Source organism: Silurus meridionalis, chromosome 15 (genome assembly GCF_014805685.1).
Source record: "Silurus meridionalis isolate SWU-2019-XX chromosome 15, ASM1480568v1, whole genome shotgun sequence".
Taxonomy (NCBI): Eukaryota; Metazoa; Chordata; class Actinopteri; order Siluriformes; family Siluridae; genus Silurus; species Silurus meridionalis.
Window position 1 is genome coordinate 4,617,528 of NC_060898.1, and position 112,791 is coordinate 4,730,318.

Here is a 112,791-nt window from a genome sequence, read left to right on the forward strand (position 1 = left end):
AAGTCTAAATCCAACAAGTCAACGATCCGTATATCAAACAAGTAATAAAAGTTATTTTATATACTGTGATTTTTTATGCACTCGTGAGTTTTGCACTACATTTACAGCATTTGGCAGATGCCTTGATCCACACAATTATCTTATATATACACAGAGCAGTCGAGGCTACAATAGGGCTTTAGTAAGAGCTACACTCACCTGTACCTGGATTTGAACACACGACCTTCAGGTCCAAATTCCGAAACCTTAAAGTGGACATAACACCACAGCTTCAGCCAATCTCATGTTAATCTTGAGTACCTATAGCATAGTATTGCATCCTTGCATCCACTGTTCACATCTTTGAGAAGCTGAACAAGGTTCTCCTTCCCTCACATTCAAGAACATACTTCTCTGGAAAATTCTTCTTGAGCAAGTCCTGTTCACCTCATGAAGATTGTGGACCTCTAAAGAAGTAGATGCCGACCCCGCAAACATTCCGAACCATCTAGAGACGTACCAGCGCCATTTGGATCCCACTTCATGTGGGATTTAGACATTGGACCTCTTTTAGTGTTTAAAGGCTCCGGCATGGGGAAGCTGGTGTTGGATCTGTGAATATCGCAAATGTTGAGCTATTTTATGAGTTGCTCAGTTGCTCCTGGTTCCATAATCTCAAATGACTGTATAAGACTGTAGGAAGGACATTTTACTCATAATCACACACTCCAGTGCTCATGAAATGAGTTCTCACTCTCCAGTGTTTTGTATTGTTTAAAGACTTTAATCACACTCTTGATATCACCCAAATGAGGATGGGTTCCCTTTTGAGTCTGGTTCCTCTCAAGGTTTCTTCCATATAACATCTAAGGGAGTTTTCCCTTGCCACAGTCACCATGGCTGCTCATCAGGGGTAAATACACATCATTCACCTTTAACTATTAAATTCTGTAAAGCTGCTTTGAAACAATGTCTGTTGTGAAAAGCGCTATAGAAATAAACTTGACTTGACTTCAGCACTGCTGAAGACCTCCGTAACTAGATGAAGCACAATGGGTGTGCTCTTGCTGTTGATATGGTTGCACACTGCTTTTCTGGGAGAAGTGTCCATACAAGGAATTTCACCCTTCATAATGTCATGAAGGTCCATACTCGGAAAAAGTTACAGCAACACGGAAGAAGTGGATTTTTAGCACGAGAATCCAAACTCTTGAACTGTGCAAAAGCTCAAAACTCAGAACTTTAGCATTAGCCCCAAACACCAATTAGCTTTTAAGTGACCATGACCATGCCATGTCTAGATGTGCACTACACATTTTTTGCATGGGGTGGTTCTTTGCTTTTGCTTCATGCATTGAAATTATGTAATACACCCCTAGCTGTAGATTATCCTTTACTTATGGCGGCTATAACAATTGTTCCTTCTGAAGTGAAGTTAATTCCTTGCCGGCTAATGAAAAACAAATGCAGTTTCATAAACTTTATGGTACTTTTTATCATTTATCCACATGTTAAACTATTATTCTCTCAACACAATGATTTCAAGGATATAAATGCGAGTGGAAATATTTTTAAGTAATTAATGTTAATTGTTTTAGTTTGAATTTGATTTATTGTATTTTTTTCTAAACAGGAGCAGTACTGATTGAGGCTTTTCATAATAGTTTCTGGTGCATATGTGCAGGGTTTACTACTGGTCAAAACCAGGACCTGTGAATATGTCTGAAACGATTGAGCTTATTAAAAAAACATTTGAACGGGACAGCGCATGCCGCCATTAGGTTACAAAATTGGGAAGAAACTTAGGCTTGGTGAACAGATTAGGGTGGCTAATGAGAGAACAGATATCTATCAAAAACAGTGGGTGTCAAGGAAGAGATAAGGGTTTATAAGGTCATGCTCAGACTGTGACTTTGTTTCTTTTTAATAAAGTCAATCTTTTGGCATCACAACCATGGATTTTGCAATTCAAAATAAGTCCGAAGCAAAAATAAGTCCTATCCTGTGAATTCAATGTAAAACACTGGAGACTCTTTGGAGTGCTCACCATACGCACCTCTGTGAAATCAAAATTAAAACGTTTCACCAGTCAGATTGGAGAATTCAGTAGTGCTGTTATTGCTGTAGGGGATCATCAGTTTTTCTTATTTTTGCTGTTACTACCATTTTGGAAGGAGAAATTGCACTGTAAACTAAATATTAGACACTCGTTGATCACTGAGATGTTGCATTGAGAGAAAAAGTCTTTATTTTTTAGAGGATGAGTGCTAAATCAGATTGAACACAAGCTAGTAGGTTTATTTCCAGACACAGTTTGTGCCTCCACAGAGATGGTGAGGCAGGTTTGATTTGTTGATTTGCGTCATTGACTTGCTCTCGGGTAAATATAAACCTCCCCGACTAATCAATTTACCCCTTCACACTTTTGTGATGGTGATTAATTTCTGAGCGTCACATGTCTATTTTCAATTATATATGACATTAGATTAGACTGAAGGCTAGACAGTAGCTTTCACCTTTAGACATTGCTTTCTGTCGTGCTTTTTTGTGTTTGTGCCAAATCAGTGAAAATTACAAATAATCTTTCCTGCCTATATACTGGCCAATGGATAAGCAACCTAGCCAAAGAAAAATATCTAAACTTCAGTGCATTCAAGCTACCTGTCCACACAAGGCATTTGAGAAAAGGATAAAGTGTTGGATGTGTACAATGGTGAGTAGAGATATGGGGAAATGAGGTGGTAGTTTAATGGTTAAGGCATTGGAGTCTGAAACAGAAGGTCACAAGTTCAAAATTCCAGCAGCACTAGCAAGGCCCTCAACCCCTCAACTGCTTAGTTATAAGTTGCTCTAGATAAGGGTGTCTGCCAAATACCATAAATGTAAATATACTAGAAAAACATGGGCATTTTGAACCTATCATTCAGATAACAATGTTCTAGGTTACAGCGTTCTTAACTTCAAAACATAACATCTTCTTCACTAGCATCAACTCCTTAGTTCCTCTATATTCTAATGTATTTTTCAATGTTATAGTTGGATTATGCTGTTCTTGTTGATGTTGGTCTGATCTTCTGGTTGTTCTTGGTGTTTTGTTTTTTTAAAAAGCTGTTGATTTCTTTATGTTCTATGTGCATTTTGGCATTTTTTTCTGATGTTTTTTTGTAAATTTCTAATGTTCCATTGAATAATATTTTTTGGTGGGTTTTGAGGAATGTGATTTTGCTGTACTTGTTGATGTTCTTCAAGGATTCCAATGTTCTTTTTTGATCTTATATTGTTTCATTTGATTTACTTCTTGACTTCTTCTCAGATTCTGTTGTTCCTTTTTGGATGTTTGTACATTTTAAAATTTGTGATGTTGATTGTGGATTCTAATAGTCTTTTTAATGTTTATTTCTGGATTCTGATCTGTTTCATGGATACTGGTGTTATTTTTGGAGTTTTTCTTGTTGTGGATTCTAAATTATGAAATACTTTTAAAAATTGTGCTATTCTTGCTGAAGTTCTTGTAGTTTTTAATGGGTTTTTTTTGTTTTAATAACTTTAAGTCTTTATAATTTAAAATGGATTGTTCCATTAAACCCTGTCCTGCTAAAACAGATTTGGGTCTCAGCACTGTGAGGAAAAAATTTAATGATATTACATCCAAAGACATCCCATTGTGTGCCTCCAACTCTACATGGACAAAAATGCTTTTGTCCATGTAGAGTAGCTGTACCAGTCCTCTAACAACCCCATAACTCCAGTGATATCTAATGATCAATTAGTAAACATCACGTCAACACTTTATAATCAGTACAGCATATTTTAAAAATAGAGCAAGTTGACACATATTTGATGGCAAGTTTGATGTTTGATGTATTTCGGTAACAGTTCTGATCCTTTTTTTTAAAGAAGAGTATCCAGCTCTGTGATGTCTTTTGAAATGTTGCAGTAATGAGCAGCAGAAAAGCTCTGTGTTCAAGAGCATGAGCAGTTGTTTTATTCTAAGGATTTTGCTTCTGGCAATATATGCATATTTAATTACATGTCAGTTTATTCCACACGATTGTTCACTTGTACATTCCCGAAAACTCTTGGCCTTTACAACCAAAATCCACTTAAACTGGTGTTCTAACCCAAATGTTTAAAAATAATTGCGTAAAAAAAACGTTAAATTTGAACTCTACATTTTCATCTGCAATTTTTTTGGCATGCTACAGAGAAACATTGAGATTGGGAAATGCATTAAGAATGAAGAATCCTGAATTCTGAAAGAATCTTTTTCCTGTTTATATATTTGTGTGTGTGTGTGTGTCTGTGTGTGTGTGTGTGTGTGTGTGTGTGTGTGTGTGTGTGTGGAGGGGAAGACGGGGGGTGGGGGGTTTAACAGCTGCTGATTACCAGTTCCAAAGAGCTAAAATGATGAAAGATTTTAATAAAGTAGTTATTCAGGAACCACCGCAGGGCTACTAAGTTTTGTTTATACCATAACGACCAGTGATGGGAATATTACACAATCTTATTTATTCAATGACATTTTATTTAGCACTTTCAGAAATAAATGGATTACATAAATACATCTTAAATGAATTTATTTGTCCCTATATGTTTTTTCCAATGAGTATAAATAATGAGAATAGATAACATGCATTCTGATGGTCTTTACCATGCTCTTTATATATTTTGCTGTTGTTTTATTGATGTTTTTTATTTTGTTACATTCTAAAGTTCTTGGTCATGTTCATTTTGGATTATAATGGCCTTTTTTGGTGATCCTTCTGAATAGGCTATAGTACACTTAGATATGTTTAACACAATCATATGTCCCCTCCACTGAAGTTCCCAAATCCAATGCTTTGCAAAAACATTTATTCTGGTTCATCCATCATTAAGTTTCACATTCTGTCATGTTACGAAAACAAGGAAGTAAGGAGTGGCTGCAAGTGCAGATCATTTTCATCAAAATGCAAATATACAAAACAAAAAAATAAGAATCAAAACACTAAATGACATGGATTTTGATGTCCTTTTCTAAACTTTGCTTTTGTTCATTGTTGATGTTCTTTAGGGATTCTGATGTTCCTGTTGCTACTAGACCTTGCTGTTTCTCTCCAGGTGGGTTTCTTGTATTGCAAAAAGAATTTGGTGCATCCATTGTTACATTGCACTTTCTGTTATTTTACCAGATATTACGGTGGCCGAGAAGTGCAAAACAAATGAACAAATCCGAAAAACAAATTAACAAATTCAAAAACACATTAACAAATCCGAAATCCAAAATGACAGTGTGAACTACAAAAGGACATCCATGTGATGTGGTTAAAACTGAGACTTAAATACATGCGTTATTCAAGGTTACAATGAACAGCTGTGACTGATTGGTTGACATGTGAGCCAGAAATGGAATTGCAGTGGTTTTCTGGGTACAATTTGAAGTTGAATGATTTTGATTATACTGAAAAATGTGAAGTCTGTCAACCATGACTTTAAGTATTGTAATGGGAGCACATGTAGTTTGTTACTTTTCACCACTGGTAACAATAATAAAAAAAGTATACACGGAATTCTAGGACAGATGCTCCTCATAAACTGAATACAAATCATTGTGCTTATTTCGTGGAGGGTTTATTTATTATTTTTTTTGTGAGGATGTGTTGATCTAATATTTTTTGAAAGCATCTCCAGAGTCAGCACTTTCTAATAGTCGGAGGTAAAGCTGTAATTGGCTGAAAATTGATCAGGATGTGGGTTCCTGGTAAAATGACAAACAGTAGTTTTTTTGTCTTATTAGCTACAAACGAGACGGAAAAAGAAGGTTGTGTGAAACCACAGATTCCAGCTGCTATTGAGTAAATAAATACCATAACTAACTAGATTCATAGCATTTATAGTAACTATAAAAAAGGTCATTCTTTAATAAACTGCTGTTTTATAAGAAGAATAAAAAAACATTAGGGCTGTTGAAAGTCGACCTGCCACCAACCAGGCATAACAATGACATTATAACATTATAAGCAGTGAAGTGAACAACTGATTATATCTTTATTATGACAGCTGTTAGTGGGTGGATATATTAGGCAGCATGTGAAAATTTTGTCCTCAAAGTTGATGTGTTAAAAACAGGAAAAATGGGCAAGTGTAAGGATTTGAGGGCCAAATTGTGACGGCTAGATGACTGGGTCAGAGCGTCTCCAAAACTGCAGCTCTTGTGGGGTGATCCTGGTTTGTAGTGGCCGGTATTCCGGTGTCAGGGTCATGGGCTGCCAAGGTCAGTGATGGACGTGGGGAGCGAAGGCTGGCCCGTATGGTCCGATCCAATAGATGAGCTAATTTAGAAGAAGTTAATGGTAATGCTCAAACGATTAGGACTGTTTTGTTAGTAAAAGGGGGATCGACACAATATTAGGCAAGATTATTAATATTATTATTTTCAGAAATAGCATTACACCATTATGAACTAACTCATGAACTTTTATTTGCTCTCCCCATTGTGCAGTAAAATAAAACATACATGCAATACCACTTTTACTAATGTAAATCTGTACTTGTTTGTGCAATAATACCAATAATAGTATAAAATGAATAATCACTTTTATACTTGTATTCTTTTTTATTTATTTTGCTTTTTTATTTCCTTATTTTTTTACTTTAGAAAATGTGCAACTGGATGCTTATGTCACCAAAACCAATTCCTTGTAAGTGCAAACAAACTTGCCAATAAAGCTCTTTCTGATTCTGATTAAACAGTGAATGGACAAAAATATTGAGACACCCGACCTTTCCATCCATATGTGGCTCTTCCCCACAGATGGACAAATGTATATGATGTCTTTGAATAAAGTTGCATAAATTGTTTCTTTCACTAAGAGACCCAAACCTGTTCCAGCATCACAAAGAACCTGTCGACAATGTAAGCTCTATGAAGATATGGTTTACATGAAAGCTCCTGATTGGCCAGCTACAGACCTCTGACCTCAACCCTATTGAACACTTCTGGGATGAATTGGAAGGCTGATTGCACCCCAGGCCCTCTCACATCACCTACATCAGTACCTGATTTAGTAACATCCTTGTAGCTGAATGAGAAAATCACCATATGCCCCCTCCAAAATCCAGTGTAATATCTTCCCAGAAGAGTGGAGGTTATTCAGGAAAAGGGCACTAAATGTGGAATGGGATGATCAAAGACCACATATGAACCTTATATTCAGGTGTTCACAAACTTCCATGTAGTTTCATTCAGATCTTATCATACATACTGTACATAAGGCTTAAATCTCGGTTTGGTGATCATCATGCTATTCTGTTTTGCAACCCAGGATATCAAGAAATTTTTCGTTTGTTTCTGAATATTTACTCTCATCAGAGCCAGGCAAAAAAGAAATAAATAAATGCCCTGTAATAATTAGACTTTTTAGTGTACTGATAAGTTTTTGTTTTTTTAAGGGTGAGAAGTATATTTTTGTCACAGCGCAGACATATCATGGTGAATAATTGCTTCTTCCAGAGCATGCAGCGTCAGATACGTCGTCTGCTACATTTCCATCACTACAAAGAGACATAAGATGAAAGTTGCCCATGCTCAGACACTCAAAGAAAATGAAATAGCTAAAATTAATTCCCATCAGTGATGGCTTGCTCTGCAAAGCCTGTCTCTAAACTATGTTTGCCTCTCTAGCATCTAAGTAGTCCACCAATACATCAGATCTGAGGTTTCTAATGGCACAGGAAATGGGCTTAATCTGTTTAAATTAGAACCCAGGGAAGAAAATAATAGTGATGTTGCTGCACTTTTTTTGAAGGATGTTCAATGGCAGCATGAGCATTCATTGATTAGGCCCCACTCTTCACCAGCAGAGCGGCGAATCGTGCGACGCCAGCATTCCTTACTCATACCTCTCCCGAGTCGAATACTGTTGCTTTTAGGCTACAGTTAATCTCTTCGCTTGTACATATCATCACTGTTTCACCGGTGCCGATCATCATTAAGTCGGTTTGGAGCCACGTCGCCTCTCTGTTGTCTGGGTGTAATTTGGCATCCGCCGATTTGGCATCAGCCGGTCATTTTTCTTCATCGGCGGCAACTGTTCTGGGGTTTTTTTGTTCAGTCCTCGAAGACTGGCGGCTAATTCTCTGTGTCTGTCACGGTGTTCATTAGATAAACTGTCACTACTGAAAATTAATACAAAGTTATTAAATTCTGGCTCATAGAAGCTCATAATGGACTTCATTTGAAATGAAGATAATAGTGAATCTCACAAGCAGGCAATTTAGTGTCTTTGGCTGTTGTTAAATCCTCATCCTTTTGCTTAGAACGAACATTTCTCATTATGTTCGTCACATTCGGAGGACTCGATTGATTTCATAGGATGAAAATGATGATGTTGCGATGAGGGGATTCTATATGGACCAAAAAGTTTCTCTGAAACCAAACTAAAATTCTTTCAACTCTTAATAACAGGGTCGTTTGATTGACACAGCAAGTTGGGCAAAAATGTAACCTGGTATTTATGAGATCTTAAGTGGCCTCTTATAGAGAACTGACCTCAACCTTATTGAACACCTTTGGGATGTATTGGAACGCTGACTGCACCCCAGACCTCCTCACCTCACTTCACCTACCTGGGATTATAAATGCCCCCATGGCTAAAATCTCCACAAGCACACTTCAATATCTAGTGAAACATCTTCCCAGAAGAAAAGAGGTTAAAGAGTGAAGTGCATCTACTGGAGGACTAATTGTGGGAATGGGAAGAAGCACATAAGAATCATATGGTCAGGTGTCCACAAACTTTGGTGCATTCTCTCAGGTTTCAGCATATTGAGCTCACCATGGATGTGTGGTTATTTAAATTTAGACATTTTCTTCTGTCTGAGCTCTCTCATCATCAGGGTGTTCCTGTCCACTGAACTGCTACTCAATGGATGCTTTTTTATGTTTGTTTTGGGCTTTTCACATTATTTGTTTTTTTGTAAATCCATGGAAATCAGCAGTTTCTGAAAAAATCCATTACCACAAAGGCATTGACATCATATTTCGGTTCTCATTCCTATACCTGATGTGGACATATTAAAGACTGTAACTTTTGACCTCTATGATTTCTGCTGTCACATGACTGACGGCTGAATCAAGACTTTATTGGGCAAGTGTACAGGTTCCACAGTGAGGTGGATTTTATAGCAAAACTTTGGAAAGTCGAACGCAGCAGATCAAGAAATAGTGTGTAACGATCATAGTTTATTTGATCGATTTAAGCATTTATTCTATTCCGAGGTAAAATGGGCCATCATGCTCCTCATTTGCATTCTGCACGGGAAGGCAGAAATTTGATCCTAGATATAGCAGCCACAACAGACAACACAGATGACAGAAACACTGCAGTAGCCTTTCACTGATTGCTTGGGGCAATATATTAGTATATTCTCCTGTGTAATTTATTCAGAACTGCTCTCCCTTCATGATTTCATCTTCATGTATTTTATTATATAGCTCTTTTTCTCATCTGCTACCAATAAAGATGTAAAAACATACATTTTTCAGGGTAAAAAAAAAAACGACCTGCTACAAGCTGACCAACAAGTTCGGTGTGGAGAAGTTGTAGCTTATTGGGTCACTTTTGGTTAGAAGGTCTTGAGTTCTAATCTCATTGGATAACCCTTGAGCAGGACTTTTAACCCTTAAAAGCTCAGTTTTATAACTATATAAATTACTTTATAATTGTAAGTTGCCATGAATAAATGCCATGAATTTAAATGAAAAAGTGTGTAACCAGTATACAGTGTTTACATACGGCAGCCATGGTTCTGCACCTGACACACTTGTACCAGCAAAGCATTGCCTACCAGGTCAGGGTTACTGCTGTCCTGAAAATGATCCAGCACCTAAATAACATCTTGTCAGCTGTGGTCTTTTACATTGATGGATTGGGCAAAGACACATGCACATGGCGGCGAGTCGGCAGTTAGTAATTGTATATGCTGTGTAGTCCAGGCCCCTCCAACATAAGCCCTGCCGAGGCCATTTCACTACAGCCCACTCTGCAATGACCTCACTGGTTACAGGTTTACCCTTGATGAGAGGGGACATCTGATTTTTTTTTCCTTTCATAGATTAAATTTAAGGCCTGCTTTACGAGGAATGGCTGCCTCCTCATGGTGTCACCAAACACACACACACACACACACACACACACACACACACACACACACACACACACACACACACACACACACACACACACACACACACTCACACACACTAAACCCACACACAAACATACACAAACATTCTCTCTTTCTTCCTCCTTTCCTCCATCTCTTCCTATCACTCTCTTTTTTCACTCTTCCCCTCTCTGTTTCTTCCTGTCTCATTCTCTCTCTCTCTCTCTCTCTCTCTCTCTCTCTCTCTCGCTTTCTCTTCATCCCACTCTTTCACTTTTTCCACAAACATTCTCTCTCTCTCTCTCTCTCTTCCTCCCCTCTCTTTTGTCTCTCTCACTCTATCTTTCTCTTTTTCTTCCTCCCTTTCCCTTCATCTTTTCCTATCACTCTTTTTTCACTCCCCTCTTTCTTCACTCGCTTTCTCTTTCTCTCTCTTTCTCTCTCGCTTCCTCTTCATCCCTCTCTTTCACTTTTTCCACAAACATTCTCTCTCTCTTCCTCCCGCTCTCTTTTGTCTCTCTCACTCTTTCCCTCTATTTCTTCCTTCCTTCCTTTCTCTCTCTCTCTCTCTCTCTCTCTCTCTCTCTCTCTCTCTCTCTCTCTCTGGTCCCCTCTTTCTTTCACACTCTCCCTCCCTCTCTTTCTCTCCCTCCCTTCAGCACAGCATTAATTAGCTACACTAATAATCCTATCAATCGCATAAAAATAAGGGAAAGTGTTTTGCATGTGGGACTCAATGGTTTATGGGGACTCCCTCAATGACCTTGTGGGGTCGTATGGCTGGTCCCCATTAAAAAATCCAACACTTTTCCCCCATGAACTAATAAACTGTAGCTTTTATAATAATTAAAAGCGCCAAATAAGGTCATGTGTGTGTGTGTGTGTGTGTTATTGGAATCTTGGTTATTATCGTGTTTGACAGTTTTGATCTTCGTGATGGTCGCTGGTCCCCACAAGAAATCCCCCCTACACACACACACACACACACACACACACACACGCGCGCGGACTGTGTGCTCTGTGTGTGTGTGTGCGCGTCTATGTGTATGTGTGTGAGATCCCGCTCAGCGCGCGCGCCAGTCGCTCTTCGCCGCGCGCACGGGAAAGAGCTCGAGCGCAGCTGCGCCTACACTTCAGTTCGGTTCAGGTCGGAATTGGACCTGCATCTGCCTCCTCACTGCCGCCTGCACGCGCTGACTATCCGTGTGTGGGGGAGTGTGTGTGTAGGGGGAAAAAAAGTATCTTATAGAGAGGAATCTCAATGAGAATTCCTCATGCATGCTCCGGAGAGTCTTCACGTGCACTCCTTGACATATAGAGAGCAGATCTATTTTTTCCTTCACTCTTGGATATGAATTGTTTTGTGCTCTTTCTCGGCTCAGCTCTGCGTGATATGGGCTTTACGAGTTCGCGCGCCACAGTCAGGTAGTCCAGTATCCATCAGATCCCGTAATGCACGCTTGATCCGGGGTGTGCATCCTGCATGCAAGAGCTTTGGATGTGTATGTGAACTGCACTGGATATGGATTTGCGTTCACACAAGTGGAGCGTTTGGATCGTGCATCATCTCGCGATGCTCCTCGTGCCCGTCCTCGTGTTGGCGTCGCAGGCTCGCGCGGCTCCTTCTCTCACAACCGAGCAGATGGACATGGGGGTGGTAAGAGCTTATTTATTTATATAAATTCACATTAAATTGTATTGACCAACTGGTATCTCGTGCAAGTTGCAGAAAAAAAGAAAGACGCAAAGAAAGAACAGTTGGAAAGGTTGCCAGATTCTGTTTTTCTTTTTTTTTACCTCCAACAATAGGAAATGAATGATGAATCACTATGCATTAGATTCTTGTTTATTAAAAATGTGATAGAACCATTTCAAAGATGCCTGGTCTATAGAGCAATTGAACGCGATCTGGCAACCCGGTCTCCTTTAAACGTCCCAGTGCTTAATTCGATCATTTATTAATTTGCACTTATTTCCTGTATCGACTTCGTGCACGCTCCCTGAAGACAAAGCGAGTTTGCAAACACTGCCACATCCATCCCGAATTACTTTTACTTCATAAAATGCACGATCAATCCATTTTTATAGATCATTGCATAATGAAATAAACATGTTGCATACTAAATCCTGTCTTGTGCACGTGCTGTGTGTTTAGACAGCATTTAATGTACAAATCACAGCAACTTGAATAGTAGAGATTTTAATGATGTGCCTATTGTCATTCTGTTTATCTAAGCATATGCAACTTTTAGGATTAAGTCTTGCATAATATATGGCTGAATCAGTTGCATCAGTTTTTGCAGTGGCAATATGTACACCAGTGCATGTTTTGTATTAGAAATTATATCACGGATCAATGGAATGTTTCTCAATCTGGTGTTGTATGTGTGTGTATATGCATTACGGGTTTCAATACAAATGATATTTGTACATTCCAGGGTTTTGAAGAGCGAAGAACAGCTCCACTAAAGTGTCTAATCAGTTCCAGCCAGGTAGAAAAAGGCAATTGAATGAAAAAAAAGAAATGATGAAAAAAGCATTTGTAAAGCACTAAAATCTAATCAACATTTTTTGAATGCTTGATACAAAACAAATCAATCGGTTTCATTGTGTCTCTCGGCAAACACCGCTAAAATGCTTCCCTAAATAGTTCGGATCATTGTTTTCAAAAAAGACACGACAGGAAGAGTTTTTTATTTTTTTACCAAAGCAGGAAAATCGTTTCTATTTAATAGACCGCATTCGAGCTTTCAAATAAATATATCAATCAAACCCGCTCTTTTTCAATGTCGCAAATGCTCGCTTTGATTTGTAAGGAGTTGAAAGTGTATTCGGCGAGAATCTGTTGTTTCTGTTCGTATCATCAAGACTGCTTTCGATATAAATCTTCTCCACTTCTATGACCTGCTGGGAGAAAAGCTGGCTGCTGTGCATGGATGATGGTGGACCACAGAGCCTATATCTATAGGTGCTTCTTCAGTGTCGAACACCTGAACTAATGAGCGCCACCATAAATAGTCTGACCTCTTTAGAGCCCTGAGGTACATTTAGAGGAGTACAACTTCTGAAATTGTGGCTGCAATGCAGCGATTGGGATTTTTAACCACAGACTCTTGTTCTAGTTCTCATCATCGCAGTCAGGGCGCTTGGTCAAAGCTGACACTCTTCTTCCTCAGCACCCACAGGATCAGCTCACTTTCCTGAGGAGTCCTTGAGCCAGCTGGACTTTTGACATTTTGATTAAGGCCATTAGGGGGATTTGGCATGGTGGCACCTGGTGGTTGGCGGGGCTCATAAGGGCAAGAGACTGTTAATTGAGGGACAGATGGTGCGGTATGTCCCGTCCACACTGATTGGTGTTAAGTAGGAGGAAATGGCAGCACATGGTGCATTGATTGGGCTCTTGAAGCTGGTGGATAGGAAATCCATTGACAGTTTTTTTTCTTTGAATTTTATTAATATAATTCAGTTTACGGCACCAAATTTGAGAATAATGACTGTAAAAAGCAACTGCGGTATCTTTACATTGTGGAGCAACTTCGTGTTCTCTGTGTAAGAAGTGCCTGGATTAACAGTGTTTTATTATCCGATCGACTGTTTGCATCAGTTTATATCGTCTGCGATTCAATTACCGACGAAAGGCCACACTCAGTTTCGTCAACAGCCACCCGATGGAAAATCCACACTGTAATGATTTTTTATTTCAACCAATTGCTTACAAAAACATGACATTTGAAAAGCAATGCACTCACCTCAGAACTCCACTCTTCTGGAGCTTATGGAACGCACAAACTCCTTGTGTTCACGTGGGTTTCTTATATTTCCTCCTACCACCAAAAAAAATGAAAATACTCAAAATTGCCCCTAGGTGTACGGTTTCCCATGCAGGGTGTATCCCTTCAGTGTCCGTGTTCCAGGCTCTCAGGCTCAACACTCACAGACGGAGAATAAAAGGTCTTTGTAAGGCATTTTGTTGCAAAACCCTTTTTAAACACAAAAGTGTTTCTTTTTTTTCATGCTAAACGGTTTCGAGAAAAATCGCTTACAGGACGAGTAACACGGCAACTACCATCATTTTGATTTCGACTTCATAAACACATCATCAATGATCTAGACCAGCGATCCCCAAACTTTTTTGTGCCACGGACCGGATTAAGGTTGGATAATATTTTCACGGACCGGCCTGTGTGGCGGATAAATACAACAAAATAAAATGATACAACCGGCAAAAAAAAAAAAAAAAAACATTATTGGTATTTTCTTAATATAATAAAAAAAAAAACGTGTTCATTTTGCTAGTTTGGGGTTTGAATTTAGCGGTCATATATTATGTGTTAGCGCCCCTGGTGATCTAGTGGTTAAGACGCAGCGCTCCCCCCTCTGCGACCCGGGTTCGATTCCCGGTCAGGGTACCATCCCCAGCCACTCTCAGTGCCGGTCCCAAGCCCGGATAAATTGGGGAGGGTTGCGTTAGAAAGGGCATCCAGCGTAAAAACATGTGCCAAATCAAACGTGCGGAGGATCCGCTGTGGCGACCCCTAATGGGAGAAGCCGAAAGAAAGTTTTTTTATATTATGTGTTAGCGGCCGGAGCAGCCCCTTTAAGAAGGTAGCGGATGGAGGTAAGACATGTGACTGAGGCATCATGACCTGCATCAAGAGTGAGTTATAGACAGATGTGGCAGAGAATCGGTCATTTCCCAAAATAAAACATCGTTCAGAATTAGATAATAAATAAAACGTAAATAATGTAAGTATTGTTTCTGTGCGGCCCGGTACCAATTGACCCACGGACCGGTGCTGGTCTACGCCCGGGGTCGGGGTCCACTGATCTAGACAATGGGATTGTTTTTAAAATCCAGTTCGCTGTTAGTTCCTGTTGAAACTAATTTTACTTTGGTGCTAAAAACTACACAACCTACACAACCAAGATCTGAGAGGTGGCTGAATAAAAAGAGCACAGTTTTTTTTTGTTTTTTTTTTAGAAGTGCAATAAATGCATGCACAATGGCCCAGATCTTGCATTAAATGAAAGGCATGAGCAGATTATTCTGCAGATATAACAATTGATGACTAAGACTAAGTGGAACATTCGAGTAGCCCTGGTGTTGGGACAAGGAGATTTCACCTCATTTTTTTTACAATTTGATGTTCTCTACCAAATCAGGTAAGCAACCAGAAAATGAAAAAAAGGGTTCAGTTGATTTGTAGGTAATATAGATTTTAAACTTAATTCATGACCTTTTTTTCTTTAGGAATAATAATGTACTCTCAAGTCTACACTACTATATCATGGTAAAGTGATGAACCTCGATTGCAGATGCTCAAGATACTCGTGTCGAGGATGGTTTATTAAACTGTGTGATATGTTTAATAAATTGTGTGATATGTGGACTGTTACCTTCACTCTTCTGAGAAGATGTTTCACCAGATTTTGGAGTGTGCCGGTGCAGATTTGGGTTTATCCAGCCACATTTTAAGGTGTTGAGTCCTGGAGTGCAGTCAGTGTTCTAATTTATCCTGAAGGTGTTTAGTAGGATTGAGTTTAGAGCTTTATAGCAAGCCATTTAAGATCTTCTACTCCAACCCAGGTAAATTGTACATTTTTGGAGCTGGCTTTGTGCACAGTTGCACTGTTATGGTGGAAAAGATTTGGGTCTGCTAGTTCATGTGAAAGGAAAATCTAACACAAAGCCTTCCATAGACATCCTGTACAATTGCGTGCCTCTAACATTGTAGGAAACGGTTTTGGGGACGAATCGCATACGGCTGGAAAAAAGTCTCAATACTTTTGTATATACTATAAGAAAGTCACCTTTGGATTAATCCAGTCGAGACACCGTACACCACAGCCAAAACATTTAGCAAAAATCATATGTTAAATTAAAATCTTCGTACCACAAGCATTGGTGCATTTTTTTTCAGAATAGTGAAGCTTATTATAACTGCAAATAGAGATTATAACTGGAATGATAAATACAAAAAAGGACATATGGCTGAGGTGACTAGGTGTCCACAATTTTTTTTTTGTGCCCTAGCTCTGTACAGGTAAATGATATCTTTCCTTTCTGCTTTTTGTCTTTTCTGTATCACAAGCAGTGCTGCAGCAGCAACTCCAAACATTAATGAATCATATATAAGGTGGTTGCTTGGGTTGTGCATTTATGATATTCCTACAATCTAGGTGATGGGTGAGCCATTGCAACCTGCTTTATTCTTTAAACATAGTCGAATATTTCCTTCGGGACAAGAGACGTTAAGAGAATACAAATTTTCATGGGAATGTGCTCCATAATTAATGGAATAGGCCGTTCGGAATCGTCACGACGAAGAAAACTCAGAACTCAGTGTTTCCTGAAGGTATCGACTGAATAATTCATCACATTACAAACAGTCGCACAGTATCCAAGCTCTTTGGACTTGGCATGGCATAACGATCCCGTGCGTCACGTGCCACTTTCTGAATCAAGCTTTACTGTAATTTCTTTAATGAGAGCACCATCTGGTCCCATCAGCAGCAGGGCAGCACAGAGCAAACCTTATCCTCCCGAAGAGGTTCGAGCATCTCACACTCTGCCAGATACACAAACACACACATATTGCAGCATACTGTGAATATTAGCCTTCTGCTCTACCGTCCATCCCCGTTCCAAAGGCTCAAACATGGCCGTGTTTTGTGATGTGCAACTCCCAATCTCTCGCATTCTGTCCATGCGAATGCTTTTCACTTTGAATTTCGCTGGATTTCACTTCTAATTATTTGGAGCGGCGGTACAACGGGGGATAGGGAGCGATGATTGATGGCTAACAGGAAGTGGGTGAGACTTAGAGTTAGTGCTGAGAAAAGTAATCAAAGAGAAAGGAAAAGAGGACGAATGGAAGGTGGAAAGAACGCCAAAGAGAGGCCATTTAAACAAGTAGCAAACATGAAATCAATACGCCTCCTTTTCAGCCTGTGATAGACCTGTCTCTCAGGGATAATGCACCAGAGAGAAACACACCATCACCCCTGGTTGAAAGAGGTCGAGGTTGAAGAGGTTGCTTCTTTTTCCCCCGATTGTGTCAGAAAAAAATATAATCTCATTTCTGAATCTCCAACCAAAGGAAAAAAGATGTAACAATGTAGCTTGGAGTAAACGTCCTCGTTTTCCTCTTCCTCCGAGTGAATTGTCGCTCGACGTTGACGCTCGTCCTACTTGGAGGAGACACTCTGGATTTGTGTGACCTCTTACGCACAGGCAAACGTCTCGGGTGTTCAGATCGAGGACATTATTTCAGGAACGTTGTCTGCAGGGACGTGACCAGAGAAGCCGTGAAAAAAATTTACGCAGAGTTCGAGAGATGTGCAGTAAACAGAACAGAGTCAAAGCGCACCTTGTGGAAGATGGAGAGAAGTTGGGTAATGAGCACATCATTCTACCTACTTCCCACGCTTTTCTAACCTTATGGAGCAGAAGAAGGCCTGATTCATGATTCTGCTTGTGGCAGAGGAGCACAAAGCTGGGATACGAACCCTTTCACAGATTAAACAAAAAGGCTATTTCAGAGTCACGATACGTGGTTGAAAAGGAGAGCTTCACCAGGGTTCACTAAAAGGATGCTGTTTCACCTATTCGACATGGCTAAGAATAGCCAGCTATGAATCCTTCATCATAGCCGAATGGATAGTTTTGATTCGCTTTCTGCTTTTTGATAGGGTTCCACATTGCAGAAGTGTACAAAGTTCAGAAAACAAAAAAAAACAAAAAAAACATTGAAATGAAACCATGTTTGTAAATGTCTTTAATTCATTGGCTATAAATATGGAAAGTAGAAATGCATTTACATTTATGACATTGGGCAGAAAACCATACCCCTTGCAAATTGCAAATACCTAATCCTCTACAACTGAGCAGGTGAGGATAAAGTGCCTTGCTCAAGGGCCAAATAGCAGCTTTTGAAAAATCCAATCAGAGATTTATTGCCTTAAACATGAAGCTACCGCTGCCCTTAAGCTAACACTGCCCCCGAAGCTTCCACTGCCCCAAAGCTTCCAATGCCCCCTGGGTTACTACTGCTCCCAAAGCTGAACTGCCCCAAAAGCTTTCAGTGCACCCCGATCTACTGACTGCCCACACGGCTTCCACTGCCTCCTGAGCGTCCACTGCCCCAAAGTTTCCAACGCCTCCTGAGTTACTACTGCCCCAAAAGCATCCACTGCCCCCAAAGCTGAAATGCCCCAAAAGCTTCCAGAGCACCCTGATCAACCAACTGCCCACAAGGCTTTCACTGCCTCCTGAGCTAACAATGCCCCCAAAGCTTCCACTACCATCTTCAGAAAGTGTTTTATCTTGACTAAGATTGAGGTGCATCAAGATCCCAGGAGCTCTGAGAACAAGGTGGGAACACACACTGAACAGGTTGCCAGACATAGCATAGATCTTGCACTGGAGATATGATACATGTTGGCATTTATACTAAAGGTATTTTTCACAACATGGCTGAGATTTTTTTCTGTATTGATAGGACCAGAGTGGGCGAAGCAGTAGCCCGGGTACACAGGGTATTCATTCATGTTTAAGCATCTATAATACATGGATCATTTGGTTTGTTTACTGCATTTGACTAAAGATCTAATTTCGCATGTCAGTCTTCTAGGATTTGCTGGTGCCGTTGTCACTTGATGTAAATAGAAGCCACCAACTTGCACAGGAAAATACTACTTGACTGACAACCAATTTCTGACAAGATCTTTCTGGAGCTAATCTGCAACAACTAAATAAATATAATGTTTAATTGCAACCAAATACTGCACAAAACGTAAAGCGCAAGATAGCTTAAGGATTCCAATCCACTTGCAATATTTTATTTCAAAAAGCCCAATGAATTACGGAAGTGAGCAGAGCCGAAGTTCAAAGCTGATAGAGAAAAACAGCACGAATTCTTCTAACCATAATTGGAGAATCTGAAAATAAGACTAATTCGACTAGGGTCGAATCGTCTTCCGACTGCAATTGTTTAAAATCACTTGAAATTGCATTAGAGTTTAATTCAAAGAGACTTCCTATTGCATTTACAGTATGAAAGCAGCTTGTTCTTAAAAATGAGCTCTATTCCATATTATCCCATGCTTTCATACACATTTATAACATATGCGAGTGTCTCTCTCTCTCTCTATAGCAAGGCTATAATTATGAGCTATACATTATATCTCACTGGACCAAGGCAGCAATTATACTGGAAATCCCAGAAGACTCACTGAATCAAACTAAGAAGCATTTCTTAATAAGTTAAATATATATGACTAGAAAAAATGGCAGCGCATCAGATAACTTCCAGCAGTAATGGATCAATTTGTGTGGCCTATAGAAAAAGCAAGACCTCTTTCCCACAGCGAAGCTGCACGCAATGTGGCTGGTTCAGATTCAGCAGCTTGAAGGGGTTCAAACCAAAGCTTTTCCATTTTCCATTTGCCAAAGAAGAAAAACCCCAACTAAATCTGGTCCATGTGCAACCCTGCCTTGTCTCAGCCCTTCATCTTTGTTCAATTGGAGATCCGAGGCACTGTGCAGCTCCTGTCCAAGCATCCGTACAAAGCTTGTAATTAGTGTAGTTTTGGTGTTGGGCTTTGGATTGTAGCTCAAAATAACCCATGAGGCAGGCAGTAAACCCAAAAAGCGACGCTCTGCTTTCCGAACGGCTTCGCAGTTTAACAGTTTAAGCAATTGCAAAATGTTCTGAGGAGATAACGTGTCTGACGAGAACTGCCATTCTTATTTTAAACGCCTGGTCTTTGGCCAAAAACGATTCTTTAAAAAGGCACCGCGACCTGTTTCGGCAAACAGCCGGCATACACGCCGAAACTCTGTCCGCTCCTGAAGTTTGTTTCTCATTTGCATCCGTCAGTCCCTAACAAGATGGCAGAGACAAAAGAAAACGCTTAGCCTGCAAGCATGTTGTGCCAAGAAATCCATTCTGGCCAAAGTGTAGGCTTTTAATGTGTAGCAAAGAATTCACTTTAAGCTTTTTTGCATAATGCTGAATGGATGTGGCTGTTTCTTAGTGTGATCGCTCGTGACAGTGGGGCGGCTGAACAACAGATCGCGCCAAAGCTATGTTCTCCAGCTTGATTATTAGTTTCAGTCATTTAGACGGCATTCACTTTTGAGGAAAAGTGCACGGATACACGTTAAGTGACTTGAGATGAAACGACATAATAGGAAATCTGTTCTTAGAGGATATATGCAAAACGCCAGATTTCCAATGATGCGAATGCTTTTTTTTGCAAACAATTATATCAATAATAGCATCATTTGCTAAAGTCACCTTGTACAATATGAAACGTTTGTAATTTTTTTTTTTAAAGGCAATTATCCTCTGTTGTCTCCTTGTTTACCATGACACGCCTCTCAGCTCTTAGTTAACTAGATCCAATAAAAGCGTTTGTCAAGGGGAATTCACCTTGAAACGCAGTCTTTAAGAGGACGAATAAGGTATGATTTTTCCTCATTCACCATGCGTTGGCAACGGCGAACGTTTCCCATTTAAAGTACCCAGGCTTGTAGGTGCAGTATAAATATTACAGGGTTCTAGTGATACGTTTCCCAGAAGGTTAGTGGTAGCACTGAAAAAGCTCAGCTGTTATAGAGATTGGTAGCAGTTTTAAACATGACCTTGTGATAAGCATGAAGGAAACTTGTTCATTTTAGAGATAGAGGTGTTATGCAAACGGATGCTCAGGGCTTAGCAATAAGACGATCCTGTCACCTCTTATCTACATTTCAAGTTTGGCACCATAAGTGATGACTGGTTGTGATATTAGATAGAAGGGCTGAAATAGAATTTAAAAAAAGAACACTATGGATACTATTTGGGGCGAGCAATGAGTTATGTCGTGAGAGCTCATCAATGGCGTAATAGGAATGACGGGAAAAAGGAATTGGTTTTTGGTGCTGTTTTGTTTTTGTTTACGACAAATTTTTATAATTTATGCCGATTTAAAAAAAAATTTTGTTTTCTCTTCTAAAAAATCTAAACATGAAAATACACCTTTGTTTGTATTCATTCTATTTTAATTCAGTTCAATTTAATTGTATTTCTATAGAACTTTTAACAATAGACATTATCACATATATATATATAAAAAATAGGTTTATTTGCAACTATACAACTTTATAATTATATGTCATTTGTAACTATAACTTAACAAATGTGTAACCCTATAACTTTATACCTATTAGAGATGGTATGATTCGGTGATTCACATCAGTGCATCGGCATAAAAATGAAGGAAGTGATGCATCGATTTCCAAAAGTGTGCATTGAAATAAAGTTGGCATTTGTAGCACAAGTGAGCAATATTTGTGGATTGATTTTATTTCACCACTGCTGCTAATTCAATTTGATATTTTTCAACACTACGGAGACCGAGGCATGTCCTGGGTGTCAAATAGAATTTAGATTAACATGGCAGAGGTAGAGCTGCATTTTCTCTTTTGCAATACAGGGGCCTGTTTGTAAAGGGGCAATTTATTAGTCAGAAGACATTTAAATGTATGACTTGCTGTCTGTCTGAACCAAATATGCATCGAGTTGCGAATCCCATTTGCCTCAGTTACGGAGATGCACATCCCTAATTCCTATACATTTATCCATAATGAGCAACTCAACAGTTCTGAGAAAAAAAAACCCTGAGACGTTATATGAGCGAAATATCGAGAGGAATCAGACTCAAAAGAGAATCCAACCTAATCCGGGTGAAATATCTGAAATCGACTGTTTACTGATGAAAACTTGAGTGCAAAACTGTTCATTGCAGTTGTAGTCCGAATCCATTGTAGCAGAACTTCATACTAATTGCTGTCCAAATGCATCTTCTTAATGGCAACCGAAGACACGAAACATTCATCTTAGTGAAGCGGAATGAAAAATAGCAGCCTAACTAGAAATCTAAATTTCGTTCATTCTGTGTAATACCCTGACATGACTATAGATTCGTGCAGTTTATACATAATAGTCAGGGGTAATAAAAAATTATTCGCGAATTCGTCTCCCACTTCTACATACCAGACTGTGTAGTATGTTTTTTGTTTTTTTTTCTTATGGTCCATCCACAACTAAAAAGAATGCTAAAACCTTACTTGGTCTTTAAATAGGGAACCTAAGCCTATTAAACTAGTTGCATGTACCATCCCTGCTTTGTGATTTTGCACCTCAGCTGAGTTTGGAGGCTTTCTAAAAAACTGGCTCTGAACAGACGCCTTCCACTTTATAAATGTCACAAATCAATGCGACCTTAATGGTTGATCGTTAATTTGGCTACTGCATCATCAGTCACTACTGCTTTTACTCATTATTATTTCACTAGTTTAGCCTTTATGTGATGGGTGGGTATTGGCATGGCTGGGACTCTCTGAAATGACCCATGCACTGATAAAGTGGGTGTGTTTTTTTATATAGCAAAGGCTATATGACTGCACTCTTCATTATCAAGGAGACCGTGGTCCAGTTTTGTTGCGAAAGAGGTAGATAGAGAAAGGGGCTTGTTCACAAGACTCTGTGTGTGAGATGCGGTGCAGATGTTTTGTGCAGAGATCTTGAGTGCTTTGAGCCTTGAGAGCCAGGATTATATGGGGATTATCCACAACTTCATTTACACTTTGTTGTATCTGGATCGTATTTAAGATTAGAACCACATGCGTTTATTCGTGCCGGTGGTTTTTGCATAACTCCCTTTGAGGTTCTTCCAGTTTTGTGGAAAAAAAAAAGAATGGTAGCCACATGAAAATGCGTCGTTTAAAATGTTCTTTAAGGTGCCAATTTCAGCATGGACCACATGCGTTATGATATAATGAAAGGTCTTTTTTGGTAATCGTGGCTTGGGAAGCCGAACGCATTCGTATCTTGTTAGTCATTCATCTACGCCTGGTCGTTTTGTGCCGCTCGAGTATCGAGAATACATATGTGGATAATGTACGGAACAAACCAAATCCATATCATGTAAGTGGTAATGGATTTATGTCACTCCGAAACACATGCAAACGAAATGCGATGTTGTGTAAGTTGTTAAAATCGTAAAAATAAATTCAATCTGGGTCCATTTAACAATCGAATACAAAAAAAGATCTGACATCAGATAAATGTATTGCTTTTTTATTGCTTTCTCAAAGCTACATTTGAGAAGCGAAATCTGCTCAAATCATAACTCAGGCGGTTCATGCCTTCCATAGCGTGGAAGAAATGTGCAGAATAAAACATGACAGGGAGTTCTGTTATAATAACAATCATAGAAGCTGAGTCACTATTCCCATTTCGAATAATTTTTTATTTTTTGTACATATAACAGTATCTCCTGAAGTGTTTCGTTTTGCAACATGAAGAGAACATAATTGGCAAGAAACAAATAGCTTATTATCGAGCTGGACAGCTTTTTGAATAGTGAATTCGAACACGATCTTTTGTGGAGATGTGTGAAGTTACCTGGACAGAGTTATGAGCTCGTACATCTTGTTATTCGGCCACAGTATTAGTGGCAGTGGCAGAGCTGTAAATCTTCTAACCCTGCTCCTGCAGACAGTGGAAACGTTCCACTTAGTCACTGTGGCACTACGGTAGACTGTCTCTACTGAGCTTAATCCCAATTGTCTGTGTTGTATTAAAATAATAGAGTGGAGAAACAGGCTGCAGTTGCTGTGTTATTATCAACTTGCCCATGACCAGCCGCCTTCTCCATTTCCCAGGCTTAATACGCTTCCTCACACTATAATATATTAATAAGACACTGCATCACTCTGGGAATTAAAATGGTTCTGTTTCACTAAGTGCCAATATGCAAGAACGCAAATACATTAGTTTGAGAAACGAGTAAACTTTCTTAAGGCTTCTCGCAAAATTAAAAATGCGCACTGAGTTATGAACAGACACATTATACCGAATTCGGTACGGTTTCATAAGCTCGCTGCATCGTCATTTATCATTGTTTTACACGTTTGTGTATGCTGATCGCTGGGAAAAAAAATCTGCAGCAACTATGGAGTTAGGAAGTTAGTGGGGGGCAGTTTTTCGCTATACTGCTTATTACAGTGACATCCAATAATGAGCAGTATGTTCATCATTAACTGGATATGAGAATAGTGCTTTTCTTCTTCGCAAAGTGTCGTATTGCAGAGTGGAGGTCAACTGATTCATCGGTTTTGCCAGTGAATCGATATTTAATTGCTGGAACTATTGACAAAAATTCATACAGATAGTTTTTCTGGGTTGCTATGACTGGTTTTATTCGTTTTGTCGGATATGACTGTTTTTATCTATTTGGAGTGTTACTTCTTGTTTCAGTTTGAATCTTATAGTCTTTTATTTTCCTTCAATTGTATTAATATAATAAATATATTTATATCGTTAAGAACATTTTCATGATTCCGTAATTTTTTTTAAATCGATAACATTTTTTTTTTTTTTTTTTTTTTTTATAAGTTTGGTGCTTGTGTGGTACTGTTTGTTTTTGTTTCTATTATGTATCCATTATGATGAAGATTCATAATTAGTCGATTAATTGGTTATCGATGTTGAACTCTAGTGTAGAGTTCAACCGTCTCTTATGCACGGACTTGGACGTTTATGTGCAAATCTGAAATTGTTATCTATGGTATCATGGTGGCTCTACACCTATTAAACCTATCAGTAGTTGAAGAAACCGTTTCACTGGTTTTACTTTGTTTTCCACTTCTCACTTTAAATCCTTTTGTGCAGGTTATCCTAGCCATGAATCCTGACTTGGTAGGAAATGTAAGCGTTAATTCTTCTAGCTCTTTCAGATCCTGAAGATGTCTCAGTACTTTTCCCCATGTGTGATATATAACTGAATTTCCTGAACATTTTCCAAGGTGACTATGTCAGCAACCTCACCGAGTCCATTGTTGATTTGGAAATGCATCTCTTGAGAGACTGTTGTGTGCCCGCTACAGTGTTACGCTTCTTCTGCCGGCTTTCCGACGCTTTCTTAGCTGTGGCAGGGCTCAAGGTTTAAGATTTGTTAATATACCCCCAGGCAAGACTCTCCTTTCATTCCTTACAGCGCTATCAGTCTGGCCTCGAGAGAACAGTGACTTGGGGGCTAATTAGCAGTCATTAGCAGCACAGAGCATCCTGGACTGCGCCAAACGCAAGTGGGACAGAGATGCCCTCTTTGTAGTGGTCATTGTGATTATATGGCACGTAGCAGCGCTTCTGATAGAAAATGGAAATCTAATTTAGCTTAAGTGGTGAGGCGAGCATGAAGGATGGAGGAGGAATTGAGTCAGTGAACAGCAAGGGAAGCAAAATAGGAGATTCAGCCAGAGTTATTATCTTTTAGGAGATTTTTGGTCGGGGGGGCGGGAGGTAAATTAGGACTGCCAAACTCGAGATGAGCTGTCAAATACTTATTTCCCCAATGTATACATTGTCTAATCTATCTTATATGGTAGTACTACCTACATGTTGTAACAGCTCACATCTTAATATCTTTTTTTTTCAAAGCAACTGCCGACCCGCTGTGCGTTTTGTGGAATGCAGCTATGAGTTATCAGTTTGAAGCCATGTCCACACCAATATGTTTTCATTTGAAAACTCTGATTTTTTTCTTTCTTTTTCGCCTTCCATCCACACTCAGACGGTGTTTTTAATGAAAACGTAGCTTTTTGGAAACGCTCTCCAATGTGGATACAGTTTTCAAAAACTGAGGCTTTCAAAAACGATGACGACATCTTCAGACATTTCATTGTGGATGAGCAACTTTCGGGGAACGATTAAAAACGATAGTATGGACGCAGAGCATTTGGTAGACGAAAATGCCGTTTTCATATTTATCCAGATTAGTGTAGCCTGACACTCACAGGAATTTCGGCATTGGAAATTATTTATGCTAGCTAATATAAGTAATAAAATGTAGCATGTACTTAAAAACTTTGGGAACTCCTTGAGTATATATATATATATATATATATATATATATATATATATATATATATATATATATATATATACACACACACACACATACAGTGGAACCAGATTAAGAGTAACTTTAAAAAAAACCTGATAGTTGGCGAGAAGCCACGAGTGGCTCAAAAGTTCGAAGTAACATCTCCTGAGGTGACTACTGAGACAATGCAAAGAGTGTGCAAAGCTGTCATGAAAACAAAAGGTTGCTACTTTAAAAAATAGATATTATAGAACGTATTCTGGGTTATTTCACACCTTTTGGTTTACTACATAATTCAATACACGTTCTTTCATAGTTTGGTTGTCTTCAGTATTCATGTCAAATGTTGTGACCCCCTGAAAGAAGGTGTGCCCAAACTTTTGACTAAATGAAATATACTACCGACAATCCCAGTAAACTACATTTATTCTGGATGCCACAGAAAATGGTCAAAACCAGCATTTTTATTAGAAAGAGAAGCATTCAAATGCTGATTCGTTTGCTTCTTTGTCACTCTCAAACTGTTCAAGTAGCAAATCAATAGTGAAAATGGTTTTTTTTTTTTGTATTTTGAACACTACATTCCTGTACAATGGAAATACTAACATGGACCCAATCTACCTCTGCATATTTTGCCTACACACATAAACTGCTTAACAATGGGAATACCAACATGGACCCAATCGACCTCTGCAGGACATTTTATGCCTTTCTATGATGTTTCATTGCAGACTGCACACTTTAAATTGTAACTTTATATCATAACTTTGGATATTTGTAATTTATTTGTTGTGCCTTTATCTGTTTTCTATATGTTCTTAATTTGTGTAATTTGTTAAGCCTGTTCAGAGTATTTACAGAGTAATAAATTCATTGTATGGTAACAGACTTGTTACCTATAAATATAACAATCTCAATATAACAAACTCCTAAATCTTCAATCTATATACTGTAATATTTCCGTTTCTGTAAGAGATCTTAAGTGATTTGTAAAAGGATCAGAGGTAGTGGGTTTGTTCCAGCTTATCCCTCTTTTGGATTGGCAGGTCATCAGCTAATCCGTGCAGTTAGACAGCAATCGAGATTCTCAGCTAAATTAGAATTTGCTAACAGTTCAGTTTGGTTTGAGTAGCTTCCATCTGACAAAACACAAGCTAGCAAACCAATTTTTCTCAGCTTCCTTATTACTTCCAATTAACTTAAGATTCCTTTAATTTTTCATAATTCTATTTAAAAAGTAAGGTTGGATTAGCTTTTTGTGTTTAGCATTCATTGCAGTAATTCAAAAAGTACTTCTATACTAACAGTCTACCAAATTGTCCAGCTTGGCCTGTGATTTGGCAGCCGATAGATGATAAAAGTTTCAAACATGCAACACCAAAATACATATCAGTGGCAAAGTCTGGTCAGCACCCGTTCCCTTTAAGAATTCCGTGCAGGGGGATTGTATTTTATATAATTTTTTTGAGTCAGGAATTAATGCTTGGCTAAGCCTTCTTACTTGGGTATTAATGAATCAGGTCACATGTGGTCTCCTTGTTCTTGAAGTGCTGTTCTGTTTAAATTGTCACTAAAAAAAAAAACTTGAGAGCTTTAACGCGTGTCCCTCGCTAGTAGTGCATTGGTGGGTTCGAGGCCAGTTGCCAGCATACTTCAGCTCTGTTACAGAAGCTATGGTGTAAATTATCTTCATGACAATAGATATGTAGGGCAGCTGGCTATCTGTTAACAAGCAGAGATTTTATATGTATAGGACAAAGCTATTGCTGAGCTAGCGAGTTGCTAGCTCTACATTTTAATTTGACAATTTAGTGGGTAGACTGTTATACAGACCAAGTGGTGAAGTGGCACTGTTTATTTGCAGTTGGTTAAAAGCGATTCAAGGGTACTGGCTTTTAATCTGCTCCTTCTTCCAATGACCTTAATGCTTTTTTCTCCTAAATGGTTTGTGTGAAATGTATATAAATTAATTGGATGAGTGCCCTTGTGAGTCCAGGTCAACAAGGGGGAAGGTCAGATCCTCTAAACGTTTACAACTAGATAATTTTAGCACTTTGCTATTTCGAGAAGGGTAGTCATGTCAGAGGGGATGTGTCATCCTGCCATGTTTTGCTAACAAGATTGATTCAGGGAAAACGGCATTGGTTATAGTAGATTTTTAAGGTTTTACTAAGTGTTTTGGAGCACGATGTAGAAAATGGAAACATGCAATTAATTACACTGGTTTACAAGTAAATTATAATGGCTGCATATTAAACATACTTGTGTGAAACAGGGTCAAAAGTTACACACATTTTTGTTTTAAAAGAATGACAAACATTTTTTTTCCTCTTAATTATCTGCCTGGAAATTCAACCTCCTGTTAAACCTATAACTCTTGGACACCTCACCATAAGATTAATTTGATATAGGATATATTTGCTGTTAAGTGGTAGCTTAGTGGCTAAGGTGTTGGACATCTGATCGGAAGGCGATTATTTGAAATCCCAGAAGCACCAAGTTGCCATTGCTCGATCCTTGTGCAAAGCCCTTAACCCTCAATTGCTTAACTATATAACAGAGATAACTGTAAGTCACTGTGGATAAGGGCATTTGCCAAATGTAACTGTATAATAACCCACATTCTTGTGGAAAGATGTTCCACTAAATTTGTTCTCCTTCAGCCATAATAGTGTTAGTAAAGTTAGGTACTGATTTAGGGTGAGGAGGCCTGGGGTGCAGTCAGTACTCCAATTCATCCCAAATGTATTTTTATTTTTTTTAGATTCTATATATTTTTTTATATTTTTATATATGACAAGGTGATTCTGATTTAAATTCTGATGAATAGGGTCGCTTAGGGTGTCGAATAGGGTGTGCTTTCAAAATTAAACACATGGCTGAAAACTATATATACTGTATATGTATACACTATATCACCAAAAGTATTGGGTCATCTGCTCATAAGGATGGTATGTGATTTTTGAGCATTACATACCACATTTAGTGCCAATTTGCTCTTATAATTCCCTCCACTCTTCTGGGAAGATGTTCCACTAGATTTTGGATTGTGCTAATGGACATTTGTGTTTATCAGCCACAAGGGTATTACGGAAGGCAGGTAGTGATGTAGGTGAGGTGAGGAGGCCTGGGGTGCAGCGTTCACATTCATCCCAAAGGTGTTCAGTAGGGATGAGATCAGAGCTCTATAGCAGGTTACCCAAGATCTTCCTATCCAAAGCATGTAACCCAGATCTTCAAGGAGCTCACTTTGTGCACTGCCATGCTGAAACAGGTTTGGGTTTCCAAGTTCAAGTGAATGCAAAGTTTTATTACAGCGTATCTAAAGATGTCCTGTACTAGTGAGTGCCTCCAACTTTGTGGTAACAGTTTGGAAAAGAACCACATATAGCAGGAAAGGTCAGGTGACCCAATACTTAGGGAATATACATATATAGATAGATAGTAGTCTTTGGGTTGTTGATGACAAGAAACCAGGTTTACAATGTCTTTCCCTTTTCCTATCCATACATAATTAAAAATAATGTAACATCAGCAGGAAACCAATGGCACCCCTACAGAAAATGAAACACCCACCTTAGGTCACACTTAGTTTATAGCTTCCTGTAGTTTAACTATATTGTACTGTTCTGGGGCTTTTTTTTTTGTTTTAAGACCAAATTTGTACAGAGAGCGGTATGAAACTGCTGCGTATCTCATTCTCCCAGCATGCACTGTGTGTCGTATGTAATAAATATCACTGCAGGGGCACTTTTCTAGACTTAGTCACTTTCTTTATTTGAGGGCTCTGGCGCATTGCCCTTTGAAATCGGTTGCCAAGACGTGCCCAAGATCAAATGGTTGCTGGGGTTTTTGGCTCACTCTGGCAGTTAAATTTAACCGTTGTAAAACAACATCTGAAAAATTGCTCTCGACTTCGGGGGTGGTTGTATATTTTAAAACTTCGAACTGCCTCTTATTTTGCTATCTTGTGGCTAGAAACCCCCCAAAAATGCACATACGCATACATAATGTGGCGCGTTTTGCCTTGTTTTTTTTTTTGTTTTTTATTGCAGCGAAGTATTTGATCGTACAACTATTCCAGAGCACCATATGCCAGAGCTGAAGTCGAGCACAGCAAGCTCTGTCGAGCAGAATGTGCCGGATGTTGTTCGCAATCTCTTGGTGATTAAGCAAGGGAGGGGAACAAGAGTCTAAAGTCGAGAGACTATAATAGAAATAAAAGCGACACGGCACAACACAAAAGTAACTATTCAGAATGTCTCCTTCATGCACTTGCATTTTTCAATTGATTTTACTCCATTTTTTTTTTTATGTACAACGGATGAAGGATCCAATTTCTTTGCTTGAGAAAGCATACAGAATGGACAGTAATGCAGCGATTCTCGACCGGGTCGTGTTGCACGGCGGGAGAGAAAAGCAAGTCGCGGTTAACACACTGAGCTCCAGTGAACCAGCAGGCACTAGCTACACGTTTAATATTCGTATATTGATAATTGGGTGCATGTTAAATGCTGTTATTATGAATTATTTTCAGTCACATTTAGAGGCAATTTAACATGATTTTGTTAGAAGCCTGACTCGGATATGGGACAAAAACCTCAGAAACAGAAGGAAATTGGTAGTAAGAATCCTGTCACATGATTGCGCTAAAAATTTGTTTGTGTATCTTGTTAAAAAAAACATTTGCAGTGCTTCCCTGATTGGCGCACGTTTTATTTAGTACGATCAGACACTTTGCTAATTATTCAGCAATAAGATCTGTTGTTATAATCCAACAGCAGGCAGTTTGTGTAAGAACTTTTGAATAGAAACCTATTGATCATCTGGAAGGTTTACTCCGTTCCTGAACGCTATTTAAACCTCTTCGAACGCAACCACCCCAAACAGCTATTGTTACATGTAACTGGCAGAGGATTAACCCAAGCCCACAGTCGGAAAGAGAATGTTCTTCGATCTGGATCCGCCAGATCGATCCCCCTGATGGATTTAATGAAGCTCATTGCACATGTCCATCATGGGTCAGCACTCACATTTAATGAAGTCTGATGCCAATTATCCCCTGGCTACTAATGATCTTGATGAACTATGATTTTTGTCTCGGGGGCTATGCTCTTTGCTCTCTCCCTCTCTCTCTCTCACTCTCTCTCTCTCTGTCTCTGTCTCTCTCTCTCTCTCTCTCTCTCTCTCTCTCTCTCTCTCTCTCTCTGTGTGTTCTGTTTGCAGTCCAAATGTGTATTAGCTGAGCTTCATTCTCAGCATGAGAATTGCTTTCCACTGTTGGCAGCTTCTCAGTTGAAGCTTAGGTAGTCATTTGCAGGCTTTGTGTTGCCTCAGCAGGCCTTACTCTTCAGTTAGATGCATTTACGCTCCATATCACAAGACCTTCACCAGCATCCTGCACTTCGGGATTAAAAGTAGTACATTCAGTTGTAGTGACTTTTTTGCCGGTCACAACTTTTCCGTCGTGCTTGCGGATGCGAACGCGCGGGTGTCGGGAAGAGAGAAAAAAAAAAAAGAGAAACAGACCGACAGATTCAAGTTATGAGAAATGGATAAGGGGCAAAAGAGTGAAGCTCTCCTCACACTCTAAAAACCAATATCTAATACCCGTTTCTTCACTCAGTCTCCGACACGCATCAGAAATGCATGAGGATGCATAAAAGAGGCCAATCTTGCCATTTTGCCGACAAAATACACCCGGAAACAAGTCGCGCACGGTTCAGCCGTGCACTACATGTGGTTTATATGATAAGACACATTTTACAGATTCATACCGACCACACATGCTCTACTGATCACTTAGTGCTACAACACACACACACCTACACACACACACACACACACACACACACGCACCTATTAATCATTCGACTATGTGGCATGTGTATATACATATGTGTGTGTGAGTTTATGTGTAGCCCCTTCAGGGAGCAACAGGTTTCATGTCAGACTGTCAGTGTTACTCATAGATTAGGTCTTTGACTCCTTGCTCATGTTCCCCCTTGAGGTAGCGCTAAATAATCTAACTGCATATGATCTTGTAAAACCAGCTGGCAAGAGCTCTGCGTCACTCAAATGTCAATCTAGAGATGAAGCTTGCACAATATCCATCGCAGCACTGTTCTCTGCTGCAGAGTTGAAAGTCCAGCCCGGACGTGTTCAGGTTGAAATACGGGTGCCGTTTTTAATGGAGTTTTGCAATTTACGATCAGGAATCGCTTGCTGGCATTTATATATTTATATAACTGCCCATTTTCTTCATCATCCTTTTACAAGTCAGCTATGTTCATGTGGCTGCCGTCGTCAGTGTTCAATTCTGTTATTCAAAGCACTGAGGATACACAAAGTAGCGCATTTAACTTATTTCTAATGATTACAACTATTTAGTTTATTTGTAGAGTGTTAGATATGACACTTGGTTGTGGACATGATTTATCTTTTTTAGGTGTAAAAAAAAGGATCGACAACCAAATTGCGATTTTTAGGGAGACATGGCGATGTAAAAAAATGAGATGGGAGCAAAATGTATACAGTAATCCCCCGATAAATGAAAAAACGCGACAAACAGACGCCACCCTATTTTATGTATACCGTAATTTCTGGACTATTAAACACACCCAAATATAAGCCACTGAATTTAACAAATGAATTTATTTTGAACATAAATACGCTGCACCTGTCTATAAGCCGCAGGTGTCTACACTGAAACTAATGAACTTTACACAGGCTTTAACGAAAGACAGTGTCTGTTACACGGCTTGTATCTAAACAGTAGCCTACCAAAAAAGTCATTGTTCACTGTCTTTCTCCTTCCTTTCACAACTATTTCTCTCGGGAGTTTTTCTTTTTGCATCATCGTGCGTTTAAAAATCACCATCGGTGAAGCTTTTCTCCCGATGCCGTGCAGCTCAGAACACATGTGAAGTGTGTTTTCATGCCCGGTTGTTTTCAGCGTGACGAATGATTCGCATTTCCTGTAGACAGTCCGAGTGAGCGGCAGGTCAAACGTCAGAGGAACATCATCCATATTTATGATGTGGTACGGCCCGATTCAGTGGGAGCGCATCTCATTTAATATAAAGAGTTTCATTGGTTCACCTGAACCCGTTTGCAATTTCATTGGTCTAATGTTATGGGGCTCAGTTTTTTGGCGGCAGGAAGTTTGTGAAACCGGGAAAAACCCAGGAAAAATCCATATATTAGCCACTTCATTGTTTAAGCCACGGGGTTCAAAGCGTAGGAAAAATGTAGCGGCTTATAGTCCGGAAAATACGGTATACAGTACTGTACTGTATTAACATTTGACTTCATTAGTTCAACATAAAACTCCATAAAAACAATTACCTATAAGTTTTTTGGTCTATCACGGATACAGGAAAATCAGCTAAACTAATTAGTCATGTGGCAAATGCAATTCCGCGAGATTCGAAACCAACGCGTTAAAGCGGGGATTACAGTATTTCATATTCCTTGGTCATTTCCATACGTTCTTTTGCAAAGATATTTGCATTCTCTTCAACTGTTTGCAAAACCCATGCCATTGTTTTTCGAAACCAAATGTAATCCATTGTCATGCTGGAACAGGTTTGCCTCTCCTCGTTCCAGTGATTGGAAAATTCAATTCTACCACATCCAAATACAATATGTACAGGTGTGTGACTTGCAAATTAGGCCCTTTGGGCTGGTTAATGAGGAAAAAAGGAAGAAAAGGGGAAAAAACTGATATTCATATCTAATTTAGAAATCTGGTATACTATAAATAGGATTGTTTTTAGGTTTTCGTGGCACTAATAGTTTCACTGAACATCATTTGGGCACCTCAGGTATAGCGGATATCTAATATGATTAGAGGATGCATTACTAGATATCGTTAGCAGTATAAAATCGCATAGAGATAATCAAATTATTATGTTTTGAAAGTCTATGTGCAGCATGTTTTGCTATCTCTCATTTACATGCTACATCCCAGGAGAACTTAGCATAGATTTAAGCAATCTTAGATTCAAAGGATAATTGCCAGTTTTTGCTGTTAGCTCCTTTTAAACTTTCTTTTATCGCTCACCATTTTCCATGAAGAGTCCTGGTGGAGACACAAAATAATGAACTCAACGTTCCAGAATGCTATGCAGCTTTATAAGAAACTTGTGCTAACTTAAGCACACTCATCTGTGTCATTGGTATTAGTCGATCTGATCTAGTATGGAGAGCCATTACACCATTTGTGCACCATTATACATCTCACATAGCTCAGATAAATTGTTTATTTAAAATTCTCCGTAGCTCCTCTCCTCTTTTTTTACATGGCGGTTGATTCATTGCAACTGTTAAGTGTACAATACAATTATGTTTCTCCTTGAGCAAGCGAATATTTATCCCCCGTTTCAATTCACAATTGTCGGTCCTAGTTATAAGCACATCTTAGCACTTGTCTCAAGCTTTAGTCTTCATCTTTAGTCTGTCGCCTGCAGGGAACAGATTCTCCAAGAACTTCGTGTCACAGCGGGTTCAGCTGTTCTGCAAGATGCTCTGGATAAGAAAAGCTGCCAAATCCCCAAATACGATTTTTTTTTTACATGTTGAAAACATGCATAAATGAGGTCACACTGCTTTCAACCCTTGTTGAGACCATGGCTTTAGAATGTCCCATAAGTGCAGCTGATCAGTGAAGGTCACACCTTTCTGCACTGATTTTGGATTTAAGGAGCTTAAGGAAGAGCCTTTGGATAGATTTTTTTTCCACATTTTTTGCTTGGAACATAAATAACATAATGCACGGATGCACCTTGATTTCAATCAATTATGGTTGTAGAGCATTTTAATAGCCGACAGGCATCGGAGCAAAGAAGCCTTATAGATTTCGATCTTGAATGTGGCACACCTGAGACCTTTGTTTTTCTTTTGATTCTAATCCAGCCCCAGACCCTCATCTGGACACTAAGGCTAATCCAGAAAAATAAATAAAAACAACAGCATTTTTGTCTAAACACTATCATTTTCAACCGTTACCCAAAAGTTGTTCATCCAACGTCAGAAAGAGTTTACTGTACAGTCCCTGTACTGAGCACGAGCAAAAAGTTTTTAGGAAACTTTTAAAATTTAATCGGATTACAGTAGACGTAGCTGGAAAAAGCTGTCTCGGTTTGGACGGTTGGGAAAATCTGCGTTTTCAAACGAAAATGTATTAGTGTGGACGTATTAGTATGGCCTAACGTCACCTAATGATGGGGAACCCAGGAGCAAATGCAAGTGGGGAAAATGTTAATAGAGTGCATGCAAATGGAAATGACCAAAATGACTAAATGACCACTAAACACAAACTTGAACAAGATGTCTAAAAGCAACCTTGGATCTTGAATCAGGTGCACAAGCAAGCTGTTAAACTATTTTATGAGCTGCTCAGGAGCTCCTGGTTTTACAATTTCAACCGAATGTATTAGACCATGTAATGGACTACCGTAATTTCCGGACTATTAAGCGCACCCAAATATAAGCCGCACCCACTGAATTTGACAAAGATTTTTATTTTGAACATAAATAAGCCGCATAAATAAGCCTGTCTCTAAGCCGCAGGTGTCTACACTGAAACTAATGTGTAAAACTAATGAACTTTACACAGGCTTTAACGAAAGACAGTGTCTGTTACACGGCTTGTATCTGTAACAGTAGCTTACCAAGAAAGTCATTGTTCACTGTCTTCCTCCTTCCTTTCACAACAATTTCTCTCGGAAGTTTATCTTTTGGCATCGTCGTGCGTTTAAAAATCACCATCAGTGAAGCTTTTCTCCCGATGCCGTGCAGCTCAGAACACAGGTGAAGTGTGTTTTTTCATGCCCGGTTGTTTTCAGCGTGACGAATGATTCGCGTTTCCTGTAGACAGTCCAAGTGAGCGGCAGGTCAAACGTCAGAGGAACATCATCCATATTTATGGCCCGATTCAGTGGGAGCACGTCTGATTTAATATAAAGAGTTTCATTGGATAACCTGAACCCGTTCGGCAATTTCATTGGTCCAAGGTTATAGGGCTCAGTTTTTTGTCTTGAAGCTTGTAAAACCGGGAAAAACCCAGGAAAAATCCATACATTAGCCACTTCGTTGTTTAAACCGCGGGGTTCAAAGCGTGGGAAAAAAGTAGCGGCTTATAGTCCAGAAAATACGGTACTCATAATCACACACTCTGGTGCTCATGGTATTTCTCTTTCTGGTGTTCTGTATTGTTTAAAGATTTATAAAACTTTAAATAAAATTTTACACAAAAACAACAAGCAGCTCAATTAGGTCTGTTCACACAAGGGCTTTTGTATGTTGCATCTCGGGTGGATGGTATTTTTCTGCTTCTGACCTTTTTTTTGCTTTTCCTTCGCTTTGCTTTCTGTCTGTATTGCCCTGCTTGCTTAATTGTTTGACCTTTGCTTTATTTTTTTTTTTTTTTTATACAATTCTACCTGCCGATTTGAACTTTGAAGATTCGCTGGTGCTGACATAAGATAAACTCGCCTTTGTGAAACCTTGAGAGGAAGCGAGGTCCTCTTCTGCGGATAATAAACGATGAAAAAAACAGAAAGGGTTATACAATAAAGGTGTGGAGGAGACAAATGAAACAGTAGAAATGGTTTCAATGTACATTATATTGACATTATATTCTTCCCCCCAAACAATTACTTGAATGTGAATGTCTTTGAATTCGGTAACGTTGAATATTGCCTTCACTCGAACTAGGAAACCCAAACCTGTTCCAGCATGACAATGCACAAAGCCAGCTCCATGAACATATGGTGTATATGGGTTGGATCTTGAGTGGCCTGCTGTAGAACTCTGACCTCAACCCTATTCAACACTATTGAATTGACTGAACCCTATGCCTCTTTACCTTACATCAGGACCTGACTTTACTAACACCCTTGTAGCTGAATGAGCACAAATCTCCACAAATAACAGCAAATTGGGAATGAGCTGTTCAAAAAGCAGGTGTCCACAAATGTAATATGTATTAAAGACAGGTTTTATTTTGAGGTAAATATTCTCCATTGTTATCACTGGGACTGTAGTCGAATTGCTAATAATAAAGTAATAATGTAGTCAGTGTTGCATCAGGTCGTCTATGATATACCTCAAGGTACACCTCTAACTCTATACCATCATAGTGGGATCCACTCTTGCAGATTGGAGTATTGCTGTTTCACCCATAACAACTATAACTAAATAACTCATGCACACATTTATTCGTCTCCAGGCATTCTACTGTGTATATGATATCTGAGAGGATTTCTAGATCTTGGTCAGTGCCTCTCTCTCTCTCTCTCTCTCTCTCTCTCTCTCTCTCTCTCTCTCTCTCTCTTTCTCTCTTTCTTTTAATCCAAACACCTCCCAGGAGTAGGTAGATTCAATTTAAAATTGCAGTGCCAGGGCATTCAGTTACAAATTTCAGTGTCTGCTTGGTCTCCAAAATAACATTTAAGTGTTGTTTATACCAGGCCTTCCCACCAACCCCTGGATTCTGGAGTCAGACTTGCCTGATTCCATCAAACCTTGATGCATTTGCGTTCATCTTACGTCATCAAAAACGTACATGAAGAACCCAACGACTTGTGAGACTGAGTGAACCAGTGTTGTTTTTTTGAGGAGATAGCAACAAAGGTACACTTGCGTCATCATTGGCGAAAACACATGCACACCAATGTACAAGCTGCCTTCACAGAACTTGGACCTTCTCCTACAGGAAGTCTCAGGATCAGTGTCATGGCGTACTTAAAAATGCCCTATTGTGCAAAACCTGAACATGGCTTGTATGTGAGACATCAGTCAGTATTGCTGCTTGGTGATGTTATTGACAAGAAAGTGCCATATTGTTGAACCTACCTGTTGAATCCTGCTTTAAGCTACCGTGTAATAAATGCGGTACAGTGCATGGTGGTGCATCCGGGATGGCGATGAAACGGAATGATCAGCTATTGGCTTTCGCTGTGTAGTAAAGCAGTCATGAGTTAAATGCTTTAGTGTATCGATTCAGCCCGCCTGTCATTTGTGCTACATCTGCCTGTTGAATATGGATGCCCAGGGAACAAGAGACAGTTCCACTTTACCGCTTCTCAGACACCACCACCACCCCCAACCCAACCCCCATCCTCCGCCCTCCACCTCCCTTCCATTCCCAAGTTCTCGCTCTCCAGCTCGTTCACTCGCTCCCTTTCAAATCACATCCAACTAAGTGCACCAAACTCTCACTCAATTTGCCTCTGGCGTTTTTATAGCTTACGTGTATTCTGTCTGTCTTTTCAAGTGCCTTAAAGACCGGCACTCATTTTAAATGCACCTGGGTCTTGCAGGCTTTGTTACACCCTTTACCGTTTCATTCAGTGTTCTCGCTTTCACCCCATGACTGTTTTTTACAGTCCTCATACATGTCTAAGACTCCTTTTTTTTTTTTTATTATATGAGGCGAAGGCAAAAAATTCATGCTTTCCAGAAAAGTTTCATAGAACACCTAGTTCGAGAGAAGGTACTGAAAGAATAGGTACTGGTATCGTATGAGAAATGACCAATGGTTTTTATTTAATTTATTTATTATATAGATTTTGTTAATTAAACTGTATGAACTAGCAGTATAAAGCGATGAAGATACGATTGTCAGATACAGGAAAACAACATGCATTTATAGCATTAGTAACTACCTAATTAGAGCCATAGTGATTTGAAGCTAAATCAGGCTACAGATTTATATTTGAAAATAGATGTGAAAAATTCTGCAGGTACAAATCTGAACGAAAACAGCAACTCCATTAAACGAATGAAAACAAAACCAAACAAATAAATACATTCTGTGAACTCCTATAGTTGAGGCCAGTTATGAACTCGAGCGATGTATTTGAGTATGAAGAACAGTCAGAGCCAACATTCCTACACCATTCTGACACTGCTGGCATTTCTATCTGTCTATCCGAGCTTCTCATTGATTATTTGATGTTTTTAAAGGTATAGAAAAACAATACTCCGGGTTAGGACATGGTTTAAATCGGAATACAGATAGTGGCATTGCATTACAATGCTACATAGCTTTCTTGGAAGAGTCAGTGTGTGGATTGTTATCTGATTTCCCATTCTGGTTGTCTGATTACTCAACTCTGTCCTTAGCAGACATTTAGCAAATTACTCACCGCCTTAAAAAAAAGGCCACGTCCGCAATAAGGCCCCAGATTGAGTCCTAATGACAGTCTGAATACGAACGAGCAGCTGTTTATTATACTGTTTTTCTCCTCTCTTCCTGAGAACACACATCTGATCTCTTCGCTTAGTGAGCTCCTCAAAATATATATGCTGCATCAAGTCTTCCTCTTCTTCTTTTTGGAGATTTTCCATTGGTGGCATGCGAAAAATGTAAAACACTTTTATCCAGAAACTTTTGATTCATTACGGCACGGGACAGGAGGATCTCAAGGCACTCGTGTTGCCTCGGCGAGTTTGTTTTCAGAAGAGAACAACAGAGAAACATGGACAATACCACGGCAGGGATTCATTCTCTCTTTCGTAACGTCACACAGCTGGACACGAGTCTCCAGAGAGACATAACGTGCATGTGGAAACAGCTGTAATGCTGTTTAACCCAAAATTTTGAAAATCTGTTATTTCTCGCTGTCTAGACTATTTTTCAGTATTTTTAATATGTTATAAGGAAATGCATTCGAGCCAAAAGTATTAACCTTTTTTTTTTTTTAACAAACAAACAAAAACCAGAACGATGAAAAGCACTCTGTCATTGAAAATGTAACATGGTCCTCCAGTAAACAGCATTCTCTTCTTAATGGTTTTTCTAGATTTATTTTGCATGTCAGCACTTACAAATGAGCTCACTAAGTTTTTATTTACGCTTTCACAATTTTGATTTACACTCCACAAGTTTACATTTTGGCCCAAGACCTTTAAGAGTAGGCGGGGCTTAAAATAAATTGACACTCTTCGGCTAGCGAGATTTAGATTTGGTTATTTGTATTGTTGTAATTTTAGTCTTCCTTATTTCCTTACTTATTTATTTAGTATAATAGTCTGTAATTAATATTTAAGGTTTGGGTAAAACTCATACAACTCACTTTAATGAATGAACCGTATAATGAGACTTCAGTGGCATGAATTTTAGAGAGCGTTCTGGATGCGGGCTATTTATCAGTATTAGCTGATTCATTAAATACGAACTAATACATTAAGTAAGCAAGTAATTTCCATAATGAAATACAGTTTGACTATACTGAGAACTTTTATCTAACGCATTTTCCAATTCTTGCTGAAGTCTCTACTTCCAGGACCTGTCAAGCTGAATCTTATTAGCGAATGAGGGTAAAGCACCGTTAAGCCCCGCCCTCTGCTGGACATTTGTACCAGAATGGAGATTGTAAAATCATTGTTTTCCGTTTCAAAGCACTTTTCTTTTCTTCCCTTTTTAAAATTTGTGTTTGTTTCTCTTACTATTTGATTTAAAACTTTTCGAACAAATTTATTTTTTTTCCACTTAAAAGCAAATTTTTTTTTTTAAAGCTACGATTTTGAAAATAAAGTCGTAGCAATATGAGAATTAAGTAGTATTTTTAAAAAAAAATTTTACTTACGAGATTAAACTCATAGCAGTATGAGAACAAAGTTGAAACATTTTGAGAATAAAGTTGAAGCAGTACGAGATTAAAGTGTTAATATTTAAAGAAAAATCACAAAATTTTGCAAAAACTTTCGCTGCTTTGCATAAAATGGATGAATCAGACAGACATTGAGGAAATTGGCATTTTTGTGCGGTATGAAAAGGCGGCCAGTGGTCGACTCCAAGGATATGGTTACATGTGTGCTATACAAAGAGGATATGTTGTTTCTCACGAGACTATGAATATAATGATCAGAGAAATTGACCCTGAAGGAATTGAACACCAGAGCGCTCCAGGTTTCCAACCACCTGTAGTTCAGCCGGGGTCCCAACCCCGGGGTTTTGGGATATGGATTTATATGATAAGCTTGTAATTTTTACTTATTATTCAAATATTTTGACTTTATTCTTGTGCTGCTAAGACTTAACGTAATCTTAGATTTTTTTTCTTCTTTTTTTATGTGGTTTTTAAATGGCATCATAAAAAATGTAAATAAGATATGGTGAAAAATCTCTTTGGTCACATACAAAAATATATATTTGAGTTTAAAAAGTCACGTGTACAATTCACATGTGGATCGTGATTATTCAAATGTAAGTTCCCCATGTAAAGGGTATGCACGTGCATCCAGTGTGTGTGTGTAGCGTCATCTGTGCCTATCATCTCTCTCTCTTTCTGTCTGACATTTAGTGCTGTGTAAACACTATTTAATTCACTCTAGCCACGAGGAACTACGAAGAGAAGGAGAAAAAAAAATCCAGACTTGGCTTTAGGTTGCCAGGAAACGCTGGACTAACATCTCACTTCCTCTCGGCATGGCATATGAAGGATCTCTGTCAGAGCCGTTGCATCGTCCGGCAGATCCGTGTCCTGAATTTGGAAATATTTAAATTGATAGAAACAATCACACTCTTTACAGTAATAAAGCTGCAGATGCTTGACTGTAGTGACTTTCTTTTTTTTTCTTGATGAGAGACCGCCTGCAGGAAATGGAAATGTCCTGACATTTGACTTTTATAGTGACCTTTTAGGAGCCAGAGTGAAAGCTCTCTCTCTTTTAAGCCTAATTTAATTTCCTGTCACGTGGCATGGGTATTTTAGAACGTCTTTCTGGAGGAAATGATAGTCAAAAGATGGAAATAAAAATGTCAGTGTCTGAAGAACGTCTTTGATTTCATTTTCTTCGGGTGTAATACATGGCAACCAGAAAAAACATTACTTTTTTGTCAAAATAATATTAAAGATTTATGGTGGTTGTGGGTCATATTATAGTTAAACATATCTTTTGTAATTTTTCTGAAATCAAGAACCAACAAACAAAGAATGTTCACAAGTTATAATAAACAGAATGGTATAAAGTAGAGGATGGGAGTCACGGTTCAGAGAAACAGAGTCAAAAACCGAAGTAACAAGTTCAAGGTTTTTTAATGATGGCACTAAGAAAGCTCATATACACACGCACCGAGCAAATAGTACCGTAAGAGTCTCTATGAAGCGAGGGGATCTTCAGGAAAGGTGAAGTCCATGGAATCTCGGAACCCCGCGTGTCAATGAGCATGCGATATCCACGTGAGTAGTGCTAGAATGTTCTCCTTCGTGAAGTTGTAGAACGGACGATGACCGTGGAAAGAGAAGCCGTTTATATAGGGCCGAGTGTGGAATGTTGAGGGAAGGCGCGGCAGGCTGTACCCTGACAATGGGGATGATTTCTTTCTAGCCCAGATTGTAGCTTCTCACATCTTATCATCAATTGTCAAGTCATCGCCATAGTCGACTGATAGTCAAATTGTGTGTGGGTGTGGGTTGGTTGGTTGGTTGGACACAAGGTCAGATTTAAAGCTACGATGTAAAGATCATCACACAAAGATATAGGAGAAAATGTATAAAACATTAAATACAAAAATAAAAAAATAACTGCGGAGGCCACACTGCAGACAAGACCTGCATTTTACATGACGACAAATCAAATTAAATGAGCTAATTTGCCTGTGTGACCACGATGTAATGAATGCACAAAAAAAACTAACAAAAATGTATTTACAGAATGAAATTAGAACAGGATATACCATCACACAATAACCCAGACATTGTTAAATATTTAAATTCCTGCCCTCAGGATGCTCCTGTATCTGTCACAGATCATGGAAAGTGAAACTTTTGTCATGGGAAGACATCAAAAGCTTTTTTATTTTCACATTTTTATTTACACCATTATTATAATAGGCTGTATATTAACTTATTGAGAAAAAAATGGTAGTTCTATGTGAAATCAGACATTGCGCACCCCCATATAACCAAAATGGCACGATCCTCGTTTTTATAACACTTCTGACAATATTTGATTGTGAGCTTCATAGTCGAATCAGGTTTCTCCTATCGAAGCATTGAATCTTCGACTATTCGGGGTCACCTCTAACTCCAACTAGATTTTTGCTTGCCGATTGTATTTAATCCCTCGTAGAATCCTGGTTGTGAGGGTGTAGAAAACTCTGTGAGACAGTCGAGCTGAGCATGATCGCGAACAGAACGCTTAACTAAAACGAAACATTTCAACAGAAGCAGATTTACAGCTTCTGCTTTGTGTGTGTGTGTGTGTGTGTGTGTGTGTGTGTGTGTGTGTGTGTGTGTATGATTACCTTGCTGAGCCACTTTCTGCACTAAACATGTGACAGACATGAATAAACTAGCTGCAATAAAACACAGGTGAGAATCATTACACCCCCGTGATGTAAAAAAAAATTTTTTGATCACTGATTTTTCAGTGACTACGAAAAAAAAAAAAATAGATTAAACTGTCTAAATATTGTCCTATCAAAATATATCAAACGATAAGAACATTAAAAGGTCAAGTTAAGGGAAATTAGTCGTAATAGTTACATATTAGAAAAGTTTTACTCTCTCAATATCAATATCATATCCGGACATCATTTGCCAGCAGAGATTGCAAAATACACACATCATTCACTCAAGTAGAAGTACAGATACTCATGATTAGAAAGACTGGTAAAAAACTTTTTTCACTCAAGTTAAAGTAAAAAAGTTTGAGCTCTGATGTGTACTTAAGTAAAAAGTAGTTATTATTACTACCTGTTTTAGTGTCTCACTGGTACCTGGACCTCATATTAATATATTAATACAAAATTATTTAAAATTGTGTTACCTAATGAATGTATTCTGGTTGAAAACTCACCATATAGAACGCAAGCAAAGAAAAAATGATCAGGAGATTAGGAATGTCTCTGTTCTCACTCATGTTAGCCCCCTACTTCTTGTTGCCTTCTGCCTTGTTAGCTTCATTGTTAGCTTAATAATCTGTGCTGTGTGAGAGCCAGGTAATGATACAGGTAGGTTGAAAAAGCCGAACAAATATCAAGAAATAGGTTGATGGGCTGAAAACGGTGCACAATGCTACAAAAACAATATTGATCATGTCACCAAATAGATTAAAACTGAAGTGATGAGCCTGGTTTGATAATGTAAGAAGTAGAAAATACAGATATGTGTGCAAAAAAATTGGTGAAAGTTAAAAAATAAATAGTGAAGTAAAGTACTGATACCAGAAGAATCTACTTATGTACAGTAACGAAGTATCTGTACTTCATTACTTCCCAGCTCTGTTTGCCAGTGGACATGACCTGGTGCTAAAAACAACAAGGAGGAGAGATGATTATTAATGTCGCATTTTGACTACAACAGCTCGAAGCAGGATTAAAAAACAGGCCTGTGGAGATTTAGCCCCCAATCAGGAAGATAAGGAGCATTTAGATTTATTTATTTTTTGAAGCCATGGGGCAGCTGGATCAGATCAGAGTGTCAGGAACGCGACTGGAAGGATTACACAAAATGCAGGACACAACCAGAATATAATTAAACCGTCTTTAATGGAAGTAGCTAGCAGAGAAAACAAAGTTCAGAAACAGTGTAAAGTTCAGAGCCGACAGAGAGAGCAATGTGGGCAAAGGCAAAAACAGTCTGACAAACAGTTTTATACAGACCGTAGCAGACAAGCAGCTGGTCTTTCTCCACATGGCAGTTCTGTGGACGTATGTGTCCAGTGCTCGCAATGGGCACACCCGGTTAAGCTTCTCCTGGTCAGGGGCCTGAAAAGGAGGAGGAACTTTCATTGTCTTTCCGTTGGACAGATTACACACTTGATTCAGAGCAAGAAGCGTTCCCAAAGCGTTGTTGACGCAGCCCGAGTTCCTGAAAGGAAACTTCCATTCCAACCCATGTAAATCATATCTTCGTGAAACTCACTATGTACAGACTGTCATATTGAAAAAGGTTTGGGTTTGAGGGAAAGATTTAATGCTAGCTCACCCAAAGTCATCCTGTTAAATAGGGTTTCTTCAAAGCTATGGTTAAAATCTTGCAGAAGAAGAATTACATATGTCTGAAAAAATCAGCTGTCCCAATACGTTCATCTCGTGTATGTGAATTTGTAGGATTTCCTATTTACTTGTAAACTCAGCTCTTCCTCCTTCATCTCATGTTTTGAACGTGGGCAGAGAGCAGAACAGGCCTGTCACTTTGTTTAATGGGTGTCTCCTGCATACCCCACTTTGCCTTACTCTCTGGTGGATTATACCAAAAAAAATTAAAAAAAAGCCCAAAACAAACATACAGCCCTCAGGTTCACACAAAGACGCGTATTTGCGCAATCTTTTCGAAATTTGCAAATGGATTGGAGTAGACAAACAGGAGAACATGCCTCTTTTAATGTCTCATAATGTCTTAATGTCTACCCTGTGGGTGTCCTGCTGCTCTGCAAACCTGGCTGCTGCAGATGGATTGGGCGGATGGTCCTCGGAGGATGGAACTCCAGGAGGCACTGATTCAGCTCGGCAGAGAAAAAAATAAAAGAGGCTGAACTAGATAAAGAGAAAGGTCAAACCTTAAATATTTCTTATTCTTTTTTTTTCCGTACCTGATTCATCGCGATGCCTCTCCCCAGACGGGGAACTCGAAAAGCTGTTTTTCTTCCATTTCCATCTCAAAAGCTCTTCTTTCAAATATGATATTTTTTGTTTAGTCAACAATCCTATTTAAAGGATGTGCTACTCAAGCCCTCTCACCTTCTACACTACGCTTCTGGTATGATCCCTTTTATTGCCAGTGCCAGATCAGTACCTCAGACTCTCAGCCTCACTAGATGCCTTCACCTGTCAAAATTTTCTCACAGAAGTTTAATGGTGTAGATCAATGGTTCAAAAAACAGACCAAAAGACACCTTTAGCTGCAAGTATAGCTTTAATTCTTTCTTATTTATTGTCATGTAGGTGCAGATCTAAAAAAAATTAAAAATACAACAAACACTAAAATGTAAACCATTAACAAAATATCTTAAAATAAGATTGATAAAACCTGATTAAGGGCAACACAGACAATATGGAAAGACAAACAAGAGACAAAAAGTGCTGTGAATCGTCTAAATACTAAGGTTTATTAACTGCGAATGAGAAAACAGGTGTTGAAGTCATGTAACATGAGCAGTGGCTTGTGGTAAACAAAGTCTATGTCCATACTCCTGTCAATTAAACCGTCTTAGCAGTTCTGTGCTTTGTGACCCGCTTTTCAGGCACATGCTGGTGGGTGATATAATTGGCTGTATTGGCATGAAAAGATTTTGAACGTTTGAACAAGTCATTCCTATTACAGCATCCAAATGAAATGTTTAAAGATATCGTGTAATTGGCGTACTGTTGGGAATCTGCAATTATATGTATGTTCAAGCAAATTGGCCGGGTTTTAACCAAGTCTCGGCAAAGCATACTCCAGAAATTGGGGAGAAGAAAAAAGTAGAAAAAGAAATTGGGCACTGCTGTTTAAAGCGTGCCTACATTGGGGCCTTCATAATATATTTATAAGAATCGAATAAATCTTTTATATGGCGTTTGCTGAAGGATTTATTATAAGTTTGTGTGAGATGCCATACATTTAGATCTTGTAGTATATATGACCTTATATGAGTATGTAAGGAAAAAAAACTACAGGTATCATAAATGGATGGATTTGAGATCTACATTTTAGCCTGTGCTTTTTATAACTTTTGCCCATTTTCTTTGATTTAAGAGGCATGTGATAACTTTGCAATTCTACCTTTTCAGATAAAGTACTGATGAGACCAAGCAGCAAAAAAATCAAATAAAAAATACAATGTGCTAAAGGAGCAAGAACAGGTGACATGAATACACAGTTGCTACTGATAGCAATTAGAACATGTGTGAAAAATTGCTATATCATCACAAGTTCAAATTACAGATATATATAAAATATTGAATAGTGTTGAGATTTTAGCTATGTTTTGTAAAGGCAGCGCTGATGGTCCACAAAATATACAAGATTCAGGCTTTTTCTAAAGCCTAAAGACCAAAAAAAGCTCCCCTCCCCTCCGTGGATCTTCCCAATTCGTCCAGGCCTACCTCTGGGTAGTCTTCTCTTCGACTGGAGGCCACTCTTTGCAGCTTGGGACGAGTTCTCATCAACGCCTTGGGTGGTTCCATGAAATTCCGGACTAAGAATGGGGGCTTTGAGGATGGATTGGACTGTAGTTAATGTCAACAGTTTCCTACATTGACTCAGGACTACTTTTCGATTCTGATCATCACTGCACCCCGCAATATCGTATACCTGCTATAAATGGACATTCGGTGCAACCCAGATGAGGATGGGTTCCCTCTTGAGTCTGGTTCCTCTTAAGGTTTCTTCCTTATGCCCTCTTGGGGAGTTTTTCCTTGCCACAGTCGCCACCGGCTTGCTCATCAGGGACAAACTTACTTATAAAGAACATATTCACTTTTAATCACCACATTATCTGTGTAAAGCTGCTTTGAGACTATGTTCATTATTAAAAGCGCAATACAAATAAAAATTAATTGAATTGAAGTAAAGGAAGTTAATATCCACTAAGGCAACATCTTATGTCGTATAAGAATTACATGGAACTCTCTGAGTCATAAGAACCTTCTGCCTTCTTCATCTTCAAACATGGCTGGCTCAATCGAATCCTTGTCTTGTGTAGTACTAAGGTAGTACTAAGTGTGAAGAAATCATTAGTTATGTTTACAATGAGAAAATCACAATACCTGTTTATTACTTTGGGGAAAAAATCGGTTGCTAAAGACAATCAATGCAATCTGATATTATTTGCAGGGTTGTAAATCCTTTCTCAGGAAGCTCTGCCAAAGTATTATAGCTTGTGAGAAGCTGTCACAGAAGTCGGTTGTGTCAGAGAACGCATTTTGCGAGTGATATCTGCGAGACATACGTTTGATATGTTTACTGTCACTGACTGACAAAGCATTGCGTTTTGAGAAACCTCTGTGGAAAACCATTTGTGAACTATATAGAAGCATGAAACTCTTGCTGGCCGATTTGCATTAAAAGCCATTATAAAATGCAATGCACCAAGGGGATGATCCAATGAGGATGATTGACATGATATTTATTTAGGGTAATCCATAAAACCAGCGTCAGAATACATAGCAGGTTCTGAGACACAGGCAGGAAGCAGCGATTGAGGATTACTTGGAATCATAACCCAAACCAAAACTAAGAGACAAAACCAGGAAATTAGAAAACCTGACACTTGGGAAAACATGACTTGGTAGCAGAGAGTGCTAGAGCTCAGACATACAGACATAAAGCGCAATAAGGCCTTGTAATGAGACAAAGAAAGAGCGGGACATAAATAGACAATCAGATCACGGTCTAAATATAGAACAAGAATAAACCAACGGCAAGATAGTATAGAGGCAGAGATCGAAATGAAACGTCAACAAAAGCACAAGCAGGACAAAAGGGCTCTGACAGGACAAAGCAGAAATCAAAACTAATGAACTGGCAGTGTATGAGGTTAGATCAGATAATGGATCTAACTGGGCTTTAGAGAACCCAGTAAAAAAAAAAAAGAAAAGGACAGGGTCAACAATGGGACGGCATCAATGCAAACAATACACGTCACTAGTCGAATGCTCTCTAGAAGACTTTGTGTAGATTCACTGAATCTACGCCGACTAAAAGCCCAGGAAACTAGAACGAGGTAGCAGATCATGTGACTGCTAGTATTTTATGAGGAGCACAGAGAAGACGTGACATATAAACCATTAGGCTTTACTTCATTATCTTAGAATCTCATGACACACATTCATTCTCTTTTATAATTTGTTCTTGGTAATTAAAATGTTTTCAAATGGCAGCCTGGTGGTGCTCAGATCTGAATTCTCAACCGTTAGAACCATTCAAGAGTCTTAACCACTGTGCCACCACTTCCAAAGTAGGACATATTATATTCTATCAGCTGTACCAGTAAAAAAATACCTCACAGATGATCTAAAAGCTTTATGAATGCATGGTAATGGGGGACTAATTAGAGGTCAAGGGGTAAAAATTATAGATATATTTTTTTTATAATTTACCCATAATTATAGGTTATTTTCTATTTTTTCTCCATATAAAGACTACAAAGGTTGCATCCACCTGATTTTTAAATAAGCCTCTCATTAAGCCTCCAGCAGCACCTCATAAAAGATTTACACTGCGTTTATGAGGGTGTTAATAATCCTTATTTTATATCAGAATCAGCAAATTTAAGTATTTTACGATATTATTATTCATTTGAAATATTTTGTAGTTGTACATTAGGATTTTGGATGCGATTCAGCGGTGTGTTTGTTTGTTTACCATGTTACTGGTGTTACTTGGTACGTTTGACTTGTTGTCAATGTATTTAACAGTTGACCTTTTGTCAATTTATGGTTGCATTTAATGTGCCATTTATTTGCAATGCGGCATGTAATTTGCAGCAGTTGAAATAAACTTTAAATATCAAAATACCTTTTTTTGTATATTTGTATCTTGTAGAGTGAAACCAGTTTGTGCAGCGTTAAATTAAAATTACATTTCTGTTTTAAAAATGCATATTTCATTGGTGATTTCCTGTCTAAAAAAAAAAACCACAACTAAGAGGCATCTTGGGATGTAACTGAGACACTAATTAACGTGGTCGTATTGTCACTATAGATTTTATTAAGTATTTTATATTTTATATTTTTACTACACATTTTGTTTAAAAAAATAACTGTGTCCTTTTATGCCTTATGGGTTACTGAAACAGATGTTGCATCATAAAAAATGATAGGAATTTTATGCGGACTGCTTCCTGTTTGTAAGTCACTGCAGGTGATGTTAAATTTGGAGGTTTAGGGTCTTTGACGAAGACATGGCTCGTAGATAGTTTGGTCTTTTCTGTGGTGGCATGCGGATGTGAAACATGGACTATAAAGAAACAAGACAAGACGAATCGACGCCTTCGAAATGTGGTGCTGGAGAAGGATGTTATCAATACCATGAACGGGCAGAAAAACAAACAAATCAATTTTGGAACAAATCACGCTTCCCATGTCACTCGAATCAACGATCAACAAGCTACGACTTGACTACTTTGGACACATTATACAAAGTGAGCAATCACTGGATAAGGACATCATGGTTGGAAGAACAGAAGGAACAAGGCGAAAAGGAAGACCAGCAGCTCGATGGCTCGACACAATTCCAATAACGGTGGTGGAGAAGACCCTGGCAGACCTAACTAGACTTGCACATGATCGATAGATTATTCATCCATCAAGTCGCCATAGTTCGAGCCGAAGGCGAATAATAATGATAATAATAACAATAATAATATCAATATAGGACCATTTCTTTTATTTTCCACTGTTGCGTCATGCTGATAACTTGCAGATCTGACATTTTTATTACATTTCTTAATCTTATTAATATTTTCAAAATGTCTGTTGATCTTGAAACCATCATTTTGGCAGCCGCCGTTTCGAGATTCCATTTGGCGGTTGTTACTGGTATTACTGTGTTTCCTGTTAACACCACAGGCTCAGTAATTCCAAAAACAATATACTAAAAATGGTGCAAATATTTTCCTTGCGACGTGAGAATGCCCCTGATGATGTGGGATGTCCAGAAAAACAGTATCCGTCACTGCCATTGTTTATTCACAGCAGCTATTAACAGTCTTTCCCCAAGCAGCCATTTTTCTTACTCTCTCAAAGGTAATAAAGCAAAGAAAGCAGCTGATTTAATTAACAGGGTAGATATTTAATGTACGCCTAAAGGTTTATTAAGCTTTTATTTGCACTAATTTGTAATAAATCATTAAGTTGAAGGTAAGCATTTCTACAAGTGACTAATTATTTTCCATCTGTGTTGAATAGACCTTCAGGGGGCAGCAGAATTATTCACCTTAAACCTGTTCAAGCTTTTTTCTTGAACCACACCTGCATTATTCTCTTCTGCTCATATTCCATGACACATTCCTCTACCTGTTCGGATTCGAGCAATACCAATTTCTTTTGTTCGTTTTTTTCGTTGGATGTGGTTTACAGCTTGTTAGCAGAGTCCATCACTCACACAGACGTGGTCTTTTTTTTTTTTTTTTTTCAAGTTGTGTTTATGCTTTCCTGTGTTAACAACCATGGACTAAGTGCACAGTTCCCGTGACCAGAATGTAGTTACACAACATCCATGATTACACCATTTTGACAGCACTTTTGCACGCTACATCAAACTGTTTTGCAATGGTTTCAATGGTTAAACGGTTATGTGGGTATGTTAAGTTTTGAAGACGTTCCTAAGTAAGTAAGTTTAAAGGAAAAGTGCTAGGATCGGGCCTATAGCTATAAGATGATGTCCCTCATCAGCCTTTGCATGTCACATGACCTTGTCAGTAATCACTCACCACTTGTTCCTAGTCTGCCTTAATTAGCACATGTATTTACGTCTCACCTCCGCACTTTGCCTCGCGTTTGACATGCAAGGTTATTGTTTCTAGATGTTTCCTTGCTTCAGGTTCCACTGTGCAGGTCTTAGTTATTGTTTTTTTGTCATTTTGTTTGGAGTTTTTGTTCATTAGTGTGAATTTTGTTTGCACTTCATTAACTTGAACCACACCTGCATTATTCTCTTCTGCTCATATTCCATGACACATTGCTCTACCTGTTCGGATTCGAGCAATACCAATTTCTTTTGTTCGTTTTTTTCGTTGGATGTGGTTTACAGCTTGTTAGCAGAGTCCATCACTCACACAGACGTGGTCTTTTTTTTTTTTTTTTTGAGATTGGAAGCTTCATATAAATTCAAGGGTTCATAGAAAGTTAAGGCCAGCTTTCCCATCAGTAGGGAAAATCTTGTTTGGACTGAGATAGATGCCAGGCTTCAGGACTTTTGACAGTGCAGTCAACTCACCTTCCCTGGGAACATTAGAAAAAGAGAGAGCGCACAAGAGAGAGAGTGTAGAGTCTTTGGACAAAGCCAGCACCTTGGTGGAAGAGATATTTTATAAAATATTGTCTCAGGGACACCCTGACAAGCTCTGACACTAGAGGCACCAGAATCATTTTAGCTCTTCCCATGGCTGGATAATACAATAAAGGCACAGGCAAAAATACAGCAGTAGTCATGCCTTTTCTCCGAATTTTCCATCTTACCAGACGATGCCACGAATGAGACGTTGCGTTATTATAATGCGGTGCTAATGAAGCTTCTCAAGATATGACTCCCCACTTAACTATAAATAACCCCGGAATGTTAATTTGAGTAAAAGATCTGTCATGGAAATCTTTTCATTGGAGAAGTCGATGCAATAATCCATTTGATTCAATTCCCACATAAAAAGCAAGGCTTTCGAAATCAGGGAAATGAATAACACGAGTGTGTCACCTATTATGTGTGAGATTCGTGCGTGTGTGCGTAAGTCTGAGATTAAAATACGACAGACAAAGCACGAGGTGAGCACTGTTCGTTTTCATGTATTGATTTTTCATGACAGCGGGACGGAAAGCTCACGCAAACACACTAAGCCCCTTTTCTCTGCGTTCTGCCACAGCTGGCTAGTTTGTCAACACACAAATTGTGTTAGCTCGAAGCTCGAGCTCCAAATCCCACAGTGAACACAGCCAAGGGTCACGTTATGCCAGCAGACAGCTTTTTGGAGTTGTTTACTTCATTCTGTGGTTTGGAGTGTGTTAAAGAAGATGCCAGCTCCATTTTTTTTTATTTCTTTGGGTGACAGCACTTGTGGTGAGAGACAGGCAATAAGGAGCTTTTGTAATGACAGGCAGAAATAGCTCTGTTCTTTCTCCTTAGTGTCCACTGTGTCAGGGAGTCAAACACTGGTCTTTGTGCAATCGTATTACTGTAATTATCGAAGCGGCCTTACAGAGTTCAGCGATGTCTGGCTCAAGGTCTCCTAAAATGGACTCTTGTAAAAAGAAATTCAAGTTAGATATACAGCACTGTGCAACTGTTTTGTTATACTTTTAATAACTATAATAAAAGTAAAATAAAATGTTTATTTTATAACTTTTGCATCAGTATTTCTCAAATAGATATTAGACACATAAACATTCTGAATAAAAAATTATATATTACAGGGGGAAAAAATGACACCCAGGAGAACATGCTATGATTTTCATTATGGTTCTGATAGTTTGCTTTTATTTCTGTGGTACAGACAGACAGCAAATCATACATTTACTAATATATTATTATTATTATTATTATTATTATTTATTTTTTAACTGTACCATAAATTGTACAATACCTGAGGTGTATTTTAGTTTAATTTTGTATTGTAGTTTAATACTCTTTTCAGTGGTTAATACTGGATCTTTGTATGAACAAATGTTTAATTTAATAATTTATGGAGGCAATTTTACATTATAGGGATTTTTTTATTTATTTTTTTTGCATGTAAGACTTTTGCACTACACTGTATATCAAAGGCTGAGAAGAGAAGAACGATTCAGAGCACTATTATTCTGAAGAATGAGTCAAGTAAAGGTCACCATCCAAATAGCTACTTGAGAAAAAAGGAGAATCCGTCTTGTGAAGTAGCGTATTACACAGAATATAAGATTTAAAGCAACGTGTATGAAATAAAACACATGGGGGGATATGCTGTTCTGGGAAAATAATCAACATGGTCTGGAGCTAATATCAGAGTGATTTAGATTTTATCTTATTTATACAACTAAGCAGATATGGGATTAAGGGACTTGCTCAGGGGCCCAACAGTGGCAACTTGGTGTTGCTGGGATTTAAACTTATGACCTTCAGCTCCAAAATCCAAATCCTTGATCACTAAACTTGAATGAAAAATAAAAATTAGCCATTAAATATTACATTGAATATTACTGAATGTCCTGGAAACAAGTTAGTCAATTTTCTCACATACATTATAGTAGCTATAAACAGTCATCCATCACCAGACTCTATAATTTTTGTTTAAGACAAAAAGGTTGTTATTTTAGTAAAAATTGTGATCAAAAAGTCAGAAGATATTCCTATAAAGACAAAATGACTGCTACAATGTGCTGAGAGAATGTTTACTTAAATCCCATCAGCCCTGCTTTGATGACTTCGTATCTATGAAGGTAGTTTGTATTAGGACAGAGAGCTATTAGCATTCAGATTGTTTGTGTCAACATGGTCTTTATTATGCTAGCTAACATTGATTATGAAGCTGTTTGTAGCTAGCATTAGCTAATGTTTTTCTTCGTGAAAGAAGCAGTAATTTCACTAAATTTAAGGGTGAAGTAAAACCCAAAAACACAGCTCGGCATGTTAATGACTGGTGAAACTCCTGAAGACTTTCTCATTGTGGAAAGCTGGAGACCATAAATGGTAAATAATCATCACTTCTCTTTTCTTTTTTCATAGCTTTTGTTTATGAAGCATGTCCATTATACAAGTCTTTGTGAATGAGCTGGTACTATAGAAATTATAACATATTCCACGAAGTGACTTCATATACTTATATAATTAACTACTGTCTATTAACCAACATCTTACCATTCAGAATCGAAATTCAAGCCATCATGTTTTGACTTTAAAACACCACTTTTCCTCAGTGGTTGCTTGGATGGTTCTAGTTTTCTAAAGATGTCTTACTTGGAATGTGTTCTGAAAAGGAAACTCTCTGTTAAAAGGGTTGACATTCAGTTTTTTAGGACTTCCTCAAAGTGGAAAACTAAAGAATTCCGTAGTGTATCAGCATGTGGTTGTGGCTTTGCCCAGAAGTTGGGCAAGCTCTGGTTAAACAAATCATAGGGGTCATGCTGGGCAGTTGCAGGTTGATATACAGCTTTGAGAAAACAAACTGCTTCTTTAAGCATACGGTAAGCTTAAATGAGCTATTTCGCATTGCAAAGTAAATAAAAGCAGAGATGCTAGAGGCTGCTACAAACACAGTGGCAAAGACATCTGTAAAATGGTGAACCAAAGAAAGGCCAAAAATAGAGAAAAATCCCCAGATTACATTATCAGTGTGAAATAAACACAAGTTGATCTTTACAGTGTTTGTTTTGCTGGGTTGCAAATGAGTTCTTTTACTCTTTTTAAGTGTAGAAAACCAGTCACGGACTCATTTCCCACAGCTGCAGGCTGCAGTTGTGTTCAAATACATGTAAACATTTCCCAGCAGTCTATAGGAAAAGTAGGCTACATTTTGACTGCACAGCCAGCATCTCTACACCTCCCCCACCACCCACTCCATCACTAGTTTCCTCTATAAACATGTTCATCATCCACATTTTATTGGTTGAGTCATTTAAGATGGAAGGAGCATAAAACTGAAACACAACTGAAAAAGACACAGTGAAGTAAAACTGGGTTACTTGTGGAAGTCAGTTAACACATTAATTGAGTTAAGTTAATGTAGCTCAAGTGAACCTACATTTAATCCATAAATGATAAAGAATTGTGTATGCTACACACCACTATACATGCATATGTAAATGAGCAGGTAGAAATGATAGCATATGATGACAAATGCATTAATATATTCCTATAAGTTGCCTTTAAATCATAATTACTGTTGAAAAATTAACGAACCCATTTGACCAATCAGAAGATGTATAGATGTATTCATCCTCATAATATACATTATATAGATATATTAAATTAAATTACATTTTATTAATGGAGTCATGTAAAAATTAAACTAAGAATAGAGCTGGAAAACCATAGAGAAGTAAAACTGGGCTACTTGTGGAAGTACAGTTAAAACATTTATTAACTTAGTGAAATGCATTTAGCTACCCTTCATGACTTCTTTCATAAATGTTAATCATCTACACACCACTATACTTTCCTATGTGAATAAGCAGGTAGTAAAGATACGATAACATACGGCAAATGTGTTAATATATTCCTATGATTTGCCTTTAAGTGTTAAATATTGTTAGAAAGTCAGAAGATTAGATATACTGTATGAGCAGGATGGAGCATAAAATTAGCCTAAGTGAAAAAAAACTGAGCAGGGCTACTTGTGGAAGTTCACTAAATATAAAGTTAGTTTTAACTAATTACTGTAAAGCTTGAGTAAACCTAGAAAGCAGGATTGATTTTATATTTTATATAATGTGGTTATGTGGTGTATAACTGAACACTGAAAGCTAGCTGCTACAATACAAAGGCCATTCAGCTAGCTTGTTTTCTGCTAGCGAACAGCCAATAGATTAGGACCACCTCTGTTGTTAGTTAGCTTGAGCTAAAGATGTCTCTGACTGCAATAATACAAGAACGTTGAATTTACCACATGCATGATGTATTTAGTTTGCATTGTGACAGCCAGCTATTAGGATTTAGTGTCATCAAAACACAAAATTTCATCATTCTAGCTAACATTTAGAAGATTGGGAATAATGCGTTTCTTTATTTCCTGAGTGAAAGATGCACATATTTGCTATTAAAGTAATTAAAGCCAGTATGATTTGTGACAGACATCTTTTTCTTTTGTGAATCTTGATTGGTTTTTATACTTTTTAGTAAAATTGCAATTTTATTGTATTATAACATCTGCTCTGATGTAGCACTTTTTTAATCCCTCTCATTTCTGTGGGGAAAAATAAACTTGTATTGAACCACTGTTGCTGTTAGGTGTTGTCATCTGTAACTTTAAGCTTCTAAGTGACCTTTGCAACAAACAAAGCATTTTTCACAATCATTTATGTCCCTGCTGTGCTTGAGACCCTGTAAATTCCTGAGGTCAATCGCCATCTCAGCTTCTTAATCGCTTATGTATATGATTTTCGACAATTCTTGCAGCTAGATTAGTCGACGTAAGGTTTTTCTGTAAAGACCATATTAATTAGCAGGGTTAGTCTGGAGCAGAGATTCAACATAACCTTACAATATAAATAATTTAAGGTCACATTGAAACTACTATTTATGACGAATAAAGCGTTGTTACACTCATTCAAACCTATAACCTTTTATTATATTTTGAAAAGGTAACCACTTTTAGTAGAGTATTAAATGCCACTAGGTTGGAGTAATAACTCTAGCACTTCCAACCTTATTAGATTCTAGAGCTTATATCATCAAACTATGTAACTTTAGTGCTAAGATGTTTAAATTAGGCTTTGACAGAAAGTAACCCAACACGAAACCTAGAGAGATTTTTGGAAAAAAAAAAAGAAAGGACTTATAATTATATACACTGGGGTTTAGAAGTATGAGTCCATTCCTTGTTAGCAATTCTATGTGTGTTGAAATGGACCAGTTCTGTGGAGAAAAAAGCACAGACCAGACAGTTTGTACTAGTCTTACTCTTGTTTATTTGCAGAAATACAGATGTTTTTATACACTACAAAAGGATGTTGCCAGCCTTTGATTGGTGTAAGCATTAATTAGCTTAAACAGCATGAGCAAATAATAACGCGTAAAAGCGCATGTTGGCAAAAATATACGTGCAGCTGGGAGAGGGTTGGAAAAATGGAAAGTTTTGTATAATTGGGCAGTTGGTTCTTACAAACAGTGCAAGGATTTTATACAATAAACAACTCCACCACATCTAGTGTTCTTTCTGTCTATAATGTATTTGAATTTTATTTGCAAATGATAATATCAGCAAAAACAAGAGTAGAAAAAGTAGTATCTTAAAACTAGAATGAAAAGTGATAAAAATTTTAATCTTTAAAACTATGTGAATTATGTTCTTGTTCTGTTTCTCTGGGAATATTAGTCACACAGACACCAGGATGTGTATGAAAGCTATCCAAAGTTTAATGAAAGAAAGAATGCATATAAAGTCCTCCATGACGACTATGAGAACATTGCGTTACAAATTAGTACACGACGAACCAAAACATTGTTGAAGGTTATTTCTTTGTACAAACGTAAGCATCTATCATAAAGATATAACTAAAGATATAAATTACTCCTGGTAGAATAAATAAATAAGTGAAATATTACTCAACACATACCTTTTTTTTTTTCTTTTTTTTTTTCTTTTGCACAGTATTCTTCATTTGGTTTTTCCTTTTTTTTCATGGATGCTTAGAATCAGTTTTATTCTTGCCAAGTCTGTTTGTTTGTTGCCCTAAAGGTAAAGATGTCTCTGACTACAAGAACTTTGTATTTACCGCATGCATGATGTATTCAGTTTGCATTGTGACAGCTAGCTATTAGGATTTAGTGTCATTAAAACACAAAATTTCATCATTCTAGCTAACATTTAAAAGATTGGGAATAATGCGTTTCTTTATTTCCTGAGTAAAAGATGCACATATTTGCTATTAAAGTAATTAAAGCCAGTATGATTTGTGACAGACATCTTTTTCTTTTGTGAATCTTTATTGGCTTTTATACTTTTTAGTAAAATTGCAATTTTATTGTATTATACTATATGCTCACAGTATTCTTGATTTGGTTTTTCCTTCTTTTTTTTTTTTCATGGATGCTTAGAATCGGTTTTATTCTTGCCGAGTCTGTTTGTTTATTGCCCTGGCATTTTCCTGTTGGTGAGCATGCTCTTGTGGATCTGTTTTTGGATCTGTCTGCCTGTCTTTTTTTAACAAAAGCAAACATTGCACATGCCTGACATTTAAATCAATGGATGGACTTGAACCCAAGGAAAATCTCACCTTTTTGTATAAAGGATTTTACAATTTTCCTAGAAGTTCATTCAAAATGTTGATACGTTTGTTTACAATTTTTTTCAGTATTTTGAAACGTTTGGATTTAAATTTTACAGTGAGCTCAGATTTCAGAAACTCACTGTACAGATGGGTCACATTTGTGCATTCGGTAGACACTCTTATCAACAGCAACTTATAGTTATTTTATTTTATTCAACTGGGCCATTGAAGTTTTAGCATCTTGCTCAAGAGCCCACAAAGGGCAGTTTTTTTTAGGACTGGGATCTGAGCTCACTGCCTTGCAATCAGAAGCCCAGCATCTTAACCACTGAGCTGAGATGTCACACCTGGATGGAAGACAAAATCATTTTCTGGATGAAGAATGGCCCAGTCACAGCATTAAAAAGTGATTTTTTTTTTTCATTTGAGAAAGCACATTAATTGTGAAATCTTGCCCACACTTTTGCCTGAGATGTGGGTAGAAGACCTCCCAGATGTTTCAGAGCGTAGGCAGAGATTTGACTTCTTTAGCATTTCCACGCTTTGCTGCGATTGCTGTGTAAACACAAAGCAATTTTAATAATGGGATTTGTTGAGACGGTGTCATTGAAGATGGCCTGTGTTATTGATCAGAGTAATTCAACATTTATACATACCTGTCTAAACAACATTGAGATTCGAGACACGGCAGCCCGCAGAGTAAAGATGCCCCGACGGCATGGTGTATGAAAGACCGAAATCAATTATTAGTTAATGTTTATTTAGAAGTTGAAATTGTTGCCATTGTTATAAAGTCCATTTTACGGTTAATCCGAGTGTGTTTGAGAGGTGGAGGGAAATCGAGCAGATGGCTGTCACTTAAATATCACAGAGAGACAATGAAGCTTGGGCGCACGCATTTGCTGCTCTGAAAGACTGGGACGGCAGCGAGAGCGATGATAAGCCGAAGGGCAAAATAAAGATACGAAGTATTTGAGATGCATTTTTTGCTGAGTATGCTTTATACATGCTTAAATTCTTATAGAGTAAAGCAAATCCCTTAAGAACCCCCTCTTCTCTGTGTATACAGGATTGGCTGAGTAAGTTCGGGTATCTCCCACCGGCTGACCCTGTGACCGGCCAACTGCAGACTAAGGAGGCTCTGACCAAGGCGATTAAAGCCATGCAGCGATTCGGAGGCCTGGAGGAAACCGGAGTGTTTGGTGAGCGTCTGCTTGCAACATCGCACCTTCTAGTGATTTCGAAGTTAAAAGAGCGCCGGTTATTTTTTGCATAGAACAAGAAACTCATTTATGAACTCTACGTGCCTGCTAATTTACTGTGGAAATTGGCTTGTGCTATTATTTATATCACTCACCAGGTGTGCGTGCTGGTTCGTTATGCAGACTCGCTCGTCTTCGAATTATTATCTCTGAGAAGATTGCTTCACAACGCTTTTATGATAGCCGAGCACAGGTATTTGAAGTGGAATAAAATGGAAGTTATGAAATGTATTGAAAAGTATTCCAAAGATAATAGAAGGGTCAGATAAGCAACAAGGCAATCGGCAATGAGAAAAGCTAGAAATGGCAAAGACTTCGCAATGAGCTTACAGCTTGCAAACTCCAGAACCAGGAATTGGTGTTAGAATTCACACACCTCATTGCGCAAATATAGGTTCATACTCGGTCTTTGTCCTTTCATACAGTGGCAACTTTCTGTTCTAATCGAAAAGCTAGCGTTATTCGTAGAAATACGAGTGGCGTTCAAGTCAAACCAGGTATAAAAATAGATGCTAGTGTGGTGGTACTACATGCAGTAGTAAGTGGTTAGTGTGTCTTATCACTGATAGGTGGCGCACTTGTGGTGGGCCAGTCCAATGATTGTTAATCAAGATGGCAGACAACAGTGCGTGAACGAAAGCTTAAAACTGGCACATATCTACAAGACTATCAATCAGTACAGCGATGAGACGCTCAGTAAGACATTTGGTATTGTGTAAAGATGGTCATATGTCCGTCAGTGATGTTCCCCGGTCATGTAGGGTCCCTGCCCACATTAGCATTTCAGCACTGATGTCAAAGTGAAGCTGATGGTGCAGGCTTACTGATAAATCTTAGTTAAGCACTGGGATATGCGGTTTCCACTTTTAGAAATTTGTTATTTCATTTTATAAACTCAAAAGTCCCGGTTTGACTTGAACATCCATTAAAATATTAATTACCAAGCTAAAAGGTAGGTTAGCAGGTAAATATTCATTCAAATTGAACAAAGGTTGTTAAGGATCTACTTGTTTAAAACCGCGAGATGATTTCGCTGAGTTATGATTGTTGTGCAACACTTGTACACCTGTGACTTCATCCTTATTCATTTTTTTTAGTCTTGGGATAGAAAATGGCATGTGCTTACCATATAATTAGCCAATACATGTTGATATACAGTGTGTACTGTATAAATTAATAATGTCTATAATTAAATCTACCTTTTCTCTCTAGGGTCTATGTATCAGGGTTGCACTTTTAAAGTGATTCATCACTCGGTATCGGCGGTAAAAATATAACAAAAAGTAACAAGACGACATCCTTTTTTCTAAGATTTCTAGAAAAATCTGATTATCTGTTAAAAAAAAAGTTGACAAAGAATCTTTTACAACAAATGATCAATAGTCCTGTATTATATATTGAAGTGTATTATACATGCAAACAATTGTGTATGTTTTTCTTTTTTTTCAGACCAGGCCACCTTGGGGTTAATGAAGACGCCACGCTGCTCACTGCCAGACATGTCGGAGACGGAGACAACGTCTAGCAGGAGAAGGCGAGCCCTTTCACCTCAGAAAAAGTGGGCCAAGAGACACCTGTCCTGGAGGTATAGTAGCTGAAGCTATACACTGTCATGCCAGGGTGTTGGTGGAACACTTACCATGGACTGTCCATTATAGCCTTGCAGTTTGCATAGGGACAGAGACAGAGCTTCGGATATGTGTGACAAAACAAGAGTCGTCTGTCTCGCTGCTCTCGTGAAAGGGAAGTTTATTAAAAAGCACTGAGCAACATATGGATTTAGCAAATTCATCAACACAGATGGGTGCTGATGGAGACTGATTTAGAGAGTTTGTGCTCCTGTAGCGAGAGAAAATGTGTGTGTGCACGTTTCCGCATGTCTCCCATAGGCACGGTGAATGCTGTACCACTTTTATTGATGGTAGAGGTTTTGGGCAGGCTTGTGAGGGGTTTTTTTTTTGTGTTTTTTTTTCTTTTATCCTTCCTTCTCTCTTATTATCAGATCCCGCTGAGATCTCACACATTCATCGGTACCGATCTTACAGCTCTGGTCTTGCCTCAACCAAAATTCTTCATCCCTCCTTATTGTGAAACAGATTCGGGCCACAGTATGATTCCTCAAACATACGAGTCAATTCAGTTGCTGGACTTTTTTTTTTTCCTTCTGTTTTTCTTTATTTCACAGCTCACTGGTTTGGTGTTAATTTGGTCTCTGTGCTTGTCTGTAAGGACAAATGTGTGAAGACCGAAAAGCTTTGTTAGGGAATTATCAGGACCAGTGGGTGTGCTTATTGGAAGGCCATTTTATTTCCAACACGGCATTCTTATTCATGTTGTAATTAAACGCCCCAAAAAAAAAACGCTTTGGGGTGAATTAGAATCTAACTGTTACAAGAACTACAGAATCATCCCAGCCATGCTTGTGTACATAAAGCCCCATCTCATGCAACCTACAGAATGGTGGCTGGCAAAGTTTTTCCATGGTAGTTCCTTGTCCAGCAGGTGAACTGTAACATACAGGATGTCAATGCAAACTGAAGATCCACATGCAAATGATATGCATAACATATACCTGAACATATACTTCAAGGCTCTTCTCTGTTCTGGCACCTAGGTGCTGGAATGAACTTCACTTAGATGTCCGTATAGCGGAGTCCCTGACTATCTTTAAGCGACGATTGAAGACCTTCCTCTTCCTGAAATACTTAAATTAGCACTTGTCAAGATTGCTTTGGAGAATTCAAGAGTTATATTTATATTAAGTTTATAATCTTGCGTAGATTTATTCATTGCTAGAGACTCAAAGCACTTTTGTACGTCGCTCTGGATAAGGGCATCTGCTAAATGCCGCAAATGTAAATGTAAATCAAAGTTGTGATTCTAGTAAAGCTCATGACTCATAATAGGCAACCAAACTGTAATCCATTTTAAGATAATGCAAGTTATATAGCAAGACAATCAGTTATCAGAAAGGCTCAGTGCTTATACATATAATAGAAATGGCGAGATTTGTTTTCCATGTTTTTCTTCCAGAAACAACAACTGAAAAAGTAAAATTTGACACTTACAGTACATGTTTACCCCAAGACTAACAGCCAATAATCCACCAAACCATTTCCACTCTCCCACATTTATCTCCTGCACCATAATAAAATTAACAATGAACCGTGAAAATTAAATCGTAATAGTAAATAAAAACAAATAGACCAAATTAGAGGCACGTTTTCATAAGGTTTTAAAGCCACGACGTACAGAACATCAAACAAAGATACTGAAGAAAACGTAACCTAATAAATAACAAATAAGTAACCGCAGAACGGCCAAATCCTATCGATGTTTCGAACTATTCAGGTTCACCCCTAGACCAATTACATGTTACATTCCTATTGAAAGGAGGATCGTATGCCGTTCCATGGGCACGTTCGTGGTCTGCATGAAATAAAACTTTCGTATGTAAAAAATTTAAGATGGCATAAGTGGCCATATTTAAATTAATCTGGCTATCAATATATTTTTATTCTAACAGTCAATTAGGATGGAAAGCCTTCATCTTTTCAAACTATGTAATTAGAAATTTCAAAATTTCAAATTGATCCTCTTATTAAATCCTTTTTTTTTTTTTTTGTAGTTTTAAAAATGATATCAGATCCCACACCCACACTGAAGCTCTGGATGGTGTTGAGGATGCTTTTGGGATCTCCATTCCACCAGTATCCTTTTTCTTGGGAATGGCACTCGCTCATCTTCCTTTTATACAGCGACTAATACTTTTATACTCAAGTAATACTTGAGTAGATATTCTCATTTATAGATATTCCTATTAGTTTGTCCTGTATTTCTTTAAATGACTTTAAAGGTCATTTAAGGTTTGTTTAAATTATCTTTAAGGTCATGGATATGAAGCAACTGAGGTTCACCAAAATCTAATAGAAATTTGGATTGGAAACTGTTTAAACCTGACACCATAATCTATAAATCAACGAATTAAAAGCGCTTTAATCAAAGCTCACTTTCATAAATCCACATGGTGTAAATGTTCCTGCTAACGATTTATGACAAATTTTATGTGTTCAGTTTAATAAATGTTTTATATAAATATTTGAATGTCTCATATAAATGTTTAAAAGTGTCCGTCATGGTTGGGTTCATATTTAATTTAGTTCAAATTAATTTTTTTCTTAAATTTAGGTTAAAAGTCAGATATGTGCACATATATAGTGTAGCAAAAGCTTATAAATTGTAAATCAGTAGACCGAATGCAGCTGAGCCTTATCCCCTGGTGCACCTGTTTTGTGTGTGTGTGTGTGTGTGTGTGTGTGTGTGTGTGTGTGTGTGTGTGTGTGTGATGGCTGCAGGAAGTAGCAGAGGAGTACACATGAGCCAGGTGAAAGGCCAGGCACGGTAATAACTCAAGTAATGGTCTGTTTTAGGAGCGATGATAAAAGCCTTATTTGATCTTAGAGTAATGGAGCAGGCATGAAGAGGGAGAATAAGAGAGTCAGAGAGGAGGAAAAAAGAGAGAGAGAGAGAGAGAGAGAGAGAGAGAGGGACTGGAAGCTGCCAAGCACTGTGAATTGTTGTTCTACAGATTGCTTCGAAAGAGATATATATTATACCGGACCCAGGAGGAGCAGTGGATCAATAGATCAATATTACAGGGTGGAAATATAGGCAGGAGTTGGCTGTAGTTAACATTCTTTTGTTGAAGTGTTATACTTCCTGCTAAAGTTACTTCTGGCTCACTGTCTGGGCGTCTGTATTATAGCTAGTAGCTAGATAGCTAAATTCATTTCTGTAGTTATCTTGGCTTTGGGGTTTATTTCCGGAGCCAAAAACGTCAAACTGTAGAAGCTTTTAAAATCCCCTGGAAAGAGTCGGAAGAGCTACATGAATGGCCTAAAGATGCAAGACATGACTGAGTAACTTGAGAACTATACGGATGGATTTAGACTGTAAATCATTTAGGACTGTAATATACATAAACAGTTCTGCATTTAAGGACTGATCACTGAACAGCACACCTCGGAAATGATAAAACTGAAATGAACATTCAGTGTCACCCAGATGAGGACGAGTTCCTTTTAACTCTTGTTCGTCTCAAAGTTTCTTCCATCTCAGGGAGTTTTTTCTTTCTACTCTCGCCACTGGCTCACTCATTAGGGATAAACTTATAGGCATTAAACTTCATATTTATAACCTCTATTTGTATAAAGCTGCTTTGGAACAATGTTAAAAGTTCTGTATAAAATCAAAAATAAACTGAACTAAAGAGTGAGGCAGAATAAGAATCGGATTATTGAGTTAGAATGTAAGTCATATTTAGTTAGAACGTAAATAGTGGGACGGAATGGTGATTCGGAATAGTTAGTTGGAATAGTGAGGCAGAATTGTGCATCAGAATAGAATCAGAATCAGAATAGAGTCAGAAAAGTAAGACAGATTGGTTAGTCTAAACAGTGAGGCAAATTAGGGATTCGAAATAGTGAGTCAGAATATTGAGGCAGATTAGTGAAGTAAAATAGTGAGTCAGAATAATAAGTTAGAGGAGTGAGCTGGAATAGTGAGGCCAAATAGTGAATCGGGATTATGACTCGGATTAATGAGTCTGAATAATGAGTCAGAGGAGTGAGCTGGAATAGTGAGGCAGAATTGTGAATCAGATTAGTGAGACAGAAAAGTGAGTAAGACGGAATAGTAAGTCGGTAGAGTGAGACAGAATAGTGAGTCGGAATTGTGAGGCAGAATAGTGAGGCGGAATAGTGAGGCGGAATAGTGAGGCGGAATAGTGAGGCGGAATAGTGAGTCGGAATAGTGAGGCGGAATAGTGAGGCGGAATAGTAAGGCAGAATAGTGAGGCAGAATAGTGAGGCAGAATAGTGAGTCGGAATTGTGAGGCAGAATAGTGAAGCGGAATAGTGAGTCGGAATTGTGAGGCAGAATAGTGAGTTGGAATAGTGAGGCGGAATAGTGAGACGGAATAGTGAGACGGAATAGTTAGTCGGAATAGTAAGGCAGAATAGTGAGGCGGAATAGTGAGGCGGAATAGTGAGACGGAATAGTGAGGCAGAATAGTGAGACAGAATAGTAAATGGGAATTGTAAGTCAGATTAGTGGGTTACAATAGTGGGGGGGAACAGTTAAGTGGAATAGAGAGACGGAACAGTGAGTCAGGATAGTGAATTGGATTAGTCAGACAGAATTGTACGCTGTTACGAAAATACATGCTGACAGTTACAGCATAATTGACCTCCTTCATGAAAATGAACCAAAATTACTATATTAAACATTATATAATAATCCTAACAATTGTATGTGTAAATGCTGCCACTGTACACTATTTTAACACAAAAAAATCATTTTCAACAATACATTTTCTTTTTTTTGTAGTGCAGTAGTACTGATCGTGGCATAGATTGATCCTGGACCACCCATTCAAACGAAACTATTTAAAGCTCTGCAAGATATCTAAATGAAATGCTTTAATATTTAATATTACTAGATTCCATTCTTGGTTCCTGCTCTCATTTCTGTTGATCTTTCTTTTCTAATCATCCTAAAGATCTGTGTAAACGTCTGTCAATAGTTAACCTCCCAGCAAAGGGAAACAGGTTTGGGGTAAATAAGCACATTTATGGTGTCAATCTCATGATTTTTTAAAAACCTCTTTAATAGAGTTTTGTGTCAAAATATACACAAACTCAGGATCCGAAGGTGCCAATAGTTTTTGAGCCTATAGAGTGTCTGTAGTTCGGCTGTAATGCATGCAGTCTGGATGAAGGGTGATATTGCATACAAAAAAAAGAAAGCATGTGCAGAAGCTTGTATTGAAGCCTGTACTTCACAGGCTGACAAAAATGATGTATAGCATCTGGTATATCACCCTGTAAAGTGTGTAAATATGCAGGGTGTGCAAACATATGAGAGAAAAATGTGCTCTGCGGAGTGTCAGAAAGCGAATTGGTTCAGAGAAATGGCTCTGTAGAAGGTGTGTGTGTGGGTGGGTGTGGGTGCGCACACTCAAATAGTGCTCAGGCACTCAGTGGGTATTGAGAGAGCGCTGATTGATTGTCCAGTGAAAAGCCACATCCAAGACTCCGAGCCGTGTGAGTGTGTACGAGATTCATGGGCACACAGTACATCGGGCAGTGCCAGTCAGATACAGAGCTTCAGGATAGGCTCATCGCTCCACATTAGTGCCCTACCACACGGGAGACCAGCCTCCCACTTGTTAACACTCAGTATAATTACCCAAATAGATTAGGAGTGATTGCATAGAAGCAAGTGGGTTTTTTTTTTCTCCCCGCAGTCCCATTGTGTTCTTGATTTCCCTTGTTGATTACTGAGGATTGGAATAAAAAGGAGTTACGATATGCATCTCACTGTTTGCTATCCTTCATTAAGCTCTATCATTTTTCTATCTATAAGATCCTGCTCAAACTTTAACCCTTCAGTTCCTTAAAATTGAATACACTCACAAACACACGGTGACACTTTGACTATACGCAGTCTCGGGGTGGATCTCAAGCAGCTTCCGAGGAAGTAATGATCATGGATTACACATTGCAACACACAGGACCCAGAACTTATTTCTAATCTTCTTGTCACTCACTATATATATATATATATATATATATATATATATATATATATATATATAAAAAGTGGGATATTTTATGTTAATTGTTTAGCTTAATTGTGCATGTTAGTGTCATGGCAACAGCTAGCTGGATTTTAGCTAGCAAAAATTGTAGGATGTACTAGTGGGTCTTTTTTATACACTAAAAGCTAACTAAAAGACACCATATTTAGAATGTCAAAGTGAAAAATCGCTAAAGAAAGTTGTGTTTCTTTTCTTTCTACAATACGTATCAAAATGACATGCTAATTAGATTTGTAGGCAAATGTGGCCGAGTTCTTTTTGTTCGCTTGTTTTTGTGTTGTTGTTGTTGTTGTTGTTGTTGTTTTTGTTGTTGTTTTAATTAGCATTGTGGCAAGTACCAAGAAGTAGAAGCGTTTTAATGCACTGGGAAGAGAGCTGATGGTGTAAAAAAGCCGTCAATTACTGTGACAAATACAATATTTTTTGAATAAACAGATACAAATAGAGATATGAATATGAAGCTATTTTTTTCATGGCTGTGCTGTTTATTGGTCGATTTGTTTTCGTTGATTTATTGATTGATTGTTACTTGACCACTGCACCTCTATGTACCGCATCACGTGTTTGATTGTGCACCTGATTCATGTTAACAGCAATTAGCACTTGTAATTAAACGCCTCGCTCAAGGCACCTTTTGTCTCTTATTTGTCTTTCCGTACTGTTTGTTTTGCCCATGTTTCAGTTCCGTGATTCAGTCCTTCTTCATGGTTGTTTTATGTTTTGTTGCAAGTGTTTAGTCTCGCATGTCTTGTTTCTCGTGTCTTAAAGACTCAAGAAATGTAAAATTTAAAAAGGCAAAAACATGACCTTAAGAATGTCTTTAACAACCTTAAACATAATTGTAATACAGCTAGTGTTTATTAATCATTCATTTATTCTTAGTAACTGCCTGGTCAGGCCAAGGTGGCTTATAATAGGCTACTGATATTAATATATTTTTTTAGAACTTGTACTAATACATGAAGCAAGTTGTGCAGACACTAATAATAACTACATGAGTAGAGTTAAAACAGTGGCAGGCCTTCAGTGGAGTCCGAATTATGACTCAATGTTATACAAGTCAAGTCAAGTTTATTTCTATAGCGCTTTTCACAACAGACATTGTCTCAAAGCAGCTTTACAGAAATCAACAGTCAAGGTGAATGTTGTGCATTTATCCCTGATGAGCAGCCGTGGCGACTGTGGCAAGGAAAAACTCCCTTAGATGTAATGAGGAAGAAACCTTGAGAGAAACCAGACTCAAAAGAGGAACCCATCCTCATTTGGGTGACATCAAGAGTTTGATCATAAATCTTTCAACAATACAGAACACTGGAGAGTGAGAACTAACATGAGTACTGGAGTATAAGATTACAAGTAATGTTCTTTCTACAGTCTTATACAGTATTTATGGTTATAAAACTAGGAGCTACTGAGCTCAACATTTGTGATCATCACAGATCCAGCATCAGCTTCTCCATGCCAGAGCCTTTAAACACTCCAGGAGGTCCAATGTCAAAACTCCACACGTAGTGGGATCCAATTGGCACTGGTACGTCTTTAGATGGTTCGGGATGTTTGCGAGACAGAAAGAGAAACACCATATAACAGAGCCCTGTATCAAAGACAGGTGATCATGTAAACCTCATGCAGCCAGAACGAATGCCATTACTAAAGCAAGAAACCCAATGAACACAATTCAACAAGTCTCTGACAAGTCTCAAAAACCACGGGTGATTTTTTGTTGTGAATTTTTCCAAGTATTATGGTTTTCCTTGGCATTCGAAAGGCATTTTCTGTGTTTTTATGCAAATTCTATAGGAACACAGAAGTATAAATAGCTCATAAATGGCTGATATTTCCTTCATTTTTTTTTAAAAAGTCCATCTTAAAAATGTCCTTGTTAGTGTCTTGGAATGAAAAAAATAAAATTTGATGTACAATATATCCGAATTATGGCTGCTGCAGTCCTTTATTTTAGTAATCGCGTATTTTAACGATTATTAATCGAGTAATCGCATATGAAGTACTTTTTCTTTATTAAAGCGCAATATTAAATGAGAGAGAGAAAATGAGACAGGGCTCTTAAAATTAACAAGTCATTTGGCTTCAGAGTTTAGCGGGTGGTGCGCCAGTAATAATGGTCCGTGTGAAGCACAGTTCCATGCGGTTAAATGGACCAACATGAAATCTGATTGGTTAAAGCAGCATCCTTCAAGTAACATGGATTTTATGCCAGAGGCATCTGCCGTGCTGACTGTGAAGGCTCACAGCAGTTACCTTTGACACATGATGTGACGGCTGAAATCTGATTGGATAGAAACTCCAATCTACAAAGGAGCGCTAGGCAATTAAGAGAATAGAATATTTGAAATAATTTTATACATATTCATGGACAAGCTGAGCCCAGTTATGCATTCATACTGTGCTAGGATATTTATTCTTTAAAAGTTTTTTTTAGATACAGTACACAGATACAGTAGTATTATTACGTTCCACCCTTAATGCACAATATCAATAACATGACAATGAAATTGAACAGCCTCCTAAAAACGGAAAAAGATTATGGCTGCTTTTTGTTTCAAGCGGTGACCTGAGTAAATAGTGCAGAAAGGAAAGTTGGAATGAATACCTATACACCATTTAGGATAAGAGGCTCAAAATGTAATGACATGAGAGAGATCATTAAGCAAAGAAAAAGCCAGAAATCTGTCCATAGGCTCATTCTCAATCTCTGTAAATAATAAATACATCCATTTTGTTATCTCCACAGCCTTTGTCTTAAGCGCATCATTTGATTCTGCGTTATGTACCAGTTCCAGTCACAAAGCTTCAAAAAGAAAGCAAAGTGTAATGATTTGTAGCAGAGTAAAACATTTTTTGCCAGAGGGCCATTAACTTTTTTTTTTTTCATTTTAGAAATGACAAGCGATTGTATTCACGCTGTATGACCAAAAGTTTGTGATGACTTCATCATCACGTCCATATGTCTCCAAATCTGGATGCACACAATTGTATTTCTATAGTTACAATTTCTCTTCACTGGAACTAAGAGATCCATAAAGACATGGTTTGCCAAGGTTGTGTGGAAAAGCATGGACTTTGACACCAGTGACCGTTGTTGTACTGTTCCTAAATCCAGTGAACTATCTAGGAGACTGGTAGCTCAGTGGTTAAGGTGTTGGGTTACTCATTGAAAGGTTGGGGGTTCAAGCCCTGGTATTGCCAAGCTGCCACTCTTGGGCCCTTGATCAAGGCCCTTAACCCTCTGTGCTCCATGGGCGCCGTATCGTAGCTGACCCTGCGCTCTGACCCCAGCTTCCAAGCAAGCTGGGATATGGGAAGAAAGTATTTTAGTTATGGAGATGCACATCCTTAATATAGACCCACTCGCAGTATCTGATTATTTACAGCCACATTCAAGACAAAATGTTGGCACTATCCGAAGATATGCTCATGCATTTAGAATAGCATGCAACCTGTTTGGTATGCTTTTAGCATTTTTTTGGCTCTTCTCAAAATCATAATATTCACCCTGGTTGTTCATACTAATGTATCCAGTTTAACTTTGCCAGATTTGCTGAGCAAACCTTTTCCTCTTGAAATCTCTTCCTTCCAGTTCCTCCGTAGTATTGTTCTTTTTCCTGATTTTTCAATTGCTTTAAGATTAGTTTGTTGTCTTCTTACAATACAACCCCACATTTCATTTTTAACATTTTGGAAATTCTTTTTTAAAAGCGATCCCAACTTTTACCCATGAACTTTAAGAAGTGACACACGCTTTTACACTAAACTATAAAATCTGTCATGATTTTAACAATTCTGAGCTCCAGGAAGGTTTCTGCACAATACAATTCCAAACAATTTACTTTCGGGACACCTATGTGGGCGGTGTGTTTGGCTGAGGCTGACAGATGATGGCTTTCTCCAAGCCGCTGATTGTTATGCATGTCGTCTATCCGGATTTTCCCATCAGGTTTTTAAGAGCTTTGACGCTTTTTGTTGAAGTGATCAAAGCAAGATAATCGATATGAGCTGCTACAGGAACGATAAATAGAATAATACTTCTGTTTTGGGGTCTTTTGTTTTGTTTTGGTTTTATTTTTTTTTTTTTTTTTTTCGTCTTTCGCTTGTTTGTGGATGGGTTAGCCTGTTCTGGATGATTAGAACAGCATGCAGTACATTCCCTATCCACATGCTCTTCTGTCTGGTTAATCTGCACAATGTCACATAGTGTCAAAGGACAGGGCCGTGACTGGAAATTATAAAGCTGGCATTTTAAAATGAGTGGCTTTCATTTATCAAGCTGGATACTATCGAATTTATTCATAAATCGTTCACGCAAATGTTTACACAAGAAATCTGGTATGCATGGAATGTACCAAAAGAAAACAGTCTGTTCAAAACACCTTTGTGATGAATGAGCCATGTTTTAAATCTAATGGATTCTTCCGGTAGAAGAATGGAGATGTACTTAGAACAAGGACTACATAAATAACCGAGCTAATTATATAGACATTTGTATAAACTATTGCAGTAACATGCCATTTCCTTGATTTGAAGTTATTAAATTCAGATATGCATCAAATACTTTTACCGTATTTTTCGGACTATAAGCCGCTACTTTTTTCCTACGTTTTGAACCCCGCGGCTTAAACAACGAAGCGGCTAATTTATGAATTTTGCCTGGGTTTTTCCCGGTTTCACAAACTTCAAGCCAAAAAAACTGAGCGACATAACATTAGACCAATGAAATTTCCGAACGGAAATTAAAAACGCACCTCACCTGTGTTCTGAGCTGCACGGCATCGGGAGAAAAAACTTTTATTTTTAAACACACGACGATGCCAAAAGATAAACTCCTGAGAGAAATAGTTGTGAAAGGAAGGAGGAAGACAGTGAACAATGACTTTCTTGGTCGGCTACTGTTTAGATACAAGCCGTTGTAACGCGTTGAGTCTGGGTGAAGGGAGAGCTCACTAACTCCAGTTGCAACAGAAATCATATAAGCACAGACAGGTTTCCAAAACTCGTGCTTTTTTATTTTTCTTGGCAACAGCGTTATGGGTTAGTCAAAGAAACTTAGAAATCAGCATCAGAAAATAATAAGGACATATTCCTCGTCTTGCACACATGCAGTAATACCGGAAAATGCAGTGGCATGCTATTCCCAAAATACCGCTATGCACCTAAAGAAGGCGCAACATATTTCACCCGTTACACCGTGTGTAACGTGTCTTTCGTTAAAGCCTGTGTAAAGTACATTAGTGTAGACACTTATAGACATATAGGCTTATAGACAGGTGCGGCTTATTTATGTTCAAAATAAAAATATTTGTAAAATTCAGTGGGTGCGGCATATATGGTGGTGCGCTTTATTGTCCAGAAATTACGGTATTTATTTCATGTCAAAATTTTACAAACGTTTTACAAAAGTCATTGAATTGCAAGGAATGAATTTAAAACAAATCCAAAAATTTAAGATAAATAGACTTCTAATCAATTAGAAAACAAGAACTGGCACCCTTTTAAAAAAAAAAAGAGTTAGGATTATCGTAGATACACACTGTGTAGTGGCTCAGCTATGTTATTGGAAGATTTACCCATGCTGAGCTTAGGAAGCACTTTTCCACTGTTCCAGAGTTTCAGCTATTTTGGCTTTTATAAGGTACACTGTTTTGTAAATCAGGTGAGAATTTCCAATTCGGTTTGGCCTACAAAAACCTTTTTCACACAGCTTCACTAAAAGAGTGATAAATGTGCGAACAATGGGATGAAATGCCTGTGGAGAGCGAGTGCACGAGAGAAAATGGATGAGAAAAGTGAGTATAGAATACAATCTCTAACCCTTTGACCCCGAGTTTCACAGCTGGCTGTGAGCCACAGAGATTCACATGTTCCTTTGAATGAAGTCCTTAGCATTTGACAGCAAGTTATAAAGTATCAGGAAACAAGACATCATAAGGGTAAGGATGTAAGTGAACTGAAAAGGAGCTCTCTCGGCTCAGTCAGTGAGGTCGAGATGTGTTGGAGAAGAATGAAATGCAGTAAATTGCCCAGTAAGGACTCCAGTGATGTACATCACTGTACATATTGGTGATGACAATTCCTTGAAACACTGGATTGGACAGTCCATAAGCTGCAGATAATTCATATTTTGTTGACTGATGTCACCTAACACAGTGGTCCCCAACCCCTGGGCACCGGTCCGTGGGTCAATTGGTACCGGGCTGCACAGAAAGAATACATAACTTACATTATTTCCGTTTTATTTATGATCTGATTCTGAACAATTTTTAATTAAAAAAAAAACTTCCGGATTCTCTCCGCCACATCTGTCTATGACTCACTCTTGATGCATGTCATGATGCCTTGGTCACGTCTTACCTCCATCCCCTACCTTCTTAAAGGGGCTGCTCCGGCCGCTAACACATAATACATTACAGCTTAATTGAAACCCCCAAGCGAGCAAAATGAACAAAAAACAACACAGTGGATTCACATTTATTATTATATTAGAAAATACCAGTTCTTATGCTGGTCGGATCATTTTATTTTGTTGCATTTATCCGGCACATCTTAAAGGCCAGGCCATGAAAATATTGTCTGACATTAAACTGGTCCTTGGCGCAAAAAAAAGGATTAAATGATTCTAAAGATCCTCTATTCAGTAATCAATTAATTAAGAAGAATTTTGATATAAACGATTGCATTTGATTGGTTATAGGAATCAGTACATGCATTTGAGTCAAGCTGCTTTACCTCGTTCAGTAAAACAGTGCTTGGAGGAAACAGTTACGATGTGAAATAATTTTGACAACTTAAGCATGTGTCCATGAGCAGGAGACTGTATATGTATATGTACATTATTCAGTCTATAATGGTTTTACAGTCTATAATGTACATAAAGAGTCTTTAATTAGATTTTGAATTAGAAGAATAACTATAAATCATTAACTCAGTAAATATTTTGTTCTTTTTGTATAATGATTATATACAGTGAGCTGAACTACTGTCAGCTACTGTCAAAACACCATATGTAGTTATATGGAATATACTTCATTTTTCTTTCAGGCAGGCTAACAATTTTTCCTATAGTTTTTTCTATACATATAAAACTGCTATATGATTACTGGTAGGACTGTATAATTGCACTGAGATTTTCCACATCCCATATGAACTCATGAACCCCTTCAATAAAGGGCTACAAAATACAGCTTGGCACAAGAAATAGCATATGGTTGAAAGCTCTTGTTAATTTTTTGATCATTAAAAGAACTTTACTTGCATACAGTATTACTGAGGTCTTTGTGGTGGAAAGATATAACGCAAAACGTATGCTATAAAAATGTCTCTACAAAAAAAAAAAAAGATGGTGGATTCGAGTAAACTGTTTTACGTGACCCTTTTCAAGATAAGTATTTTCAGAGTTGTATGGAGCATACTAGCATGGAGCTTGCAGTAAGATGATATAACTGGAATATTTAAATGAATGTCAATCCTACTCCTAGGTGAAGTCATGCGGAAAAGTGGCAAGGTGATCTAGGTAATAGATCTCTAGCTGATCCGTCAATGTTAACACTGTAAACATAGAACGCTTACTCAGCTCATTTCTAATGCACTACAGACCGCTTTGAATGTCAACTCTGCATCTTCAGGACCCATTGTGAATTGACCTGCTCTTTAAATCACCGCCGAGGGATGTAGTGCCCTCTAGCAAGGTGCAAGGTACCAGCCTTCAAACACTTCATATCTTCTGATTCACAAAAGTCCACAAACACAGTGAAATTCTTAAACTTGGACATGCTAACACATATGTTTTTATTTTTTGTTTCAAGGGTACGGTTTCTCCTTGGCACTTGTTGAGCGGGCCACCTGAAAATGAATTTTCCATTGATTCTTTTCTTTTTCTGTCAGGTCGCACGGCTCAAATTGCCCTTGGTAAAAGAGATTACGATGTTTCTAAGTGGCACTTGGCCTATAAAAGGGTGGCTGTTTTGTGTTTAAACTACCCTGAATCCGTTTCGTGCAGAAAAGGAAGAGAGCAAGAACAAATCCTATTATGACCTAATCCACATTTGGGCTGGCTCCGTTGAGGCAGCTTTAGAAGACAGTCTTGCCGTGCTTTTGTGCGTTTCGCAGTATTGTTAACAATAATTCTTTTTAAATGCCAATTTTGTGTTTTTTTTGGTACTGTTGTTTGCTCATGAAATGGAAATTGCCTTATAAATTCACCTTTAGTAGCCAACTTTATTCTGTAGAAGTTTATGGTGTATCCTGGGGACATTGGTAACAAAGTGGGAATGCTTCATGGATGTAATAGCAGTTTATCTAATATTTGCTATGTATATTTTAGTGGACTATACAGTGATAGATTTTATTTCATATGCAAGCTAAGCAGATATAACATTCCCGGTTAAATTTGTTAATTGGCTAATCTACCATTTTATTGCGAATATTTCCTAATGATTATTCAAATGTTTAAATGCTGACTCCCTGTGTACAATGCATGCAAGCTGGCAAATCTGGCATCCCAAACTCAAAAGCTTTGTAGCACCAGTGCTAAAATCTCTGCACTATTGTACCATTCAGTTCTTGATTTATACTAGTAGCCTCACGGACTTCTTTCTGCCCCCAAGGGTGCGGACGTTTCCCAAGGAGTCAGCTGTACTAGGGAGGGAAACCGTACGAGCCCTGATGTACTACGCTCTGAAGGTGTGGAGTGACATCACGCCGCTTAACTTCCACGAGGTGGCGGGCAACAAGGCGGACATCCAGATCGACTTCACCAAAGCAGACCACAATGACGGATACCCATTTGACGGCCCTGGTGGGACTGTAGCTCACGCCTTCTTCCCAGGAGAACGTTTCACTGCTGGGGATACCCACTTTGATGATGATGAGGCTTGGACTTTTAGGTCTCCAGGTAAGGCTGTGTGAGTGGGAACTAAGGATGAGTTCAAATTTGGGTTATGTGTTCCCTTATACCCAGTATACATTGTATGGGACTGAACATAACTAATGTGAAACGTCTATGGCAATCTTTGGTTGTGGCTTATAGTGGGTCTTATGTCATAATGTGAGAAAGAGTTCAAACTCTGCAATTGTCATGGTCTTGAAACCAAAGATTTTCTTTGAGTGTCAGTTTAGGATGGCCATCTAACAATGCTGACTAGCCAACAAATGTGCAACATGAAAAGACTCCTTGTGACCTGGTGCTAAAACACGAATACCAAATCAAATTTTGTGGAGTTGTGGCAGCAGAGGTCTTGCTTGTAGGACGTGTCCTCCAGCTGTTACCCTGACCTAGTCAAGACGGATACTTCACAGAAGTAAATAGTGGTTGAATTGCAGGTGAAGAGCAAGCTGTACAAGTGCTGTCCTTTTTGTTAACCCACAGTGTTCACATCACAAGTGCCAAAGCACAATTCATTTTGCTTTGTTTGTTTAGCACTATACAGTAATCCCTCTACCTCGGTTCGAATCTCCCGTGGTTTATCGTGGAATTGCATTTGCCACATAACTAATTTGATTTGCTGATTTTCCAGATCTCTCGCAGATACCACGATAGACCAAAAAACTTGTATGGAATTGTTTTTATGGAGTTTTATGTTGAAATAATGAGATGTATTATTAAAAATATAATTATTCATTATATAATGAAGTAAAATGTTGATACAGTACAGTACTGTATACATAAAAATGCTTTTTTTGGGGTGGCGTCCGTTTATCGCGTTTTTTCTTTTATCGCGGGCGGTTTTGAAACGTAAACAAATGGGGGATTACTGTACTTTCTTGTATCGTAACCTACAATTCAATAAGTGTCAGCATCATGACTGAAATTGAAAAACAATAATGTATCACACAGCATGGGAAATGTTTTAGGTTGAAATTCATATATATTTAATAAATTGTAATTATTGTGAAATATTTAGCTTTTACAATCACCTCTTTTTATCACTTCACATCATTTTTTTTCTTAGATTGATGTGTTTGCCTCAAAGGGAATTTTAATCGATGCACTGAGAAAAAAAAAGTCTTTGTCATTTATTGTAACAAGCTGTTTGTATATGCGAGCAAATGCGATTAGTGTCCAAACGACGCAGATCAAATTGGAATCCTGTCAAAAATCCTGAGCCAATTATAAAGTCCATTTTTTTGGAACGGTGACCAAACACAAATTTTATTTGGTAAGCTCAAGCTGTTTGGTTTTATAGGGCTTGTATCTTTTCATTTTATGAAATAAATAATAAATGTGTTATAAAAAAAGAAAACTGACAGGAAAAGATTGATTAAGAGCATAAAAAGATAAATTATAATCATCCTTTTTTTTTTTTTTTTTTTATAAGTTGCGAGAACTGAGAACTAAGATCTAAGAAATGTATAGCTTATGATAGATAGATAGATAGATAGATAGAGATAGATAGATAGATAGATAGATAGATAGATAGATAGATAGATAGATAGATAGATAGATAGATAGATAGATAGATAGATAGATAGATAGATAGATAGATAAAACTCACACACTTACATACACATCTGTATTACCTAAATGGGTTTAACAAATGTAAACTATTATATTTTTCCGGTAACTTAATTTTATTTAATCAATTTCATTTATGGCTCAATTTAATCAATATAATAAAAAAATTATAGTGCATTAATTCCCACTAACCGTACCGAAAATTTAAGCGAACCGTGACTTAAAAACCGAGGTACGTACCAAACTGTGAACTTTGTGTACCGTTACACTCCTAGTGCCTACACACCGTTGCTGCTTGGCCCCCTAATAATAACAGCACAAGAAAGGAGGGCTGAGGATGTCAATGTGGTTAATTCATTTTTGACCAAAATGCCCTGCAATACTGGGGTCACAAAATTGTTATTCAAAATGCAGATAAACGACAAGAGAAATGAATCCAATGTGCTTTCCTGAATAAAATAAAACTTAAATCGTTCTTTGGAATAGCCTTTATTCAACATTAATAACGTGTGAAACAGTTTTCAGGAAAAAAGCAAAAGAAAAGTGAAGCGTTTGAGTTTGTGACCCCATTTTGCTGCGACTAAACCATTTAAAGCAGTATTACGGGTGCTTTATGTTAACAACAAGGCCTGGATTTTCAGGTCTCTAGGTGGAACGGTACGAGTCAGACTATGTGAGAGGTTCAGGTCTGCCGGTGTTGACTTTCGAACCTCATTTCGCTCATGGCGAAGCCACTTTAGTACGGGCCCGTGGAGACATCGCTAGAGCGGTAGATGCACTTCTCTATCATCTGAGTACTTTATCCCTGTTGCTTGCACCTTTCTGAACCGAGTGTGACATGGCTCAGTAGGGCAAAAGGAGCTTGCACTTGGATTTCCTGTGGGTTTTAGCAAACTGTGTCACCTCCCTCTTTCCATTTTTTTTTTTTTTGGCCAGCCTGAGGCCATATGCTCCTAAACAGATGTGAGGCCTGTACGTATAATTCCTCGGATCAAGAAAGCTTATGTTTGCATGGGGTGCTAGCAGGAGTATGTCTGTAGTGGTGGAAAAAGGATAAAGATTTTGTCAGCTCTTCTGCATCTGAAAAATACAACCACTGTGCCATTTCTGTTTCTCCAGTGTACAATACAGTAACCTACTTCACTGGAGTCTTTTACAGTAAGTAGTTACAAAAATCTTACTCAGAGTCAAATAACTATAATTTAATTTTAGTACCGACTTCTGCCTCGTGCTTCCTTTGTTCCCACTGTCATGCCTCATATATTGGTCTTCATATCTTCTCTTCCAAGTACCTGAAATTTATAATTTTATAAATAACAAATTATAAGTAATCCCTGTGTGTTAATGTAGTAAATGCAGTTAATGGCCCTTAACTTCTCTATTTAATTCTCTCCGAATAAATTTTGTGGTTGCTGTGTCATCTTGTGCAGATGACATACATGAAATGAGGTCAGTAAACCCGTAGCCATTCTCAATGGGCAGGTGGACAAAATTAGTTTTCTGCCTAAAACATGGCATTAGAGCAGATTGACTTAGATTAACTTTTTTTTTTTTAATTAGCATTCCAGCAACCAAAACAGGGGGACGTCCTGAACAAAAGACTTGGAGAAAAGAGAACTTGTTCCCTTCACCAGATATTATATAGTTCCACTATATTGCTACTATACTGTATCTGTATAACCAGAAGTGGGTATGGCTGAAAATTAATAGTTCTGAAAGGCTTTTTTTTCCCCTTCTTTTCTTCCTTCCTTCCTTCCTTCTGTTCATCTTTTGGAAGGTCTAGTCTACTTTCTTCCTTTCTTTTTTATTTTGGAATGTCTACTTTCTTCCTTTCTATCTTATTTTAAAAGGTCTGATTCATTCATTCATTCATTCATTCATTCCTTCCTTCCATCCTTCCTTCATTCCTTCCTTTTTTTCCTTCCTTCCTTCCTTCATTCCTTCCTTCCTTCCTGCCTTTGGAATGTCTAATTTCTTCATTCCATCCTTTCTCTATTCCATCCTTTCTTCCATTTCTTATAAAGTATTATTCCTTTCTTTCTTCCTTCTATTGGAAGGTCTCCTTCCTTCCTTCCTTCTTCCTTCCTTCCTTCCTTCCTGCCTTCGGAATGTCTAATTTCTTAATTTCATCCTTCCTCTATTCCATCCTTTCTTTCATTCCTTGGAAAGTATTATTCCTTTCTTTCTTCCTTCTTTCCTTTCTTTCTTTGGAAGGTCTACTTCCTTCTTTCTTTCCTTCCTTCCTTCCTTCCTTCCTTCCTTCCTTCCTTCCTTCCTTCCTTCCCTTGAAAGCTCTATTTCCCAAAGAGTGAACAAACCAGGAGTCTAATTTAAACTGCTAAGATTCTGACCAGGCATTTACTAAGAATGAATAAATGAACAGTATACGTGCACGTTAATGAATGTGGTCTTTGCCGTGCCCGTGTAAACCTAAAAACCTCCTCCTCAAGCCTTTTTTCCTTGTCCTTAAAGGGTTAAAGGAAAAAGAGCATTGTGTTTGTTTTTGTGTGATGATGAAACAATATCTGTTAATTTCTAATAATCTGCTCATATTTGGTAACTGTAAATTCAAGCAGTTCCTGCGTGTGATAAAAGGATGTTTGTTGTGAGCCTACTGTGAATTAGAGTTCTCGGAACAGTCTGGGAACTAATAGAGAATGTTATCAGAACAGTCAGTAAATATTTGACAGGTTTTTCTAAAGTTGATATAATTAAATAATGTTCCTTAGATATATAAAAAAAAAAAAAGAACAAAGAAAACCATTTGTTTTAATAATGACTTGCTTTCAAATGTATTTACAAAGTTGTTCACACAGCGTTCTAAGTTATTAAACAATACCTGAAACCAAAAACGTCAAGCATGAGATGCTGCAAAAAATTGAGTCATAAGTGATGTTGCCCTTTGGAGGAAACATTTAAAGTTCTATGTAAAAGGCTACAAAAAAATATTACCCCATTTTAAATACAGTACTAAAAAACAAACCTCTGGGACACTTCTGAAATTCACTCTGGACCGGATGCTGGTTTGGGCTCATTTAGGTTCATAATTGATTTCTAATGATATACAGGGTATGTTGAAACCTTTAATGTTGTGTATAATACACTAGAACAGAGTAGTTAACATTCAGAATACACAGTCACCCTAGCAAGATTACACTAGTGATGTAACTAATAAAAAAACTAATCTCTAAGACTCAGGACTCGGGACTTGAAGTTAAGAGGTCGTATCAAAAGGTTTCGAGACTAGCTCTGTTTCCAAGAAAGTACTTTATTTATCTAAGTTTGCACACTATCCCCTTAAAATATTCCCCTTACATAGCATTACAGTGCTCCCAGCGTTCTAACCACTTCTCAAATACGTCCTGGAAGTCTTCTTTTTGAAGCTTGTCAAGCACCTTCTGCCATTCCTGCTGGATCTCCATAATGGTGTCAACATAGTGATCTTTGGGCTGGATCTTTGGGAAGAGGGCAAGGTCTACAGGAGCTAAATCTGGCGAGTAGGGTGTGTGCGGAAGTGAGGTTATGGGGATTGTTCTTCGACGATTATCGTGCACAAGTTACATCACAACAAGTTCACACTCCTCGCAATGCAACACGCTGCCTGAGGTCCTCCAGCACTGTTTGGCTGGTGCCACCTCTCAGGGTAAGAGGTAAGTATACTTCAAGGCTCTCCACTGTTCTGGCACCAATGTGGTGGAATGAACTTCCACTAGATGTCCGAACAAGCGACGGGTGAAGACCTACCTCTTCACGAAAAACTTAACACTTTCTAGGTTTGCTTTCATTGAAAAAAAAATACTCTTAACAGAGTGGTAGGTCGATTTGTTTGTAATCTAGCGTACCAGTGTAGATTTATTCATTCAGTTTTGTAGGTTGCTCTGGACAACGGTGTTTGTTTTGTTTAACCTTTATTTTTACAGGCAAGTCATTAAGAACAGGTTCTTATTTACAATGGCGGCCTGACAAGTGGAATAACCACTTAGGAAAAGGGAAGTAGGGCTAAAATAAATACAACTTCTGCTGAATGCCACAAATGGAAATTGCCGACGTTTGCGAGATGTGGTCTCGACGTTTTAGGGGGCTGACCTCGTTAAAGGTCTTCCTGATCTCTCGTCGTCTTCCAGTGATGTTCTTCCATGTGCCACTCGAAACATCTCGAGCGCTTTATTGCAACAGCAATTGTAACATTATGTGTCCATAATGAAATCACAGACGACTTTTTTGATACCACCTCATATTCTGGATGGAATACTAGTTTGTTCCTGGGAACCCGGAGGAAGCCCATGCAGACATGGTTAGAACCTGCTAAATTGATGCTCCAACTAGGGACTATTAGTGTTGCAAGGCAGCAATGCCTCTCCATGCCACCTATGTTGAAACAATAGTCCCATTTTCTTCCTTAGTACTGTGCGATTCGTGGGACATCTTTGGGGCATATTGTTCTTGGCAGGACATAAGAACCTTCCCCCAATGAGGACCATCTGCTAATGTACGTAATTACTGAAGTGAAAAGGAGCTTGAGAAGAAGTGCCTAATGTTAAACGCTCCATTTAAGCCGGTAGGTGGCTTCTCATCGATTGAGTGGCAGCTGGGAGTGCCCTATGGTGCGGGATTGACGTGCTCCTGCGGGTCAGTTAAGCAGAGTGGCAGGATGGTTGCACTGTTTTTGACAGCATGCAAATAGCTTTTATTAATTATCTCTCCGGTTGCTCACTAATGCAGACGGATGATTGCGGCCCAAAGAAAAGCCTCATTAAGCAGGTGTGTTTTTTGATGACTTTTGCAATTTGGCACCAGCCGCTCATTTGTGTTGTGTCTATGCGTGTGTGTGAGGCACACTGAGCCAGAGAGTGGGTAGAAGAAATTACGCTCATCCATTATCACTCATATTACATAGCTGTCACTACTACTGCTTGGGTTTTGGCTACTTTACTGACCACCTTTTAAATGGATGGGACTCACATTACTTGATCTTTCAGTATTTAAAAAGGAAGAAGCTTTATTAACCAAGCTGTTATATGAGAAACAATGCATTTGGACAGATTGATGATGCGTTTAGTGAAACAAGAGCCAAAGAGTTAACAAGGTGGTTGCTTAATTTTTGATAATAGTTGAATAAACAACAAAGGAGCAGCAGATTAATTTGCTAGTGTGAGAGTATAGATGACCTCATGTCCATAAAAAATTTCCACCATGTTACATCTGATTCTCTGTAGCACTTTTTCTTTCTTTCTTTCTTTCTTTCTTTCTTTCTTTCTTTCTTTCTTTCTTTCTTTCTTTCTTTCTTTCTTTCTTTCTTTCTCATGTCCACACTTTGAAAAACATCCACTATGTTATGTCAGACTCTGAAGCAAAATTGATCAATTTTTTCTTTTTTTCGAATGTAATAAGAAATATTACCTCATGTCCACTCCTTCAAAAACATCCACTATGTTATATCAGGTTCTTTATAGCAACAGTAAACCATTTCTCTTCCTTCTTTCCCTCCTTCCCTCCTTCCTTCCTTCCTTTCTTCCTGGCTTCCTTGCTTCTTCCTTCCAGTTTTACCACCATCATTTTATACCAGATTTATTTTCTTTCTTTCTTTCTTTCTTTCTTTCTTTCTTTCTTTCTTTCTTTCTTTCTTTCTTTCTTTCTTTCTTTCTTACTTCTTTCTTTCGTATAGAATCATAAATATTACTACATGTCCATGCTTTGAAAAACATCCACTATATATCAGGTTCTCTTTAGAAAAACTGAACATTTCTCTTCCTTCCTTCTATCCTTCTATCCTTCCTTTCTTCCTTCCTTCTTTCCTTTCTTCTAGGCTTTCTTGCTTCTTCGTTCCAGTATTACAAATATTACCCCATGTCCTCACTTTACACACATCCATCATTTTACACCAGATTTTTCTTTCTTTCTTTCTTTCTTTCTTTCTTTCTTTCTTTCTTTCTTTCTTTCTTTCTTTCTTTCTTTCTTTCTTTTTCTCTGTTTACCATTTGATTTGTTCATTTATAATTATAATAAATATTACATAAAGTCCATTCACTGTTATATCAGATTCTCCGTTGCAAAGGTAAACCATTTCTTTTTTTTTTCTTTCTTTCTTTCTTTCTTTCTTTCTTTCTTTCTTTCTTTCTTTCTTTCTTTCTTTTTTTGCTACTTTGTTTTTCTTTCGTATGGAATCATAAATATTACCTCATGTCCATGCTTTGAAAAACATCCACTATATGTCAGGTTCTCTGTAGAAAAATGAACATTTCTCTTCCTTCCTTCCTTCCTTCCTTCCTTCCTTCCTTTCTTCCTGGCTTTCTTGCTTCTTCCTTCTAGTATTACCCATATTACCCCATGTCCTCACTTTACACACATCCATCATTTTACACCTTTCTTTCTTTCTTTCTTTCTTTCTTTCTTTCTTTCTTTCCTTCCTGCTAATATTCATACATTTTGTTCAATTTCTACACAAAAGCATTTACCATATTCCATCAAATTCCCATAGCAAAGTGCAACAGTCAGAACTCTGCTGCTGTGAAACACCTCTTTCCTAATCATCATCTGTTATACACGACGCTATCTTTGCCAACAGAGACACCTTCATCTGGCAAGTTGTGCATCTCCTTCCTCGGAGAATCATCCTGACGAAAGTGTTACCGCTGCCAAGTGATCGTTTGAGAAGCATGGGCCTCCGACACGCACAAATAGATGCAGAAGGTCTCGATAGAAGAAGCATTATATAAAACTCTCGAGTCAGTGCACGTCTTCAGTCACGCGTTTGCCTTTTGGAGTGTGCCTGCCTGTAGATTAGAGCCTGCATTGTGCCCGTAAGTCATCCAGGTGACTTCCAGAGCTTTGGTGAATTTACTCTTTTGTGCTGAGCGAATGCCAAAGCTCAAACAAAATGCAAACTACAGGGGTTTCTAAAAAAAAAAAAAAGGTATACAAGATACACATTTAGTTGAGGTTATTTTCAGATTTATTTTAACAGAAATTTTTTAATGCTTAGTGTTACAAATATTCATATCTATATCCGTATTTAAATGGGAAGAAGATGGTCTAAACCAAAAAATTTTATATCATTATAGTGAGAGGAAAAACTCAACAGGGGGAAAACAAAGGCAAAAAATATGCTGAAAATATGCTCTATGGATTCAAACTCTAAACCTGATCTAAAACTGAGCTACATCATTCCAGGTCATTAGACTAAGATGATAACTAAAAACTGGTTATGACAAGGATGATAACGATGATAGACCAAGATTATGATTAGACCAAGATGGCGGCACGTGCACAACGTGAGGGCCAGCGTCTCTCCAGATTTAGCGATTTATTATCTTATTTATCACCGTCACCCTGACCGGGCAGTTACAAAGGATAAACGAATAAATGGTTTAAATGCATTGGGCGACATTTTTGTCCCGCAAGCCTCATATCTGTTTTTCTATTGGCGCATTCCGGATTACAGAAAGCAATTTCGGGGGGGAAAAAAACAACAGTACCTCCAATTTGTACGTGTTTTTGCAAATGTTTATCATTTATAGCACTTTATCTGCTCAATCTAAATAACGTTTGGTATTTTGTTATGCATACTGTATACTGATTATAATATAATACACACTTTTATCTGGTCTGCCCTTGCATTTTATTGATGGCCCAATGATAGTCTTGCTATGCCTAAACCCACTTAATGAAAGCCATTTATGTCTGATTGCACTTTTCTGAACGCTCTGACTATGGAGATTAATTTAAGAATAAAGAATTTTCCGAGAGATGAGAGCATGGCAGTGTCCTCGCCATCAAAATCCGAGCACACTGCATTCCAATTTCGGCTCTTACGCCACTCTGGGTCCTGACTTACCCTTTGTTCATCGGGGAGGTCATTTTGAAGTGCAGCCAACCGAAACATCTTAATCTTGAAACAGTGCGATTGCTTTGTCTCTGTAGATTCGCATGGCATGGACCTGTTTGCTGTGGCGGTACACGAGTTTGGCCACGCCATTGGACTCGCGCATACGTCTGCCATTGAGTCCATCATGCGTCCGTACTACCAAGGGCCAGTGGGAGACCCGCTGAAGTACGATCTCCCTTATGAGGACAAAGTGCGAGTCTGGCAGCTTTATGGTGAGAATAAGCAGTCACTTGCTTTACTGTTTTGCTTCCTCTCTTTCTCTTTCTGACTCATACAGTATCTTCTACCTTTTAACTCTCTTGCTCCTACTCCCTGCTGAATTTCTTTTTTCTTCATATATACACAAAAACTTGCACCAGGAAAACTTTCCATTGGCTAAAGGTCCTAGGTTTTTAATTGGTTAGACTTTCTATTAAGCCTTTATAGAAATCTATAATATAAACATACAATACTTTCATATTTATTACCTCAGCATTTATTAGCATTTATTACCTCAGGAGAAATCAGTACTTCAAAAAATAACTAAAACGGTTACTCAAATATTCTTTCTCTTCTTTCTTCATTCCTTTTCTTCTCTCTTCTGACCCTTTCCATTTTCCCCTCTTCCCCCAACTTGTTTGAACCAAAGGCAGAATGTCCTTTCTCAAAAACTGTGCAGTAAACCTCATGAGACAGGTGCCCATCTTTGCATAAATCTTAAATCTCATTGAAACTGATGAGAAACCAAAGCGCTATTACAGGAGGGGAAGCACACGTTGTTATAGTTGATGGATAAATGGATGTTATAAGAACATTTTCAAACAGGCCCACACTGTTGCACCTGCAACTGTATATATCTTTAACCTTTCTGTCCTCCATAAGTATTTGCAGTAATCAGTGGGTATTGTGGGAAGTCTCTCAGCAGGCACATCTGATAGCATTTAACACCTGCACCTGTTCTGGTGACAGAGGTAATGTGTAAAACCGGTGAGGGCCGGAGTAAATGTGTTGCCCTTTTTGAGTCGACAACCCATCTGTTCGCATAGTTTTGGAGGGTCAGCCGGAAACCCTGAAAAGAAAGCCATGCAGAAATGGGGAGAACTTGTCGACATAATCGGTCATAAAGACCAAAACCAAGACATTATCTTGGAGACATATCCAAATTCTAAGGCATGGGATATAAAAGAAAGTAAAAAGAAAATAAATATTTTATACTTGTCACATGTACATTACAGCATTGTGAAATTCTTTCTTCGTATATCCCAGCAATGTTAGGAAGCTGGGGTCAGATCACAGGGTCACCCATGATACAGTGCCCCTGGAGCACAGATGGTTAAAGGCCATGCTTAAAACCCCAAGAGTGGCATCTTGGCGATACCTGGGGCTTGAACCCCCGACCTTCCGATCAGTAATCCAATCAGTGAGAGAGTAAAACCAACAGTCAACCAAACTGAGCTGCCTAAAAATTTTTACACTCTTCATATACTGAAATGAAGACATGACCAGAAAGTAATTATTAGACATTGCACTAGATTCCGAGTGAGACTGGTTAAATAATCACCATTAAAAAAGACATGAGCATGAAAGAAGGATACAACCATTATACTGCTGCAAACACTATAAAACTGCTGTTTACTGTCAATCACAAATATGTCTATTGGTTCTTTGAACAACACCAGAGAACACAGAACGCGTAAACATTTAGACCCAAGATGCGAGAACTGACAATAGCAAGGAAGACTGAGGAACAGATTTCTTTATATTAAGGGATTATTGATGTAATTACATGGCAGTGCTGTGACAGAAGGAGAACTCTGGGATTTAATGGGCCGGCTCGGAGCCCCGGACCAAACCTCTCACAACTCAGTATGCCACTGTGCACCCAGCCATCGGCAGACAGGAGGAGAAAGGGAGGAAATGAGGAAGAGAAATAGAGGTAGGGTAAGAAAAAAAACATTAAGACTGGCTGGGATGGATGATGAGCTGCGAGATCCTGAGACCTCCAGTGAACTCAGGTTAAGCCATTAACCCCTGCCGTTGTCTGAGGCTCCGTATTTCTTTAAAATAATTGAATGTGACAGATAAAGTTTGTGTTCGGATAAAAGTTTGTCCACATCAGTCACACCGATTAGGCAAATGCCTCGAAGATGCCGAAAAACGCTGATACAGCCAGCAATGAATGAGATCTAATGGCGATCAGTTAGTGTAATTTGATTTCCATAATGCCGTCCAGTCTTTCCTGATATTCATTTGTTATTAGTGAATTCATCATTTCTGTGAAGCGTAATTACACGCTCCTAAAGCATGCTGAGTAGCTAAATCAAATTAGCTGTAAATCAAATGTGCATGTATTTTCTATTAAATGAGGGGCTGAAGTTGTGTGTGGGTTTTTTTTTCGTTTGTTTGTTTATAAGAGTGCTCAGATTTTGTGGAAAGTAAGACTGATGTGTTTATTCAGAGAAATCCAATAAGCGTATAAAAAGTTCATGGCTGGGGTCAGAACACTGGCAGACCAAAATAGAGTGGGGCAGAGTCTATATATATATATATATATATATATATATATATATAAAACAGAAAATTAGACAGATAGATTGATGAACACCAGAAAAAGCTACACTATATATATATATATATATATATATATATATATATATATATATATATATATATATATATATATATATATAAATAAAATGTATTATGTACAATATACAATACGTACAATATATAATGTATTATGTGTCAAAGTTGGTCATTTATATCATGCAGATCACTGCTACATGTTCTTTATGCCTCCAAGGTTTTTCACAAGCATCAAGAACAATGTATTTAAACAGACAATGAGAACGACATGAGGACTTTTAAATGTAAAAAAAAAAGGAAAGTGTGTGTTTGATTTCTTTGCTGTCAAATATAATACAGTCTAACATAAAAGCAGGATTATTCAAAATAGAAGAGATTAAAAATAGAACGTATATGAAGACGGCACACTGGTACACTGTCAGTATATCACTTCATGCATGGTCCTAATTATTATGTTAGTAAATATGGTTTAATGTTACAGTATGTCTTCATTAATCGGCAGCTTATCAAACAAGTAATCGAGAGTCCATAGTGTGTGTGTGTTGTCTCTGATTTGGGACTTTTTTCTCAGGTGTAAGGGACTCGGTCTCCCACACAGCTCGTCCTGATGCTTCATCTCATACAGATGATCCGCCTGTTCTAATGGACCTGCCGGAAAACAAATCCACAGTGCCGTGAGTCCACCTGCAGCTTTACAAATCTACATACATATGCATAGATATACACATTTGTTTTATTCTGCAATATATATTTTCAGAACCCTTTTTATACATTACTCACATGCCGCTTTTAAATCCTACGATCATATTATTATAGCACCAGTGGCAACCAGGACATCTCATAGACTAGACATAATTCAGCACAACCGGTTTGCATAGCTGCATTGCATTCCGGACCTTTGATATGAGGTTTCTAAAAAATGTTGGACAAGAAAATGAATCCTTGTTCTTTTCTTATCAGGAGCGAACAGCCGAAAACAAGCAGCTATCGCTTATGTTTGCGATCGTTCAATTATTTTCTCCTAATAAACCGCATTGTGAATGTGCGACCAATCTCTGCCTGTGAGTTCAGAGCAACAGATAACCATTAATTTCCTATGAGGATGATGCAAAACACAACCCTAGTCAACAAATTAGCACTAGAATTACTAAGTACATTCTTAATATTTCAATACAGTCATGTGTAATGTGTTCCCGGGGGGAGGTTTCTTCATCTCCCTTTAAAATAACGAGCAAATTCCAGAACGAAAGCAAGGTTTAATCGTCCTCTCACCGTCCGTGGATGCTCGGCCCGTCGAGACCGGCTTGCAGTTCCTCATTTTTTTATTTTTCCTCCATCTTTACAGATGGTGGGTGAATAAAGTTATCCGGACGAAGGGCTTTAATATTTTTATCCCTGAGAGCTTTTTAAATAAGCTGCGAATAAAGAGAGCTGTTAATAAGGTGCACAGTGAGCGCTGTCTGACAAAAAAAATCTCCGCGTCATTAGCAAAACAAACACGACGAATCGGCGAAACATTAAGCCGACGGGATAATGCACGAATGCAAAAACCCTTTTCTGCAAGCAGGTGATATCATCTCCCTTTACATTTTGATCAATCACATCTGGGCAAATATATTAAACTTGGAATGAATGCACACTTGACTGCACAGTTGCACACACTTACACACACCGGGCTCTGTTTATAGTACAGGAGATCAATAGAAAAAAAAAAGAGCTGTATATTTTTTACTATAGCGAGCAGGGGGCTCTTTGGTGTGTTGTTTTTTTTTTTATTCCCTCATTTGTTCATTCTCTTTTTTTTCTCCATCTCTCAGGCCAGCACGTGATGCCCCTGACAGATGTACCAGTCAGTTCGATGCAGTGGCTCAAATCCGAGGGGAGGCCTTTTTTTTTAAAGGTAAAGACTTGCACTGTGGGGCCGGAGCACAATCGATACACGTATCCACACGGTGCATTCTTGCTTACCTGATCAGACAGTGAATTGGAAACGGTTGTTTGGCGATATAGAAGGAATAAAAGATGACAGGGCATGCTGATAAAAGAAACCGAAAAAAAGGAAAAAAAGCAAAGTGTGTCATTGTGATGCTTGACAGTTACCATTACATAGCTGCCTATTTTTCTTTAACAATTTTCTTTCGATTGTAATGAAGGCGCATTGTATTTTATCCATTTATAGTTACATTTAATGTTATCAAACATCCTTTTATCACTTATGTTATAGCAGCTATTAAGTCGTTTTCTCATGCGCCCTTTTCTTTCCTCTGTTTTAAATGTAATCAAATGGCATGTCACATAACCCTCTATCGTCTAGACTTTAATTGGAAAACCTGAAAAATACAGCTTTACTTCTAATTGTTGCAAAGCATTGACTTGGAGGACTGAAAAAAATTCGAAAATAAACATCGTATTGACAATCACAGCTTTTATTCGGGAAGTGGTAGCACAGTGGATAAGATGTTGGACTTCCGATCAGAAGGACATGAGTTTAAATCCCACCAACCTGGCGCTGCTGGGCTCTTAAACAAGCCTTCAAGTTCTCAGCTGTATAACTCTGATAACTGTACAGTGCTCTGGATAGGAGCGTCTGCCAAATGCTATGAATGTGCATGTTCATTTATTTGGAGCGTCCGTCGAGATGAGTTGTTGCTCTAGTAAAATAAACTGATGTTTTGATAAATTAATCACTAATCAGTCAATCACTATTGGTACAAATTTTTAATGGTAGAAATAAACTTCCTGTTTTATCCGATCGCTAAACACAGACATTAGAGCTGCAATCGAAAGTAAAACAAACGTGAATTCACTCAGACCTCCGCATAAAGAAATAATGGGTTAAATCCGTGCACTCTTTTTTTTTAGGGAAGTATTTTTGGCGGCTGACTCGGGATAGGCACCTGGTGTCTTTGAGGCCAACCCAAATCCAACGCTTCTGGAGAGGTCTACCTGCCAACCTGGATAGCATTGATGCTGTGTATGAGAGGCCTGGAGACCATAAGATCGTCTTTTTTAAAGGTCTGGTTTTTGAATTTTGGGAACTACTGTAATGACTCCAGTTTAAAAAAACATGGATTTGGATCTAATACTGATTTATGTGAATATGTCATATATAATGGTACTATGTAACTATACTATGTAACCATTGGCAAGACTTGAATTTATAAAAGTCAGATACTCTATTAGTGAGCTATGGGAGAGGGATGCAGAAAAAGTCCAATGTCCATAAATGCAAACAGCATAATAGCACAAAAAAAAAACAGGAAAAAATGCAAACACAAAAAACTGCCATGGGGAATAAAAAACAGAAACGCTTACATGACCAACAAAGTCCCATCAAAGACCAAATGAGGTTTGTGAGGACTTCAGTGAATTAAATATACACAGGGGAGTCAGACACAGGTGGCATCAATGACATAATAAACAGTAAAACAAAAGACAACAGGCATGAAAACGGGGGCCTCTAGTGGCCAACATGCAACATGACAAGTGCCAGAATGTTGACAGTTTTTTGGCAACCGTGATCGTTGTAATTTGCAAATTAATTTTAAATAAAATCCCTCTGTTTTCCCATTGTAACTTGTGAACGAGCAATGTCTACTCTCAGGTTTAACGTGTCCTAGTGCTAACGTATTATAGTTCTCTGTATTTCCATTAGGAATGAAGTATTGGGTATTCAAGGACAACATTGTGGAAGAAGGCTACCCACGGCTAATCAGTGATTTCGGCCTGCCTATAGAGGGTGTCGACGCTGCCTTCGTCTGGATGCACAATGACAAGACGTACTTCTTTAAAGACAACCATTACTGGCGCTATGACGACCATCTGCGGCATATGGACCAGGGATACCCAAAGGATACGTCGCTATGGAAAGGGATTCCATCTCAGCTAGACGATGCCATGCGCTGGTCTGACAGTGAGTGTTGTACTTTTTTTTTATAGCCTACTCTCAGTATGACGACTTTGAAGTACACAGCAGACTCCCTTTGTTTTCATGTCTCTAGATGTCTCCACGCACGGTTTTCCCAATGTCTCTTTGTATTATAGCGAGATAAAAAAAACTCTGAGGCGTACAGTATAGGCTCTATTTGTTTTGCTTGAGAAGGTGCATTAAGGAGGTCATTGTATATTCTTACAGTACGCTGTACTGAATGTGTTCAATATTTATACGGTTGAATTTGTATTCGTCACACTATGAATAAAGATAAAGTCAAGCCTTTAGGACTTTCTGCAGCTCACAGTGCATTTCAACAAAGAGCCCTGAAGAGGAGTTCCTGAGAGTGGATTATATATAAAAAATTCTCTGTATTATGTTTTTTGGTTGGCAAGATAGCGAGGGCTTACTTGGCTTTCTTTTAGGAACTTAATTATGGACGTAAAGACAAAAAGGAGTTTTTAAAAAAGGGAAAAAATGTCTTTAGTATTCTTGTAGTGTTGTTTCATTTGTGTACGAATCTGGTGAATGATCTTGAAAAAATTTTATCCACACCCTTGTAGAAGAGTGTACATAACTGATTTGGTGGGGACGAGACTTGGAGTTGAGTCTAAACTAGTGCTTTACCGACTCTAAACAAATTAGTCATTGACAAATAAGGCATTTGTTCAGTTTTGATGTGGGGGTCTCCCTTATTTATCCGGGCTTGGGACCGGCACTAAGGCTTGTGCAACCCTAATGGCTGGGGTTGGTTCTCTGACCGGGGATCGAACCCGGGCCGCAGCGGTGAGAGCGCTGCATTCTTACCACTAGACCACCAGGGAACCTTTTTTTTTTAACCTCTTTATAGTTCCTTATTAAATATTTCTTTCTTTCTCTGTTTTGACATCCATAAGACAAGAAATGTTACAGAGATACTGGAAAGCCCTAGATCTGGAAAACTTTAATGTAACGGAAAATTTAAAGCTACTAAACTTGAAGAAGTTTAAAGACTGCTTTTATAATTGTTAAAGAAAAGTTTTACCATGTCAATCATGGTACATTTCTTTCTATCTTTCTTTCTTTACGCTATATTTCTCCCTGTGATATGGCTGATACTAAAGAAAGAATCATTTGTATTACAACAGGTTTAATAATATCCTGTAAATCCTGTATTTGGTTTGTGAGTCGCTATAGAGCATTGTGGTTGAACAAAAAATAAATAAAAATAAGATCTGCTTATAGAACCAAATAGACAAAATGTTTGTCATGCATTAACACATTTATGTTTACAATTGTTAACTTTGCTTGCTGATTGTGAGCATAGTTAATGTCTATTGCTAGCATGGCTAATGTCTAGTTAGCTGGCATTAGCATTTACACTACCTCATTTACTGTGTGGGTTTCGTAGGGTTGTGCTGTTTATGTAGGCAGAAATGTTAGGCCACAAGTTATATTTTTAACATTTTTAAAATAACTTCCCTCCAGATGCCCTGCCTCTGCTCAGTGAACAGCTTTGTTCATGGTTTCATTCATCGCAGCTGTTGAAGGCAGAGTCAGCAAATTTGACGAAAATTGGCTGAAACTAGCAATTTAGGAACACAGAGTCCATGTACAGCACCTCCCTTTGGTGCTTTTTCAAAAACCATGAAAGGCGATGACTTTTGAGCTATGTGCTGCGTACGCACAACATGATTGACAGACAGTACAGACAACGCTTTGCCTCAAACGACTGAGAGTTGGCGACCCACAGAGACCAACGTTTCTCCTGTGAACGGATTTATATTAACAATTTAATAACAGTGGGGGTTGTGAGAGGAACCTTGCCAAAAAATGACAAAAATGTCCTGACTAGCGTTTGATTTCTGCTACCGAAAAGCTACCGATAGCCGCTTGAACAACAAGAATGATTTTAAACAAATGTTTTACATTTGGAAACAGGAAGTAGTAAAAGGTATCCTCGGTTGGTTGATGGTAAAATGGTGGCACTTCATCTGAGGTAAAAAAATTAAAATTCAGTGTGATATCTATGAAAAATAGCATCTTATAGGAAGCATTTTATTGAAACCATATTAACAAGAAATTCTCCATAGACTATACATGATTTGAACTCACTTAAACTCATGGTTCACATAGTTTTAAACCGAATTTCTAATCACTCCAGCTCCATTATAAATTCTCCTGCGAGGTAAAAACCTGCTATCATCAACCATCCAGCCAATAATTACACAAATGCGTATTTTCCATGGAACTGCATAGTCCCATTGATTAAAGATAACCTAGATTGTTTTATTTGTACAGTTTTACTCAGCTTTTAATCCATCCAGTTTTAGAAAGATTTTTCTTTTACGGTCTGCCTCACCACCATCCTCCCCAGAGTATCCTTTCCGACCTTTTGAAGTCTTCAGAATCCTAACAGCTTCAGAAAATAACTGCGGCTACCTTTAATTGAAATGCTTGAGAAAATAAGCCTGTCAGGCTGAAAACAAGAGACAAGAAAAACAAGGTTTCAAGACATTGCGACGTTCCTAGGTGCTTCTCATTCAGCTCTATCGTTCACTAATCAGGGCACTCATTAGGGAGGCAATCCAGTTTTAGGACTTTCTAAATTGCAAAATCTGTGCAAAACTGAGCAGAGCGAACATCAGTGCTCCCTATGCTCTCTTTCCAAATATGATTTTAGATTTTCTGAAGCCTTTCAGCTCAGATTATAAATTGTAGGTCAAATTATATAACATTGCATCTATGATTAATTTTTTATCTACTGTATGTATATATATATTGGTTTGTTGAATAAAATCTACTAGCTAGCCTACGAACCTACTTGTAGTACCATGACAAACACAATTGTGATTGCGCCAACGAATCTACATGTCATTAGAAAACTGAAATATTTCATAGTTTGGTTTTTTATGGTGACTAATGAGGAAATTTGTAGTTTTATTGCTAGTCCTTTTGACTGTTTCTATGGTGACAAATACATTGTCACCATGTATATACATTTCACCAATTGTTACCTGACTGTGCTCACCTGTGTCTGTCCGATGGTATCAGATAATGTGTCTCAATCAGCTCCCTAGCTCCTAAGTTCGCCAGATCGCCCGCAAGGACCACATGAGTCGCCTGCGGGCCTTTTCTAAAAATAGCTCACCATAGCACCACTTACTAGTGAGCTGCATCTAATTTTTGTTGCTATTCTTTTTTAAATCACACTTGCATTTGTAGAAAGTTATATATAGTTATATAAGTTTATATATGTTATATAAATAAAATTGACATATTGATATTAAACTCCCCTTGTTTTAGCATTCAAGGTAACAGATGTGACACTTAATATGTCCGTCAAACAAAATGTCACCTACTGTCTACCTCCTGCTTTATTGAGATCTAGATTTCAAGCTAACTATAACTGAGCTAACTATGGATAAATACAAAAAAGGGATAAAAACAGTGTTTAATGTTGCATGGACAGATTTATTTGCTTTCACTGCCAACAATGTTGGCCTTTCACTGTTATGTTTGATATGCAGTGAGATGTTGGCAAACAACTAGGTCGAGCAACATTTCCATAAGAAGCACACAGCATTTGCTGAGAAGTTCTGTACCCAGGTGAAGATGAACAGAACAGAGCAAAATAGACGTACAGAGCAAATGAAACTTCATACCGTCTCCAACCTCAACAACAGTTGCAAGTTTGGTGGCAACTCCGGAGATAATAAAGCGCAGAAAAACGTTCATAGACGGAGAATATATGAACTTTAAAATATATATGTTCATTAAAATATCCGAGCATCTATTCCACGATGCCAGGCTACACTCCCAAATCTTACCAGGGATAAAAAGGTATAAATTGCTAGCGTCCAAAAACAAAACAAAACAAACTACTTCTAGAGGTACAGTATATATATATACATATAATAAGGTTATAAGAATTCTTATAAGAATAAGGTTTTAAGATTATATTTTCACAACTTGGTGAAAGATGTTTTTATAGTACACACACACACACACACACACACACACATTTTGTGAGTGAAAAATAAATCGTTGCCTGTGTACACATGGGCCCATCTTCAAAGTCAGATAATTATTCTTCTATTATTATCGTGCCTCTGTATATGTGTTTGTTATAATACAAGGCTGATAAGATATGGCAAGCATGTTCTCATGCCCATCACTCAATCATAACAGCAATCTGGATTTCAGCAGAGTGGACCAGATAACACTGCAGGGTTCATCAGAGACCAACACTCTCTCTCTCTCTCTCTCTCTCTCTCTCTCTCTTTCACTCTTTTTTTTTTCCACTAACATGCCATTTCCTCAATTTTCATCTTTCTCTTCAGAACAGAAAAATCACTTCTCCAGCAACCACACATCCTTCACGACATTGTTGTCTTCCTTGCTGTCAGTCTACTTGAAACTCCTTGTCTTTTGCTACCTTTCTGTCTTTGACTTTGTCTCAAACACATCCACACCCAGACACAAACACAATCACTCTGCATCACACTCTTATATTGAACCTCTTTTCCAGACTGTAGAAGTGTGTTTATGAAGTACGCTTCTTTGAGGTACTGCCAGCACCAGAGGTTGTTTTACACAGCTGTTTGAAGTGCGACTGTGTGCCAGGTTGAGCTAAAAAGTGACAGTCCTTCGGCCTGACAAAACCCCACTGGGGCTTCACAGCTGGGGAAAGAGAGCCGGACTGAAAGAGAAGGGTGAAAGCAGGAACAGACAGAGACAGTTGGTAGAACGAGAAATCCAGTATCAGCATATTTCAGAGAATTAGTTAGAAGCTAGTTTGATGAACTTGAAGAAAGTTTTATTTCAGTTCTATTTTGTACGGCGTAAGACTCGCCTCGCTGTGCATCTTTGCTTCGCTTTACCTATTGATCGCATCTAATCCTCATAATGGACCTCATTAGAATTCTTATATGCGTGTCTGATTGTTGTCTGAGCATTTTTATTTCTAGCCCCCATTGTGTACAAACTGCATGCATGTGCATTTATCATTCTTCATTCTAGCTGCTGTTGTTCCTGTTGCATCATCCTCTGTCTGGAAATTCGGATCGTTATTCTTAATTACATTGCATAGACAGAGAAAAAAACAAGAAATACAAATATTTGTATATTTTCTCTGATACAGCAACATGATGCTTGAATGGTAGTGTACTGTGTGGCACATGAACAGTTATCAAACGTAACAATTGAACTGGTCAACTTTGCATGTTGAAAAGATGGTCAGGTGTTCTACAAACAAGACTAGACTAGAATCAGAACCTGAGAAAACAAATAAATCAGTATGAAATGGTAATCAAATGTTCGAGACTTGGTAATGTGATGCTTGCAAATACAAACACTGAGTAAATGAAATTAAATTTAAATGTGGTGTGTGTGTGTGTGTGTGTGTGTGTGTGTGTGTGTGTGTGTGTGTGTGTGTGTGCCTAATCAGTAGCTTGATGATTATGAGCATTGCAGGTTGTCCGAGATCCTATTTTTAACATTTACAGTACATTCTTTATTTCTAAATCTATCTAAAGTCTAGACTGTCTGCTTATTGCATTCATGCAGTGGTGGGATGTGCATTTCACACCTTAGTCCACCTATTTATACCATCATTATAACACTACAGCTAAAGAAACATCAATTTTATAGTGAAACGCAGTATAACAGCCACAGCTGAAAGTTCCCCCCCGACCCTGGATTTTCTGTGCATTACAATTGTCATGGGGATTTCAAATGAACGAGTTGTGAGTTTTTGTGCAAATTCTAGAGGAAAGAAAACTTTGAATTATAAATGTTTCATCAAAAAAACAGCTGCTTTGAACTGTTTTGGCTAAACTCTCCTTGCGATGTCCAGCTTTTATTGAAAAGTCTGTTTTGAAACTGTTTCTGCAAAACAATACTTTTCTTCTTCTCCGTTTGCTATTGCGAAATTCAAAACAGCTATTAAATCCACTCGTATGTATTTAAGCTTGTGCAGTTTGCTACAGATGCGGTTTGTAAGCTCTGACTAGTGCGCTCTCTGACCATCCAATCAAAGGCCGTGAAAATGCCGACGATATTGTACGCCTACTAGATGGTCCCAATGCCAAGTCACAATATTATTGGTTAAAGCCACAGCTTCAAGCAACATGTTCTTGCGATACGGGTGCACACGCTGCTGATTCTGAAAGGCTCACGGTAGATTTCGCTGAAATCTGATCGGATGAAACTCTAACCTGAACATGCAAACAAAAAAGTTCAGCTATGAAATCAAAAGAATAGACTTATTGGAAATAAGTTATAACATGCTCATTAAAAAAATTTTACATGACAAAATTCTCGATTTCATGCCCATTGACCACTTCATCTCACAGTCTCATTAACCATTTTTTTCTGTCATCTCCAATTTCACCAGTAAGAAATTCTGATAGACGAAATGCATTTAAAATAATATTGGGTTTATTGTTATCTCTATATTCAGGGCCACTGCGTCTCGACACGAGAACAAAATCAACACGGCAAGAATACCTAGGATGAAGCAACATGCATAAAAAATAGTATAACCATGGGGAAAACGGAAAGGACCCGCACCTAAAGCAACACAAAAATTACTTATTATTTATGTACTTGTTTGTTTTCAGGAATGCATTCAGGTCCTGGACTGAATATTGGCCTTGAGTAGAATATAATCTGTGGTAAAATTTGTGTGCATCGGGTATGGTAGCACAATAAAGTGGGCTGAACAGTATTTTATATAACAGACCATCCTATTTTTAATTCCTTCATGCTACAGCATTACACTGTAGAATTATAGGACACTGGGTTTTCCTATTGCAGTTTTTGACTAATGTCAGGTAATGACAACAAAGATCAGACTCGTCATTCGTTTGTGTTTATTTGTCCTTGTAGGTGCCTCATACTTCTTCAAGGGTAAGGAGTACTGGCGAGTAGTAGGAAGCGATATGGAGGTCGAGGCAGGGTATCCTCGCCCCATCGGAATAGACTGGCTGATCTGCAAGGACATGCAGTCGGACGCCCCGGAGACAAGGAACAATGAGACAGGCTCACAGCTCACCGGGCAGCACCACACGGACCACGCCGAAAACGGCTACGAGGTGTGTTCCTGTACCTCCGACTCCGGCTCGTCTGCAAGCCCACGCCTGCAGCTCGCACCTGCCTGGCCGCTGGTCGCCTTTTTAATACTGACACACACCCTCACATGTGGTGCACTCTGATGACGGGGACACCACAGGCCTGCACTGGCATGGACATGGACACCGAGAGTGCGTATGCAAGCGGCTTGTGGGAAGGACAGCAGAGGGGCGAACTTACACTCTAATCAGTGATGCTTTGGCAAACTTACACTCCATTCAGTGATCATTGCTTACATCGGGCTATTTTATATTGAATAATTACTATTATTATTATTATTATTATTATTATTATTATAACTGCATTGAAATTCCTTTTTTTCTTTTGTGTGCCTCCAAACAGGTTCATTTCAAGCACTTTGTAAAATCCATGTCAAATATCATAGGCTTTTTTTCTTTCATCGTGCAATCAGAAGGATATTCAGCATTTAAAGAGCGACAGATGTTTATCTGTATTTTCCAGACAAAAAGTCACACAGTTTTTTTAACATGCCTCACCCCCACATTAATATAAGTTTAAAAAGAACTCATATGTTGGGTTATTCAATAGATGCAATGTTTATTAAAGTCAAGACCCTCATTATTCTTTTTTTTTTTTTTTTTTTAAGAACAATGTGAAATGGCTTGTTTGAAAAATTTTCCAATGGTAAAAATACAACTTAGACCCTGTTACATGACCCATCATGCACGGTCCATACATGTGGAGGGACTGGGAAACCTTTTTTTTTTAGTTTTGAGAACTGCAGAAATGTGTTCCTCTTTTTCCATTTGCATAACAACTTGTTCAAAGTTATGGCTTTTTAAGGTCTCGCTTACCCCGAAAACTGAAGAAGAAGAAAATTTCATTTAAAGATTTCATTCCGAGCTGCTGAGAGGGAGCGTTGTTGACATCAGGGACTTTACGAAATGATAGCAGCATGGAATGAAAAACTTTAGCTGTACTGTGAATGAACGAATTGGAGTCACTGCTTGCTGCCACCGTCGCCCGCAGTTCCAATACGCCAAAATAATTAAATTGATATAGGGAAAATGTCAGACGCTGGTTATAACGACAGCAGACGTGTAACAAGATCCCAAAAAGAAGTCAAATTCTGATGTCATGGGGAATCAAATTTCTGATGTTTTAAATGCATTTAATCACCGTTCGTCCATGATGTTGCAAATGTTACTTACTTTAGTTTCCATGACTGACTTGAACACAATGAGTTGTGATTAGTTCAGATCTGGTTTTCTATCCCTAAAGCCTGAACGTCCCTCTGAGGTTCTCTGTCTGTGCTTCAGTTCTTTAGGCTTAAGTCTGTTCAGCATGTAGCTGGTTTGATATAGTATCCAGACAGACTGTTTTTACCAATGCATTTGCTAAACAAGCTTTTATCCAAACGTGCACTTACGAAAGGTGGCCAAGACACATATTCTGAGGTCGTTTGGCACCTCATTTGTGTTAGTCCTCAGAGGTTAATGTCACGTTTCCAATTTCCAATGCAATTCCAACAGAAAACGGTTGAAACAGTATACAGTAGCATCTTGTGATAAAACGGATTGTGATTTGAGAAACAGATCATGACAACAATCATGTCCAGACCAGAGAATTATAAGGAAAAATGGTGCTCTTCAGTCTTCTGTTTTTTTATGTAGTCTTTTGACTAAATTAAAAAAAATCATTAAGGACTTTTTTTGTGGTGAAATATGCGCCACTCCTACATTCGGTTAGATTAAAAAAAAACTGCTTTATGGTTTGATTGCTTGTCCACACCAAAACTTCCGAAAACGCTGTTCATGCATAATATACGTTCTGTCAGGTGTTGAGGTCATTTCCATCAGTTTGAATCGATTATCTAAGGACGAGGATAAGCTACGGAAGAGGCCATGCTTTATAATTTTTTTTTTTCTCGTTTTCTTGATCTCGACATGACGAGTTGTTTTCCCATAATCATGACAATTTTCTTACCATAACAAAACATTTCTCTCGATCTCAACATAACAAAAGGTGTTCTCTCGTTATCGCGACTTGACCTCGTGACCTCAGTGTATAAACCTGTTTTCTTACGACGTCAAAACAGTTGCTATAAAACGCATTGTTACCATTTCAGTAACCAAAGAAACAAGAATAGCAAACCTTAATCTAGAATCTTAGCAATAGGCCTACATTATCTTCCTACTTTCTTGTCAGGTTCTACTCTCGAACACTTCTCTCTCTCTCAATGCAGAGATAAAGTCCATATTTGCTGCCGGAAATTAGTAACTTCGATAGAGAGTTCACCGGAAACATTCACACGGCGCGAGATTTTCTCACGATACAATTATGTTGTGAGATATAAACCGGTTTATATGTCGAGATCGCGAGAGAATTGAGTCATGATAACGAGAAAATGACTTTTGTTATTTCGAGATCATGTTTGTTTTCTCAGGGCGAGAAAATAATGTTGTGATCGTGAGAAAACGAGAAAGATGATAAATACTATAACGCACGGACTCTTAAGACTTCCGTAATAAACAGCTGTTTATATTTATTTATTTTGAACAGATAGAAGAGTAGACGACTGAAGAGTTGTTCGTTTGAATGGATCACATGACTAAAAACACGCCATTATTTCTGAACACCAGTCCACAGTACAACACGAAAACACGGTTTCCAAATGGTATTCCAGTTTTTGAAAAAGCTCCTGGCAAAAAAAAAAAAAAAAAACGTGGACAAAATTCCCGAAAAAACATAGGGAAAAAAAGGTTTTCCTAGACCCCCACCCACACACACACATGATAAATGATCAATTCAAAGGGCTTTCTGAGGCATGGAACTTCTTTAAATGGCCTTCTGTGATGACGGGCTGTACATAGCTGCACATCTCTCATCCGTGCGAAACGTTACTTTTATCATTTCGCCATCATTTTTGCTGTGCTCTAAACAGCTATTACTGTTTAATTGCAAGCGTGTTAATTCTTGACGCATGTGACTTCACCTGATGGGTCGGTTCTCTCTCGGTTTCTATTTTTAAAAGATAATCATGCATTGTGTGGGTAATTACAAATATTTACATATGTCATACACAGCAGCTGTGAAGATGCAAAAAAATTGGAGGCATCTTATAGTCTGGAAAATAATGATAACGGTAGGCATAACAATACCATCGTATGGATAGTATACTTAACCCTCAAGTGCTTTAACTGACCATGAACACTGATCCGGGCTTGTTCTTTCTGGAAGTCTTTTTATTCGTGTCGTATTTTGTTCGTTGATCTATTTTTGAAATTTCCCTCGCAGAGAGTTTACACAGCCTCCAAACAACTTGTGGTTACCAATGACTCTTAATTAATATAACAGCTATGTGTATTTTTCTAAGGAACAATATTTTGGAGTATGCATTTGCAGGCATGAAACATACAGCCTCGTTTGTGGGATTCAGCATTTTCGAGCTCGAATCCTACCCAGGAAGAAGGATTTTTTTCCGAGGAATCGACGGAGAGAACATTTGAGTCGTGCCTAGCAGAGAGGACACTCACAGCTTCCTCTGACATGTTATGATTGCTTAAAAGTATTTACTTCTATACAGTAGGATTATATATACAGATATATTTAATTTCAAGGGTTGTATGGCAAAAAAAAAAAAAAAGAATTTCAATTCCAAGCTGTCTTTTCTAAAGGGGAAATATTTTTATAGAAAAATAAAGATTGGTATGAGCCGTGACAATGTGTATGCTGTCCGTTGATTTCTGCGTCCGAACCTAAAGCACATTTTTTCACCCCGTTGTTTACAGATGCTGTCGGCGAAAGACAGGCGCTGTAGCTACGCCGTTTCTCTCTCGTCAGCGCACAAATAAAAACGCACAGCGCAAGCAATCAAAGTTGCCTACTGCGTCAGCTTTGGGGGTTGTTTTTTTGTTGTCATACAGTGTGTTCTCGGGCTGAACATTTTCCCGTCTTGCAAGACGAGCACTTTGTTTGCGTGCAGAGACGCTTCAGTCTCTCTACGCCGGCAAGGCGGTACACGCTGCATACATTTCTGACAAAAGGTATGTGAACTATCTGTCGCCTTGGAAACGGGCTTCCATTTCACCTCGTACAAGGTCTGCTCATGAAAACAGACGTACGGGTCTCAGTTGTATAGTTGTATTGGATTCCTTGCCCATTTACAGGAATAAATAGAACGTATTGCTCCTGAGTTCATGTTCGTGAGTGAACGATGTTCTATTAGGTACCTATGTAGGAAATAAGCAGGAATAAATATGTAATAAATGCCTTATTAACATCTAATGTGGTACAAATAGGTACTCATAAGTAGTTGTAGAAGGTTCAAAATACTAACATGACGAGTAGAATTACTAATAGTGTTGGTTCTTGAAACTTTTTTTTTTAATGCTAAATTTGGGGATTTGGGAAATTAGAAATGTCATAGTCAATTAGTTTTAGTTGCAAACATACAGGATTTTTGTTTTGGGCTAATCACAAAACCTGTCTCCTTTTTTGTGGTAATAAACACGTGAAAGTCTGACCAGAATACTGTGATCCACAACGCATTCAAAAATAACAACAATCATCATTAAGAATAATGAATTGTAAATGAAAATGGAATCGTTCCACGATTTTTCACGAAAAATTTAAAAAGAGTAATTACTTTACACATTATTTTATAAACTATGTCTAGTATTGATACAAATAATCGAAAAATGTTCCATATGCAAAGAATGCATTGTGTTATGCTAAATCCCTGATTAGCAACAGTATATAAAGAAAAGTAACATTAGCTGGCTAGCTTACTTAGCCAATGCTTCAGCTTGCTAGGATGGTTTCTGTGTACAAAAAAATATGTATGTAATATGTAGTAATGATGCCCCTTACAAATATTTATTACCTATAGACCAAGGCAGTACCTTTATATATGTATAAAATTAACACAACTTCTTCGGTGTAACACTAAGAACTAATGCTAGTCTTCTATACGGCTTTTATACTGTGAAGCTTAAAAAAAAAATCTGGCTAGCTACCCTAGCTGACTCAGCTAGCCTGTAACTGCTTTTGCATTTTGAGCTGTGAAATGTTGAAAGCTCCACAAGTTTTTGGCTTAGCATCATTTGCACATAATTATCATGCTGTTTCATTGTGATGCATTTAAAAACAGAAGATACCCGATAAACAGATAAACCGGGCCTGGGACGCTTCTCTGGCTCCACTGTCTCAGATATTGTTGCTGCTGACTAAGCATTTGGTGCCTGAAGTGTAGAATTTTTGCCGGAAATTATAGAGCACATTTTTTCTTTTAATTGGATTTGTTTCTGTATCGGGGTCATAAATGAAATATCGCCAGCATATACAATATAATCGAATTAATACGAATAAATATGTATAAATAAGTGGTGCCCAAACTTTTTCTGCGAAAGGCCAAAAATCTAACTTTGCATTACACCATTCTATTCAAAAGTAACTTTCCTTTACTTTGTGATTGCATAATATTAAAAAATAAAATAGAAAGCATTCTTTTTGTAATCTACTCAAACTAATGCACTTATATATTTTTTAATTCTTGTTTAGTAGAACATATAGTACAATGAGAAACAATCCAATTAATTGAACAGTAGAGCTCAATGCCTAATACTTCAAGACATGAAGCTGCTCCTTATTTTTTTCTAATGTTTTTTCTGAAAGGCATTTTTTTTTATTATTTTCTAAAATAAAAGTATACAGTATATAAAACAAGTATACAGTATGGAGTCCAAAACTTTCCTCTACCAGTAATTACTTTCTTTCGGCTTCTCCCGTTAGGGGTCGCCACAGCGGATCCTCCACATGTTTGATTTGGCACATGTTTTACGCTGGATGCCCTTCCCAACGCAACCCTCCCCATTTATCCGGGTTTGGGACCGGCACTAAGAGTGGCTGGGGTTGGTTCCATGACCGGGGATCGAACCCAGGCCGCAGCGGTGAGAGCGCCGCAGCCTAACCCCTAGACCACCAGGGGACCGCCGCCAGTAATTATTCTTCATATAATAATAAAGTATTGCATGATCTGTAATTCATGGTTTCTTTACGAACTCAACAACAAATAGCTAAAAAAAAAGATGACGATGATAATAATTAATTAAAAAATAGCCCTATTTAAACTTTCTTTCGGCTTCTCCCATTAGGGGTCGCCACAGCGTACTATCCACATGTTTGATTTGGCACATGTTTTTACGCTGGATGTCCTTCCTAACGCAACCCTCCCCATTTATCCGGGCTTGGGACCGGCACTAAGGCTTGTGCAACCCTAATGGCTGGGGTTGGTTCCCTGGCCGCAGCGGTGAGAGCGCCGCCTCCTAACCACTAGACCACCAGGGAACATAGTCCTATTTAAACACTAGTGGTTAATGTTACTACTCACGACCCTTCATACTTGCCTATGACTTACTGGACAATACGAAAGTGTTCCCCAAACCTCAGAAGGTTTAATTTCATTTGGGTTGTAGCAGTTTCTTCTGCTTAGAGGAGCAATCCATAATGTACTCCAGTGAATAATAGGAAATATTGCTGCTATAAGCAAAAGATACAGCCAGCAATCCAGACCGCAGGCGTCTGTTTGTTCTTGGCACGGTTTGCTCAAATGGTCATCACACCCAGATTCCAACTCCAACCACGAATAATTTCACCAAGTCAATAACATTCATAATTACGGTCAAGCATTGTGCTTGCGTACAGTAATCGAATTTTTCAGAATCAGCCAAACGTTGTTCTAAAGCAAGTGTCTTCAAAGTCTTTAGATTGTTTGATCTAGAAGGAAGATTTTCAAGGTTATGCCTGTGCCACCATGTAACTAGGCATCTTTTATAGTAACTGGAGAGTGTGAATGTTCTCAGGGGTTGTGGTGCCTAGCGGGAGCTCAGGTAACAAATTAACGTCCTCAGGACGTCCTTTAAATATCCTAAAGATGAATGATGTTATGATATTATTATATAGCACAAAGGCTGCCCCAACAACAATTCAAGAACATCGGTCTTACTTCTACATTTAGTAACCAATTTGTTTTGTGGAAGAACAATATTACGGCCAAGATCTCGTTTAAAATGTGGTTCATGATGAGTTTATGATCTGGTTAGCAGCATCATTCACAACAGCTTCTGTTAACTCACCTGAAGTCACTCGTGCCACTGATCCCTGTTTATAGGGAACTCCGGTGTGGAAAATGCCACTGATTAATTCAGCCCATTCGGTACACTGTCTTTTTATTAATGCCTTTTGATCAGGTCATTTAAATATCTTTAAAAGTGTGTTCGCTGTCGGCTGTACAGAGAGTACAGGGGGGTGTAAGCACTCATCTCGGTTTTAATGATGTGGCAGCCCAGGAGCATCACAGACATTTTGCGAGACAGTATCTGATTACGAGCTGAATTGATTAGCCTGTGTGGGCTGGGTTGTTTATTGGTGGTATACGCAAGTTAGAAAGTGCAAGAGGTGTGGCGGAAGAGTTCAACGATGCACCCTGGTGCTTCAAAGCAAAAAAGATACAGCGGGATGGTTGCCATTCAGCTCTTTTTTTGAACAGTTTGATGGATAATGGTGGCAGGCAGCTGATGTTCCTTTAGCCGGCAACAAGCAGTGCTGCAGATTTCCTGGCAGCTCCTGATAACCTATGAACCCTGATGGAGTTGAAGAGAGAAGCCAGTGTTGATAAGCAGACAGTTCATTTTCCCTCGCTAGTTCCAGGATGAGCACTTCTGGCTCAACCTGTGTCATCCTCCGGCTGACGTTGATCTGTCTTTCCCATCAACCCCAGTGACTCCCAGCTTTGTCAGTTGGTGAATACTTGTAGCACTATTTCACTGTCTATGAACCGTGAAAAGAAAACCCCCATAAAAACCAAGAGATACTGAAAACTGGCATCTACAGCTTGAGAATTGCTACAGAAAATGATTTATTTTTTTTGTAGTCAGTTAATGTTGTGCTGTCCAGTTCAGTAGCACTATCACTGCACCTCAGGAACTGCAACAAACACTAATCCTGGTGAAAGCAAGCATCATGCTGTTTGCTCTATGAACATTTACAGTAGAGGAAGAACAGCAAACAGAATAGATTTCAAGGCCAAATTGGGTTTTGTTGAAGGCTGCATGGCTGTCAGGATCTTACTAAAAAACATAGAATTACATCTAATACATTTCCACAAACTAAGATAAAACAGAACATTGTCTCTTGTTCTATATACTGTAGCACAAAGATTGGGGATGTGTATGTAGTGGGTTAAATGCGTGTGCACCACTGGTTTCCAATACAAATGCTGGAAAAAAAGGAAATCTTATTTTTCTAATTCCTTATTTTGGTGTGGGGGTCAGGATTTTTTTTTAAGCTGTACAGTAGCTGAACTGGAGATTCTGCAGAAACACATGCTGCATTAAATACAGATGCAAAATCAAGTCAAAGTCAAATTGTCTCAAAGCAGCTTTACAGAGATCAACAGTCAATGGGAATGGTGTGCATTTATCCCTGATGAGCAGCCATGGTGACTGTGGCAAGGAAAAACTCCCTTAGATGTAATGAGGAAGAAACCTTGAGAGGAACCAGACTCAAAAGGGGAACCCATCCTCATTTGGGTGACATCAAGAGTTTGATCATAAATCTTTCAACAATACAGAACACTGGAGAGTGAGAACTAACATGAGTACTGGAGTATAAGATTATAAGTAATGTTCTTTCTACAGTCTTATACAGTCTTTATGGTTATAAAACTAGGAGCTACTGAGCTCAACATTTGTGATCATCACAGATCCAGCATCAGCTTCTCCATGCCAGAGCCTTTAAACACTCCAGAAGGTCCAATGTCAAAACTCCACACATGTAGTGGGATCCAATTGGCACTGGTACGTCTTTAGATGGTTCGGGATGTTTGCGAGTTTGGCATCTACTTCTTCAAAGGTCCATAATCTTCATGAGGTGGGACGTGAATGGAGCTGGCCAAACCTCAGGATGCCTCAGGATGAGGAGAGAAAGAGAAGCAGTGGAGAGAAATTAGTGTAGCTGCTGTTCATGATATTAACAGCACAAGTTGATAATGTATATGAACTTATGTTGTCAATTCATATAACTAGGTCCCTCTAAAAAATGTACCCCATATTAGCCTATGAGTTAATATGGTTTGAGTTCTTATCAAATGTATAATTACGGGTTGTTTCTGCATGGGCGCATTTATTTTTATATAAGAGCTCCAGAAAGTGCTGAGTGGTAAAAAAAAAAAAAAAAAAAAAAACAAGCAACAAAGAACTACAGACAGATGTGGAAAATAGTAAGTCACTGTAGAGAGAATAGAGTTGTTTTGGCACATGAGTATAGTGCCATTGAGGTTTGCACATATTGCACAGATCCTCCATTGGATATATCTTGTGGCTGAGCCGATCCCTCTATACAGGGTGGGAATCTGGCGAGACTCAATATCTGGAATCTGCCAGCACAATAATTTGTTAGTTTTTTTCTTTCAGTGGGGGTTGCACTGGCAACAGGCTGTGAAGGTCAGTCCAGGCTTGCCTATCCCACACCACAAATTTCAGCATCTCCTGGGGATCCCTAACCGTTCCCGACCTCATTTACACCGCCTGTTTTTGTGACCTTATTCTTTCGGTCACTACCCACATCTTCTGGCGATAGCTGAGTGCACGGACATGGATTGACCAGCGAACAGAGTGTTTTGTACACAAACTGATCTCCTGCTTCACTACCGCAGACCGGTACCTGCCACTATAAGTAGCTTATAAAACATGTGTCTAATCACTCTCAGGATAGCTTCCTTCTAAAACCTATTCCCGTCTTCTGATTTTAGTAGCCACACACACTCACACACTAATTACATCTCTTTTGCCAAGTCTCAGTTCTACTGCAGACCTGCAGCACCTCCAAGTGGAGATTGAATGTAGACCTAAAATCTATAAGCAATCGTATTCTTTAGCTAGTTATCTATCTGTGATGAGGAAACTTTATTAAAGTTACATAGACATATCTGCATGACTTTCCTATTAAAACATTATGTTACAACCCTCTCTGATTTTTTTTTCAAGTATAGTTAAACAAATGTACTTCCTAATGCTGAAGTGCACAGTGCATTGCTGCATAGTGGATATGTGGATAAGTCAGCGTTCTGTGAAGCTTTTGTCGACTATGCATAATTCCATGCTGTATAATAATAAACAGCCTAAGCTATTTTTCTGGAAAAAGGGGGACCTACACCAAACTTGTGCCACCAAAACAACTCTGACCTGTCGAGGCATAGATTCCACAAAACATCTAAACATGTGCTTTGATATCTAGCATCAAGATGTTTGCCCCAGTCCTTCATGTTGCAAGGTAGAGCCTCATTAATAGCAGAGGTTTTGTCCAGTACATCCCACAGATGTTCACTCAGACTGCAATCTAAGAAATCTGGAAGGATGCATTATTCAGCTTAAAGAGGCCACTGACATTAAGGAATGCCATTGTAAAAAAAAAAAAAAAAGGTGTATGGTCTGCAAAAAGTGCGATTAGTCTGCAATTTGGTCTGTTTAGGTAGGTAAAACATATCAAAATAACATTTACATGAATTTAAGGACCCATGTTTTCCCAGCAGAGCACTGCCCAGAGCATCACAGTGTCCACTGGCTTGCCTTCTTCCCACAGTGCATCCTGGTTCTGTCTCTTCTCCAGGGTAAGTGACACACACATACTCAGCCATCCAAATGATGTAAAAGAAAATGTGGCTCATCAGGCCATGCCACTTTCTTCTACGCTCCATTATCCCGTTTTGATGCTCACAAGCACATTGTAGGTGCATTAAGCAATGGACAGGGATAACCATGGGTACTCTGACTGGTCTATACAGAGCAAGCTGTTTTTGGACTGTGTGTTCTAAATCTTTCTACCAAATCCAGCATTACCCTTTTCAGCAATTCAACCACCGTGGACTAGCAATCACAGTCCACGACAAAGTCGCTGAGATCCGTATGCTTGCTCATAGCAGCTTGTAGTGTAGCTAGCTTTTAAAAAGTCTTTCTTAATTACTTTGAATAATTGATTGTTTGTAGCTTGATGAGATACAATTGAAAACTAGCTTCCTGAACACTAGGAGTAATATGTACAAATATAAAGCAATCTGCATTTACTGGCCACTTTAATAGAAACACCTGTTGCTTTGTGTATTCATACAGTTATCCTGTTAGATTGTTGTGTGGCAGCTGTGCAATGCATCAAATCACCCAGACATGGGCCAAGAGCTTCAGTTAATGTTCACAATAAACATCACATTCTGGTGGTTTTGATCATGGCATAGGTGTTTGGTGTACTGGCTTGAGTATTTGAGTAATACAAATACTGACCTGCTGGTATTTTTACATGTGACAGTAACTAGAGTGTGTCCAGCAGTTTGTCCAGCTGTACATAGAGAGGAGAATTAAGAGACTGGTTTTTAAGTTGGCAGGAAGGCTCTGGTAACTCAAATAACTACTCCATACATGTTTACATACTTGCAGTCAGCTAATGGCACCTAGAATGTTTTTTTTAACAATCTAGATGAGTTCCCAGAAGTCTTGAGTGCTTGGCTGCTTTTCCTTCACTCTTTGGTCTAACTCAACCCAAATCATCTCAACTCGATTTTGATGGGGTGATTGTGGAAGCCAAGTCATCTGATGGAGCACTCTATCTTTCTCCTTCTTGGACAAATAGCTCATACTTAACCTAAGGGTGTGTTTGGGGTCATTGTACTGCTGGAAAACCAATTATGGTCCAACCAGGTGCAAACCAGATGGGATGGCATGTCACTGCAAAATGCTGTGGTAGTCATGGTGATTAAGTGTGCTCTTAATTTTGACTGTCACCAACAATGTCACCAGCAAAGCACCCCCACATCATCACTCCTCCTCCATGCTTCACAGTGGGAACCACACATTCAGGAACAGTCAGTTCACCCTTTGAATGTCTAACAAAGACACGGCAATAAGAATAAAACATCCACTGATCTAATGTCCAATCTCTTCTGCTTGTTGTTTTTTCAAAGTAATGTTTTTTCTGCCTCGGTTTGACCATGAAGGCCTACCTCATGCAGTCTCCTCTGAACAGCAGATGTCTGCCACTCTAGAGAAACAATTATGTAATTCAGCGGTTACTGAGGCTGGTGATTCTAATAAACGTATCCTTTACAGCAGAGGTAGCTCTTGGTCATCCTTTGCTGTGATGGTACTCATGAGAGCCTGTTTTATAATACTGTTTGATGGTTTCAGAGACTGCATTTGAGGACACATTCAAAGTTCTTGTGATTTTCGTTATGACCGACCTTCATTTCCTGAAGTAATGATGGACTCTCTCTTATCTTGCCTCAGCTGAGAGTTTCTTTCCATAAGAAGGATTTGTACATTAGTAGTAGTCTAATCTCTGCACAAAACAACTGATTGTCTAAAGCACATTAAAAAGACAAGAAATGTCTCAAAGGAACTCCTTACAAGGACAATCTAAGATATAAACATATTCTGGGTTAACACTTTTTTTGTTTATCTACATAACTCACTATGTGTTCTTTCATAGTTTGGATATCTTCAGTATAAATGTATAATGTTGAAAATAATAAAAATGAAGAAAAAAACATGAAAGGAGAAGGTGTGTCCAAATGTTTTGACAGGCCCTGCATGTATTTTGACAAATATTGGTTGTATAGTTTATTATATTTTTTACTGCATACAGTTAAGCCTTATGGAACAGCTTATCAGCTCATGCATAAGCATATTAAACAAGCATTTATTACAATTTATTCCAGTGACAGGCTGTCAGGGCCAGCAAGGTCTTTTTTTTACTGGTCAAAATTCTATTAGAGTCTCTAAATTACATTTTAATATATTTTTGTTCATTAATATATGTTAAAATACCCCCAATAGTGTTCATTGAGTGTGTATCCTTTCCCTCAGGTTCTGCACAAGCTCAAACATATTAAAATGGATTTATTACCTGTTTTTTATTATAATTATTGCACAATGTCCGACAGAAGAGATGACAAGAAATTGATTTGGCCGCAGATATACTTAAAAGGACATTTACAAGATGGATTTTTCGGGAAAAAAAAGCTATACATTGTGAGGAAAGGTCAGCCAAAACAGTGGTTAAGATTTTTAATGAAATATTTATACTTTTATACTTTTACACATTTATACTTTTGTACTAACCATTTATACTTTTTATACATTAATACTTTTGTAACTTGTTTCATACAATTTGACTTCTCGAATCCTTTGGGAAAACCGTATTGCACGGAAAAAATGAACATCGCATGGAAAAGCCAGGGTTGTTTAATAAGGTCAATATTGATGCTTCAGCTAGAGATG

General features: G+C 38.3%; 1 protein-coding gene across 3 annotated transcripts; it reads left to right on the plus strand.

Annotated features, from left to right (window-relative positions):
- The first annotated feature begins 11,185 nt into the window (after positions 1 to 11,185).
- Positions 11,186 to 100,084, plus strand: mmp17a (matrix metallopeptidase 17a). Of its 3 annotated transcripts, XM_046868705.1 has the most exons (11): positions 11,186 to 11,782; positions 12,564 to 12,617; positions 59,691 to 59,823; positions 61,333 to 61,468; positions 76,162 to 76,448; positions 85,929 to 86,105; positions 89,030 to 89,132; positions 90,276 to 90,358; positions 91,321 to 91,473; positions 92,114 to 92,371; positions 99,260 to 100,084. In XM_046868705.1, the coding sequence occupies exons 1-11, from the start codon at positions 11,648 to 11,650 to the stop codon at positions 99,583 to 99,585; spliced, it is 1,845 nt and encodes a 614-aa protein (XP_046724661.1). In that variant the 5' UTR covers positions 11,186 to 11,647; the 3' UTR covers positions 99,586 to 100,084. The 3 variants fall into 3 exon arrangements, with proteins under 3 accessions (XP_046724661.1, XP_046724662.1, XP_046724663.1); XM_046868706.1 differs by lacking the exon at positions 12,564 to 12,617 and having other exon boundaries at positions 11,187 to 11,782; XM_046868707.1 differs by lacking the exons at positions 11,186 to 11,782; positions 12,564 to 12,617 and adding an exon at positions 54,285 to 54,383.
- The last annotated feature ends 12,707 nt before the right edge of the window (positions 100,085 to 112,791 follow it).

Coding starts and splice junctions, on each gene's coding strand:
- mmp17a (XM_046868705.1), top strand. CDS start 11,648: ATGGATTTGCGTTCACACAAGTGGAGCGTTTGGATCGTGCATCATCTC. Junction 76,449..85,928: donor TTGGACTTTTAGGTCTCCAG/GTAAGGCTGTGT, acceptor TTGTCTCTGTAG/ATTCGCATGGCATGGACCTG. Junction 91,474..92,113: donor TAAGATCGTCTTTTTTAAAG/GTCTGGTTTTTG, acceptor TATTTCCATTAG/GAATGAAGTATTGGGTATTC.